A 138475-nucleotide genomic window follows, 5' to 3' on the forward strand; every position below is an offset into this window, starting at 1 on the left:
CCGGGTGGGTGCAGGCAGCTGCAGGATCCCTGTTTCCCTGCCTGGCACTGGAGTGTTCGCGAGGGAAGCAGGATGAGCCCCCTGGCACCCAGAGCTCACCCACGCACACACGGCGCGCAGCAAGGCGGGGGGTGCCAGCCTGAGCCTCCCTCCTGGCACACGGTGGCCGTGATGACCGTGCCACGTGTCCTTGCTGAGTGCGACCAGCCGGGAGCCCTGGCCCCAGCGGCGCCCGCTCCCTCCGGGGGTGCTGGGGTGGGGATGGGGCTGCCTGCAAGGAACCCCCGCCCGTGTGCCTGCAGGCTGGGCAGCAGCAGCAGCGGCTGGTGCCGGTGAAGGCTCCTCCGTGGCTCGCCAGCTCCTGGCAGAGCGCGGGACGCAGCGGAGGATGAGGAGGGGGCCGCTCGCATCCCGATCCATTATTGCGGGCAGCGCCGGCGGGCGCCCGGGGCAGGGGCTGCATTATTGACGAAGGGGAAGGCAGGCCGGGGCGCAGGCAGGGACCCTCCTGCAGGGCTCAGCCCCGGGCAAAGCACTTCGCCTGCGCCGCAGAGCCGCAGAGCTGCCAGGCCTGGCCCGGGGCAGCGGCCGCAGCCGCCGCAGCCACCCACCGCAGCCTGGTCCTGCGGCCGCAGAGCATCCCCCGTGCCCGGGCCGGTTCTGGGCTCAAGGCACCCGTCGGCACCCTGGGGAGGGTGATAGAGGTGGGCAACAACACCCTTGCGATGCTCACGCTGGCACTGGTGCTGCAGCTCTGCCCCCCTCAACCCAGCGCAGTGCTGGTGCTGCTCTTTTTTAAGCTTCACTCTGTCTCCAAGCGGAGATTTGTGGCGTAAAATGCACAATATGTTCTATCTGCCCTGTGGGAGCCATAAAATATTCACCAGCAGCTCCCATTATAGTCAGAGTGAATCACAGAGAGCGCTCGAGCCCTCGCTCCCTGACATGCCCCTTCCCCGAGCAGCCCCGGCGCAGCCGCGGGGTCCCGGCGGTGCCAGGGCCTGAGGAGCGGCCAGAGCCCGGCCGGATCCCACGGCAAGGACCCACATTCCCACCTCTGCCCCCGGGAGATACTTCCCCGGGCTCAGCAGGTCAAGGGGTAGTGACGGTGCTGATGAGACGGCGACTGCCTTAGAGAATCCCAGACTGGTTTGGGATGGAAAGGGCATTAAAGTCCATCCCATTCCACCCCCTGCCGTGGGCAGGGACACTTTCCACTGTCCCAGGCTGCTCCAAGCCCCATCCAACCTGGCCTTGGACAATTCCAGGGATCCAGGGGCAGCCACAGCTTCTCTGGGCATCCTGTGCCAGGGCCCTTCATGTTCACCTTCCCGAGCACCCTTCAGCGTGCCCAGGGAGGAGCAGCACCGGCCCTGCGGGCGGAGGGGACCAGCGGGACGGCAGCAGCAGTGGGGTGGGCTCACATGGCCCTGGCAGCCTGCCCTGCTCACGCTGTCCCACCAGATGAGCTGGGGTGTGGACATCCCTGGGGTGACTTGTGCTGTCATTTTTGCAGCCACAGCCCCTTGGGTGAGGTGTCACAGCCGTGCCAGGGCAGTGGGACAGCCCCTGCCTGCTCCCTGCCCCAGCTGTCACACCTGTGCCTCTGCTCTTCATGCAGCTCGGTACCAGAGCGCTCCTCCTCCATCTCCCCACTGTCCTGCTGTCCATCCTTCCCTTCCATCCGTCCTTCCCTTGACCCGCTGCTCCCTCTGCCCATTCCCATCTCCCCATTTAGACTTCAGGCTTAAGACTGACAGAGCCAAGGGCTGACAAATTTCCTGATGAAGCAACACCCTCCTCCAGAGCTGATGTGTCAAACACAATTCTATCTTTTGCCACACAATTATTTGTAATTATAAAGCAGTTAATGTTGCCTCAGCCCTCGGGAATTGGGCACAATTAGGGCTGGATTTCACCTCCACCCTTTCCACGGCTACACTGCAGCTCTCAGCCCGTTTCGTGATGCTGGGGGTGTTCTGAGGGCTCCCAAAGTGTCCAGACAGGATCATTGTCCTCCACTGCCATCCACGTGCCTGCTCCTGCGAGACGGTGTCCCCTCCACCCACCAGCCCACGCGAGTGTCCCCGGCTGCACCGGGCACTGCCGTGCCAAGCTCCTGGCACGGCAGGATTTGCTCCCAGTGCGTTGGCAGGCACGGGGCTCACCAGGACGTGGCTCCAGAGAGCCGTGGCCGCGGGAGGCGGGACACAATCACCCACTCGGGCTGGTCATCGCGACAAGATCCACCACCAGGTCACTGAGGTGTCCCAGCGTGTCCTTGGCACTGAGCAGCGCAGAACAGGGCGGGGGGGGACCCGTGGTGGCCCCACAACCCACCGGGATCGCCAGGAGGCGGCCGCGAGGGTTAAACCCGGCTGCTCTCCCTGAACAGACTGAGGCAGAGGAAGGAGCGTGGCAGTGCCCTCCCCGCCAAAATTAACTCTCCATCTGTTTCTCCCTGGCTGAGGCTGATGGCTTGTGACAGGGCCTCCTGAATGCAAAGATGTTTCGCCCGGAAAAATCTATTACAAGTTGCTGTAAGAAAGACCGAAATCCTCTCCTTCTGTCTCTCCCTACTGGTCTCAAGGTGCCCACCCCGGGCGAGAGCGGGCTGGCAGCCGGCCGCCTCCGCTCAGCCGGAAAGTTCTCCCCGCGCCAGGCGGCCTCGCCGCCGGACAAACGGCACGGCAGGGAGCAGGGCTGCTGCCCTGGGTGCTGCGGCAACCAGAGCTGCTCCGGCATCCCCAGCCCGGCCACGGTGCCGGGGATGCGGCGGGCAGGGCCGTGGCGCTGCCCGGCATGGAGCGGCTGGGGAAACTGAGGCAGGAGGAGCGGGAGCGCATCCAGGCGGATGGTGGGTGCCCTCTCCCGGCCACGGCACAGCCCTGCTCGGCCCTGCGAGAGAACACCGCGCGTTTTATGGGAATTTCTGGATTTTGCTTTTGTTTGGCTTTATTTCCGCTCCTTTCTGTGCCCCCGTGCCCCGAAGTGCAGCTAAACAACAACTTCGAATTCCCCTTTCTTTTGGTGCTCAGCTCTCTCCCCAGCACACCACCGACTGTCACTGCTCCACGGAAATGCCTTCAAGGCCCATTGCTTTGACCCCCAAACCTGCCCCCTCATCCCTTTTGTCTCTTCCACAGCAAAACCAGGCAGCTTCAGTAAAAAACAAAACTTTATTTGGTCCGTCAGAACCTGAGTTTGAAAACCACCCATGGATAATTCGTATCATACAGGGATTACTGATCTGATTTACAATTGATAAAATATCCTATGATTCTGAAGAGCTGGACAGTATTTACAGGGTTAAAAATATTCACAGCTCAGAAAGACAGAAAGAGAGAGGAGAAGAAAAAAATTGAAGGACAAATCATCCCAAGGAGGAAGGAGCTGGAAAGAGAGAAAACGGAACAACAAACAAAAATACGGACAGAGCTTGGCTCAGCAGCCCCGGCTGGGGGGGCTGGGAGGGTGCCAGGGCAGCCCACCCCCCGCCACCCCTCAATCCCTGGGGGACACAGAGGGACAGGCTGGGCAGAGCCCCCCGCACCTCCTGCCCAGCCCAGCCGCTGGTGCAGGGTTTGGGGTGCAGGATTTAGGGTGCAGGATCCCCCAGCACCCAATATTGCCCATCACCCCCCCCCTCAGCTGAAGGTCCACACAGCTCAGGAAGGAGAGGGCACACAGGGGGACCCCCAAAACACACACACACACACACACACACACAGTCGAGTCAGAGAGCCACGATGCCCTGAAAACGTGGGGTGCAGCTCCCCTCAGGATCAGCCCCCACCTCGGAGCACCCACGGGGCCAGCAGCACCCCGAGGTGCAGCCCTCGCCTTGTGCTCACTGCCTCCCGCAGCACTCGGGCTCTGGAGGAGGGGGCTCTCCCCTTCCCCCCAAAACACGCCCTCCCCAGCATACGGACTCGTGGTAACTCCAGGGAACTGCTCCCCGACCCCAGGTCAGTACCTGCTGCCCCCCCTTCCTCCATGGGGCACGGGGGGGCCCACAGGGCAGTGCCCGGGGGCCTGAGCCCAGCTCGGGCCATGGCTTCTCTGCAGGCACTGCTCCCCCCGGCCGCCTTTGCATAGTGACACTTGTGTGACAGGGTGAGCGGGCCCGGGGCCGCAGCCCCCGCGAGCAGCACCCAGAGGCCTCGCTCCCCACCTGGAGCAGAGGAGGAGGTGCTGAAACCTCTGAGTTTCACCCTAATTACAGCGAAAACCCCTCAGCAGCAGCTTTCTGCAACAACCCTGCGCCCTCTCCGCCCCCCAGCCCTGGCACCTGGGACGGGTGGGGTAGGTGGGGGGTCCCCGGCACGGGTGGCACCACGGCAGCGTGACCCTGGCACCCCCCAGCCTGACCTCAGCGCCACGCTGGTCCTGGCAGCAGACAAAGGGGGCAACAAGACAGTGGGAAGGGCCCGGGGACAGATGGAGGGTCACACAGACGGACAGACATCAGAGGTATATTCTTCTTTTTGCAGCGCCAGCACCCTGGCGCCGCGGGAAGGGGCAGAGTCCTGAGCGTGGTGCCTGGGAAGGGCCTTGACAGCAACCTCCAGCCCCTCCCTCTCCCACAGCCCCCGGGGCGGGCAGAGGGCACCGGGCCCAGCGCAGGTATGGGGCAGGTGGGATCCTGAGATGGCCCCGTGCCCCCCAACCGCTCCTTGTAAAGTGCGTGGGGGCAGCAGTGCCAGGGCGGGGGGCAGCGGGCAGGGCTGGTGCTGGCCCTGAGAACTCGCCCCGGCCCCGTGGTGTGGGGCAAAGTGCTGGGGGTGCCAGTCCGGCTCTGCCCCACGGCTCAGCGCTGGCGGCTCGGGGGGGCACCCCGGGCCAGAGGCTCGGTGACAGGAACGGGCAGCGGGACGGGGAGGGGGAGGCGCTTCGTCATAGGGGCCGGGGACCGTGCAGCCCGGCGACCTCGGGCGTGAGCAGCGGGTTGTGGGTGCCCTTCGTCAGCATCCAGTCATTGAGGAAGGCCTGGGTGGCTTTGCGGTGCGCCAGGCGGTGCGTGATGGAGAAGCCAGCATTACCCTCCAGCTGGGACAGGATCACCAACACCTGCCTGTGGAGGGAGCCACGGGCTCAGGGCAGCAGCCTCCACCCCGGCAATCCCTGACCTCTGCCCTGACAATCCCATCTCTGCCCCAGGAATCCCACCAGTGCCCCGGCAATCCCACCTCTGTCCTGGCAATCCCCCCTCTGTCCTGGCAATCCCACCTCTGTCCTGGCAATCCCCTCTGTCCTGACAATCTCACCTCTGTCCCGACAATCCCACCTCCGCCCTGGCAATCCCACCCTGTCCATGGCTCCCTGCCAGCCCCGGCTCTGCCTCGCTCCCAGCCTCCTGCCAGCCCCGTGGCAGCCCCTGGAACCCACCCCTGCCTACCCCAGACCTGTGCAGGGGTGGGACGCTGTCCTGCGTCTTGAGGCTGCCGCGTGTGGACACCACGTTGAAGCTGTCGGTGCAGTCGCACTGCACGTGCAGGTAGGACTTGGGGTGCCGGTTCTCCACCACCACGATGAGCCCCGCCCAGCCGTGGGTCAGGTAGTAGCAGGTCATCCCCTCACGGCCCTGGGGCAGACAGCAGGGAAAGGGATGAAGCTTCTGGGCACCCCCGTCCCCAAATCAAGAGCCCTGCATTGGCATCTTCCACTCTAGCCAAGGGCTGCCCATCTGCTGGGGTGCCCCACGCTTCCCCAGGGAGCAAAGGGGGTGGGCATCCAGAGGTGGCAGCCAGAGCTGCCCAACCCCTGCCTGACCAAGGACACCACAGGCCCAGGCTCCCTCTGGCAGCATCACCCCCCTCCCCACTGCAGCCCCTGCCCTGTGCCCCCCACCCACCTCGTGGCGCTCGCCCTTGTTCTCGGTCAGCAGGATGATGGCATCTGCCAGTGTTGTGGGCTGTGCCTCCACCTGCTCCACCATCACCAGGCGGGAGCTGTAGATGGCCAGGATGTAGCTGGAATAATCAGTGGCTGGTCGGCTGCTGGTGGGACTGGAAGCTGCAGAGACACCCGGAGGAAGGGGGATCAGGGAGACTGTCACCAAGCCCACAGTGACAGTCCCTGGGAGCACGGTGCTCCTGAGCTGATGCACGTGCAACATGCAACCTCCACCCTCAGGAAGGTCCCCATGATGAGGACCAAGGGCTTTGGCACCTCTCCCTCCCCCAGGGCCCCTCCATCCCCTCACCCTGGGCAGCAGGGCCGGCCAGGGCAGCGCTCCAGTGGTTGAAGGCACAGCACACGACAGCGTATTCGCCCGGCTCCAGCATCACGTCGCAGTTGACGAACTTCTTGACGGCTCGTTTGCTGTGGGCCATCAGCCGGCCCAGGCTCAGCTTGTTCCCACTGGTGAAGGTGGCCCGGAAAACCATGATGCACAGGTCCAGCAAGTGGCTGTCCACTGTGTCTGACCTCCTGGGTCAGGAAGGAAGGGTCACACGTCACCCAGGACAGAGGCAGCAGATCCAGGGAAGAGCTATCCCACTGCCCCAGATATCCAGCCCTGGGAGCAGCCCTGCATTCAGGGGTCAGTTTCCAGCTAAACATGAGCAGTTCCCAAGATTTGGAGAGACGGTGATGGGGGCCCATCTCTGAGCTCTGTGACCCTGGGGGATGCCATGTGGTGAGAGACCAATGTGTTTGGATTTCTTCTTGGCCCACAGAATCACAGAGCTGTGGAATCATTAATGTTGGGAAAGTCCTCTAAGATCATCGAGTCCAACCGTTCTCCCAGCACTGCCAAGTCACCACTAACCCATGTCCCCACATCCATAAAGCTTTCAAATCCTTCCACGGATGGGGGCTCCACCACTGCCCTGGGCAGCTGTGCCAGTGCCTGACCACCCTTCCAGTGAAAAAATTTTCCCAATATCCAACCTAAACCTCCCATGGTGCAACTTGAGGCCATTTCCCCTTGTCCTGCCTGAAAGCAGAGCCCACCCCCGGCTGCCCCCTCCTGTCAGGGAGTTGTGCAGAGCCACAAGGTCCCCCCCTGAGCCTCCTTTTCTCCAGGCTGAGCCCCCCCAGTTTCACTGCCCTGCCCAGCTCACCTGCTGCCCTCCTGGAAGAGGGCAAACTCCAGGGCTGCGCGCTCCAACACCGTCAGCGACGTCACCGTCACCGGCCCGTTGGCCTTGTTGGGGAACATGCCCTGCACACGCACCTCGTGCCAGTCCGAATGGAGCTTGCAGATATCCACAGAGTCAAAATACCTGTGGGGAAGCTGGGCTCAGTCCCGATGGGGCACGCTGGATGCTGCAGGACACCCACATTCCCTAGGGATGACCGGTCCCAGCTCCCCCATTGTGACCCTGTGTCCCGTTTTCTGTCCCTGCCCTGTTCCCCACCCCACAGCTCTGCCTCTGGCAGTGCCATACTTGATGAAGTCGCTGTACTCCATCCAGAAGACGCCCTCACTGCTGCCATGGGGCATCAGGTCGTGGCGCAGGGGGAGCGGCCAGTGCGGCCACTCGTCCGACCAGCTGCCGTTCCAGGAGAAGCGGCCCCAGGGGTTCCGGAGACGCAGTAACCTGGGGGAAAGGGAAAAGTGTCAGAGACCCAGGAGGGAGGGGAGACCCAGCCAGCCCCCCACAAAGGATACCCCATCACTCCTGCCTCCCAAAGCCCTCACAGCATCCCAGAACTAATGTGTGTCCCCAGATTTCCCTGTCCTGCAGCTCTGGACCTGCTGCTGCTCCCTCTGCCCTTCCCTGCCCAAAGGGGCTCAGCTGGGTGCTGTGGGGAGAGGCTCAGCAGGGCAGAGGCTGCTGAGAGTGACATGGCTGAAAATACAGCTTCCTACAGCAGCTCAGCTGTCAGGGTGGCACCCATTTCTATCCCTGCTCCATCCAAAGGTGAGCAGGATGCTCTGAGCACCTCACTGAAGTGAGAGCGCAACTCCATCCTCTGTGTCTTGTAAACCAGGTGAAACATTCTACCCCTGCAGCAGGCAAGGACAGCTTCTATGACAACAGCATTTATGTGACACTCTAGGATGGTGTCATCCTTGCTGGCCATGAGGATGGGACACCAGAGTCCCCAGGGTCCTGTCCACCATGCCCTCAGTTGTCCGTCCCCGGGGTTTCTGCTGGGACTGCTGGCAGGAGCAGCTGCTGTGCCATGGCAGGCTCCAGCCCGAGCTCACCTGAAGCCCTGCACATCCCGCACGTCCAGGATGGAGTAGGCGTGCCGGGGCCGGAGCCCCATGCTCTCGTAGGCCACGTCATCCACCTTCATGTTGCCTCCGCCACAGGACGCGCCCATGAGGAACCTGCACAGGGACAGCAAACCCTCGGGGTCCTGCCGGGCCTGGCATGGGGGGAAGCTCATCCCTGCCACTCAAGGCATGGGACAGCTTCCCCCCAGGAGGCTGCTGGATGCTCCCTCTCTGCAACAACACAGTTGGGATCAACACCACTCCCCAGGCAGTGGCCAGCCCCGCTGGCCAGAGCTCCCTCTCCTTGCCCACATGCACGCCGAGCCCAGGCTCCAAGGAGAGCTGCTCTGCACTGGGGAGCTTTGCCCAAACCTCCCCCAGTTTCTGCCAGGCCCTGGGGTTTTGCCCACTTCTGCTAGCTGGCAGAGAGCCACAGAGAAGGCAGGTGGTCTATCAGCTAGACAAGTTGGCAGGGGTGAGGACACTATTTGGGGCAGCAGGTCTGCACCAGTCAGGGGGACACCATGTGCTGGGAGCTATCCATCCATGTGGCCCCATACCCCAGCCTTCAGCTAACCCAACTGCCCTCCTGGCAGAGCGATGAGCAGGGGGGTCTCTGCTTTGGCTGTGCCCCCTCTAGACTGGCACTAGCAAAGATGTCACATACAGGTGGGGGACATGTGCAGGGTCAAGCATTCACACGACAAAAAAAGCTCAAAGCAAAGCGAGTGGGCTCAGTGCCACTTCCTAACTCCTGCAAGACGTGCAGGGGAAGTTCACCAGGCTCTTAATTTTGTATGAGAATTACTCACAGGAGAAATAATTTCTTAGAGCTTCGAGTGGGAGCTCCATCAAGGCTCCAGATGAGTGGCAAGGGTGGAGGACTCCACCCCAGCTAATGCAGTAACCCCTCTCCTGAGCCTCCAAAGACAAGAATGTTCCCCCTCACCCCCCTCTCCAGTGTCCCTGCTCCTGCCTCGTCTTACCCAGCCTCCTTAGAACTCAGCATTTTGGCCCAGATGAGGTCAGTGTCAATGGGCTCCTCACGAGGGTTAGTGGAGCTGACCTGCAGCATCAGGCTCTCGCAGGGGGCCCCCGTGAGCGTGGCCAGGCCTTCGATGGCACGCCCGGCCTGGAGGGCGAAGTACGAACCGTGCAGCTTGGCCAGCGCCTTCTCGATGAGGGCCACCCACAGCTGCTTCCTCTGGGCCTGCAGAGAGAGGGAGGGATGCGTCACCACCCTGGGCAGCAGGTGGGAGGGAAAGCCCCTCACACCCACCCCTGCCAGCCTTCCTGGGGCTGGAGAGGCAGGAGTAGCAAGGCCATGCCAGGGGTTTGTCACCTTGGCCATGGGTGACCCGTTCGCTCTCTGCTCAGTTTTGTTTGCACAGTTTAATTCCCCTTGGGAAAAAGTCCTGGAATGAAAACCTGGAAGAGGCCTGGATGCTGACAGAGCTGCGCCCAGGGGTGCTCAGCAGTCAGGCTGGCAGGGTGGGCACCCACCCTGAGCCCCTTCCTTCCACTTCAACCTGGACCAAGGCTTCCAGAGCTCCAGGAGAGTTTGGACAATGCTCTCAGGCACAGGGTGGGATTGCTGGGGTGTCCTGTGCAGGGCCAGGAGCTGGACTCATGATCCTTGTGGGTCCCTTCCCAGTGAGGACATTCTAGGATTCTCTGATGTGGAGCACATCTGGAACAGCTGCCTTTAACTCACACACCTCTGCAAACCCAAACCAACACCGCCCTGGCAGAGGAGGTTGCCCAGAGCGCACACAGCCATGGGACTGATTGGATTTCACCCAGGGAACACAGACACTGCTTCAAGGACAAGCTCCAAAAACTTGGACCAGCAAAGTCCTCTCCTCCAGCACAGGGAACAACTACAAGGCCTAATTACAAGATGCAAGTTTTTTCCCAGCAAATGGGGTTTGGTATCCGGTGCTTGGAGAGCAGCAGGGAAAATCACTGGTACATTGTGACTGTTGTGACTCACAGGTGGCAGCCAAGAGCTGGCAGAGGAAAGGAGGGCAGTGAAGATTTCCTTCTGATGGATAAAGAGAGCTTATAAGTGCTTTTTGCTGGTTTTTGGGTCCTTCACTCAACAAAATCCATGTTGTTTATTTCTGCCTGAGCCACAGCCAGGGAGCTCAGATAGGAGCCTGATTTTCTTTTATTTTTAAAACTCTGTTTTTCCTTTTTTATCCCCCACATCCAGCTCCCACAGCTGAACACTCCGCAGAAAAATCTCATCACGATTCAGATGCCCCTGGAAACAGAAGCAAGGCAAGTCCAGCCCATGCGAAAACCTTCAATCTTAAAAAAAACCCAAAAGCAGACTTGAAATTCATGAAAGATGGATGAAAAAGGTAAAAACCAAGACAGGTAAATCTTATGCTGAAATAAAGAAATGCGTCCGTATCCTCTGTCTACTGAGAGGCAGAATGTAGACACAAACTCCTTCTTCTTCCCTTCTCCAAAGCTGGAGTCCTGTCCTGACATGGCTGTGTGTCAAAATGCAGAGGACTGCATTTGCAGAACGAAATCCAAGCCAGCAGTCCCAGTGCCTGTCTCCTCCTGACAGTGGTACTTTGTTTTCTTTGGCAGATTTTGCTGCCTGAGTTTCAATAGAGACGTTCTCAGTCTCCTTCATGGACATGATCCCAGCAAGTGCCCCTGGGCCTGGCAGGCAGGGCAGGGCAGGGCACAGCGACGTCCTGGAGGGGCTGAGGGAGCTCCACTGATCCGAGCAGATGCCACCCCAGTGTGCTCAGAGCAACTGGGCACTGGCTCGGAACAGGCTGCTCCATGTGCCATCCCCTCCCTCTCCACAGTCCCTCCCTGGCAAAGCCAAGCTGCCTGACCTCCCCTCAGAGGAAGGAAACAGCTTTCCCTCAGTCCCTCACAGTGCAAAGCACAGGTTAAAATGTTTTCCTTTTATGTGTAGAGTAAGGGTGGCTTTCCCTGCAAGTGAAGTGGCTGTGGTGCAACTGTAAATGAAACTTCTTCACTGCAGCCTGGAAAATGCCAAAAGGGGCCTAAGTAGATGGGTATTACAGCCTCAAAGAGTTCAGCTGTCTTGAGGACACAGCAAAGAGCAGTGTCCTCAGCTGCAAACAGGGTGCAGCCAGTGCTGGATCTTGCATTTGTGTCGCAGCATCCACCAGCAGCTTCAGGCTTGGGGCAGAGCAGCTGGGAAGCACCTGGTGGGAAGGACCTGGGAGTGCTGCTGGGCAGCAGCCCAACATGAGCCAGATGTGCCCAGGTGGGCAAGAAGGTCAATGGCACCTGGCAGGACAAGAAGGACATTGAGGGGCTGGAGCGTGTCCAGAGAAGGGAACAGAGCTGGGGAAGGGGCTGGAGCACCAGGAGCAGCTGAGGGAGCTGGGAAAGGGGCTCAGCCTGGAGCAAAGGAGGCTCAGGGGGGACCTTGTGGCTCTGCACAACTCCCTGACAGGAGGGGGCAGCCGGGGGGGGTCGGGCTCTGCTCCCAGGGAACAGGGACAGGAGGAGAGGGAACGGCCTCAGGCTGTGCCAGGGGAGGTTTAGAGTGGATATTGAGGAAAATTCCTTCATGGGAAGGGTGGTCAGGCATTGGAATGGGCTGCCCAGGGCAGTGGTGGAGTTACCATCCCTGGAAGTGTTCAAAAAACGAGTCAATGTTTTGTGGCATGGGTTAGTGGGCATGAGGGCATTTGATCAGTGGTTGGACTTGATGATCTTTGGGGCCTTTTCCAGCCTTAATGACTCTATGACTCTAAATGCAGCACAAAGTAGGGGCCTCACATGAACCCCAGCAGTACCTCTTCCCACTGTCTCTCGTGGGAGAGCCTGGGGCGAGCCTCCCTGACCCCTGGAGCACTGCCCACCCTGTTCCCCCTTGGCACTGACCTGGGAGAAGAGCAGGTACCCGCACTCGTCGCAGGGCAGCATGTCATCCACCAGCACCGTGGTCCACGTGCCGTCCTTGCACAGCCGCACCTGGTAGGCACCCTCGGGGCACAGGGTCCTGGTGATCATCACCCTCTCCACCAGCTCTGGCCGCTCGGCCAGCACGGCCAGGGCACTCAGGAACCTGCCGGGCAGGCGGGGCGGCCTCAGCGGGGCACGGGGCACGGGCAGGCAGCGCGAGCTGCCCGGCCACGCAGCGCTGGGAGGGGGTGAGGCAGAGCATGGGCTACAGCCTGGGGGCACAAATGGGTTTGAGTAGGGCTGAGGGGGCCGAGCTGGAGCTGGAGGAAGAAGGGGGGGAAAGAGGGAAGGGGAGGGAAGGTGTCAGCCCGGCTCACTCGCCCTTACCAGCAGTTTCCCAGCAGTCCCTGCAGGATGTCCGAGGGCCGGGGTGTGCGGAACACTGACCACTTCACTGACCGGTCCTTGAAGATGCTGCAGTTGATCTCGTGGGGCCGCAGCCACTGCTTCACCCGCTGCTGCACGCTGTCACCTTCCGGGAACCCCACGGACTTGGGCCCAGGGGGAAAACTGTCGTCTACAAAATTGACTTTGTTCTGTGAGAGCAAAAGGTAAGGAGAGCATCACTTGGAGCTACTTGGGACTGGAGGGCCTGGAGAGCCTTCCAGTGTCTCCCTGAGAAAGAGCAGAGCCCCAGCCCTCCTGCTTGGCCCAGGCAGTCCCTTCCCAGCCCTGCAGGGGGGCAGGACTGGGCTGGTGTCTGCTGGCAGCAGCAGAGATGCTTTCTGTGCTTCGGGTCCAGCATTCAGCCTTGCCTCAGGCTCACCTCTCCAGCCCCAAGCTCCGGGCTGTGACTCCAATCTGCCTTTTCTGTTTCACAGGAGCCTCCCCGGGCAGGGACCGTCTCACACTTTGTGCTGGTGCTAAAAGCTGGGCTGTGGGGGGCCTTGGCTGCTTCCAAAAGCAGCAAAGCCTGCAAACAGCAAGGCTGCGAGGAGCCACCTGGCACACAAACACTCCTCAACCCGAGCCTTGTCCCTGCCCCAGAGGGGACACGCTGGGTTTGGCAGCCCTGTGCCACCCCCCAGGCACATCCATGGGGAATGGGAGGGGCAGCTTTTGCAATTGCATACAGCCACACCACAAGCAGGCAAGCAATTCCAGAGTGAGGGTATCCCACATCCCAGCCCTCCTGCAATAGCTGCTGCGTAATAAATAAATAAATAGGATGGGTGGAAGGGCAGGTAATCCCATAGGCAATAACCACATGGATGGAAGCACAGAACTTCACCAAGTGGAGAAGTGGTGGCTTTTTCAGTCTAACACGGGGTGAAATGAGAACAGGTGTTTCTTTGTTATTGTTAATTAAATGAAATTAAATTCTTTTAGCAAAAGCTGGCTCTGATTTAAATTAGCTTTGTGCACACCGAACTAGTAGTTGACCTCCTCTTTTGTGGCAATCCTATGTGAATGCTTCCTTTGTGGTGCCTCAATTAGCACCTCCAGCTCCTCTTTTGCAGGAGGGTGTTTTGCAGCTAATAGCTGTCCTGCTCTCTCAGGGGAGCGTCTGCCCCGTGCAGCTGAGGAGCAGCCGCCGTTCCAGCAGCTCAGTCGCATCCTGGCTGGGGACTGGGATGTGACCCATCCTGGGCTCTGCAGGAACCTGCTGTGCAGGGCCATGAGGACATGAGGGATGGGATTCTCCCCCTCTGCTCTGCCCTTGTGAAACCCCACTTTTGTCCAGCTCTGGATGACTCAGCACAAGAAAGATGTGGATCTGTTAGAAGATGTCCAGAGGAGGCCATGGAGATCCAGCTCCCACGGCTGGAGCCCCTCTACTCTGGAGCCAGGCTGGGAGAGCTGGGGGTGCTCACCTGGAGACGAGAAGGCTCCAGGGAAAGCTCAGAGCCCCTTCCAGTGCCTAAAGGGGGCTTATAAATAAGAGGCAAAGCAATTTTTCACATGGACAAATAGTGATGGGACAAGGGGAAAGTTTTAAACTAAAAGGGGAGAAATTTGGATTGGATACTGGGGAAAAATTCTTCCCTGTGAGGGTGGGGAGGCCCCGGCACAGGCTGCCCAGGGAAGCTGTGGCTGCCCCATCCGTGGAAGTGTTCCAGGCCAGGCTGGCTGGGGTTTGGAGTAACCTGGTCTGGTGGAAGGTGAGGTGGGTTGGCAGGGTTGGAACGAGATGAGCTTTAAGGTCCCCTCCTACCCAAACCATTCTGATTCCATTATTCCAGTGGAAGAGGTCAGCTCTGCACTGCTCCCAGACAGAAGAGAAAGGGTAAAGCTAAAATAGGGACCACACACTGAGTTGGAAAAGGCATCTCTGGAACAGCAGAGAAAGGAAAACCCACAGCAGGAGTTCGAGCAGAAATGCTGGCAGGGAGCAGCAAGAGGGGCTGCTCCACATGACGTGGGGCAGGGGGACAACAGACGGAGGAGAACTTGGCCAGCCTGACTCCTCCAGGGGAAGGCTGAACAGCCTGGGAAACACTCGGACAGCAGGGAGCTGGGAGGCTGCCTCACACGGCAGCCTGAACAGGAGCACTGGGAGGGACACCGGGAGCAGAGCGAGCACAAGGGCAGGAGCAGCACTGTCCCTGCACTGCTGCCAGGCCTAACCTCACACCTAAACAGTGTCGGAGCACAGCCGAGGTTCGGCTGTAGGGGGATTTTTGGGGAGATGGCCCATGCTGATCTAACAGCCCTTTATGGGTGGGTTAAGGAGCACAACAGGCTCAGCCAAGGCTCTGACCGAGCACTGTGGCACGGGGCAGGGCAGGCTCCCCTTCCTGGCAGTGCCACGCTGCTAATTCAGCCTGGCCATCGTCATGATTCATCCTTCAGGCCTGATTCCTGATGTAACAGATGTTCCCTGCCTACAAAAGAGGCTATTCACTTGCCTAAAAGATGGGGATAAGCAGAATCTGGGTCTCTGCTATAAAGACACCCACGCCTGTTAGGAAGGACACGCAGTAATTTAAAAAAACCACAACCCCAAAACAGGATCATTCTCAGAGCTTCCCCTCCGAGCCAAACATCTCTGCTCCCTGGACTGCACTGGAGGCACAGAAATGGACACGCTCCTCAGACCGGGCAGGAAAAGCCTTGTCTGTACGTCAAAATGGGACTGCAACTCCCTTTCCATCTGGTCCAGAAGAGCTGGAGGCTTCCCCCAGAAGGAGGCCAGAGAAAGCAGCATTCACAGGAGCTTTTAATGCCATACAGGGAATAAAAATGAGGCCATCAGAGTGGTGTTTGAGGCTGAAACCCAACTGACTGAACCAGATACTTCACAGTGGGAAGGTGGGTGCTGGCATGCACTCCTGAGACCTTCAACTAGAGCCAGGCTACAGCTACAGCTCAGCTGGCCTGCCCAGAACAGGGGGGGCCATTTGTGCTGCACCTCTGCATTTCACAACACCCAAACCAAGAACGCCAAGGCCCAGCTCATGGTTCTGAAACACCCGCAGTTGCTGGCAGTGGCAGCAGTTTCTCTGCCTGCACTCTCATCCTGAGCCTCTGCTTGTTGCCTCCACAGACAGCAGTGCCACCAGCAAACCTGGACACACTCCCTGCCTTTCCCACCACTAGACACTGGAGGGAGATGGACCGACCACCTACAGATGTTCCCTTCATCCCAGGTGTTCTCTCTCCTTGATTTAAAACACCACTGGGTTTCAGAGTTAACAGCTTTAGCACTAGGTTTTAGACTTCATCACCCTTGCACCGGCAGTGGGCTGTATGGGCTGTCTTCACCCTGGAGATTATTCTGCACCAAAACACGACATTTCAGTGTTAACAACCAGCATCCAGCTGCTGCAAGGGAAGATCCTTGGAACGCAAGGCATGGGAGGTGCTGCCCCAGAGCTATGGGGGACGCAGAAAGGGAAGCCAGGAACAAGCAAGCACTCACCTCCCGGCAGAAGGTCACGATGTTTTCCCACAGGGCTTTGGCCTCGCCCTCATCCGTTTGCCTCCTCTTCTCCACGTGCATGCTCTCCCTCCTCTTGAGGGGCTTGAGGCCCTTGCGCTGGGCCACGTACTGCTGGGGCGTGTGGCAGGCGCCGCAGTGCTTGGCCTTCACCTCGTTCAGCAGGGTGCAGGCGGGACAGGCCCACTGGCCCGGCCTCTCCTGCCCGCTGGGCAGCGGGGCCGGGAAGAGCCGGGCCACCTTGCGCGCGGACGGGGCCTTGGTGCCGCAGGAGCAGCCGGCCCTGTCGCAGGCGCCGCAGTCGGGGCAGCGCGGGGCCGGCTCGCCCGGCGCCCCGTGCTCCTGGAAGCCGTGCAGCTTGGAGGAGCCGCACACCTTGCACTTCTGGGCCTGCGTGGGGTTCTTGAGGGTGCACTTGGAACAGGACCAGGTGGTGAAGTCAGGGCTGGAGGGGCTGCACGGGGTGAACCGCACTGAGTCCCCCACCAGGTTGATGGTGTCGCTGCCTTTTTGGGTGCTGCAAACCTCACACTTGCCGGCCCCGGCAGAGTTGAGCAGGGAGCAGGAGCTGCACTTCCAGTGGGACGGACTGACCTCCATCTCCTCCTCCAGCACGCTCAGCCGTTTGTTGGACAGCAGGTCGGGGAAGCGCGCGGCAGGGGCGGCCCTGGCCTGGCCCTGGGGAGAGCCCTTCTGCCCCGCAGCGCCCGCAGCCGCAGGCTGGGAGCCTTCGGGGCCCGGCATCTGCAGCTGTGGGGGCACCTCCCGTCGGCTTCGGGGCACAGGGTTGTTCTGGAGCCCTGGGGAGAAGGGGCTGAAGGCTGGTATCTTCTGGGCCTCTTGTTCCATAGCCACCGGGCCCTGGGTGGCCACGGCATCACCATCAGAGATCTCTGCAGAGACTAAAGGCTGAGGGGTGGAGGGGGCCATGTGGAATCCGGCCGGGGTGATGACTTCAGGGACGACCAGCGCCTCTGGTGGGATCTTGGGCAGGGAGAGCTTGCGTGGGCCACCACAGGCGGAGCAGGAGTTGGCCACGGGCGTGTTGTGCAGGGTGCAGCGCTGGCAAGCCCAGCCGCTCTCCAGCTCCGCTTCATCGGGGCTCTTCCCCTCCGAGTCCTCGCTGCTGCTTTCCGCTTTGGCAGCCTCCTCCTTGGATGTGCCCTTGGGCTCCACCAGTACGGCAGGTTTGGGCAAGATGCCATTGATGACGGGCAAAGGGGAGCCACTGGGTCCCGGCTCCGGGGTGAAGCCACACACCTCACAGGTTTCCTTGCCCAGAAAGTTCCTGAAGGTGCAGCGGGCACAGGCCCACTTCTGTTCCTCCACGCTGAGCCGCAGGATGTGGTTGAGGTCGGGCTTCTGGCGGGGGGCCTCGCAGATGGAGCACTGGCGCTGGCCCACGGGGTTCAGGAAGGTGCAGCGGGTGCAGGACCACTCGCGGACGGCAGCCATGGAGCCGGGAGAGTGGGAGTGGCTGCAAGAGAGAAGACACAGCGTGAGGCCAAGGCCACCCGGTACGCAGGGGTACCACGTGTTTCCTGGGCTGGCATGGTCAGGACCTTGCTTCCAGGAAGGGCACAGCCATCGATCCAGTCACTGGTCTCCAGGCACTTGCTCCTCTGGCACTGATAAATTGTCCAAGTGCATGGCAATGCATTGGCTCCCATCTAAAATGCTCCAGGAAGGGCAAAAGAAGCAGCCCCAGCACCCACTGACCCCATTCTCACAGTGGGGTTATGCCCTGGTGAGCAAACACACCACCTCTGTGCCCAACCCTGGCAACTCTGTGTGTCTGCAGCTTATTTGGAGCTCTCTGGGGGAGCTGACACCCTGCTCTGCCTTCTTGCTGTTCCCACATCAGTTCTTTCCTCCTTTACTCCACCCTACCATCTCTGTCTCACTTCCTGTTCCTGTCTCCCTCCTCTCCTTTCAGCTCCACACCACTTATCCACACTGGGATAACTGTGTTATCCCACGCCAGACACCACCAAGCCAAGGGAGGCAGGTTTTGGTGTGCAGAGGTGTTTCTGTCTGGCTGTAGATTTTGGGGCCAGAAGCCTGGCCCAGCCAGCCTGGGAGCAGTAGCTCCGTGGTGCACCAGTGCCAGGACAGCTCACCAGCAGCTTCCCAGCTCAGCAAAGGGGGTACCATGTCCCAGCTCCAGCTGCTTCCCCGATTATCTATGAAGCAGACAGACCATTATGCCCTTCTGGCTGCACCAGCCCTTGGTTTCAACCTCCAATGCTGATTGGGAATGCCTGAAACCCTGATGGGAGAATGGGTCCAACACGCACCAGAATCACCTCGTCCCAGGGCAGGAGGTCACAATTACGTTTTCTAGGCAGGTTCAATTTCCAGAAAGTGCAGCAGCAGCAGCAGCTCCACGGCCCATGGTTGCAGGGAGCAGCCTTCCCCCAGTGTAGTCCTCCTGGTGCTTTCAGGATGCCATGTGTGCACTCACACCAAGAACAAATCCCAGCCCTGCATGGTGCCCTTTGTCCCCTGGTCAGGGTCATTTCCTGCAGCTTGGAACAAAGGTGGGGCTAAAGCAGAGTTTTCTGCTTCCTCCTCCTTCACACAAGGACAAACCAGCTCTCCCTCAGGTAAACACGCACCAGGAGCGTGGAGTCCTCTCTGCACGCACTCCTGCTCCCAGATAAGATGGCCAAGTCAAACCCAATCTTGAACCCAAGCTCCAGGTCAGCTGTGCCTCTCACCAGCAGAGCAGGCCCCTTCCAAGCCCTTCCACCCTGCTCTGCTTGCCTGAGACCACAGACAGGGTTAACTGTGCAGAAGAAGCCTCCAAGTCCATGCCATGCCCTCAGCTCTTCCCAAGAACAGCAAAGTCAGACCTCCAGAGACCACGAGCAGCCTAAGTCATGGGAGCTGCACCTCAGTGGGCTCACCACTGGCTGCCTCTCCAGTGTCCCTTCAACAACCAAGTTCAGCCACCACACCAGCTGGAACAAAGGGAAGGAGGGTGTTTAATCCCATAAAGGGCAGGCACAGACAGCTCCGAGATGCCGGTGCAGCCTGTGGAAGGAACCGGATCCTGGCTGGTCTCCAGAATCCCAAGCAGCAGCACCTGCACACGCAGCTTCCCAAGGCTCTGAGCAGACTGCAATGCAGCAGCGGGGTCTGGAGGGGCAGAGGATGCAGCCAGAACCCCCCTGGGGAGAAGTGACCCTCCCTTTGGCTGGTACATGAGAAACTCTCCTGGGAACACTCCAGTAGCAGCAGCAATCCTACCACATTTCCACAGCATGCTCCACAGCCACTGGAAGAGCAGCTCCACCTTACAGAGATCAGATGTAAACTTCAACTCCCTTTTTAAATCAAACATTTCTCTAAATAAAGCCTGAAATCAAGAAATCCATTTTATTGCAAGAGAGAGCTTGAAAATTCATTCTGGTTCATATACAGTGCCTGCATCGTTTGAACTCTGCAAGGTGTTTATTTACTGGAGTTATTCCCAGCTAAGAGAAATATAAACATTGATTTTTCTGCCTCAAGTCCTACAGCTGGGAGCCACTGTGCATCCCTCTCCCCTGCGGCAGCACCATGTCCACAACATCTGAAAGGGAGATCACTCCTCGAGCAGAGGAGGAGAAGGAGCTGCTGCCCGGCTCTGGCAGCAAATGGGGCCATGAAGGGCACCGCAATCCTGTCACATCCATTTGTCTTACTGGGTGAGGTTCATCAAACCACGGGCATCAGCAAAAGGCAGGGGAAGGCTGTCAGCAGCCTGTGCCATCCACCTCCATCCTCCTGCAGTATTCCATGCTGTTACTCAGTGTACACCGTGCAGAAGAGCACTGGCTCCAAAAAATCCACCCTGAAGCGCGGATGCCGCAGTGGATGGGGACATCCAGCCACCAACCTTCCTGCTGCACATCCCTCACAGCCCCATAGTCCTACCCAGAGGGCAAAGGCTTCTAGCAATGCCACCACAGGACTGTGGAAGGAATCACCCTGTCCCTTCCCATAGAGAAGAGAAATGCAGGATAACCTAACAGACAGAAGTACCACACGAGGCGACATCGGGATGTGCCACATCACCAGACCTGCTCGATGTGGCATCAGCAACAAGCTGCAGGCTCAGGGAAGGCAGCACCATTTCACTTGGCTGGGTGGGAGATCCAGGCTCCAGGCAGCTGGAAGGGAGGTAGAAGCCAGGACACTGCAGTGTGCTGGAACAGCCCTGGGAAGCTGTGACATTCTCTGGTCACATTGGCCCCCTCCTGCTCCATCTTCTCACCCCATGCCACAGGAGTTGGCCCCTAACACTGTCCAAGTGCTGCTAGAATTTCCACCTACTTGACCTTCTCGGGAAAACCAAAAAGCCTTCCAGAAGGGCCATCAGCTCTTCCCTCAAAGGTCCTGCAGTGGCTGGGCCACCAGTGTGACAAGCTTTGGCAGGAGACTTCTCTGCCTACTGTTGCACACCGTTTTCCCTGGAAGGGAGTGGGAGATGCTCAGAAACAGGAGAGGACATGGGACACGAACCTTCAGCTGTGCCCCACAGTGCTGGGTTCCCAGCCACCAATCCCCCAGCCCTGGTGACTGGCAGGACACCAGCCTGCCTTCCCCACACCCCTCCCTAGGACTGATGGACAATTCCAGTCCCTGCCTGGAATGGAATTAAATTTAGATCCAAAGATCCCACAGGGCACCAGGCTGGAACCTGCCTTTACATGGTCTGAGCCACACCAGAACATGGTGGGTTGTGGCAGCACCCTCTGTCCCACAGCAACAACGTCCTCCCAAAACAGAACCAGCTGAAGGAGAAATCCATCCTCAGCCTGTCCAAGCTCCACACTTCTCCTTAAACAGCCTGGCTGGCTCCTTTCCCAGCAGGCAACAAAGCTGCGTGAGGAAATAGGGTTATCTCCAGCACCTATTCACCAGGCCCATCTGCTGTGTGTTAACACAGTCACTCTCCAGCCCCAGCAAACACAACTGAGATAAACATCTCCTGCCACCTTCCCTCGGGAGAGGAGCTCCTCTGAAACCAGGGACCTGGCAGCCACCCACCCACGGAAGGGCTTTCCTGGGGGACACTTCACAGGGAGCACGGTGATGCAGGTGCTCCGCTCCTCAGCCTGGCAGCAGGAAGCTGCTGGAGGCTCTTTTGGGGGTTGCACACAACAAGGGCAGCTCGGGGTGCAAGGAAAGGGTAACAGGGTACAACCCCACACCTCCAGCAGCACGGAATGGGCTGCATCTGCTTCCCACCACAGCAGCTCTCCCCAACCAAGGAGGAGACACCAGCTGGCAGGAGGCACCACCACGCTGGCAGGAGTGCCCCTACCTTGGCAATCGCAGCAGCGTAATTATCATGCTTAAAAAATAATATAGAAGGTACTCAAACAATCAGGCAGCTTTCAGCACATTGATCAGGTCCCAGGGAACCTCACTGCTCCAGGGATTAAGAAGGTTCCAGCTGGTCACCTTCCAAAACCACTTCAGGACAGTGATATCCCCGGGCTCTGCTGAGCGATGAGTTTGCTGAGCCCTGCGTGTCCAGCTGCTGCAGAGCCCTGGCTCCTACACAGCCATCGAACTGGCCAGGGGTGGCCACCACCTTTGGGCACCATCTGGGACTCAACACTTCTCTGAAGCAGGGCAAAACAGGAAGGAACAAGGCAGGGTAGGAAATCGGGAAGTGCCTGTAACCAGCAGTTTGTGTCTTTCCCACTGGCAGGGAGCTGGTGGTGTGCCAGGGCTGTGTGATGTGCAGCTGAGCTCCAGGGCAGGAGATGGCACCCAGCCCTGGGCAGAAGCACCCTGGACTGCCAGAGAATGGCTTGAGGTGACCTGGGCACCCGAGTGAGAGATCCCAGGGCTCTGCTGCAGAGCCCACACTGGCAACAGGATTAGAGGAGCTTGTGTCAATCACACACAGCAACACAATCAGGCTGTTTCTCCAAATAAAACTCCTCCAGAGCAGCTAAAACCTTAAAACTCACGGCTTCGTTTCTCTCCCGCAGTAAATAAACAAATAAATAAAAATCAATTGTTCTAGTCAGCAACACAAACCCCGAGCTCTCTGACACACAATGCATCCCAGCAAAATTCTCACTGACAAATACAAGAAAAAGCACTAGAATTTTGTGGAAGAAAAGAAAAATTACCAAAAAACTCTAAACAAACCCTGCCTCAATGTCTGTGAGCTGTGAATCCCTTCCCCTCAACCCCATGCTTTCTATTTAATATTTCCCATTTAATTTTCTTTCAGTAGCACTGCGGATCCTGACCTAAGAGAGGACTGCTGAGCCTTCTCCTACACAGACCTACCACATCTCCAGAGCCAGCAGGAGCAGAAGGCACCTGTGCCCACCAGGAAGGGCTGCAGGAGGTCAGGAACCACTCGGAATCCCTCTGGCAGTGCACTGTTAGGAGCACACGTGGGTTGGGAGCATGAAGCCCGGGTGAGGAGATGCTGTTGGCTGAGCTGACTCACTCTTGCAGAGCCAGGCAAGGGCTGGGAGGCTGGACCTGGAAGGTTGCAGCAGATATACTGGCAGAGCAACACAGAAACACTGGGAGCTGGGACTTTCCACTTGGTACAAGTTTCTGTAGGAGCATCAGTGGAGACAAACAGTCTCTGATTCACCCTTCTGAACCCCCGAGGCTATGAAATAAAGTGTCACCAGCTCTGTGCTAGCATCATACAAACAGGGCAGGTTGCATAAGTACTCCCAAATCCTGCCTCCAACGTGAAACAAGAAAATAAAACAGGTTTTAATACCAGTGACCTTCACCCCATCCTTCCAGGACCCTTCCAACTCAGGATATTCTGTCCTGGAGAGACACAGACAAAAATAAAGCACCAGAAGGGACCTGTCTCTTTGCCCTTTTCTCCCAGATCTGCTGAGCAAGAGCAGAGACAGCAAAGAGACCCTCCCCTAACTCAGCCACACTCTCCTGGAACACCACATCAAAGTGACCAAGTCAGGCAGTGCCAGGTGGTGCCACTGCAATGGCACCAACATTCCCAAAAACCAGGGGCTGCACCTCTCCACGGGTGTGCAAAAGCAGCACTCCACTTCCACAAGAGCGAGCATGGAGGATCCCAGGATAACTCCAGTCAGAAGAGACCTCACAGGGGGTCTCCCGACCAAACTTCTGCTTCAAGCTGAATCTCTTCAAGAGATTACAGCAGCTTTAGACAGTCTGGTCTTGAAGACCTCCAAGCATGGAGACTCCACAACCTCTCTGGGCAGCGACCTCACCTGACTGACTGTCCTTGGGCTGAAATGCTTCTCCTTATATCCAGTCTTAGTCTCCTGTTTCATCCTGTGTTGTTTCCTGCCCTCCCACCATGTGCTGCTGTGAAGAGCCTGGCTCTGACCTCTGCATGATGTGTCTGTAGGTATTGGTAGAGCTCCTTCAATGCTTTCTCTCCAGCTGGAACTAATCATGGAATAGTTTGAGTTGGAAAGGACCTTAAATCTCATCCAGTTCCACCCCCTGCCATGGGCAGGGACACCTTCCACTAGCCCAGGCTGCTCTAAGCCCTGCCCAGCCTGGCCTTGGACACTGCCAGGGATCCAGGGGCAGCCCCAGCTGCTCTGGGCACCCTGTGCCAGGGCCTGCCCACCCTCCCAGGGAACAATTCCTTCCCAATATCCCATCTATCCCTGCCCTCTGGCAGTGGGAAGCCATTCCCTGTGTCCTGTCCCTCCATCCCTTGTCTCAAGTCCCTTTCCAGCTCTCCTGGAGCCCCTTTAGGCCCTGCAAGGGGCTCTAAGGTGTCCCTGGAGCCTTCTCTTGTCCAGGTGAGCACCCCCAGCTCTCCCAGCCTGGCTCCAGAGCAGAGGGGCTCCAGCCCTAGGTGATCAACTCAGTGGGCTCCTCTGGACTCACCCCAGCAAGGCAACATCTTTCTTGTGTTGAATTCTTGACTGAGCCCAGCTCCCACACCCTCTCCTTGCAGGACTCACACTCCAGCCCCCTGACCATCTCAGAGCCCCAACATCAAAAACAGCTACAAAAAGGTCACCACTTTCTTCATGCAACCTCTGACACCAGGTATCTCCTTCAGCCAGGACCAGAGCTGGGGCCCTGCTCTGAGCTCCCTTTGTTCCTTCAGTTGGTGGAAGGGAACCACAACAACTACAACTACACAAATCCCTCCTTTTGTTGAAGCCCTTGAGGAAATAAAGACTTCTTGATTCTGAAATATTAATTTTTGAGCGCTCTGGAGCTTTATCATGTATTTATATCTGCTCTCACTCTTTAGTGTCAATCCAGGACAATCTGTCAAGGAGTTCCCAGAAACACAGCTTAGGTTGGGGATGGAAAATCGGCCAAGGGACCAGCCTGCTCCCCTTCCATGACAAATTCTCCTGTGGCCAGGACATCCCTTCTTTCTGGAGGTTCCCTCCTCCCAGCCCAGTATCAGCGCTCCTGACCATTCACTGGGGCAGGACAACCACATTTATGCAGAAAATTACCATTTTCTAGAAGTAATAACCTGCAATGAATTGAAACAGGACAACTCTATTTGTCCTGTTTAATAATAAAGCAATGGGGGCAGGTGAAAATCCCTCATCAAAGCAGAAGGGAGGGAAACAAAAAGGTCTAATTTTGCAGCAGGAAACCATGTGAGGTTTCAAGCACTTGAATGGGGCCATTAAAGACCCAGCAACACCACACAACCCTCCCTAGAAGGTGCCAAGAGGCTCAGACAGACACGAGGAGTTTCCCAAGCTGATGACGCACTCCAGTTCCTGGGAATTTCTTGGTCCCATTGCAGCAAACCTCCAGAGGGTTCTTGCATAGTTTCTATTTAGTTTCTTCTTTTCCCACACTGGACACAGCTCCAGCAGCTCAGATGTAGAGAAGAGGCTGGGAGTTTTAATGAGAAGTTCCCAGGGGAAAGCTGAACTCTGCTAATGAGAAGTCTGAGAGAAAAAACAGTGGCCCAGCTGCACAGAGTGCACTCAGCACAGGAGTTTTCTGGCAGCCAGCAAAGCCACAGAACACGCTCTCAAACTGCAGCTGTCCCTGCAATTTACTCTCTTGTCACCTCCCCAAAACCAGGGATTTCCTGTCAGATGTGAAGGGTGAGAGGGGATATCTTGCTGTGGGACAGGCACGAAAAGACTTCATAGAATCACAGAATGTCCTGAGCTGGAAGGGATCCACAAGGATCATCCAGTTCAACTCCTGAGCCTGCACAGGACACTCCAAAACCCCACCCTGTGCATCCCTGAGAGCATTGGGCAATTCCAAGGCAATGCTCTGTAAATACAAGTGCTTGCAAGGGGTGCAAGTGGGACAGAGAACACACTCCTCTATGCTCCCACCAGCCATGAAGAGACACCAAGGAATGTGTTCAGAGTGTGGTGGGAAAGAGGAGGAGGGCAGAAGCTCAGCTGGGACAGGAGCACCCTGAAAGCTCCCGTGACACACACCAAAGTCTGGCTCTGATGGAGAAGGGAAGTTGTGGAGACTGTCATCGCTTGCAGTCCTCTTCCTGGCTGAAATGCCTGGGTTTTGTTCAGGAAAAGGGAGGGAAAGGGCAGAGTCTTTGAGGGGATCTGCCCATCTGAAGTTCCTGGAGTTGCTGCAGGAATGCCAAGTGACACACACACCTGGAAGGAGCGTGCCTCATGCTGGCTGCCCTCTGAGCCTGGGGACACACGGGGAGCCCTACCCTAAACCAATGGAAAGGAGACAAAAGACTTTCATCATTCTTCATCAAAGCAGAATCAGAATCTGGAAGGCTTGTCTTGTGAGAAAAACAGGCTGTGCATGATTAGCCTTTAATACACCTTAATTGCTGCAGTGTTGTAAGAAATGAGCTCTCAGAAGAAAACCAGTTTGGCTGGCAGAGCACAGGCACGCTGGGACAAGACCATTCCCAAAGGCTCCTTGGCTAATGACCAGGTTTCCAATATGTCTGCCAGGGCAACAATAACAATCCCTGGGGATACAAAAGGAGGAGACAGACTGAGTATTTCAAGGAGGTCAGCAAAGTCCAGGTTCTAGCTTTGCTCAGAAGTTTTGCAAGCTCTGGATTCAGGAGCTTTTGATGAGGCCTCTCACCCTAAGGCAGCACCTCCTGCACCTGTCCAAGGTTATCGAGATGCAGGGCCCAGATGAGATAGCCAACAGCAATGTGACTCCTTCAAAACCCAGGATGGAGGCACTCTGTAGCTCAGGATCATCATGGGACAGGCTTTGGAGCAGCAAGGCTGGCAGGACAACAGCCCAGGAAGGTCCCTCTGGAGCCCCAGCCCTGGAGACAGCCACCAGCACAGCCTCAGCTCCTCCCAAGCTGCACTATTTCTCATTAAGATCAATTCCAGCCTGTTGTTATAATTAATAACCTCATCTTGCCTCCCTGCATACAAGTAGGGGAAATTTCTGCAGTTGCAATCACACTTTACTTCAAAGAATCCAATTTAGCACAGCGCTACTGCTGCCATCATTCCTCTTACTCAATGACTTTATTTACCTTTTCTGTACCTAATTTCCCCAGTCCTTTGTGTGCCTGGGGAAAATTAAAAGCAAAAAATACCGAGCTCCATTTGCACCCAAATATTACAGCAGGGGGAGGAAATTTGTGTCCTTGACTCAGGCCAGCACTGTACCATGGCCATTAACACATTGATTTGGCTCGAGCAGGTGATGAACTGAACAGCCTTGCTTTGACTACACAACACTGACTTTGACCAAAATCTACATATATTGGATATTTGAAGCCTCTCAAGAGCAAATACAGAAAGGAGGTACAGCAGTTTTACAGGGGTTTGTCACAGTGGCGTGAAATTGGTGTAACTTGGGTGTAGAAAGCACAAAGGACCTCTGGTTCTGCCAAAACATCAGTGAGTGCTTCAGCGTGCCTGCAGCTCCCAAAAAAAGCTGCTTTTTCAGAGGAAAAAAGCCCACAGTCCTCCAGCAAATGCAACACAAGAATTCAAGAATTTTATGGGTTTTTGTCAATAAAAGGCCTGAATTCTAAAAGACTGATGGCCCCAAGTTCTGTTGGATGCTTGTAGCTTCAGCTTCTTGCACACTTGGGGCAAGAAAACACTTTGAGAAATGTAGTTTTGCACTTTAGAAAGCCTGGTAAAAATTGGATCAGCTACCCTGTATGGTTTTTATAATTACACTCTGTCTGTGGTCTGAGCAGGAAGTTTCCCACTTGTCCAGCAAAATTCATAAGCACCTGAAACAGAGGAAGCACTGAACATGTGAGCAGGTCACATCACACAGGGATGGGAACACAGATCTCCAAGCCTCCCCTGACATCAGGACAGCGTAAGATGTACAGAAATCAGGGAATATCAAGAACAGCAGGGAGAGGATTTATGAGCAATGCACCAGCTCGAGGACTAGCAAGACGCTGGGGAGGAACAGCTGGGAAGATGATGCTCTTTAATACTACTGCTACACTAATTCATTTCAAATCATGGCAGGCTTTAATCTAAAAACCCAACAGAATCTGGAGTAGGAAAAGTGGGAGGGATGGCCAGAAGAGCTCAAAATGGAAGGATTTCAGATGAAAGGTGAGAGGGAATGGAATAGAGGACATCTCTTTGGATGTCTCATGTCTGGAGAGCGAGGCATGGGACAGGTTTGAGGAGCTGTAGGTGATGCTCTGAGAGCAGCTCCACACTCCCACCTCACTCTCACAGCCAGCATCACCAGCTCAGCTCCAAAACACCACCCTGTGCCTTCAGAGAGTAAATTACATCCCTTCTTCCCAGCATGAGAAGGAAATTCAAAGCCACTTGCTGTCTTTGAGGCCTGTGCTGCTGGGGGATGCTACACGAGTGCGGAGGTGGCTGCCTGCCCCTCATGTGGCCCCACAGGGGTTCTGGGGTGCTGGGAGCTATCGTGGCACAGGCCCAGCCACAGGGAAGGAGGTGGGAGGACACTGCCAAGCCCCTCTCTCCTTTTGTCCCGCCAGTTCCCAGCCCTACATCAGGCAGGCTGCTATTTGCTTCAGGAACAACCATCTTTTGCCCTAAATTCTCCCTGATTAAATAAATCAAGGCATAGCTCCAAGGTGCAATTAAGACAAAAACCAACAGTAATAAGAGCTTGGTACCATTTGGGATGGAGGGAGAGAGCAAGACTTGTGTTTCCATGAGGTCTGAGACTAAGGAGAGCGGGTCTGCAGCCTGGCAGGGGGAAGCAGAGCCCTCAACCTCCTCTTCCTCCCCTCCTACGGCTTTAACTTGGCCACTATCCCAGCTCCCAGCAGAGCTGCTGCCAGGAGCTCTTCCTGCAAACGAGGAAAGCTCTCAGGCCAAGCCCTGCAGTGGCACTGTCCCACGCCAGAGCAGGCAGAGCCCTTCCCGTGGCTGCCAGCGACGCTGGGGCACCTCGGGCAGGACCATCCCGGAGCTGGAAGGCAGCAGGGCACTGTGCTCCATGGCCAGCAGCTGTCAGGCTCCTCAGGATGATTAGCAGACCTTAATGAAGAGCTAAGCCAGTCCTGGACCTCAGGAAAGCAGCTCATGCTTAATATCTCAGCCAACAAGCTTTGCACTGATCTGCAGAGAGAAAGAAAGACCACCAGGGGACAGAGAAAGAGAGGAACTCTGGCAGCTCCTGGCATCCCTGGAGTTCAGTGTGTGGTCAGGGCACAGGAATGAAACCACTGCAGCTACACTACAAACATCACCTGGCAGCGAGGCAAAGGCAAGGACAGAGGCTCCCCCCAGAGCCACAGCCACCAACAGCACACCCTGCTGCCTCTCCACATGCCTGGGCATGTCACATCTCCTTTGGTGACAGAAGGTCAGACGGCAGAGGGCAAACCTGAACATCCCCTCTCCTACATCAGGAAGAGAACACCGATCCCAGCAGAGTTTGGTCACAGAGCAGAGTCCCAGCTGAACTGGGTACTGCAGCTTGCACACACACACACACACTCTCCACTGAGTCCTTGGCTCCCCACACAACTTCCCACTCCCTGCTAGGTGCTGCAAAAGGCACACCAAGGCCTGGTGCAGCTGCTGTGCTGGAGCCATGGACCTCCCACTGTGCTGACCTGGGCTGGAGAGGGGCTACCACGGACAGCAGGGGCTCTGGACAGCAGCAAACCCCACCAGCCTCGCAGATGGCTCCCACCTTTCCTGCTCCCGGAGCATCCACACCTTCTCCAGCTCTGTTCCCCTTCCCAGGTCATGTCAGGTCAAGCAGCTGAATGCAAGAGCACACAAAATTTGTTGCTGCATCAGGCAAGCTTTGGGGAGCCTGTTGCCAGCTGCAGCAGGCTCTGCTCCCCTTGCAGGCTTGGGGGGAGGAAGAGCAAGGAGGGGGAGAAGCGGCCTCAGATGCTGTTCGGACTCAGGGCAAAGGAACCAGCATCTCCCCACGCAGCAGGGGGAAGAAGCAATTTATTGTGACAAACGGTGAAAGCCTGCAGCAGGGTTGGCCCTTCCTGTCAAAGCTGGTGAACCACACCAAGAGAGGGGAGGGCCTGGCAGTCAAGTGGGATATGCATCACTCCCGGGGGGGAAACCATCAGCAGCTCAGGAGAACCAGGCTGCAAGAGATCCCTGCCTGCCCACCTGGGATGCTGGTGAGCACCGTGTGAGCCAGCCAGCCACCACTGCTGGTCCCCCACTCCCAGGGCTGCTAACTGCCACCTCTCAGTGTCCCCTGCTCCAGAGGGGTCATGCCTCAGCCCTTCAGCCTCAAAAAGGGGTTAAAGGTTTGGGCAGAAGTGTCTGGGATGGGACACAGGGTTCGGGAGCATCCAGCAATGTAGCGCAAGTGGGATGTTCATATCTGCAGCTTGAGCTCGTAAGTGAAGTTCTTGTTGGCTGTGGAGAGCTCACACTCCCAAACGACAGGAAAATAAAATTTTTAACTTTTAAGGGACCTGAAACAAGGAAAATCTGAGATGCCAGTTGTCTGGATTAGCCAGGTGAGAACAGGTAGAAGCCCCTCCTGAAGCAAAGGAATTCCAGTGTCCATTTGGTCTGTAGCGAATAGAGAGATGGCTGTGTCCTCCTCAGCTTGCAACACCTGCCTGGCTGCCACATTCCCTTTTTCCACAAAGTATCTGGTGGGGCTCCAGACAGAACTGGGACTGATTTTCCCACTGCAACCTAAGAAACACCATCAGCACCCAAAAAGAATACAGCTTCACACAGGCTTCCTGTACACACCTGTGCAGCTCTGTGCCTGCAGCAAATAGTGGTGTTTTGGAGAGCCTTGGATTCTCCTTCCATGGGGACTAGACAGCAGCCAAAGCACTGACAGACCACTAGGTCTAAGACAAATCCAGAAATGAAATGTGAATCTCTCCAGTCCTGGCAATGCACCTTCACCCTCCTCCAAACTCCTCTTACTGCACAGCAGAATCATTTCCAAACCTTTGGGTCAATCCTGAGCTGCTCCTTCCGAGCTGCAACAGCCACATGTGGGAGCACACACTTCCCTGCAGCCCAGAATAGAAAGCAGCTGGAGTTGCATCTGAACACTGCAATGGGAACATGAAAGACTCCCAGACACTCCTCTTTTTCCACTGAGCCCATTATGGGCTCTTCTCCCCGCTCTCACTTCACATACAGCTCCTTCAGCTGCCGATTTTCCACAGGTGCTGAACTTCCAGATGCTCCTGGAGGCTTTTCCATTTTTAAATTTATTCTATTTAAATAACAGGGGCTTATGGTTTATTACAGCTATTAAAGGGTGTGTGCATGGATGAGGGGGGAATCTGATGCTGAGATCCAGAAGGCCCCCAGGACCTCTGAGCACCCAGGCATTGGTGCCTGGTCCCAGAGGAGCAGAGCCAGCTCTGCCTGCAAACACCCGAGGGCTGTGATCGAGTTTCCAGCTCACCTACATCACATCAGGTTCTTCAGTGCTTGTGAGGAGGTTTATACCAGCCCAGGAGAGATTCAGGACAGCTGCCACCCCCTGAACAGGCCAAATCTCCAGGACAAGACCAGTGCCAGGATCCAACCAGGAGCTTATAAGGGCTTCCATCACCCCAGTTCCACTAACAACAGCTCTGTGCATGAGTTGGGTTAGCACAGCTGAAAAAAGATCCCACAACACACCAGCCCAGCTTCTCTTGGGAGAGAAAAGGATCCCAAGGGAAACCTGCTGATGTGTTTCTCACCCCAGCTGCCATGGTACCACAGGAGGAGCTCACAGACCTGGGCATGGAGATCCTTGGAAGAAGTTTTGATCAACTCTCTCCAGGTTCCATTTGAAACAGGCTTGAGAGCAGCACAAGCTGCTCTTTGAAGGAAGCCCAGGGATGTAGGATGCAGGATGTAGAGAGGGAGGCCCTTCAGCTGAGAAAGTGGGAAGGAGGGAAAGTACTGACAGGACTGATATCCACAGTTATGTCTCCCAATACAGCCTACCCTGCTCTCAGCAGGGAGGGGAGGAGGCAAGGAAAGGAGAAAGAAGTTGAACTCATTAAGCTTCTCTCTCATCTCAGGAGCTGGGACAGCTTCAGCAAGGAGGGTGGACTCGTGGGACCAAAGGACACTTGTTTCCATCCATTTAGCTCACCATACCTGAGCTATGTTTGAACAGTCACTTCAAAAGCAACCCCTGAGGAAATCAGGCTGGATGAAGAGGAACCTCTACTTGTTGTTTTCATTTCTCTGTCTTTAAGCCACTTAAGGAATTTCTTTTTAAGTGAGGGTCTGTGGTCTGCCTCAAAGAGCCTGCACTCCCCAGAGCCCAGAGTGGGGTGAGGTGGCCATCTGGAGCCAGCACTGCAGGGACTTGTGGCCTTGTGCTTCTCTACAAAAAAAGAAACCCTGCTCCAAACCGCCAGAATCTCTCTGTTTTCTAACACACTGCTGCAGCAGGTGCCTCTCCCCTTTGTACCTCGGTTTTCTCACCGGTACATCACACAAAAAGCAAGTGGTGTCGACATCAGGCTGAGCTATCCTTGTGCCTTTCAACACTTGCCCAGTGTTTGAAGAATCCAGCATGGAAAATGCCTTTGAAGCTTCACATCCAGCCAAGAAGAGCCCAAGACGAAGGCACGGTCTATACTTTATCCTGGTCACGTAATCATGGAACCACAGAACGCATTGGAAGGGACCTCAAAGTCCATCTCATTCCATGGGACACCTTTCACTATCCCAGGTTGTTCCAAGCCCCATCCAACCTGTTCTGGGACACTTCCAGGGATCCAGGGGCAGCCACAGCTTCTCAGGGCAACCTGGGCCAGGGGCTCACCGCCCTCACAGGGAACAATTCCTTCCCAACATCAGGGTGGTCAAAGCTCAAAAGTGATGGAAGGGGGCTACAAACACACCCAAGGCCACAGAACGGGCAGCTGGAAAACGTTTGCTGGGACAAACAGCTCCTGGTGTGGGACTGTGCAGACAGATCCCCTGCATGGACTTAATGGCAAAAGTTTTGCCTTTCACACACCACTCAGAGCTGTTTTCCATCACTCCTCCTACCACAGCCCACAGAGGATACACACATTCTGCACCAGGTAACAAAAGCACCTGCATGTGCAGGGTAGTTTGGAGGGACAGGTCCATTTGCTCAGATGAAGACCACCTTGTACTGTCTTTAAGAACAGGGAACAACTTTAGGGTCACACACCTCAACAATAGCTTTTGGAACTTGTGCTGGCAGCCCTCCTATTCCATGTTTGAGGCTGTTTCACACCACTTCCCAACACAGCTGGTGTTTGAACTGAAGGCTGGTGTGGGAGAGTTTTCCTGTTTCCCAGGACTAGAGAGATGTGGGACTAAGGCTATGGGCCCATAGCTGGAAAGAGCCAGGAAAACCTGATGGGGCTGTAAACTCAGGACTCACACACATCCCCTTACTCCCACTGCAACTTCCTGCACATGGGGAGGCTGCAAGAGGAGATTTACTGGTGGCTGCCAAGCCAAATTGCTGCTCAGCTGAAGATTTATGCTGCAATTTGTAGTGCTGTTAAAATAGAACTGGAAGAGTGGTGGGGGAAAAGGAAGAGAGAATGAAAGAGAGGGGAGGGGAAATGGATCAGGAGCAACACCACAGCTCCAAAGCTGTCTGCTCCATCTCTCACATCTCCATTGAACCAAACACTCTGCATTTCCAGCTGCTGTGCTCCAGCCTTCAGACCCTGCAATGCCAATGCCTGGGCTCGCTTCGCAGTGGGGCACACGCAGGGTACAGTTAATAGAAATCCGTCCATCTCCACAGCCCCTGAACTGTCAGGCTCAATAAATACAGCTGGCAGAGAATGGCACAAAAGGGACAGGGCATCTGCAGGCTGGTGGCTGCTCACATGACTTCCACACTGCAGCCACCAAGGACGGGAGAAGGGATACCCCCATGCCAAATGTCACCCACTGCCTTCTCATTCTGGCACTGGTTAAACACCATTCCTACCTGCTGAGCTAAATTATGCCCTGCACCTCCAGGAACTTGCCAGCTCTGCACACCAGATCTGGTGGAAAAGGGCTGTCAAGTCATGGATCGATATCCCTGCATGTACACAGAGCCATGGGACTCCCCCACCGAGGCCCCCACTGCCCCCTCCTCTGAGGAGAAGCCAAGGAAAGGTCAGAGTGCCCTGCAGCTCCCAGGGAATCCTGGCTCTGCTCTGCACCACTGGGTGCTGACACACAGTCTCCAAAAAATCAAAAGCAAAACCTCTTTAGTGAACTTCAACAGAACAGCTTTCCTTTGACATCAGGGTAACTCCCCATGCCCTGAGCCAGCCCTCTGTCCTGTAGAGCCAAAGCCATGGAGGAATTTCAGAATGACAGCCAAGGAAACTTTGCCCTTTCAGCCCCTGGGCATCCCTGCAGAAAGAGCCAGGCCAGGCTCATTCCTCATTCCAGAAACCACCCTAGGACTGGGGGTTTCAGTTTACTGAGAGATCAAACTATGGATCCAAACTGACCCCCCAGGCACTGGGGAGCTCTCAAGTCCTGAAGGACCTCCTTGAGGTGCTCCAGCCAGCAATTGAGTGCAGTTCCTTCTTGCAAGGCATGGGAGAGGATGGGATCCTGTGCACAGGCTGAGTCCCACCAGCAGCAATGGATCTGTTTGTGTGTGTGCTCCTGACCTATAAAGGTCACTTCTCTTTGTCATGTGCCTGAACTTTAGAGGGGACAACTAGCCACAGCTCCCTAGAGGCTCAGTGGGATAAAACACACTGACCTTCCTGTGGTTTGGCTGGGAATGCTTCATCATGCACAGCCTACTTGGCATTTTCATTTCCTGGCACTGGTGGCTTCTAGGAGAGTCCTGTGCCAACCTTCAGTGCCAGTGTGCAGGTGAAATAGCTCTGGGTGTGCAGAGTTGATCCTGGCCTGTATCCTCTGGCACAGCATCCTGTGTAGGCAGTGACAGGGGCCCCCTCAGCACACAGTACCCCAGCTTAAAACCCTTCTGTGCACCTCCAGCCCCATCAAGCACCAAGTCAACGGTGCCTCAAGGCCACCCCTGGCAGTTGCCAGTCACAGATCACCCTTCAGGATCCCATCAGCAAATACCAGGCTCCAGGAGGACACAGGAGCACTGCAGCACACTAGAAGCCCACCATGGTCCCAGTGCCCCAGCAAACACAGGTTCAACACACGAATCCACGCTTGGCCTCAGATTCAGTTTGGTGTCACTGTGCCCTTTCAAAACAGGGGCTGTTTGGTTTCTCCAGCCTCTTGGACACAGAGGGGAGGATTTGGTGGGTTCTATGGAAGGGCCAGGAACAGAGCAGAACAGTGCTGTGCTGGGGCAGACTGAGCCACATGACCACCCAGCACCCCAACCTGCTCCTTCTGCTCATGTCCCAAGCTCTAGAGCTATTACCACCTTAACTGAGCCAGCAACACATCTGGCTGACTCCTGGAGCAGGCAGACAGGCTGGAATTAGCAGGGAAACCCCTCCAAGTTATACTGTACCCTGGAGGCCTCCAGGCTGGGTAATTCAGACTGTAGCACTGCTTACTGCCTTGTAAAGATGACACACACTTAAGTGTTTTGACAGCTGGAATCTCGAGGATGCTCCTGGCTGGAGCACGTGCCATTAACCCTTCTGAGTCCATGTGCCAGAGGGAAGCATCCTGCCAGCACAGCAACCCCAGAGAGGCCAGGCTTGGGCTGCTCCAACAGCTCAGTGTCCCTTCCCTGCAGCACAACACTGAGTTTTCTACCATGGAGAGCAGCTCCTGCTGTGGTTTAAAGCTCCTGAACCTCATCAAGTCACACACACGCTCACAGACAGCCCTGGGTAAGCTCAGAACACGTACTCCTCAAGGACACCCTGAAGGGCATCACTGCCAATCTGCATGGGACAGAAGAGGAAGGAACACACGTGCCCTGGAGACTGAAATGCTGCACCAGACACAGGGGCCCTGTCAGCTGCTGTGCCCTCCCCATCATACTGCCACCAAGAGCAGCCCCTGAGCAAGCCAGGGCTGCAGTGCCCACACCAGTGTGCCCAGAAGACATATTTGCTGTAGGAAAACATAACCCAGGGAAAACAGGTCTCTGGGTGAAGCTCTGCTGGAGATTCTCTAGGGCGTGTGTAAAGTGCTCAATGCCAGTCACTGCACATGCCACAGGGGCTGCTGGGCAAGACAGCAGCAATGACACTGGTCAGTCCATTCTGTGCCATGGGCTGCAGCCTGAAGCTCCTGCAAAACCAAAGTCTTTCCACATTTCAGAAGCACCAAGTGTTTCCATGTTTGTCCCTCCCCACAGATGGACACAACAGCTGTGGGTAAGGCAGCAGAAGCCGCCTCAGCTCCCAGGCAGAGAAGGTACAGTTGGTGGCATGGGTCCGATGGAATGTCCCAGTGCTGCATGGGGCACGTGCCAGCCAACACCAGGGCTCTGAACGAAAGGTGCCCTCTCCTTGGTGTACCAAGGAAGCAAGGGAAAAAAATACTGGTATGTATAAACATACACACACACACACACACACACACACGTCTGTCCATCTACCTACCTACAGCTTCACTTTTCCAAGGTAGGGAGATGAAAATCAGGTTTTAAGGAAGACAAAATATCCTGCTTGTGTCTGCCTTGTCCCCACTCCACAACTGGGGAATGTTGCTGAAGGCCAATGAGCATGGACACTGTCCTCTCCCACCAAACGTCAGCAAGAGCCAGCCTCCCAAAATCCCCTTTTGCTGTAACCAACCTGCCACGCTCCGAATGCCAGAGCCCAGCTCTGTGTAACCACAAGCCCCAGTGTGCGATGCACAGGGAGCACTGGGAGCAGCAGGGCTGGAACCTGAGTGTCTGCAGACCCAGCTGAGCTCTGCACTGCTCTGGGCAAGGGCAGGTGAGGCCCCTCCAGCTCCCTGCAAGCTGCTGACTTGGCAGCCTCCAAGCACCTGCAGCCCAAACTCTCCTCACCCCCCACACCGCTCCGGCTCTCCTGCTGCCAGTCCTGCCGCCATCCAGAAGGGCTCCGGGCTGCCTTCACACTCCACTTCCAGCTTCCTTCTGCTTTGGATGTCCTGCTGCAGCCTCAGAAATGCCATCTGTAACGCAGGAGCAGCTTCCTTCTCTTCGGATCAGTTCTCCACACCTCCTCGCGGTGACCTGGAGCACCCGCCCCTCGCAGGGACTCGGTGATGCCCGGGGGTGCTGTGAGCTGCACTGGCTGGCAAGGGGTGCTGGCTGAGATCCTGGTACCTTGCCAGGCAGAGCAGGAATGCTGGCAGGGTGAGAAAGACGGGAAGGTGCCCAAGTCACAGAAAAGCCCAGGGCAGTTTGTTTGAAGAAGAGTGGCTGAAAAGGCACGGCCACCTGGATGGGTTGTGGGTCCCTGGGCAGGAACAGAGAGATGCAGCACAGCTTGGCAAATGCAAACAGCATCCAAGCAGGGCTCCCCTTTCCTCTCTGTGCCCTTCTGTTGGCAGCAGCCCCGTGCTGAGGGTTGTTTCATCCCAGGGAACAAAGGCCTGCAGAGGGTTCATTTAGCACAGCCTCCCCTCCACACACAGCACCAGGCTCCGGCCGCGCTGGGATCAAGGCGGCCTTTCAGGGACAAGGGGCCAGGGATCACGGGGGAAGAGGCTGCAGGGAGGTGGGTGCAGCTCTGAGCATACCCCCCCCCCCTCACTGTTTCTGACTCATGTTAAGTCAGAGATGCCAGCCCAGAGCCACCAGTGTCAAACTGGATTAAGTTACTGGTTGGAGAAATCCAGCACGTGCCTTTCACAGCAACCAGTAGCTGGTAATCTGAGAGGGAAGCAATGGGCTCTGCAGTGATCCCAGGGAACACTGGGTGTAGAGAGGGAAGGGAGCTCCCTGCCCACCCAGAGAGCAGGAGGATATTCCTGCCTTCACCCCTCCTCTCACAAGCCCACAGCCTGAGGTCAGTGCAGGCCCATCTGCCTCCAGGACAGACGCTGCACACTGTTAGGGGGATGTGTTTGTGGCTTCCATCCTGATCCCAAGAGAAGCAATAACCCTCCAAACACACATTTTCCTGCATTTCCTCGATTCTCACAGCAGCTCTGCCAGGTTCCCGAGCTTCCCACTGTTGTCACATCCATCCACCAGCTCCTGCCAGAGGACTGAGACCTTTTCACAAATCCGAGCTACATGTGTGACACCTCTCAGGGGGACAAGCGATTTGCCATGAGGCATGAGACCACGTTCCTCCCTAGGCAGCCAAAGAAAGCCAAAGGAGCAATGCAGAAGGGTTACTCTGAAAAAAAAATATATCCCTGCTCTGGCTCCTCTTACTGTTCCCTGCTCTTAAAACATATAACAAACTCAAAAAATTCACCACCTACCAATTCCTCTCCCTTCCCACCCCCAACACACCTGGAAAAACACCAAGTACCAAAGGGCTCTCCCAGGCCCTCCACCCACACATTCCCACAGCACTGATTACCAGAGACCAGCTTCCTTCACAGCAAAACTGCATCTCCAGGGTCTCTTCCTGAAAGAGATGAAGACTGGATCTATGCACAGCCAAAGCTGGATGCTAAACTCCTTCATGCAATGCAGCATCCAAAGCAAAACTCCCCAACACCTGCACTTGGAGAAGGACCTGAACCCATGTTCCTGGAGCAAAAGCGCTCAGGTCCTGCTGACAGGAGCATCCCCAAACCAGGTAAAGGTGCTGGTTTTTCCTTTCTCCAGGCTGGCACTGTTGAATGGACAGGTCTGCTGTGCTCTCCATGCTGTGGCAGCAACATTGAGGCAAGAGGGTCGGGCATTTCTGCTCAGATTTGGCCAAGCCTGCTGCATAAGACGAGGATGTGTTCCAGCTGCCTCTGCCCTGGATTTGACCTCCTTTGAGGCAGGATGGCTCTTGTGGGACATGGAAATGAGGAAGGTTGGAGGGCACACAGGGAGCAAAGGGAGGTTTTGTTTGGGGATCTGCGGAGAACTCCGGTCTCCGCTGCTCTGCACCACCCTCCAAGTTATCCATGGCTCCAGAGCTATAAATAGCCCCAATTTAAACAACTAATAGGCTTTGTGACCGCTGGAGCAGCCAGCCTGGAGAGCGGATGGGCAGGGCTGGGAGCCTCAGGCAGATGAAACAGCATTCCATGCTGCCAACTCCTTGGCACTGCAACACCTCCTTGAGCAAGACACTGCTCCAGACACCGCGGGCTCTGGTGAGAACTGGTGAGCAAACAGCTCCAAGTTTGATTCCCATCAAACAAGTATGCACAACAACCTGCAGCATCTTTACTCAACCAAATCCCAGCTGAACTCCACAGCAACTTCCAGAGGGAGCACAACCCGCACAGGGATGCATCCACCTCGCTGAATGAAGCACCTGGGGAACACAAGCTCCACTCCTGTGTGATGAGCAGGCATGTCCTGAATGTGAGAGCTGATGGTGCCCTCGTGGTTTGGAAGAGTGGCTCCTTTTTCCCTCCTCATCCCTACTCTGTGGATACACAGTCAGAGCACGTGTTGGTGACCCCCAGCTGTTCCACAGCCACACCACAGCCATGTCTCTGTTCTCTGCATGGAGGCTTAGGAAGGGAGATGGACCAGCTAGATCCCAGAAATCCCTCCCAACCTCAACCAGTCAGTGATTCATAAAAGGTGCAAAATAAACTCTCTGAGCACACCCAAATCCATGCAGGTTGCTGATAAAACCCAGGGATCTGTGCCTGCCCCATCCCAGGTCTGTTGGGGCACCTGTACCTGCTGAGGCTGCCAGACCTCCCGAGGCCAGTGCCCAACCTGAGATCTGATGACAGCAAAGAGAAGCAGGAGATCCCCAGGTGATTCCCTGCAGTCACCTGATGCTTTACCAGGAGCTTTTCTTCCCAGAATCTCATTTCTCTAGGCCCTGGTTTCCCCAACAAGAAACACACAGAACCATTTAGTTGGGAAAAGCCCCCCAAGCAGATTGAGTCCAACTGTTCCCCCAGCACTGCCAAGACCACCAGTGACCCATGTCCCCAAGTGCCACATCCACATGCTTTTTGAATGCTTCCAGTGATGGTGACTCCACCACTGCCCTGGGCAGCCTGTTCCAATGCCTGACCATCTTTTCTGTGAGGAATTTTTTCCCCAATATCCAACCTGAACCTCCCCTGGCACAACTGGAGGCCTTTTCCCCCTGTCCTGTCCCTTGTTCCCTGGGAGCTGACCCTGACCCTCACCCAGCTGCACCATCCTGTCGGGGAGTTGTAGAGAGCAAGCAGGTCCCCCCTGAACCTCCTTTTCTGCAGACTGAACACTGTCCTGGTGTCCTCCAGACACTTCTGCTTGTGCTTCACTCAGAGCTGAAGTGCCACAGCACAGGAGAGTGGGAAGGAGCAGCACAGAGCCACATTCTCGCTCCACACAGCTCCCTGCCATACTTCCATAAGCCAGAGTCCCGTCACTAAAATCTCCACCAGCCTCAAAACAACTCAGAGCCCCCAGAAGAGGCCTCTGTGATGCTGCCCAGCAGTTGTGACTTGCTGCTGTTCATGTATTTAAGCCAAGGGCTCACAAACACCCAGGACACTCAGGCTTGCCTGGAGTTTCTCCTCAGAAGTAAGTGGTGCTTCTGAGGAGCAGGGGGTGACACAGCAAGTGCCCTCCCACCACCTGCCAACAACAAAAGCAGGTCCCCTCACTTCCCTCTAAAAGCAGGGAGATTTACATATTTTTAGCATACCATAATAATAAAATAAAAGAACAATAAAAGAGTGTGTTCATCCCTCCACAGTCATTGAAACCCAGAGGTATTTCATTCTGCAAAGGCTTTTATAGAAAAATACAAAGCCTTTGGGGAATGCTGTGGGAAAGCCCAGAAAATGAATATCCTCTGAAGGAGTTCAGAGAGCTTCAGCCAAAGCCAGCAGTGGGCAGAGACACTTAGATCAGCTGCACAGACCTTGCAACCCTTTCTCCAGAAAGCCCCTCCTAAACAGAGTGAAATCCAGAAGTTCTCAGTACTCAACAGGAGCCTATTCATGAATCCTGGGAGTGAGGAGTAGGTGAACAGGAACATTCCCTTAAATCTCACCAGGAAACAGTTCAGGAAACAGAGCCCCAATTCCCTCCTAACCCCTTACAATGTGGAAGGATACACCCTGGAGAGGTGCCACCACCACTTCCAGCAGCAGCAGGAGAAACCATCACGATCCCACAGCTCCCAAACCATTCCACTGTGGCAGCCACAGCAATGGAGCTGTGTCCTGCTGCCAGCACCAGGCTTGTGGCACTGCCCCTTCCTGCTCCCAGCTCCAGGAAGGGTTTGGCACGTCAGGAAGCTTGGCCATGATGGATCCCCAGGCTCAGCTGAACGCTCCCACCCAACAACAGCCCAGGCCAAGCACATGAGCAAAATGGAGCCCAAGGGGACTTGTAGCTGAGCCAGAATTTGTCTGGCTGCACGCAGGTATCAGGGCTGAATTAAACCCAACATCTTTGCCCTAAGCAGAGGTTTCTGCAGTCAGATCCCTGTAACATGCACCCAACACCTGGTACCTCCCATCTTACAGTAGCTGTGTCCTCCTGGCATGCTGGGAAAGGGCTCCTGGTTAAAGAAGGCTGACACACAGAGACTGTGCAGCCCTGTCCAGAAAAGACCAGGGACTCAAATCTGGTTGTTACAAGTCTGCTGCTTCTACCACTAAGGCCCTTTTCCTACTCCCTCCTGTCTCCCTGTCTTCAGCAGACAGGGAATTCCACACCATCAGCCTCACCCAGGCAACAGGAGACAGTGAAGCTGCCTCCCAGCTTCTAAAATCTTGAAAGCCAAACAGCACTGATTTCTCCCCATATTCCCACCCCCCACCACGAGGGGTGACTCCCCCAACTCCCCCATCAAGTACAGACCAAAGTCACTCGCTAAGTATTTGTGTCCCTGTTTTCCTGCCAAGGAAGGCTTGTGTTCATCCCTGAGACTGGAGCAGCTTGGCTCTGTGCTGCTCCACAGCAGCCAAAGCACTATCAGCTTTGAAGGCAGCTGCAGGCAGGGACAGAAAATCAGCAGGAAAAGCAAAGTCTATCCCAGAACTGCTGCCCGGCCTCAAATTGGCTCCCCAATACTCCACTTCCTCCCTACACTCCACGACTCCGGGGACGAGGACATGCACAGGCAGGATACCTACCCTGACTTGTTCTATTGACTTACTTAATTTTTTAAAAGAATATATTTATCTGTTCCTCTCTGGAAACCAATCATCCGCTGCTCCCTGGCCCTGCTATTCCCTGGGAGCGGCGGCCCTTTGATGCCTGCCAGCCTGGCTGATCTCAGCAGGTCTTTTGAACCCACTTCCATAATCACTGCCTGGAGCGAGTTCTTCCCACGCAACTCGCTGCTCAGTGAATCACGGCCGGTGATTTTCCTGTCTCCAGGAACCACGCAACACTGAGTCGGGATGAGTTCTGCTCTCCCTTTAGCAGGGGAAATAAGGAATTATCACAAAAGCCACTCCTGTCCCCACAGGACACCGGTGTTATCTGCGCCAAGACCAGCAGTTCCTGTTCTTGCCCCGACATCCGCTCCACCACCAAGGCTGGTTTTTCAGGAAATTTATTTCCACATGTCAAGATATCACTTAGTTCCTCAAGCTCCTCCAAGCTACAGACTTGGAGCTGTGAGCAGCCCCAGCTGCCACACACGAGGCTGCAGTGACACCGCCTTTTTTAGTGCCCAGGGCCAGGTGTGCACTGGAAGTTCCTAAATTTCAGTTCTGGCCATACCAGGGAGTTCATCTGTGAGCTGAGACACCTTCCCCAACTCCTCAAGGCAGCAGAAGGAAAACCAGCAGTCCAGAAGGGCTAATCCTGCAGGAAGGACCCAGCTCTGTTTGCAGGATCCATCTAAACTAGAGGGGACAAACCCCACAGCACAGATCACCAGCCAGAGCCGTGCACCAGCCACACAGGTTGGCACACACAGCAACAGAATTTGGGAACTGCACAAAATATCTTTTTTAAAGGTACTCAAGTCTATGCTAGAGAGTAAAGACAACAACAACTTGGTTTCACACTGTTCCCAGCTCAACAAGGAGACCCAAGACAGGGCCAGAAGGGAGCAAAGCCTGACATAGCTGGGAGGCTCTCAGAATCATGCACAGAGCTTGGGAAGCACATCCTGGGCCTCGCAGCAGCAGGAAGGCAGGAAAACGAGGACTGCACCACAGATACTGCACCATCATCACAGCAAACACCTCCAGGGGAAAGCCAGGACAGCTCAGGGACACTCAGAGCAAGCAGCTATTCCTAAATGACCAGCAGTTCCAAACAGACTCAAGCAGGTATGGACACCCATCCAGGCTGGAGTCCACACAAAGCAGGCATTAGGCAACGGCTCAAATGTTATCAGCACAAAACACGGCAGCCTCTGTAGCCAAGCCCCCGGGCAGAGGGGTTTTAGATGCTTTTTGACAAATCTCTCAACCTGTCAGAGGATGAATGCAGGACACCAGCCCTCCAACAACAAGATAAACTCCTCACTGCAAGTGGCTGATGTGGAAGGGGCAGAGGTAACAGCTCAGGGACACATCTGAGGTGCTGATTTCATGGAGGTGGGAAAGGAATTGAGGGCTGGAAACACTAATCTGTTTTTAAGAGTAATTCTGTTTTGGTGTGTTTCATTCTTGTGGATCTGTTATTCAAAAGCATTTCACTGCTTTTGCATGAAAACAGCTTCTCTGGCTCTTCTGAGTCCAGAAACTCCAGCAACTTATTGCCACCCAACCTGGAGACACAATCCTCCACCTGTGACACTACAGTGGGGTTGGGAGGCCAGAAAGAAGAGGAGCCACGAGAACGTGGCAAACAAGGAACTGAGATCCCATTCCCAGGCAGCCACCTTGACAATAGAGGTGAGTGAGGAAGAGCTGGGATGAGTCCTGCAGTCCATTCTGCAGGAAACATCAGCCACCCTGTGTAAAGCCAGCGTTTGGCATCACTCAGATCAGTGGGAATTTGGCTCTGGCTTCCCAAGGAACTGAGCCTCTGAATGAAGGGACCCAACACTCAGTAGGATGCAAAGCAACTCGTGTCCCAAAGGCAGCGCCCGGACTGAAGCTGAGAGGTGAGCAGGCGAGCGGGTGAGCAGGTGAGCAGGCTCCTTCCCCTCCTCCTTACCTTCGCAGCCGGTGCTGTAAGTGCTGGTGCTGCCGCGTTATAAGGGCACTTTCCCACACGGGGCCACCGGGACTGCTCCTATACCAGCCCACGGCCGGGTGCCCCGGGTAGGGCGAGCTACTGAAGCCATGGTCCGACTCCGTCTCTGCGGCCAGCGATGAGGCAGAGCTCCCCATGGTTCCCCCCTACCCAGGCCACGCTGAGATTTAGCCTAGGTTAGGTCCAAGCCAGTGGCATGGGCAGCTCGGGTGGAACAGGCGAGGCGCTGCGGCATGGGCTGCTGCAAAGATCCCAGCACGCTGGAGAAAGGAAGGTCGGTTCTGATCAGAGTTGGGAAAAAAAAACAACAAACAAACACAGAGAAAGGGGAAAAAAAAGGAAAGAAAAAGAGAGAAAGATAAGGTACGATTTCAGCAACAACCCTCCAGTTTTAAAGCCTATCAATGCATGCTCTGATCAGGGTCCCCCATCCCAGAGCTCACTGGGATGGGAAGGGCTGTGTCACTGAATCCAGCTTTTGCTGCTGGAGATGGGGAGTGTGGGGGCTCTAGAAGAAGCTCCTCCCAAGGTGAGCACCAGGAGTTCCCAGGCACAGGGAAGCACTGGCTGGTGGAGGGAAGCACAGCAGAGCCCAGCACAAAGCCCTTCACACACAGGAAAGAAGCAGAAAACGGGACAAGCAGGCCCACCTGGAGCCCAAACCAGCAGCCCTTGGGGACCACACACACCAGCTTAGTCTGGACTCTGACTGGCACACCAGTTTTAGTTACTTCAGCTACAAGGACTGGATGGCTTGTGTGCTTACATGTAAAATAAAATATCCCTCTTTTCCTGTTACCTGCTAACACCCCAGTAAGGCTGGAACTGGACAGACTGGGGATCTGCACAAGTATTTTCTATGACTATTTATTTTCAGCTCAAGCCAAGTTTCAGCTGATCCTGAGCATGCCCGTACCCACAGAAGCAGGTCTGGGGCTTTGCTCCTCCGTTTCTTCCTCTCTCTTTCCTACTTTTTGGAATTTATTCTTCAAGCATCCCCACAATTAAACTCCAGAAACATTTCATGTCCTCTGATATTCAAAGAAGTTTAAACACACACGTCTCTCCTTCAAGTGAAAAGGCAGGACAATCTGGATGCATGTCAGGAGCAATGGATCAAGGTAACATTTAACAGAGCAAAAAAGAAGAAGCAAGGAAGATGGAAAAATTAGCACAGCTGAGCTTATTCAACTACCCACCAGGATTTAAGGAGATGAATGAACCACAGAAAGACCTTTGCGAAGAAACCACTTTTGCCATAAAAAGGCTGAGATGAGGAGTTCTAAAATACAGTTTTTCAATCCCAGGATTGATCTAAGGGATCAAGAAAGGCCTTGATAGATAATAGACTCTCAAAAGCAGCAGCTCAAGGAGCAGGTGCAATTTTGCTACAAGCTCAATACCAGAATGTGCCTGCATTAGGTCATTAACTGGAGAATGTTAACTGCTCTGTCACAGTCTCTGCAGCCTACAAAGCCTGGACTAACCAAATAAATCTGAAAAAAGCCCAAGAACACAGTCTTCCCTACCTCCTCCTTGCTGTAATTGGTCTGCCTCACTGCTGTACATCAGCCCCACACCCCCATCATCCAACAGCAAGGTTTCACTGATTTCCCCAATCCAACCGAAGTGGATCCCTGGTGCTTCCCCTCTCATTTCGTGCTATTCAAGCAGTTAATTTGTAACAAATCTGATTTTCTGGCTAAAGGAAAGCCACGAGATGTGAGGGGAAGAGCACTTCCCAGTATCATCATCTCAGTCTATCTGGAGACATCAGTCATCCCACACCTGTGCAGTCTCTGGCTCTTCTGCCCCATCCCGGGGGCCCTACGTGCTCCAGCAGCAAAGGCACAGGGGATGCAACTCTGACACCTACTAGAAGAACAAACTGTCTCTTACCTCAAAACTCGGGTTCTATCATGATAAAGTAGATAAATAAAGGCAAGATGGGTAGAACAGCCTCTCACTGCAGGCTGAGCCAAACAGAGGAAGGATGCCCAGGCGTCAGCAGCCTTTTTCCCCCTCGAGTTGGCTTAAACTGCCACATAAAGCACTTCCACAGCCTGGTTCAAGACCATTTCCTCAAGCTGGTAAAGCAGAACCCTTTGCTTCCTCTTCCTGCCCATGGGAACGCCAGTTTTAGCTCATCCCAAGAGGAGACAGACATGCCTGCTGCCCGCATCGCTGCCGGCTCCCAACACGGTGCTGCTCTCCTGGCCCGTCTCCTCCGCCAGCTCCACACCAGGGAGCCGAACAGGCAGCTCCACTCCACAGGGAGGGGAAAGGCTGGGAGCCCTGCTTTAAAACCTGCAGTAAAACCCCACGGTGGGTGGAGTTGGGAGAGGAAGGGAGCTATAAATAGGTGGAGGATAACCTAGCTAAGTCGGAGTGATCTCCGAGACTGTCTGGTCTAACTGGGCTGCTTGGCTGTGAGTGCTGCGTGAAATCGGATTTCTCCAGGCAAAGCAGTAAATCCTTCTCCTCAGGGTCACCCTCATGCCAGGTGAGAGCAGCCAATGAATTCTATTGAAGGGGGAGCGTTGACCAAAGGTGGGGAGAGGGAGAACCAGTTTGAGAACAGGAGCGGCGGCAGCCCAATGCAAAGCACGTACGTGCTCACCATGCTGAGCCCCAAAACGCCTTTGGCCAACACTAAGCAAATGAGGAGCCTCCAAGAAGTCAAGGTGAGAATGACAACTGCACCCCAGCAAGGGAAGGGGTCAATTAAAGAAGAAGAAAGCCTCTCTGGAAGCACTCGGCCTTATTGTTGAGGAATTTCTGCCACTGGGCAGGGAGATGCCCCAGGAGATGACCTGCAGGCACCTGGCTGAACAGGGGAGGCTTCAATCACCAAAAGGGAGCAAACTGCCAACAGTTCCTCTGTCTTGGCAGGAGGGAGCAGGATTTTTCCTCTAATTAAAAAAGCACTGCTTCCACCTATCTAATCTGGAGAGGAAGCAACAATGTGAACAGATTGAAGTGTCTTGAGAAGGGTGGATCTCACTCATGGAAATTACCAGTTAAGCACCTTAGCAAGATGCTGAGTTTGGATTTCGGTTTTCTGCCCCTCGCAGCTGCAATAATTACCAGGTTTGAACTGATGCTGTATAACTGCTCCCAAAACATTGCTTCCAAAATAAATCCAGGTTTGATCTCACCACCCCCAAGCCCCTCACAGCCACTTGCCCTGATCTGTGGTACGTGATGCAGACCCTTCCTCAAATTCCCCACCAGACCCCCAGCAGCAGGCACGTACAGCGTGTGCAGGACAGAAAAGCTGTCCCATGGAGCTCCTCCTGCTGCCAGGACAGCAAAGCAGCTGCCTGGATGCTTCCAGATAACCTTATTCCTCCACACCAGCGAGCAGTGGTGACCCTTCAGGCCCCAGCTCTCATGTCACAGCGGAGCAGGCAGGAAGGGTGGGGATCTACCCAACCCCCCTTCCTTCCCTCCAGTTTCAAAGTAGGTTTTGGCTCTGAAGAGAGCAAAAAAAGGTAAAAAAAAAAAAAGGGAACTAGCCCATGTGTTTCAATGCATCTAGGAAGTTGCAGGATCAACTTTTCCTAGCATCAGCCCCAAGCTCTTCCCTTGGCACGCAGCAGGAAGAACAGACAGAGGTCCCTTGAGCTGCTGCAGTCACTGAGGAAACAGTGAGGCAAACTCACCCTAGCTGGTCCCACATGCCCCTCCTTGATGGGATGGGGATGGGATACCCCCACACTCCTTTTCCTAGTAATTTATGGATCCATATGGCATGAGCCAGCTTTGCTCCTGCTTGAATTTTCCAGCCTCTCTTGGTTCTCAGCCTTGCAAACTCAGGGACAAGACTTTGCCACTTCATTAATTCCTCCACTCCCCAACCTATAAATCAAGTCAATTCTGAGCTACTCCCTTGCTCCAGGGAAGATCCAGGAATGAAAATACCATCAGATGTACTGAACTCCAGGCAGCTCTGGTCTGATGTGTGGGCCAGCAGCTGGCCCAGGAGAAGGCACGCCATGTACCTGAGGGAAATACATCCCTCAAAGCTGTGCCCAGAGGAAGCTGCAGGAGACTTTCTTCTAAGACTGAAGCAGAAGTACCAGCCCTTCTCCTCCCTCTGCTGTGGGAGCTCCTCTGCCTGCAGGCTGACTAAGATCCACAGAATGTCCTGACTTGGAAGGGACCCATAAGGATCATGAGTCCAACTCCTGGCCCTGCACAGGACTCCTCAATAATCCCACCCGTGCCTGAGAGCGTTGTCCAAAGGCTCCTGGCTTGAGGCCGTGACCATTCCCCAGGGAGCCAGATGTGCTGGGACCTGGTACCACCCTCACCAGCCAAGGAGGAGCTCTCTGCCTTCAGTCCATGTAACCTGCTGCTGGCAGGGAGAAACCAGGACTCCTGAAGAGCTCTCATCGTCCAGTGCCCACACCCAGCCCTGGAGGAGCAACCTCCTCTCTGGGGACTGCAGGATGTGACTCACACCCTTCAACTCCAAGGAGCTCAGAGGCAGCTGGAGAAGCTGGGGCTGAGTGGGGACATCGAGCTGGAGGCAACCACTTCAGACATCCTGAAGGAATGGCCAACCCTTGGCCCCTCACCAATCCTGCCTCCATGCACAGCAGATCTCCCCTGAAGGAGGCACACGCTCAGGGGGGCCAGGGTAAGCAGGGAATGGTGTGCAGGGCTGGGAAGGTACAGAGCATGAGACATGGCAGCCTAAGAATGTTATAAAGTCACAGAGCAGGTTAGGCATGGCATAGCTAAGGATGCAGAGTGGAGTGTCTGACGGTGTCAGGCCAGCCAAGGAAGGGAAAGGAGCTCAAGCATTTGTGTGATCCAGCCAGCCCCAGCTCCAGGCAGGGCGGCAGGACCTGAGGATGTGCAAAACCAGGCACCAGCACCAAGAAGAGCATGGCTGGAATTCACCAGGCTGAGATGACCCTGGGAAAAGAAGTAACCCCAAGAGAGGAAGGGAAAAATCCTCTCTTTTTCCACAAGGCAGCAGGGGAAGAGCAGACAAGCAACAAGACACCCACATCAGGCAGACACAGCACTGAAATCCAAGCTGCAAACGCCGACACAACGAGAGCTCCACGGCTCAAGAGCAGCAAGAGCAAGCGAGCTGGAACACTCTGTGCTGAGCAGGTGTCGTGCACACAGCTGGGGACAAGACAAAGTTTTGCTGCTCTTTCTCCCTGCCCTCACCTGCCAAGCCAGCCCAAATGCTGCAGTTTTGTCAGCAAGTTCCAATTCCTTGCAAAGCTTCTGGCAGGGAGGGGTGGGAAGGCACTTCCAAGGACAGACTGAGGCAGAGGTATAACAGGAGGGATGGCACAGTGGTTGGCACATTCAGCTGGGATGGAGGAGGCTTTTTCAGCCCTCGTGCTCCACCACAGAGCTCCCCGTGGTTCTGTGACTCAGAAACCTCTGCCTTACCTGCCAGGGCCAAGGAGTCTTCAGGTGTGACAGGCAGTGTGGAAGCACTGCAGATGGGAGGACACACAAAAGGGAGAAGGGTGAAACTCACCCACCCAAATGTTTGTTCTGGGGCAGAGGGCTGAGGGAACAGAGTCAGATATTCTGGCCTTGGAGGAAATTGAGGGGACAGGAAGCTATAAGTGAACTGTTTTCCAGATCCTGGTGAGAAATAAGGCTGATACACCACTTGCAGAGATATCATTAGCTGAAGTGAACTGTCTGGAAGCAGATTTCCAGATGGGCTATTAATGAGGTAACAAGATAATTGAACCTGGAGTCCTAGACCAGCACAGAACAGGACCTCATGCTCCATGCTACAAAGTCCAGAACAGCAGCACATGTCTCTGGCCACAGACACCAACATGCAAAGGCAAGCTTGAGGGTCTTTACCTTCTTTCAGCTGCCTTGAAACTGGTTCTGGCCCAACTTTAGCCCAGAAGAAACTCACACACAGCAGCTGAGTTGGGCTAAGCTGCATTTAATGCCCAGCACTGACTCTTCAGAAGTATGCAGGCAGAGGAAGAGGTGTCCAAAGCCTGAAGTGATAGATTGACAGGAAAAGTAGATGTATTGCAGAGCCAGCTTAGCCACAGAGCAACCACCATCAAAGTCTGAACAAAGTTTCCTCTTCTCCCTTGCACTGGACACTGTAAACCAGTGACAGGTAATCCAGGGAGCTACTGGAAATCTATCCCAGTCACTTTGAGAGAGGGGATTACACAGATCTGAAAGGGCAATCAACATCTTAATCATAAGCTGCAGGGAGAAAAAGAGGAGAAGCAGGAAGGTTTTTTCAAAATAAGGGTTAAGTTCAAACCTCATCTCCATTGACAACTGCAAAGCAGTTTCTGAACAAGCATGAAAATGGCAACCAGGGCACTGCTGCAGAAGGGTCTGAGTGCACACACGTTTAAGAAAACCCACACAACGAAATCCCTCCAACCCCAGTGCTCTATTATGTCAATTAACACTGCTCCAGTGAAGTGCAACGAGCCGCGTGCGTCCCGCAATTCCCAGCCAATTGTGGGTGACTCCGGAGCGTCACCACGGCGTGGGTGGGCTGGCAGGGCCCTCCCAGCACCAGCAGCGAGGAAATGCCACAGAGAGACTCACAGGGGAAGGAACAAAACAACACAAGCCACAGCATCCAATCTCGGGAAGCTTTACCAGCAGATCTCGTTTCCAGATCTTTTCCTCCCCGTGTTCATAATCCTTGCAGCAGAGTTCTGTCATCCTACTCAGCTCACAGGCTGCCCCAGCTACAAAAGATGTCAGGCTGAAAAATCACCTCGACAGACTGCCTGCTGAGACCAGTTGCATTATAAAAACAGGAAGCTCTTGCCTGCCTGCTCCCAATATGGTATGGATTTAATGGGAAGGAGCATACGCAGGCATGCTTTGCAGGAAGAGCACACACATGGGACTCTTGCCAGGAAAAATGCATCTTGAGTAACACATGTGCTCTTAGTTTCCTCTTTTTTCAGAAAGGTTTAACTACACTCTGAGCTACCCAGCAGCAATAAACCACTTTTTTCCCCTCTTTCTCACTTACAGCAGAGTGTTGCTTGGTAAACAGCAGATCTTCCTGTCTGAGGCTGTGCCAGCCTGTGCTGAACAGAACTGTTGTTATTGCACATTCACAGCTAGAGATAAACATGAATAAGAGCCACGAGTAAGAGCCAGGCACTGGTTCTTCAGTACACTGCTTTATCAGGTTCCCCTTGATTCAAACGTTTCTGACATCCCTCCCTCCTGAAGGGGCAAGATGGCACAAGTAGCAAGGACAAACATTAAAAAAGAAGACAGAAATGACAGCAGCACAAAGAGTGCTCTTCTGTACTCGCCAATATTCACAAACTGTGCAGCTCACAGCTCCACCTGCACATGAAACACTCAAAAGCACAACAAGGAAACAAACGGGCCCAGCCAACCCAACCTGCCCAAATGGGAAAACAAAGCAGCCTTCAGCACATTTCTCAGGACAAATCTCCACCCAGGGCCACAACTGCTGCAGGACATAAAGGTTACAGAGAACCAGGGAAGGAAAAAAATGTGCAAGTCATCATCTCATCTGCAAGCTGACACTCTGCAATGACACAGGCACAACAAACCAACCCAGGAAAAGTGAACACTGGAAGTGTGAGGAGGGTTTCTAACCTTTCCAAGAGCAGATCTCTGGACCAGCTGCTCCAGAAGCACTGAGGAAAAAAGCACAGCAAGAGTTCCAACAATTAGTTCCTGGACAAGTTCATGACCTGCAAGAGATGTCTGCCTGTCTTCAGCAGCATGGAACTGGACCTGGTGACCCATGAAGTTCCTTCCCCCCAATCACTCAGCACCCCAAATTCAGAGGCCCAGACATAGCACAAACACAAGGTCATTCCCAAAAGGACAGCAGGGATTGTATCCTCAGATCATGCTAAGCTGACAGATAAGCAGATGAAGAACTGGCCACTGCAGAAGGGAGGGCAAGAGAATTGCAGCAAAAAACAGTCTCACAGCCAGTGAAAACTCAGGGCACAAACTTGGAAAGCAAAGTCTGAGGGGCAGGAGGTGGAGATGTCCCCAGAGCATACTGTCCCCAGACACTCCAGCCACAGCTTTAATGCTAACACAGATTAGACAGACAGTAAATATATAATTTGCCCAAGCCACATCCAGTCACATCCCTTCCTAGAGATAGCTCCAGTCCTCACTGCAGTGCCCTACCCAAGCCACACAAGCAGCAGCACCTGGGTGTCTCCTTCTGCCATTTTAATGCAATTTGGCCTTCCCTGGCTTTCATCAGGCACCACGTCCCAATTTCCAACCAACTGGCCTAGATTTAAGCCAACACATCTCTGGCTGTGCCTCAGGCAAGCACAGAGGTGGGAGAAGCCTGACAGACAACGGTGTCATTTGGCATTTCCATCACAAACAACCAAGGGATAAAAGCACAAGAATTGCTGAGAGCTGCACAAGAGGCTCCTGCCTTCCCCAGGAGCACAGGGAACCAGGGGAGAACAGGGAAGTGGGACAGACTCGGTGGGGAGAGAGAAGTTCCTCTTCTACAATCATAGAATCTCAGTGGTTTGGGTTGGAAGGAACCTTAAAGCCCATCTCCTTCCACCCCCTGCCACCTTCCACTATCCCAGGTTGCTCCAAGTCCCATCCAACCTGGCCTTGAACACTTCTAAGGATGAGGCAGCCACAGCTTCTCAGAGCAACAGGGAAGCACAGTTCAGCACAATCTTTTAATGCAAAAGCACTGCATTATTGCTTACCCCTCTCCACCTCCAGGTGACCCCTGAAAAACACATGAATCCTTCTGCACACTGATGTGGCAGCCATGCCAGTGTTTCTGTTTGGAGGTTATACTGTATTGAAATGATAGGTGTGGAGTAACACCTGGTACAATGAAGTGATACAAACAAAACAGTGCCTGACACCACCACAACCCTCCCCTCTCCTCACCAGAGTGGTTTTACTGGCTCACTGTCTCCATCACAACCGGCTCCTCTACAGCTACACCAGTACAGCTGGAATTGTAGAATGTGTTCAATTACACACACCTTAAGCAATATTTTCTGGGAACAGTCATTTGAACAAACACAATGGTTATATGAGGAAAAGGCTGTACTCTGAGAGGGTTGAAACACAATGCAGATGGTTTGAGTAATGGTAGAGCAAAGGCAGCCAGGCCACCTGTGGTACCTCCAGCACGGGGAGGGAGCTGGGCTTTAACCAAGGGCTGCTGGCTGCATCCTGAACCAAAAGGGCAGATGGAGAGGAGATCATGTTACTGGAGTCACTCCCAAATGCCTTGCAAGACACATCCAGCTGCCTGAGCCTCGTGTGGTGCTGCAGATCCCCAGCCTCCTCTCCAGCAGGATCTGCTCACTAAGACATGGCAAGCTCAGGCAACAGGAACAAGGGCAGTAGCTTTTGAAAGACGTTCCAAGGCTGCATCAAAACAGATCCAAGAGCAGGAATGCCAGCTCATCCCTCTCACCCCTGAGAACAAGCCATGGTGCAGATCTGACCAACACCTGCCTGGTGACAGTCACCACTCAAACTCCACAGTGCTCATGGCCTGGCCTCACTGACCAGAGCTATGACAGGTTCCTGCAGACCTTCTGCTGTGGCTGGACATCAACATCACACAGAGACTCCAGCTAGACCATAAACATCCAGGAAGACCAGATGGGCCAACATACAGCAAGCACTAGTGTCCATCTGATTAATCCAAAGCCCCAACCTGGATGAGGCCACGTCAACCTGGATCTTTTGAATCCAAGGACAACACCATCACACACTGCAAGCGTATCCTGAAGGTCCAAGCTCAGACTGGCTTCCCACCACCTCGTTCTGCCTCCACAGCCCAGCCACATGAGGCACAACACAGTCACCTCTCTGCCCCAGTGGGCTGGGAACTGCCATGGCTCTGTGGTTACTGCAGGCAAAGCTATGCAGAGTTCGTTAATTTATTGCCCTGCCCTTGCACTGCCTCAAACACACCCTGGGACAGTCATGCAGTTTCCACTACTTAAGATTGCAACGTGCTGGAAGACCCCAAAATTTCTCTTCCACTCTCACAGTTTCTTCTTCACCATAAGAAAACCAGAGGACATCAGTATCCCCACGCATTTGAGCACACAGCCTTCACACAGACGGCATGGAAACACTCAAAGAAGGAATTCAAACAAGGAAGAAAGACAAGAACGAGAGGCATGAGAGACACGAAGCGAGGTAACTGTGCTCACAAACCAGAGGAAAGAAGGTCTCCTTCCTTCCAGCCCCTCCCAGCCCAGCCCAGAGCCAGCTGAGTCAGAAAAGCCTCTCACCCAACACAATTCCTGCTTGGCAGGTCCAGTGCCAGTTGGTGTAGAGTCAGCCTGGTGTCCCTGGACCCGAGCGGCCGCTGCTGGCACCCGCTGAGTGGCCTGGCTGGAGGAGCATGCTAGAAGGTCCCTGCACCAAGCACTGGGAGCACACCAAGCCAGGAGGAAGAGGCTGCCATCCCAAGCTGCTGGACAGAGAGTGAAAAAAGGCACATAAGAATAAATGACTGCTGAGACTCCAGGCCCATCAGCATGGCACCAGCAGAGATAACCAACCTCACATTTTTGGTCCCTCAATCAGCATCCCCTTGAACTCCAGTTCGCAGAGGGCTCTGCACTTCCTATGACATCCAGCTGGGGCTTGGTCCCTCCTGGAGACAGCTTTTGGGTCAGCTCAGACTCTTCACTCGTGCTCTCAGAACCTTTGGCCGTGCCTTTATGGTTCCGTGCCCACCACTGGCCTCACTCCCTGCCGGCGGCCGCTGCTCAGCATCCTGGTGCGAGCTGTCATCAGAGCAGGGAACGCCACACCTCGGGAGCACAGCGGGATGGAGCACAGCAGGATTGTGTGGAGAAGGACTCTGGACAGCTCTCAACAATTAGCAACAGGCCAGGATGTCCCGAGGGGCCGGATGGGAACGCAGCGATGTCTGGCGGGGCACGCTGCCTGAATGTTCAAATACAGAAACAGATGTTAATTACTCTGCATAGCCAGGACACCATTAGCAGTTACATCTCCTGGAGATTCTGAAGTACAAATTCCTCTGATTATGCCAAACGTGCCCATCCCACCCCCAGAAGCCATGACGCGTGAGTAGTTGCCTCGGCAAACCTCCCTCCTCCAAGATACTTCCCCTTCCTCCTTCATATTCTCTACTCTCAAAACAACCTGTTCTAATGAAATTCCTGCTTTGGGAAACTGCTGCCTCCTTTGGGATGGGCTTTTAGCAGATGGAGGCAACAAGAACCCTTGTCCATAAGTGTCTGGCTCTCCAGCACATTCTTACTTCCTCTATTTTAGATTGGGGAGGGAGCACAAAAATAAGGATTCAGCTGGCACCATGTGATCATTGAGCCTCTTTAAGAGCATGGCAGAGCAAGAGACCCCATTCTGCCCCCTCACCTTGCTCACCACCCCCACAGCCACACCATCAGATGCAGCATGGTACCCTTGGGGTAGGTGATGGTGAACTCACAAAGAGCTTTTCTCTTCCAGCACTCCCCACCACTGACAATTCCAGGCTGCAGGGAAAAGATGCCCTGTGGTGAACACCTGGACAGGTGCTGCTAATGGAACCAGAGCAGCAAAGGGAGGGTGCACGGAATGGGCAAGGGACACCACTGGGGGACCAGTAATGGGTAGATAAGGGACCGATTCAGGAACCCTTCAGGTTCAAAAGGACGACCCTGATCCTTTTAGCCCAAGGATCTGTGCAACTACACAGGGAATTCCAGGCCCACAGCACCTCCAAGGCACTCACTGAGCTGCTCCCACACTGGAAAGGCGGGAGATTCAGGAGAGCCAATGAGGGAGTGAGACCAACACCAGCAGACAGAGCACCCCCAAGTGCCACATCACATCATTTTCCTTGCAGGAGATGTGTTCACATGCCATGGGATAGGAAGGGAAAGCACTCAGCATCCAGCAGCTCAGCACAAATCTGCTGGGCTGGGCTGGAATTCCAAGGACTTCCCGAGCTCTGCCTGCCGGCCAGAGTCTGCAGGAAGGAGACTGACAAGGGCAAGCTGGAGAGCAAGACCTTGACCACATCAGTGCTGCAGCCTCTGTGGATTGTAGAGCTGCCACAGGAGAGCACAGAGCTCAGCACACACGGACCCTGGTGCTGTGCTTCCACTTCCACGGACCAGCACAAACACAGGGGATCTGCTGCCCAGCAAAGTTGTCCGTGAGTAACTTCCTCTGCAAACCTTTTCATCACAGGAGCAGAAGGACACAAGTTGGGAAGCTGCCTGTGATATCCTCAGTAGACTGAAATCACCTGGGCTGAGACTGGGAACAAGATGCTGAAGGGGAAACGTTGGTGTCACAGGAAGCACCACATTAGAAATGCAGCTGGGCAGCATCACTGGAGGGGACAACAGCTTTTTGTAAGGTCTTGGTCTCTATTTCACCAAATTGAGAATGCATTGATAACCCTGAGGTTTGGCAAGGGCTGGGGCAAGACACCAGCTCAGTACCCTGACACAGTGTCACTGTCACCATCCCTGATGCTGAGCCTGCTCAGGCCCACAGCATTCCCTACAAAAGGGGCTGCACTGCAGGAACAGAAAAGCTATTTCTTTTTTTATGAACACTCATTAGAGTTTACACTGCTGGCAAAGTGTGGAGGCACGCATTTCTGGAGGAACAGAGATATGGTTCCAACACTGGTTTTAATGTGCAAGCCTAAAGACTCGGCTTCAGTTTTTAGAAATCAAACTTGATCATCTCAAGCTGGCAAAAATAGCCCCATGTTCCCTTGAGTTATTTTCTTTTCAAATAGGCAGGGTACAGCACAATAGGAAATATCAGCAGTTATGTATTCAACCTCCAGAAACCCAACGGGCCAATTCCAGCAACCCATGGCAGTTTTCCAATCCTCCCTGATCTATTTGCTGGAGTTAGCCTGAAAAGCAGGCTGCCCCCGAGCCATTCAGCAAACTCCACGTCCCGCTAATTACATCAATATAAATGTATTATCTTGGCTGTCAAACACGGGCTGCCTGAACAGGACAAGGCTCTGCCATGGAAATGCAGGAAAACAATTGCTCTTTCTGCTGGTGACACATTTCTCTGGATCCTATTTCCTTGCCAGGGCTCCCCCTTCTCCCTTCTGCCCGGGCACCAGGGTACCAGCGTTTTTTTTTTTCCAGAGGGAGAGGAAATGGCACACAAAAACCCTCCTCATCTTTTAAGCAACAGAACACCAACGAATTTTTGGGAACACCACTGGCATTTCCTATCAGCCAACCCGAGAGCTGTCAGCACACGGGGAAGGGAGCTGTGAGGGCAAGAGTTAAATGTCTCTTGTGAGCAGGCAGCAGCTCTTCTGCCTCTCTTGGCTTCCTCAGCTGCCATTGCTAAATGCAAGGCAAGTGTCAACACTCCAAACAGCAAATGTGACAGAAATTCGGAGCAGACTGCTCCTCCCTGCCCAGCTCAGTGACTGTGGCCTGGAGAGGAGGGAGTCTCTCAGGAAGGCTCCAACAGCAACCAGCAAGGTTGAGGCAAACACAGGCAGATCCAGAGGCTTCCAGGGAGCAGGGAGGGAGCTCACTTCGCTCCAGAGAGTGGGATTATGACGGAAAATGAGGAGGAAGCCACTGACTCACCTGTCCCACCCGCGTAAGCAGCTTTCCCACCGAAGGCTGCACTGTGACCTTGCTCAAAGCCTCAGGTTCCAGCAAATTGGGAGCTCACAAGGTTCCCCCCAGCTCTGGGCACTGGGAGAGAGCCATGGTGGCAGGACACTGGGCTGACACACACTTTCCAAATCCACCTCCTCTGACCGCAGGCAGCCACAGGCCCTCACTCCAGCTTCCCTTTGCTTCATAAAAACCCTCACTTGGAGAACTGCCACAGGGTCTGGTCCTTCCCAGACCCCTCTGCTCATAGCAAGGGTCAGAACGAAACCAGAAACAACCAAGCCTGGATTCAGATGAAGCAGGAAGATGGGAGGAAAAAAGCATTTCTCCACCTGGGAGCAGATGATGTTCCTGCCAGCAGGGATCAGCACGACCATGGACACACAGCACAGGCTGAGTCTCTCTCTAGATCTCACGTGCCAGCAGTGCAAACTTGGAAAGCTCCCACAAAACCTCTGGGACAGAGGAGAGCAGCATGTTTTCCACGAGTTAAAGCCAACTGCACTCAGCTGGCTGAGGGAAGACCAGGCCCGTGGCCACTTCCCTCTGCAAAGCCAGCGGAATTCCGAGTAAAGATAAAGGGAGCCCAGAGCAAAGATAAGGGGGGAGCAAGCCAGGAGAGTGGGGGGTAATCAGTGCATCTGCCAAGGGCATGCAGGCTCCTCCATGGGGTCACCCAGCCCTTCCGTCACCATGAGACAGCTCCGAGTCTGGGCACGACGCCTGACCTTTTTTACGTGCAACTTTAGCACTTTTGGGTTGTTTTCCAAGATTTATTCCGATTCAGGAGACACCGTGCCTGGCCCACGCCTCCAGTTCCCTTATGCACCAAGTCATCAGGCTGGAGGAGGCTGCTCTCCCTCCTGCCAAAGCAACCGGGCTCAGCAAACCCAGCCAGTCACATCAAACCTTCAAAGGCCTCTCCAGCCATTCAACCCCTCCCGGGGAAGAGAGCAATGTTGGGTCTTGCCTTCTGCCTTCAACTGTTAAAGCCTTGGACACAAACAGAAGCTGATGCAACTTGAAACGAGTTAATATCCCCACATACATAAAATCAGGGTAATTTGAATCATGCCTCGGACATGTTATGCTCAGGCAGAGCTCAGCCCTGCTCTGGTTCACTCAGGGGCACAAGCCAGACTGCTCAGCAGGATCTCAAAAAATGGCCAGACAAAAGCCACCAGCAGAATCTCAGTGTCACAGGCAGCCAGTCTGTCACAGCAGGTCTGCTCCAGTTTAGGGAAGAGCACACAAGTCCCTCCGAGTCCGGGTTGAAAATGCACAAAGCGTGGCAAGATCCCTGCGTTCAGAGCCGCGAAGCGCCACAGTCTGGGATCTGCACCCCTCAACTCCACCTTGGCTCCCTCCAAACACATCTCCTGGTCTCCATCAGCTCCTGACCGACCCACAGCAGTGCAGCACTGTCCTGCACCAGTACCCCAGGCCACGTGCAGTGAGCAATTCCCAGATAACCTTCTGTCCGACCATGAGAACCCACCCAGCCGCATCCCGGGCCTGCAGGCCTATGGAGCGCCAAGCTTCAGTGAGATCCCCAGCTGAAAAAACGCTTGGAGGAAACAGTATGACATTTCAAACACAACGTTCACATTATCCCATCTCCTCTAGCAGGCCCACGGATGATCACCCGAAACAGTCGCTTTCTGTGCCTGGGGGGATGTACCCCAGGAGCAGAGAGAGCTCAGCAAATGGAGAGGCTGGCAAGTACAGAGCTTTTTCCATCCTCTAAGACTCCTGCATCCAGGACCCGGAGGCTGAGATGCTTCAACTGCAGCTGAGCTGACATGCAGCAAAATCCAGGGGTCTTGATGAGACACTGGGACCCCAACAGCCTTAGGATGTTCAAGAGCCAAGGATAAGAGTCAGCCAAGTGATTCTAAAGGGCAAACTCGCAGAGGCTTGAGAAACTCCGCACACAACCCTGCTCAGCCCCACCACGGGTGTCTAAGCTGGAGGTGAGAGTGCAGACCTGAAGGACAGGCAGCCCGGGGTGCTGGGGGCTCTGCCGTGCTCCAGCCCGGAACCGGCACTCGGCGGTGCCAAAAGCGGGGCTCCCCTGCCCGCGGGAGGATTCGGGAGCTGCGATCTGCCCGCACGGGGCGCAGGGCGAAGGCGGCTCAGGCACTGCAGCCTAAGGCGGGCAATCACGAAGCCTCCCCGTCCCCCCCGGCTGCTGCACGACCCTCAAAGCCCATTAAAACCCCTCCGGGCTGTGCGGCCGGGCTGGGGTGCGAGCGGGGCCCCCGCAGCCCCCAGGTCCCCCCGAAGCCCGGGGCAAGGCACCCCGGCCGCCGTACAGCGGGGAGTCGGGACCCCGGCACCGCCCGCCGCCCCCGGGCCGCCCCGGCCTCCAGCCCCCGCTCGGGCCCACCGGCAACAGGTGGTGCGGGGCGGCCCGGGGGCGGCCGGGCCCAACCGGCGCCTCCGGCCGGGAGAGCCCCGAGCGACCCCCGGCGCGGGCGGGAGCCGCGGCCCGCGGGGCTGCGGCGGGAGGCCCCGGGCGGGCGGCCCGTCCCCGCTCCCTCCCCCGCGCCCCCGCCGCCGCTCACCTGGGGGTGGAGGCGCCGCGCTGCCGCTGTCCCCCCGGCCCCGCGCGTTCCCCCGGGCGGAGCAGCTCGCACCCGCCCCGGCCGCCCCGCCGGCCCTTCCTCCCGCCCGCCCGAGCCCCGCGCCCGCCCTACGCCGCCGCCGTGCGCAGCGCCCCGTCCCGGCCGCGGGCGTGCGGCGCGGAGACAGCGCAGGGACCGTCGTGAATAGCGCGGCGGGACTACGAGCCCCGAGGGGCGCCGCGCGCAGGAAGCGGAAGGCGGCGGCCGAGCGGGGCACCGGCAGCGGCGGTTCGGGGCAGACCCGGCGGAGCCCCGGGCAGGGGCGGTGGTTCGGGACCGAGGGGCCGGTGGAGCTCCGAGCGCGCGGAAGGCGGGGGCCGGAGGGGCCGGTGAGGGACGGCGGGCGCTGTGCGGCGGGAGAGGACTACGACTCCCAGCGTGCCTTGCGGCCCGTGGGAGAGCGCCGCCCCTCGGGCGGGGGTCGCAGCGCAGGCGGCGGTGCCCTCGGGGGCGGCGGGACCTCCCCGGGCTGAGGGTCCCGGCGGGGCCTGGGGAGTCCCGCTGTGTTCCAGGGATCCCGCTGTGTTCCAGGGATCTCGTGGCTCCGGTCGTCCGGCGGCGCGGTTTGGGAAAGGCGGGTGTGTGGCCCTGAGCCCTCACACGGAGGCTCCGTGCGCCCCGAGCGTCTCCGCCCGCTCCCCTGGAAGGCGCCGCCGCGAGGGGATGGAGGATCCGGGCGTTCCCTGCGAGGATTGGAGCCCGCGGCTGAGCCAACCTGAACAGAAGCCGCTCGTAATTACAGCTCTTAATGACCTGGCGGCACATGAAGCGAAGGTGGAGCCGGCAGGGACCTGCTCGGCGCTGCGGGCGATGTCCTGGGCCGGCGGGAGCGGGGCCGGGCCGCGGCCCTCGGGCAGCTGCAGGGGGGGCCTGCACCCCCACCCAGCCTCGGAGTCCAGACCCACGTCCCGACCCAGCCCAAGGCAGGACTCGCCACGTTAAGAAGCACCTTCAAGCCCTCCCACCTCACGGAGATGAGAGCTGGGAGCAGTTCGTGCAGGACCTGCCGCACTCACCGGGCTGCTCCCTCCCGGAGCCACGAGTGAAAACGGGGAGGGGGTCCCAGATGTGACCCAGCCCAGCTGGTGCAACACACGCTGATGGGAAATCAGGGGTCGTTGTTCCAGCAAAAGCAGTATCATTTTAAGCCACCAGTCTTGGAAGGGGATTACTGGCTGCTAAGTGAAACATGACAGTTGCTAAACAGGGAAAATGTTCTCTTTAGGCTGTTGGACTCTCCCCAAAGGGCACCTCAGGCTTTCTGTGTGAGCAGTTGAGGGGTGCTGAGATGGCAGATGTTCATAAGGCCTTCTGTAGGACGATGCAGGGACCAAAAGCTGGTGGAGAGCTTGGGCTTCCCTTTGTCTCTCTGGAAGATGACTGCCAGTCATATCAACACATTTATTTGCAGACAGATCTTTTCTAGAGGCTGCAGACACAGTTCTGCCTCTGTTCTGTGGGGTAGGCCGGGGAGAAGCGGCCCCATGCTGCCCTCACTCACAGATGGGATTCCTGGCCTGGGAAAATGGAGGGCTCGGTGCTCCTGCAGTGCCTGAGGAAAGCACAGAGCAGGTATCCCCAAAATCACAGGATCGTGGAATATCCTGAGCTGGAAGGGACCCACCAGAATCATCAAGTCCAACCGCTGGCCCTGCACAGGATATCCCCAGGAATCCCGCCATGGCCAGTGGGGATGCCCTGCCCATTGTAGGGCAAAACCTCTCAGGATCCACTGGTAAAAGGGGGAATTTGGGCTTAAAAGAATCCTCTGGCTCCATCATGATGGGCATTTCCTGTAAGATCTGTCACCAGCTGGGGAATGTTAGCTGGAGTGGGGGTTTGGGCACTCGGGGACATATCTGGACACCATTCAGTGGCTGCACTCTGGTGCACCATGACATAACCTCGGCTGTCCAGGTCCTGGCCCCCCCACAGGTCACATGAGACCTGCTGGATGCCTTCATCCCTGATCTCTTCAGCCTTATGGAATAGCAGTCAGCTCCCCAAAGCACCTGAAACACACCCACGTGTGGGGAGTTGGGTTCAGCTCCTTTTGTTACGCTCAGGATTATTAATGAGTGTGAGTGGTGTGAGAGCACAGCTCTGGTGTGACAGGGAATTCCTGGCTGGACTTATGTCATCAGGCTGGCCCTCATTATTTGGAGAATAAATGTATGAAGCAAACTTTGCCCAGTCAGAAAGTGATTTCAAGCAGTGGATGATTTCAGTGTGTTCAGTTAGGAATTACAATCATGGGATGGTTTGGGTTGGAAGGAACATTAAAGCACTTCTCGTTCCACCCCCTGCCATGGGCAGGGACACCTTCCACTGTCCCAGGCTTCTCCAAGCCCCAAAGTCCAACCTGGCCTTGGACACTGCCAGGGATCCAGGGGCAGCCACAGCTGCTGTGGGCACCCTGTGCCAGGGCCTGCCCACCCTCCCAGGGAACAATTCCTTCCCAGTATCTCATCTAGTCTTTTCCTCTGGCAGTGGGAAGCCATTCCCCCTTGGCCTGTCCCTCCATCCCTTGTCCCCAGTCCCTCTGCAGCTCTCCTGGAGCCCCTTTAGGCCCTGCAAGGGGCTCTGAGCTCTCCCTGGAGCCTTCTCCAGGTGAACACCCCCAGCTCTCCCAGCCTGTCAGAAATTCAGTGAACTGGAATCCACATTCCCTAATTTTAGCTGGATAAACTGAGGCCCTTAACTGGCAGTGGCCATCACATCTATGAGCAGTGGAGAAAGATGGAGGACTCCAGCTATTCCACACAAGTTCCTGTTCCTGTCATTGATGATAAAGTGGATCAGACATTCAGCTGGCACAGCAGAGGCATCAATATTGCAGTGAGTTCCTGGGAACGAGGGAATGCTGTGGCTGAAAGCCTGGCTAAAGGTGAGGGGAATGTCACCTGCTGCTGTGTCCTGAGCAAGCCTCATCACAAAAAACAATTTTCAAGCGCTCTAGCTCCACACTGACTGTTCCCCAGCTTCTCCTCCACTTGCCATGCCTCCTAAAATGACCATTCCATGGTTTTTCCTGGGGCTGCCTGGGCCATCCCGAGCTTTTTTTGACCATACAAACCTTGCTTTCCTCTGGCTGCAAAGATTCTCCCCCACCCACCACCACTTCCCAAATCTGACAGAGAAGAGCATCAGCCAGCTCTCCCCACAGCATGGACTTGCACAGCTGGGATCCAACCAGCCATGGATCAACGTGTGTCAGCCCAGACACGGCTCCGGATCTTTCTGTGAGCTCCCCTGGCACCGATCCCGAGCTGTTGTGCCATGGGATACCCTGGAGGATGGGAGGTGGCCTGGAGCAGACCCAGCTGGCCAAGCACAGGGATACATGCCCAGGGTTGGCAGGGACTGGAGGATGCACAGCGAGACTTCCCGTTGTGTTCTGGCAGTGCTGGAACCAGCAGCTCCTGCCTGAGGCACAGCAGGTGAGAGGGAGGAAAGGTTTGCATGTTCCACATCTCAGGATCTTCCAGTCCTCGTTTCCCAGGACACCAAGCTTGAATGAGCCTTCCCTCTGTCCTCACCTCTGCTGTGACCTCCACTTCGCCCTGGCAAGTGGCTCTTTCCTGGTACTGCACTCAACCCTCCCAACTGCAGCCTGAGGAACGAGGAGGTCCTGATGGCTGTCAGAGGGCAGGACAGAAAGTCATAGGATCCAGCATTGATTTGGGAGATCTTCCTCCTTGAGCTGTTGCAACGGAAGGCTTTTTGCAGCAAGGCAGGTGCAAGGAAATGCAACCCTTGACTAAATATATAATGTATATATATTGTATAGGGGTGGGCAGGCCCTGGCACAGGGTGCCCAGAGAAGCTGTGGCCACCCCTGGATTCCTGGCAGTGTCCAAGGCCAGGCTGGATGGAGCTTGGAGCAGCCTGGGACAGTGGAAGGTGTCCCTGCCCATGGCAGGGGGTGGAACTGGATGAGCTTTAAGGTCCCTTCAACCCAAACCATTCCATGACTCTGTGATTATCTCTGTGTGTATCTGTCACTGATCAGTGACATGTTTTTAGCTGGTAGGGGTCTCAGGGTTATGCAGATGATGTAGTTCTGTGTGTAATATCTGTGTGTGCAACACTGAGGGCATTTGAGGGAACAATATTGTACAAACCCAGAAGAGTTTTGCTTTCATTGTCAAGAGAATGCACCACCCACGTTTTTGGTATGAGGGAAATGGGACTCAATGACTTTGAGAGGCACAGGAATCCCCCAGGGAAGATCCAGACTGTATTTGTGGAGGCACATGGTCAGTGTAGAGTGCAGTTTGACACCAGGCACGTGGCTCCTCCTGCCCACCCCGCGCCACGTGCTGTCACCTGCAGTGGGACAGCCGAGGGGATGATGAATGGTCCTGCTGCAGCTGTGCCAGGATGTGTTCAGTGTGCTCTGTTGTCTTTTGTGGTGTGGTTGTGACGCTCAAACCTCTCCCTGCTTGAGGGAGAGGCATCCATCCCCTCTACTCAGGGAGGATTATCTGTTCCGAAACCCCCAGGTGATGCCAGCGCCCCACACCTGTCCTTGGGACTGAGTCTGTGGCCTAGAATGGCCCCCTGGGCTCCACATCATAAGGACATGGGGGATTGGGGTGTCTCTTGGGGTGCTGGAGCTGTGGGAATGTCCATGGCACTCTGGGGGTACTAGGAATTCCCTGTAGTCCTGGGGGAATTCTCACTAGAGGAGGAGAGTTGTCAGCATTTCCTTAGGGGAATCTGACAGTCCTGGGAATATCAGGGCCTTCTTGGGGGAATCTGGGAGCTTTGGGAATATCAGGCATCTCCCTGGGTGTCTGGTGTCCCCAGGAGATGTCACAGTCCCCAGTTCCTCACAAGCCCTGCACAAGTGCAGGGGGACCTCAGAGATTTGGGGTACCCCAGCTGTCATCAGTGGGGTGGAGGTGTCAGGGACACCAGGGAGGGGCAGCCTCCCCCGGTCACTGGCTGGGGGGGGTGGGCTCACTGTGGCCCTTGGGCACACCTTGGGGCAGGGGTAGTGACAGGGACCCCCAGAGCCTTGGGAAGGACAGGTCTCACCCCCCTGCCGCCCCTCTACCAACCCCACCACCCCTATTGCCCCTGACACCCCTCAACAGCCCCATCAACACCCAGTCTCCCCTTGACTCTCTCCTTTCACAGTGCTTCCCAACAGCCCCTGCTCACTCTCCAGCCCCCCCCCAGTGACCCCCAACCTTCCCCAGTGATGACCCAGAGGATCCCACTGCTCCACCACTTCATTCCCCACTTGCTGTCCCACCCTGAGCCACTGTTTACCCAAGGAAAGAAAGGGATATGGGTTTGGGAAGGGCTTGGGGTCCACGGCTTCCCTGATCTCCTTCGACTGCTGAACAGTTTTCCCCATGTTTGCCGTGGCCCTGACAGTTCAAGTCCCTGCCAGAGCTGTTATGAGGGGTCTGGCTGTCCCCAAACACAGTACAGGGGCTCTGCCCTGTCACCTGCTCCTCATGAACAGGGCTGTGCTGGTCTCTCATGGCTCCCTGAGGGGATTCTGTCCCAGCCCCCCAGGTTACCCTTTGGAGTGGTGGTTTAACCATTCCTATCCCCAAAGTAGCTACTAAAACACTTCAGATCATAGAAGATGTTGAGTTGGAAGGGATCCACAGGGATCACTGCCTCCAGCTCCCTGCTCTTCAAGAGACCAGTCTTCCCAGTACAAAGTGCCCCAGATATGTGGGGGCTGGAAGACTCCTCCTCAGAAAGGGCTGAAGGCAGAGGAAAGAGTGGTAAAAAGGATTTTTGGCAGCAGTGCCTCTTCTGCCACCATCCCTAGGCAGAGGGGTGGGGTGATACAGGTGGAAGCTAAGTTTTAACTGAAGTCTGCCAGAACTGGTTGGTAGAAAGGGTTTGGTAGAGTGGGAGAGGAGAACTGTGTGTGTGTGTGTGAGGAGCTCAGCCTGCCACTGCTCCTTGGAGCAGCCTGCTCCAAAATCCCTGGGATCCAGAGTGTCTCTCTCGTCACCCCAAGGCCCACATTGTCCTGCTGCCAGGTCTCATTAAAAGGTGAGTAAGGGGGTTGGAGATTCCCAGGATGCAGCAATAATGAACTCCCACATGAGGAGCACCTGGAATGACACAGACTAAGGGGACAGTAAATGACAGATGAGCTGAGACAACACAGAATAAACTCTTTTATAGAAGAGACAAGGCAGGTGCAGCTCTCGCTGTGTTCACCCAAGGAGGAAATCGGCTCCTGGCCATCAGTGGTGCCCGTGGGGATCTTCTTTCAGGGGTGGCATGATCTCTCCAGTCTCTAAAATCCTGTCCCCCTGTGGGATGAGAGCATGGTGAGCATTCCCTGTGGCATCCAGCCTCCCCCTGCACATCCCAGTCCTTCAGGGAACCTGCAGCTGTCCTCACTCCCAGGCAAGAATCTCACCACAGCTCACCCAGGACATTCACCCAACATTCCCAGAACGCTGGAATAACATCACAGCAAAATTACCTGAAGTCTGTACTTGCTTTATCCCTTGTTTTCACTACAGAACAGCAGCCACACATTTTGAGCCTGCCTTGTTTTAAAAATTCCTTATAGCACTGCATAGCCCTCTCCAGCAGCAATCAGTGAGTCCAAACCCACAGCCTAGAGCCCATGGAGAGCCCTCAAAAATCAACCTGCTGCCCCAGTGCTGCTTGTTCCAGCTCCAGGCACAGTCTTGGCCTGCTGAGCTGACCTAATTCGACTGAAAAATTAGGCTGAAGACAGAGGCTGAAGGTTGACCTTCAGCATGTTGCTTTTGTGGTTGTTCAGGATGCATTATAATTTTTGTTTTATAATTTTATTTTAGACAGAGCACAATTAGGAAGTGTTATGCCAAAAATGGGCAGCAGTCAGAAAGGGCAGAGCTGATCTTCTGTGGGAATATTTGCCCTCTGACTTGTTGCACCAATCAGTAACAGCTCAGAGCAGCCTGAAAACAGAAAAGACCAAACATTGTGATGCTCTCTGCTTCACGAAACTTGTCCCAAGCTGAGGTGACACAACTCTTCAGGGACACCTGAGTGTGGGGGACCTTCAGGGCCAACTGGGACCAAGCCAGAACCAACATTTCAGTGCTGACAATGAGTAGAAGCAGAGCCCCTCCTGTGTGAGTCCAGGTGTTAATAATCACTGGGGCTTTGAGGGCCCAGGCCCAAAGGGAATGTTTGTATTTTCCACGCAGGATGGGCAGCATCAGCCAGGTTCTGTCAGCCAGGTGCTACAGAGGAGGTAACACTGAAACAGGGACTGAGGACAAGATGAAAGTGCCCAAACCCACTGTCCCTGTGCTGCTCCAGGACCAGGCTGCCCACAGTGATGCCTTTTCCTGGTCTTAAAATCAGGAGTCACACACGGTTAGAAGGGGAAAAGGGATTTTACCTTGGTATTTATTTTAAGGATCCTTAGGTGTACACGTCCAGGTCATATGCATCGAGATGTACCCCACCGAGTCTATCTCTGTCTTCGTCTTCTGTCTCCACACCTCTCTCCCTCTCCCCCCAACATTGGGTATAGCATTATAGGTTTTACTAATTAGCATATCTATCAAAGATTCCCCAATGAGAGGCTCAAGTGAGCCCCCTTCCCCAAGGAACTCTCCCCTGCATGGTTCTATCTTGGTTTACAGAATGTGTTCTGGAGAGGACCTTGGGGTCTGGGGCACACTGATCTCTGGCTACGAAACTTCTAAAATGTTTTGTCTCCTAGCTTAACAAACAAGTCCAAGAATGCAGGCAAAAAGCACTAGGAATACAGAAGTTGCAAAAAGGTACAACAGGGGTATAAAGGAAAGGGCAAAAATCTTCATAGCATCAACAGAACCCAGGAAAGTTGTCACTAGACATTCCTCAGGTGCTGCACAAACCTCCCCAGAAACCCCTTCCCACCTGTGATAAGTGTTACGAAACTTACTGGGAATATCCGTGGATTTGTCGCAACCACACCATGCGGTGTTTTCTGGAAGTGGGGGAGAAGAGAGGGAAAGGGTAAAGAAAACAGTTTTACTTGGAGGAAGCACAAAGCATTTCCAAAATGGGCACCCTGACCCTTCCAGAATACAAACTGTGCTAAGCACAGGGCTTGTTAAACCTTCCACTGCTTAGAGAAATACCTGAGGCTACAGCAGTCACACCTGCCAGGAGGGCAGGGCTGGCCCTTTTCCTTCCCCACACCAGCAGCTGCCCTGGTTATTCCCAGGGCTGTTCCTGCAGGACAGGAACAATTCAGACACAACTTTTCTGCTCACAGCACAGGCAAAGCTGGGCACTGCCATAATCATGGAATGGTTTTGGTTGGAAGGGACCTTAAACCTTCCACCCCCTGCCATGGGCAGGGACCCAATGTCCAACCTGGCCTTGGGCACTGCCAGGGATCCAGGGGCAGCCACAGCTGCTCTGGGCACCCTGTGCCAGGGCCTGCCCACCCTCCCAGGGAACAATTCCTTCCCCATATCCCATCCATCCCTGTTCTCTGGCAGTGGGAAGCCATTCCCTGTGTCCTGTCCCTCCAGCCTTTGTCCCCAGTCCCTCTGCAGCTCTCCTGGAGCCCCTTTAGGCCCTGCAAGGGGCTCTGAGCTCTCCCTGGAGCCTTCTCTTCTCCAGGTGAGCACCCCCAGCTCTCCCAGCCTGGCTCCAGAGCAGAGGGGCTCCAGCCCTCAGAGCACCTCCATGGCCTCCTCTGGACTTGCTCCAATAGATCCACATCGTTCTGCTGTGGGACCCCAGATCTGGAGGCAGCTCTGCAGGTGGGGTCTCACATGGGTGATTCTTTGTGATAAAATATCACAAAAAATTTATACAGAAGTGCTACCCCAGCAAGGAAACACAAGTGGTGAACAGGCCATGGGGAATGACCTTCATCTGCAACGAATGTAAGCAGCACGTTCACACCTCAGGGGTGGGATCACTCCTCGAATCATCCCCCCCACCGGGCCTTGGGCTTTTTCCAGCGTTTGCCCGCCCCTTCCCGGGCATTCCCTTTAAGCCCCGGGGCCCCGCACGCACCTGGAGATGGCACTTCAGGAAGTAGCTGATGGCCCAGGCGGGGAGCAGCACCCGCAGCATGACGAAGCTGCCGGTCTGGTAAGCCTTGTGCACCTGCGGGCACAGCGACAGTCAGGCACGGGCAGCGGCCCAGGAAAGGCCCCACGGTGCCCGCGTCCCGCCGCTCACCTGCTGCCGCCAGAGCCCGCCGGGCTGCAGGAAGCGCTCCCAGAAGGCGGCCACGGTCCCGAGCTGCCGCGGCGGCAGGACGGGCTCCCGCGGGCTCAGCTCCTGGTCCCGCAGCCATCGGCGCCGCAGGGCGCGGAGCTGCTGCACCCGCAGCCTCTCATCCTCCGCGGAGCCGCTCATGGCGCCGCCAGCCCGCTCGGCTCGGCCCGCTCCGGTCCCGTTCGGCCTCGCTCGGCCTCGCTCGCTCCGGTCCGGTCCCGTTCGGCCTCGCTCGCTCCGGTCCGGTCCCGTTCGGCCCCGCTCGGGCGCCGTGTCCTTCGCCGCGGCGCGCGGCAGTGACGTCACATGGCGCGCAGCTGTGACGCGTCCAGGCAAGGCCGCCAAGGTGATGGCGGGGCTGTGGCGGCTCCGCCGTGAGGAGAGCCCGGGGAGCCGGGAGTGTCCGGCCTGGGGAAAAACAGCTCAGGGGCGACTTAACTGTGGCTTCCTCCAGTGTCTGAAGGGAACTGACGGGAAAGATGGGGCAGGTCTATTTGCAACAGCATGGAGGGACAGGACACAGGGAATGGCTTCCCAGTGCCAGAGGGCAGGGCTGGATGGGATATTGGGAAGGAATTGTTCCCTGGCAGGGTGGGCAGGCCCTGGCACAGGGTGCCCAGAGCAGCTGTGGCTGCCCCTGGATCCCTGGCAGTGTCCAAGCCCAGGCTGGACGGGGCTTGGAGCAGCCTGGGACAGTGGAAGGTGTCCCTGCCTTGGCAGGGGGTGGGATGGGATGGTCTGTAATGACCCCTCCCGGACCAACCATTCCACGATCCCAATTATTCCATTTTTCCAATATTCTGTGATTCTGTGTTTCCATGATACCTTCATTTCATATTTCCATGACTCTTACGATCCCAGTGATCCCGTGATGCAACGATTCCATGTTTCCACGATCCCAGTGTTTCCCTGCTCCCAGTGATTCCGTGATCCCCGTCTCCCCCTGATCCCGATGTCCCCACATCAGGCCCAGCCGAGGGGGGCCGTGGCGCCCCCTGCCGGCCAGGGCAGCTCTGGGGGGAGCACCGGGCGCGTCCCCGGGGGTCGCGGGTTCGAGCCCCCGCTCAGACGTGCCCTGGTTCGGGCCCTCGTCGGGCGCTCCCGCTCCGCCTTCTGGGCGGCTCCTCCTCCGGGGACTGCGCCAGGCGAGCCCGAGGACTCGCGGCCTGCCCGGCCGTGCGCTGCGGGGCCATGGCGGAGCCGCGGCCGGGGCTGGCGCTGCGCTTCCAGCGCCCGTTCCTGGCGTCGCGGCCGCTCCGCTCGCTGCCCTGGCCGGTACGGGGGGGGCCGGGCGGGGGGGAAGCGGCACCGCGGCGTTGTTTATTTATTTATCCTGTTTTAGGAACTCGAACAAAGCCTGCGGACTGCGCCGGACTCCGCGCTGCTCGCGGATATTCTGCACAAGGTGAGGGACAGCTCGGAGTCACCCCCGCGCCACCAACGCGCGGTGCCCCCGCGTGTCCCAAAAACCGCCGGGATTGCTCACAAATACAGGGGTCGGTGACCCGGTGTCGCAGTGTTTCCTTGGGCCGATTTCCTTCTCTGCCTGGTATTTGGGTGTTCTTCGATCACAATTGAGACCCGCGTGCTAGAGCACTGAATGGCACGGTCAGCGCAGCCGCCCCTGGATATTCGGGGATACAGGGAATGGTGGTGCCTAAACTTGGCCCTGGGGATGGGAGATCACAGATCAGGCAGCAAAGCAACAAGGAAAGAAGGAAGAGAGGAGCAAAAGAAGAGGGAGAGTAAATTGGATTATTTCCACTCCATTTTCCTCTTTATTCTTTTGAAAAGGGAGATTTTTGTTGCCACAAAAAGTAAGAAATTTGTGGCCCCAGATCTGTAAATTCACAAACCAGTCAGAAATCATCCAATTTCAATTTCTGGCTTAGCATCTCTTGTACAGACTAAATCCTAGTGCGTTTCATGGCACCCAGAGCCAATTAATGGTCGTTCTCTGGCCCTCAGTGCCTTTCCTAAACCTTCCCCTGGGTAATTGGTTTCCACGGCTGTTCTCATTTTAGACAATTCTTCACCCTCTGTGTGTGAAATATCCCCCTTCAGCCAAGTACAGGAGGTGCTTCCTGACTGAGCTCATCAAAAAGGTACCTCTTGCTTTTCAGCTTATTTTTCACTAATTTTTCTCTTTTTTTCCCTTGAAAATACCTCATGTAATAACCAACCACGGCATTCAGTGTAAATGCAATGTATTAAAATGGGGCTTAGAGTGCAATTGTTTTCTGATTCCTGACAATGTGATGCCCAGAGCTGCCCTGTTCTCCCCCCCACAGCACGAATCCACAGCAGCTGAACCCCTGGATGAACTCTACAATGCACTGGCAGATGTTCTAAAAGAAGGAGAATCTACTCACTGTTACAAAAACTACTTACTGGTAAACACGGACACTGCACTGTTCTAAACCACATTTACTCACCCAAACTAAGCAATAATTGGCTTTAAAAACACCCACCCTGAAGCCTGGAGTGCTTCCTGCCTTTTTTCAGGTGCTGCTGTTGATTGTAAACTCTAAACCCATGGTCTGTGCTGATCCACCTTTGCCTTCTCGTGTCCTGCAGCCCACGGGGGACTGTGTGAGCCTCTGTGAGAGCACAGCTCTGATCTCCGGGGGCACCACGGGGCTCGTCACGTGGGAAGCTGCTCTGCACCTGGCCCAGTGGGCACTGGAGAACCCCGGCGTGTTCAGGGACAGGTATGACAGCAGCAGGGCTGGAGTAATGAGGAAAGATGTGTTCATTCATGTAGGATCACTGAATGGTTTGGGTTGGAAGGGACATCATCCCATCCACTGCCATGGGCAGGGACACCTTCCACTAGCCCAGGCTGCTCCAAGCCCCGTCCAACCTGGCCTTGGGCACTGCCAGGGATCCAGGGGCAGCCCCAGCTGCTCTGGGCACCCTGTGCCAGGGCCTGCCCACCTTGCCAGGGAACAATTCCTTCCCAATATCCCATCCAGCCCTGCCTCTGGCAGTGGGAAGCCATTCCCCCTTGTCCTGTCCCTCCAGCCCTTGTCCCCAGTCCCTTTCCAGCTCTCCTGGAGCCCCTTTAGGCCCTGCAAGGGGCTCTGAGGTGTCCCTGGAGCCTTCTCCTCTCCAGGTGAGCACCCCCAGCTCTCCCAGCCTGGCTCCAGAGCAGAGGGGCTCCAGCCCTCTGATACTGTGAGCTACACAACTGTAATTTAATAACAGAAATATTTAATGACAGACTGTACACCCACAATAACTGAAATTACACCCTTTTGCTGCTGAGCAATTGCTGCTCTTGTCTGTTCTGCAGCAGTCAAGCTTTAAGCCAGGAGAGGACCTGTCAAGACATGGTTTAGGATGAAACCTTTGCACTGTGCAGTCTGACCTGCGCTGTGAGGGCACCTGTTCAGTTTTCAGTAATTTAACTAATGACCTTCACTCCACGCTGGGATTCACCAAGGATTATCTACACTAGATGATCAGTGTGCAGCTCTGATCACATCATCTCCACTTTATTTATAACCAGTCAAGAGGAACAAGGACTTTTGAGGAAAGATAATTTAATAACAATTAAGCTTACAGGGGAAGGAACTGTGCTGCTCAGTGTGTTTCTCCCCACTGACTGAAAACTGGAGAGCCAGCTCAGGTGAAACAACTGTGCTGCAGATGGCTAAAGCCAGGGGTAACATCTCTCATCCCTGTGGTGGGAATGCTTTGTGCCTTACAGAAATCAGCATTTCAGCTAATTAATTTTGTGCTGACAATTCCACCCTCAGTTATTCCCAACTCTCCAGTTGCTTGGGACAAAGGTTAGCTTGTGGATGGTTCACTCAAAAATTATTGTAATTATCTGGAACTGATTTTACCTTTAATTATATTTAGAATGTTCTGATTTCCAACTCAATGCAGAGTCCTGATAGTACTTTTTACTCTGTTATCCTTCAGGACAGTCCTGGAATTAGGGAGTGGGATTGGTTTCACTGGAATTGCCATCTGCAAGGCCTGCCAGCCCAGGACATTCATATTTAGTGACTGCCACCCCCGTGTTCTCAGACAGCTGGGAGAAAACATCCGGCTGAACGGCTTCATCCCAGAGCCTGGAGGGACCTGGAGCATCCAAACAGAGTCCCAAGGACAGGAGGCGGAAGGAGAAAACTGCCAAAACCCAAAAGTGATTGTTGCTGAGCTTGACTGGGGCTCAGTGAGAGAAAAACAACTGCTGGGTCTCAGAGCTGATGTTGTCATTGCAGCAGGTACTGCACACACTCAGGGGGAGCAGGGATGGGCAGGGCTCAGCAACCCTGGCAGCCTCTTGAGGAATAACAATAAAAAAACCCCCAACTACCTACAGACCTTTTTTGTGTATAAATTTGGAGGGAGTTTTATAAAAAATCTAATAATGGAAAATGTAGTGAGAGTAGAATGATAGCAGTGGTACCTGGTGAGACCAGAATGTCTCAGCTGTAGGTCTTACACCCTGATTTGGAGCTTTGCAAAGAAAAACCTGAGAATCCAGGTGGAAAAATGACTGTCATGCAAGGTATCACAGGATGCAGTGACTGGGAATTGTATAAAATGGGGTCACTGCAGGGTACCTAATGCCAGTGACGCTGCTCAGAGCCCAGCCCAGCCCCAGCTGGACTCTGAAGGCAAGAACTGAGGGGGACTGACATCTCTCCACTGTTTGCTGTTACTCATTACAGCAGCATGTGCCCTTGTCACAGTGCAGCACGAGTACCTGCAGTGGCACACACACCTGGACACCTCTGTGTAGTAAACAACCCCTCTGAGTGTCAGCATTCCCCCACCTTGGTGCTCCCTCAGACCTCTCACCACCATTTCTGCTCTCCAGGGAATGCCTCCAGATGAGAACTGCTGCAAGTCCTTGGCATCAGCCTCTAAAGCACTCATTGCTAACAAAGCAGGTTTGTTTTGCCAAGGGCAGTGGGAACAGGGAGCACCAACACTCAGTGGTTCTGCTGCCTCCCTTAGGATGGGCTTAAATAAAACATCTGCCAATCCACTTACAAAAAGGAGCTCTGATTTTCAGTGATGAGGGCATAGCACATAAAACATCAATATTCTCCTGCACTGTGAAGGTTGTATTTCTGCTTTGCAGTTTTTATTCTGGTTTTTGCTCAATTCTCAATAAATATTGTATGTTTCTCTTTTGGTTTTTTGTAGATGTGGTGTATGATCCTGAGATAATTTTAGCCCTCATTGGGATGCTACAGAAACTCTCCACCTCCAGAGCAGACACAAAAGCTCCTGAGGTGTTCATTGCCTTCACAATCCGAAATCCAGCCACGTATCAGCTCTTCCAGGCTGAGCTGGGTGGGTGCCTGTTCCATCCAGTGTTCAATAGTTTTGCCTTTTTGCCTCTTTGGCCATTACCTGTTCTGTGGTAGAGAGGAGCAAGAGCATTTGTTGGTGAGGAGCATTGTCCAAGAGCAGGATCTTATCCTAGAGCTGCATTTAAGAGCAGTAGCTTTTCCACGTGGATCTGAGCAGGAGCTTGGAATTCACCTTTAGGTACATCCTGGCTATCACAGCTCACATCTGTGAGGGATGATTTGTAAATCTGGTGCCAATAGGAAAGTAAAAAAAGGTTTAAGCTTAAAGGAGGGAGCCATCTGTGCTGCACTGTCACAGTGATAACACCTGAGATGCAGCCTGAACCCTTTATCTTATCTTACCTGTTCTTTGAGGGTTAAAAGCCCCAACTAGAGATTAAACAAAATAGGGATTTGGGGTTTTTTCTTCATATACACTTCTAAAGCCTCTTTTGCAGTCTCTTTGCTACTCAGCTGGTGTTCAGCAACTGGATCTGATGATCCTTGTGGGTTCCTTCAGCTCAGGGTATTTTGTGAAATTCTGGGTAATTCACAAAGTGACACTGAGTGTTCAGCAGAGGCATTAATGGGATTTTAAAAAAACCACTCATAAGCATTTGCCTGTAGATTACAGCATGCTAAAGATCTCTTCTTACAGAACTGGTCATGCAACTTTTGCTCTTCATTTTATTAAGCATAAATATGATTCCCAGTGTTTCTCTTCACAGATAAAGTTGGGATCAGGTGGCAGATGATTCCAGCCCACAGCAGCTGTAATTTTCTCTATGATGTGCAGCCAGATGTAACTATTCTACAGCTATTTATATAAGCTTGGCAAATAGAACTGGAATTTTGAGACCAACAGGAGCTGTGTCAGCCTTGTAACAAGATTATCCTGAATTCTGGAAACAAGAGATTCTGAGGATACAACTGTACACATGGACACGTGGAGTTCTTCCTTCCTGTAATTCCCAGCGTGGATCCAAGCCTGTTGCTGCCCCTGGGGAGTGAGTGAACCCCAAGCAACAGAAATCAAAAAGCCCCAGTTGGACTCTGTAGAAGACAAGAGAATTCAAGTGGGGTTTTTTTTCCAGCTGTGTTGTGATTTGTAAGTGTTGGGGGCAACCTGCAGGATGAGGATCTCCCACAGACAAGGGAGCAAAACAATGGTTCAGAGTAATCAGTGGGTTTTGATAGTAAAACCAGCTCTGATTGTCTGCTCTGGTCTTTTATACTTGTCTGTACATACTTGCAGTTTGGGTTATCTTAAAAATCCCCAATAAACAGTGACCAATACCTGCAGTTGTGTCCAGCAGAACTCTGCTGTAAATCAGGTGCATCTTTACTCTGCAGTGATGACAAGTCAGAATTGATGTCCCTTTCTCTCCCATAAGGACTGCCACTTCCACAGTGGCTGCTGGGAATGAAAAAGGAATCACACTCCACAGCAGTGCTCCAGGTATCCTGCAAGGAGGAAGGACTGAGCTCAACACCTGCTCTGAAACTTTCCATCATCCATTATCATGCTCCTCTTGGGCAGCATTGGTCCTGAAGCAGAAAAATCAAAGTGCTGCTCATGTTCCTCTTTTGACTTCATTTTCTCTATTAAAAGCTACTTAAAAGGAAATGAAAAAAACCTTCAACTTCCTCCTTCTGTAGCAATGGAGAGAAAACTGATGATACCTAACTTGAAACCTGAAGAATCTTCTTATTCTTCAAGCTAAAGGAGACCACAACTGCTGGGATCAAGCAAGAAGAACCCCAGCCCAGGTTTTGGCTCCCTGTCCCCAAAAAGAATGAACTCAAAGGTGTTATTTCTAGAATAAACACAAACTGAAAGCCCACACAGGAGCTCCTTTATCTCCCCTTACACAAAATTCAAATCAAAGGTTCTGTACAGAGCTCATTTTGGATTTAAAAAGTTCTATTATAGGAAGATGAAACCTCTCTAAAGCTTTTAGCATTACTGTTTAATTAGAGAAGTGCCTGATTTACCTCCCTGAGCACAGGAATGGCCAAACCCCCAGAGAGGATTTTGACTGAAAACAGGAAAAAAACACTCACTAAAAATTTGGCAAATAAATCTTTGTGGATCATTCTTCCATCAATAAGCTGGAGGTTTTGCCAAATTCCTGCAGTAAAGCAACTTGACTCTTTTATTTTCACCCTTTCCCTTTTGACAAAAGCAGATATTCAATGGTTGCTCAGGCAGAGTTTAAAACTGCTGGTGCAGAACCCACTGTCCTCACCTCCCACCCTGAAGCAGGAGCTCTGAGGAGCACTAAACACAGTCCAAACCAAGCATATTTACTCCTTCAGTGACTGACATCTTTTTTATCACCAGAAAGGTGATGAAAAAAATCTTGTAAGCCTTAGGCTTGCATGTGAGTACTGAGCTTAATAAAAAGCTGAAGGTTGCACCTGAGTAAGCACTCACAAAGCTAAGTGCCTTTGGATTAAGTTATACATACTTTACTCATATATTTTGGGTTTATTTTTCCCTTTTCTGTTCATCTGTTCAAAAAGAGATCAATTTAATGTTCTTTCCCAAGGTAAATGGGCACATTCATTTCAGAGTACAAGGAGAACACTCACTGCAAGCTCTGCTTTCCTCTAAGTGCCCAGTAAAGCTGTCACACGCCAGTGCTGTGCTTCCACACTCCTGCATGCACTGTCAGAAGGAAAAACAACTTGGAAACAAAATGGTTCTGTCTCAATAAAACCACACAGGAGGATATTCGGTGCTTGGGCAATTAACTGGTAAATCACAGAATCATTTAGGTTGGAAAAGACCTCCAAGACCATCGAGTTGACCAGCTGAAATGAACCAACTCAAATGAAAAGCATCTGCCATATGCTGAAAAACCCATAACCCAAATCACCTACTACTGTGCTGACTGTACAGGAGGTAAAGCTGGTAAGAGTTTCCATCTGTATTCAAGCATCTTCACCAAAAAGGGACCTTCAAGCAGCACAGGTTCCCACACAACAAACAGCCTCAGCACCTTCAGCACCTCCTACTCACCCAGGAAGCTGAAATTGCAAAGGAAGAGTGTGAGAACCCCATGCCAAGATGAAAGAGTTAGAAACTAAGTGCAGACAATACAAAGTGTTTATTCACTGTCTCCCAAATCTCTGCAGCTGCAGGGATGTATTTGACAGCCTCCTTCCCCCCAGTCATTCCTTGTTCCCCAGCAAGGGAAGGACGATCTGGTCCCAGCTCTCGTCCCAGCGCAGCTGCCGGGACACTCGCAGGTTCTCTCGGAAGCTGTGAAGTTTCCCTTCCACGTTAGGGAATTCCAAGAAAAGCATCTGTAATTTAAAAAGCAAAACCACAGAAAAATAACCATCATGTTCCATGTCAGGCTCATTCCAGCCTCCCCAGTGTTAACCCTCAACTACAGCTGCAGTTCTGGGGTCTGGCCCCACAAAGAGAGACCAAGGACAGTATCTGAAATGCTTTTGCCAGCTTCAGATTCACATTTAAACAGAAGTGAGGCAAACAATGCTCAGCAGGCCAAGCAGTACCTTGTGAGAATGCAAAACATACAGGTGATGCTCAGATCTGAAAAGGCTGCTCACACAGTGGCACCTCTGGGGTTATTTCTGGGGGGAAAGAAATCAGTCAGAGCCCTTTTACCTTCAGTTGTTCTGCGAGTTCCTTCGAGTCCCTGAATATCAGACCATTCTCATTGTGTTTCACCAGCTCATGTAAACTGTGAAAAAAAGTCACAGAAGGAAAACTGAGGCAAAAAGCAGCGAGTTTTATTTAAAATGTTGCACAGTGACACCCAAAGAGACCCAAACCAGGATATCTGTATCATTATGGTTCCAGATGTCACAAGCTCCACACCTGACAGAATGGAATTAAACAGGCAGTTTAAAACAGTTAAAGGCTTCTTCTCCTTTCTATGTCAGATTAAATCTACAACTGTACCAAAGGGCCCTCATTCTGTCTTTGTGCCACTCATCTGGACATCCATTAAAAACCAGGGCAATAATCTACTTTAAAACTAACCCACAAGGAAAATCTGTCCATGAAATCTTCACAGAGAATTTATCTCCTTTTATAAAGCTACTGTTTTCTCAAAGGACCATAAATTCCAAGAATGCCTGTGCATACACTCAGCCTTTCACTGAACAGATGTGTCTATGCAGAAGAAAGCCTTTTAAAAAATTAAATATATGGAAACAGTGGAATACAGAGATTTTTTTAAGGCAAGTGGTCACATTAAATGTTCCCAATTTTGTAGAAACTAGTATTAATTTTTAAACTTAAAACAACCTTGATTTCTATCTTACTGAATTTTAAAAATGGCATAATGCAGGAATCTCAATAAATTCCTGCAGTAGTTGCTGAACTTTGGCTTTGTAAGAATATTGCTCTACGTGATTCCCTTGAGCTGTAACTGAATAAGCTCTTACCATTCAAAATGTATTGCACACACAGGCAAACAGCAGCCAAACATATCCACCACCTTCATGGGCAAATCCAAACCACTGGAGGATTGATGGAGACACACCCCCAGGTCTGCTGAGCCTGAAGAACAAACACAGCAGAGTCTGAGCTCTCTGAAAGCAGCTCCTCTGTCCCCCTGCAAACCTTTATTTCTGTGCTGCTCTGGATGGTGCAAGTGAAACCTTCAGCTACCCAGACTGACACAGTTTCAAGCAATCAGGGGAAAAAATAAAGCACAGGATGTTTTGTGACTCACATGAGTCATGTTTTAGAAAAGTGGTGAGTGCATGTTAAATTAAAGGGATTTCGAAGTTTTATGTATCTTAAAACAGCCTTTCTGCCTCTTAATCTGCTAAAAATGGGTAAGTAAAGGAAAACCCCATCACAATCCCATCAGGACACACTGCATGGGTCACTATTGACCTCTCCCAGTTGAGGTCAGCTCAAAACAGAGGAATTACAGTGTGATTTTACAGACATTATGTTCATTACTTGAAAAGGACCAAATAAACAGTGTTTTACAGCCACATAAATTGTCAGGCTCTAACTCTGCAGAAGGAAGATCACATTGAATATGTATTTTATTACTTTATTACTCCCACTTCATGCTGTTACAATGAAGATGCTGAGGGAGTAACATTCCAATGACACGTTAATTTAGAATTTCAGCTGCTTTTGGTTGCTCAGCCAACAACTTTTTCATTTCATTTACTGGAGTGACCCTGAAAGTAAAGTAGAACATGGACAGGCACCTGTATTTCAGCACAGTTGGAAGAAACAAAGAGTGAAAAGAACAGGCTGAAACAGCAACACAGCTAATTCTTGGGAAAACAGGGAAAAGCTAGCCAGAGGAATTTAGCAACTTTGCTGGAATGAATCAAATCCATGAATATCCTGTCACTAACCAGTAACATTCCTGACTATATTCTCCCAGCTTCTGTGCACAGTCAGCCCCCTGCCACTGTGCCAAGTTGTTTCCCACACATCCTCAAGCCTCTTCCATCACCCACTGTTTACCAAGCAGAAGAGGGTAATCCTCAGCTTCCAGCCATGGTGTACAAATCTGGATATGCTTAAAGTGCAGTTTCTGGATCAGTCCATTGTAGTAATCTTTTAGAGGTCCTTTACCTGTTTAAAACAGAAGAAACTGTTTTATCAAGATGACTGAAAACAGTTGAGGTCTGTGAAATACAAGCTCCTGTTGGATCAGGTGCACAAACAGGATACAACACTTGTGGTATCCATAAAGAGACATGAAAAATCTAAGTTCCCCTGAAAGCAATGTGCACCTGGACTTCTCTTACTCAGTATTTCAATGAGTTTTCCATCAATGTAGAATTGTGGAGTTTTTAAGGTTGGCAAAGTCCTCTCAGATCAAGTCCAGCTGTTCCCCAGCACTGCCAAGGCCACCACTGACCCATGCCCCAAGTGCCACATCCACATGGCTTTAAATTCCCCCAGGGATGGGGATTCCACCACTGCCCTGACCATCCTTTCCATGAAGGAATTCTCCCAATGTCCAATCTAAATCTCCCCTGGCACAGCTTGAGGCTGCTTCCTCTGACATTGCTTTTGCAGCATCATCTCAACATTGACCTTAAATTGTTTTTCATGCAGAGCTGGAGCAGACAGGGAGGCTCTTTAAAGATGTGCCATTAGTAGATGGTGCAATAATTCAGCAATTAATCACTGTTCTTATAACCAGACACAAAGGAGAGAGTCCCTCCTCTCTCCCCACCAGCAACAAAAGAGTCAGCACAGAACAAAAGTGACAATTAAACCACCTGTTAGCACTGAAAGAATTGTAACACAAATATTCTTACCTGTTATCACACACACTAAAGCTGGAAGCTTGGCTCCCTCCTTGATAAACCTCTCATAATCTGGAGAAGATAAAACACTGGTCAGAGCTGACAAACATGAGGGTGCTTGGTTTAAGAGTGCTGACAGTGCTTTAATTATTGATCTTCCCACTACAAGCAATCTCCTTACAAGCATGTATCTGTAACACAGCAGTAAATTCAGCAAGTTAACAGTTACAGACTTCTACAGAAATAAATCAAGTTGTTTATGCACTATGCATAAACTATTTCTGCTCCCCAATCAGTTGCTTCAGTAGATCAATTTAGAATTGCAGCTGCAAAGTCTACAAGATAAGACAAAGTATTCCCTCCCTTCCTATTAGCAGATGCCTGTGGAGAGTAGGTCTAATAGCTCAGAAAATAAAACTGCAGTTTAGGAGCCACTTAGAGATTAAATTCTCCCTGCCAACTCCTCTAATTGAATTCAGATGTTGCACTGCTGTATTTCAATTACTAATCTGAAATTACTGCTAATTAATCAAATACAACTGCATTTTCACCTGAATATAGAAGCATTGCACTTTAGCAAAACCCTTTTTAAGTGTCCAGAAGACCTCTCTGAAAAAGTGAGATCAATTCCTTCATACCAACCTTCTAAAGCTCTCAAAAGGACTGAGAAGTCTTCATCCTCTGAAAGAGAAGGCTTTATTAGTGACATTCATATTTCTATAATATTTAATTTTTGTCTTTAAATAACAATTGAGATTTTCCTCATCTTCACCTACACAATTTCAATACAGACCATGTACTCAAAAGTTAAGTATGTAGTCTGTACTTAAAGATTACTATTTACTACAATGTACTATTTAAAATCCCCTAGTTTATTTTCAGAAATAAAAGTCCATAACCATGCACAGTGTTTATTTATTTCCCTTGCTGGCAACATGACAGACAGACCAGCTACAAAAACTGCACATATTCGAAGCCATCAAGTTGAAATTTTCTAGTTCCTAGGACTGAGAATTAAATATAAAAACTGCCCTGATTATTCAAAGATAAAAACAATCCTGGCCATGGTCACTAGCAGTGGATTTGTTTCCACTCTCTGTTCCCTTCTTCATACAGAGGGAAAAAAAATGCACATAATTATGTAATAAACATTATCAGAAACCATGGAATCACAAATTGGTTTGGGTTTGATGGGACCTTAAAGCTCATTTCATCCCAGCCCCCTCCATGGGCAGAGACACCTTCCACTAGAGCAGGGTGCTCAGTAAGGAGTAAATATTTGAGTTTCTTATCTGTTTTACACCAGCATTCAAGATAGTATGTCTAGAATGAAAGCTAAAAAAAACCAAGTAGGAAACTTCTTTGAATCATTCTTAAAGCTGAGCTCTGTAATTAAAATGTAACTTCTAAAAAATCATTTGTAGCATTACATAAGTTATACAACGTTTAGTTGTATCATACACACCTTGTCTTCAAATCCTTCCAGGAAAACAAAGGACAAACACAACTTCAAGTGTGAGGAAGTACAAACAGCCCTATTTTATATGAAAAATAAAACTGATTCCCAACCTGTCCAGCTGGTGCTGCTGATGAGAAGGGCTGGCCGGCCCCTGGTCTTCACCACATTCCCACTTTTCCCATCCCTCTCGGTGAAGGCCGATCCCTCGGCACTGGGATTGACAGCTCTGTACTATGGAAACACAACTTCCTGAGGATGAGCTACATCCACAGCCAGCAACAGCAGGGAACACTCTGCTTAACTGGCATGAATTTCCAGACACTTGGCTTCAGATTTGCTGCTCAACTTGTCTAGAAACAGTCATTACATTACAGAAATACCAGGACAGGGCAGGCCATTTTTCCCTCTTTCCTGCTGCTACAGGCACAATTCCACTTTCCAACCAAATGTTTTCCTTCACAAGTTGAGCAGAGTCAGCCTCCCTTTCCACAGTCTGTCTCACACTTAGCACAGCATGGAGGCCAACAGCACATTTCTTCAATTAAACTCAGAACCTACACATTCTGAGCTGGGCATTTCCAAAAAACCCCCACCATGCACTACAGATTTCACTTCATTTTCAAGCATTAGTTTGGTGAAGTTAACTCCCTGGTACATCTGCTACAGGTGAGATCCTGCACACAGCCAGAGAGGAGTGTTTAACCCTTGGACCAAGATCCTGAAGGCTCTCCACAGGAATTAAGGAAGGGATGCTATTAAGGAAGCATCCAACCACTGCAGTGTGGGTCAGTGGGATGCAGACAACTGCAGAGCTCCACCCTAGATACTCATCACAGATTGCCTCGCTGCTTATGCCAGCTTCTTTAAAAACAAAACACTTCTTGTGTCACCACAGTTCAATCATTTCACTTTTTCTGGCCTGTCCTAGTGACAATTAAGGCAACTCAAAGCCCCCTGTGCCTGCTGGGGGTCAGAACTTGTGACCCTCTCCCCCACAAGTATTTCTGGTCACTTAAGTGCCACAACTCCATGTCCCTTGGTTTAGGACTGTAAGGGCAGCTGCTCTTGCACATACCGTGGTTTGAAAGGCTCATAGTCCTTGGCAAGTTTCATGAACAAATTGTGTTGGAGGTCCAGTGGTGTTTCCTTAAAATAAGATGCTGGTTTGTCATACAAAGTTACAGCCCTGCAAGGAAATAAATGTGTGGCTTAAATAAGATATAACATGCACAGTACAACATGCACAGTGGCAGGCTGCAGCAGTGTAATCAGAAAGAAATTAAGTAAATCAATACAGCAAAGTAATTAATATTTTGACTCTTACAACTTCCTGTATTCCTGAAGTTTGCTGGAACACAGCAAGGTAGACACAAGTAACAAAGAATCCCTTTCTTGTGTGCATATTCTAGGGGTGAAATGCACCTGTAAAAACTGCAGACATCACTGTCCTGATTTTCAAACTTACTCCATAACTGGCCCTGAGCAACTCTGATCATGAAGCCCTCTGACTGGAAAAGACAAGCTGGCAGCCCAGACTAATTGTTCAAATCCCAGTGATATCTGTCCCATTCTGACTCCACGGGCAGCCTGCAGCAAACTTCCATGGCTCCTGGGTTGGCACCTCAGTCAGTGGGGTGTTAGTTTAGAAGGATAATGAAGATTCCTGAATGCCCACACTCCACTGGCTCATCACAAAACTGAGCTGATGTGTTTCAGTGGTGATGGATGGGCGCAGGAGAGCTGCTTTTGTCATTACTCTGAACCCTGAATCCTCAGGGATCTGTTCTTTCATTTACTTAGCACACACACACTGAATTGTCTGAGGCCCGTGACTTACTTGATCTTGAAATTCACCCAGAGATCTTTTTTCATGGCATCAGTGACACACAGGTTATAGTCAGACAAGCGCCCAAAAAGCTTTTCGTACCTGACAGAAATTAAATGTCAGTCAGAAACTACAGGCAGGCAATTGCAGCAACTGTCCCCAGTGCCTATGCTTGATAAAAGCCAAACAACACCCAAAGAAACCCAACTGCCCCTAGAACTGAAATGTGATTGCCAATTTTTGATGAACTCCTACTCTCCAAAGCCTTTAAAGCCTTTAACTACACATAACCAATTATATTCAGCAAGGAGCTGTTCAAAGAAGAGCTGGAGTGTAAAGCAGCATTAGAGAATAAAAAACCCAGCACATATAAAGAAATTCCAGTAACAAGATCAACATTTGCATATGCACATAAAAGCAACCTGCCTACTTCCTGCAGCCCCCCTCCCACGTGTTCAACAAAGGCAGCTGCAGAAAAGAAACCAGTTTTACACAGCAAAGCCCAGAAATCCCTCCCTGTGCCAATTATATTCTCCCCACTGGTTTCCATTCTGAATTCCACCAAGGCATGTGCTTTAAAAAGAGCAGAAATGACTGTACAAACCATTTTGCAATCAGGACTAGCGGGTGGTTCCTCCCATGACTCAGGCTCATGATGGTGTATCCATAGTTGTGCCAATCAATGATGAGTTTGCTCCCCCAGAACAGTCCTGCCACCCAGGCAACAGCTATACTGGGTAAGCCTGGGGGATTCTGCTCAAAAACCAAAACAAAAATAGCATAAGACTGTAACCGAGTGACAAGCACAAAGCAACTACCAGAAACAAAAAATCAAATTGAAAATGCATCACTTTAAAGGAGCTTCATAAACAGAGACTGTTTGTATTCACCTGTGAACACTGGCAGGTACTTCAAATTTAACTCTGGGATCAAGACCAAAACTCCCCTCCAATAAACACACCAACTTTACTAGTAAGATTTAATCTTTACTACTACCCATGCCAATGAAGTTTGAAAGCACAATTAATGGGAAGAGAAAACGTGACTTGATAATAGACAAAGTTTAGAGCCAAAAAATACCTGGATACAGGTTTACACCACTGATGAGGCCAGTTCAGCTCTGAAATAATTAGAACAATGTCTGAAACAGCTTAAAATGCCCTGTAATGTAGCACTATTTATTTTTATTGAAATTAGTCCCAACACAAAACATACCTGAAGAAGAATATAGGATGGCTGTTCTATCCTCAGCAATGTGTACAGTAACTGCACTGACTGCACAAGAACCTTTAGGACATACTGGAAAAGCTTTGGACCCACTGCAAAGTGACAGAAAAGCAGGTAAGAACATTAGAGCTCTCCCCACAGAAATGTGAGCATCGTAACAGAAGCAGCCAGCTCTGCAGAGACAGGGTCAAAATAACATGAAAATGGAAACCTGTTTAATGACTTTACCCACAACCTGGGTAAGTGACTGAGTGCACCCTCAGCAAGTTTGGAGATGGCACCAAGTTGGGTGAGAGTGACAATCTGCTTGAGGGTAGGAAGGCTCTGCAGAGGGATCTGGACAGGCTGGATCACTCCAAGGCAGACCCTGAGGGGCTGGAACATGTCCAGGGAAGGGAACGAAGCTGGGAAAGGTCTGGAGCACCAGAGCAGCTGAGGGGGCTCAGCCTGGAGCAAAGGAGGCTCAGGGGGCTCTGCACAACTCCCTGACAGGAGTGGGGAGACAGGGTGGGGTCTGGCTCTGCTCCCAGGGAACAGGGACAGGAGGAGAAGAAATGGCCTCAAGTTGTGCCAGGGGAGGCTTAGGTTGGATATTGGGAAAATTTCTTCACGGGAAGGGTGGTCAGGCACTGGCACAGCTGCCCAGGGCAGTGCTGGGGTCACCATCCCTGAAGGGATTTAAAAGTGGATGTGTGGTACTTGGGGATATGGGTCAGTGGTGGCCTTGGCAGTGCTGGGGAATTGGCTGAACTCAAAATTCTTAGAGGTCTTTTCCAACCTTTATGATTCTGTGATTCTACTCTATTATCACTATAAAGCTACATAAACATCTTGTGATCCCTACAAATTCTCATTCTGTATTTTGTACAGAAAGAAATCATAAAATCTCGGAATGGTTTGGGCTGGAAGGGACCTTAAGGCTCATCTCACTTCATCCCCTGCCATGGGCAGGGACACCTTCCACTATCCCAGGCTGCTCCAAGCCCCGCCGAGCCTCGGCCTTGGACACTGCCAGGGATGGGGCGGCCACAGCTGCTCTGGGCAACAGAGGTAAACACAAGGTGAGGGAGAAAGAGGTAGAATGAAAATAATTTCCACATTTCTTTCTGCATGTGAACAGCACCAATGTACCGGCAGCTGTTCAATTCCAGCGACTCCTGTTTTTAACAGGGAAAGGGAGCCAAGAGCGTGGAGCTCTGCGAGCGGCGGGGCTGGGCCCGCACACGCTGCGGGCTGTTCATCGTCCCACGCACCCCTCGCTCCCCCTTCCCTCCGCTCCCCGGCGCGGCCCTCACGCACCTCGCAGCCCGCGCAGCTCCGCCACGGGCACCAGCCGGATGTTCTCGCTGCGCAGCACGTCCCGGTGCGGCCGGTTCTCTACGAGGGGAGAGCCCGGTCAGCGCCGCGGCCGCCCCGCCCGGCCCCGCGGCCCCCCGGCCGCCCCTCACTCACGGAGGTAGCCCAGCAGAGCGACCTCGCGCCCGTGCCGGGCCAGCGCCAACGCGTGGTACTGCATCCGCGGGCTGCGGCCCAGGTCCCCCAGCACGGCCACGCACACCCGGCCCGCGCCGCCCGCCCGCCGCCGCCGCCACAGCAGCAGCACCAGCAGGCCCAGCACCGCGCCCGTCACCGCCGGCCATGGCCACAGCCCCGGCCACGGCCACGGCCCCGCTGCCGCCATCTTTGAGCGCCGGCGAGGCGGGAAAGGCGTGCAGAGCGCGCCCCCTGGCGGCGCGGAGGTGCCGCGCTCTGAGGGGACCCCGGAGAGGCGGCGGGACCGGGGCAATTACAGAGAAAGCGGTTAGTTAATTACAGCACTAGAGATAGGTTAATTAATTACAGCGGTACCGGACACTCGTCCGCAGTGTTTCCTGCTAAATTTTAGAGTATCTCGAAGTCAGGGGTGATTTCAGGGCAGCCCCATTACCATCAATGCATGTGCTTGTCTTTATTTTGAATTCAGCTAAATCCCAACTAGATCTTCTCTGTATCTGAGTTAATACTCTACATATTTCTGTGATATCCCTCAGAAATCTCCTCAGTTTGTTGTCTCAATCCCTGATCCTACCAGGGACTAAATCCCTTCAACATCTGCATCCCACTGGGTTCTCATACATGTACATCATAAAAAATTTCCACCTGTTTTCAGCTTGCTGATCCCTGTTTTCTGGTGGAAATACAGAGCAAACAGAAGCCTCCTGACAGAAAAGTTTGCCACGTTATCTTGGTACCACGGAAGTGACTGAACACCACATCGAAAAAAATCATTAAATTGTACAAAAGTTTAAAACTAAGTCAGTTGTACTGGCCAAGAATCCAATAGGCGGTATCAAACAATGCAGAAAACAAATGGTATTTCTTCACTACAAACAGGGATGAAGACACAAATGAAGGATGTTGGTGACAGGGACAGGACCCAGGGAATGGCTGGAGCTGTGCCACGGAAGGTTTAGGTTGGATATCAGGAAAGGTTCTTCCCCCAGAGGGTGCTGGGCACTGCCCAGGCTCCCCAGGGAATGGGCACGGCCCCGAGGCTGCCAGAGCTCCAGGAGCGTTTGGACAGCGCTGCCAGGGATGCCCAGGGTGGGGTTGTTGGGGTGTCTGGGCAGGGCCAGGAGCTGGACTGGATGATCCCTGTGGGACTCTTCCCACTCAGGACATTTCACAATTCCATGATTCTCTCTGCAGACCCTTGTGGCCACCCATCTGAATGGTATCCTGCTATTCAAGTTATGTTTCTTTGCCCCCTATGACAAAGCCAGATGTCAGATGTTGCATTTCCAGTGTAACTCTCCATACTGCCAAACAGCAAGCATGTGGTAACAATGAAAGCATTGTTTCCTTTCAAAACATGAAACTAATTACAAGTGTGGGCAGACTGGTTCCGCAACAAAATAAAGCCTGGAATGTTTGCTCAAAGATTCTGCTCAGAATGCATCTTTTTCTACTGAGAAAGCATAGAATCATAGGATCTTCTGAGTGGGAAGGGACCCACAGGGATCATCCAGTCCAGCTTCAGGCCCTGCACAGACACCCCAACAACCCCACCCTGGGCATCCCTGGCAGCGCTGTCCAAGCACTCCTGGAGCTCTGGCAGCCTCAGGGCTGGGACCATTCCCTGGGGAGCCAAGGTTTCCTCAAGAAAAGCCCCACTGTCCCACACCCCTGTCCTGCTTTGACACATCCACCCCCACCATGGCAGACACACATCCATTCCAACCTGTAGGAGGTCTGATCTTTTGGGAATCCCTCATTTCAGTCCCTCCTACCTCACCTGACAGCTCCTTGCTGTGTATCATATTAATGCAAAATGCAAATTGCTTCTCTGTTTACTTCCTTGAATAAAGTGCAAATATCCTGGCTGCAGTGGAATGAGGGACTGCTGGATTCTTGCAGGCTATCAGGAGTAACACCCCAACTCTGCACAGCTGTGCTTTCTGGCAGGTTATCAAACTACTTAAAATTACAAGTGTATCAGCTTTATGGGTGCAGTGACTTTTCGTTTATGAAGGTAGAGTTGCAATAAAAGTCCTTTTGACCTATGTAATCTTCAGAGCACTTAGTTGGAGAAGGATAAATAAAGTGCAGTCATCGCTTCTGGCTGAGGCTCTGAAAACAGGGACGCACTTGAGAAAAATACATTTTCAGAGACTACTGATCTCTGCCTGTATAATTTTTCATATTTATTGAATAGCAGTTCTGTTTTACAAAAGGCTTTTCCTGTCTCTTCTTCCTGAGCATTTCAGAAAGTTGGGAAATGCTGTTTGCATTTACCCTAGAAACAGTCTATTTGAGCTCCATCCCCAGTCCTCCTGCCCTCGATGGACTGCTGTGAGTGCAATAAACAGAGACAGAGCAGCCAAAATCCCTCTCACAAATGGAACTTCACTCATCCCAGAAGTCTCCAATTCAAATGTCTCGAGCAAATTTCATGACAACCTGCTGCTACCCTTGTTCCTCTTATTATCACATGATAGAAGTAGTACAAACCTTTTAAAACTTGCATTTGCACTGAAAAAATAACATGGAACATCCCAGTGACAAGTATTTGCACCAATCACACCTGCACTGTGGGGTACAGGCTAACAGCACTCACAAACTCAACATGACCCCAAAGGGCTCAGAGCACTGGTGCTGTGCTACATCATCATGGGATGAACCAGGGCCATTTTTAACAGCAAGGCAACCTGCTTCTTGTGTTTGTTCTCCTGTTTGCTCAGTTTCTAAAGCACTACCCCTGCCACAGCAGAGATGAAAGGAGCTGGCTGCAGAATAACCTCAATTTGGAAACAATTCCAGGTGGTCTGAAAGCCCACTGCAGGTGGCCCAGCACTGAGCCCATGGCCTGGTCTGGTGCTGCTGGGATGCCCCTGGGCTTTGCCCTGAAGATGAAAAGCCTGTGGTGTTTGAAGGTAGGACTGGCCCTAATGTTCCTCTAACAACCCCCATGCTCCAAAATATGAACTTAATGTTTTTTAGTACCTGCAGTGGCATGAACTGTACACCTGCTTTACCTCATCTAATGTCAGCTGTTTCCCATAAACTTTTCACCAAGTCTTCCAACCTTCCTCCCTGAAGGGAAAATGCCACAGGATCACAGAATCAAGGAATAGTTTGGGTTGGAAAGGACCTTAAAGATAATCTCGTTCCAACCCACTGCACAAAAAGACCCTTTTAATGCTCCTTTCTCCTCAACCACTCCAAACTCTGCACCCTTCTTGCAGCTGCTGCCTTTTAACCTCACCAGCTGCTTTTTATCTGCTTTATTCATTTTCTCCCCACCCAAAAAATCCCTAAGGAAGGAGTGAAGGAAAAAAAAGCGACCTAAGAAATTTTTACACAACTTCCCAAAGACAATTTCTCCTGAATGGTTTGCTTAGACAACTTTTCAGGCAGGTACAGGTTTAGGTTACAGAAATACATTTTCCATTTCCTTCCAAGGCATAGAAGAGGAAGAAGGGAGATAATCAGGAAAAGGAAAGCCAGTGTATATGGCTGATAACCACAGGCAAATTCAAATTAGTAATTATTAGACAAGTTTTTTTCACAACAAAAAATTTGTAAATGGCCAGAAAATAATCAAATATTTCCTAATTGTGTTCATGCCCAAATTTTAGAGCTGGACTGAACTTCAGGCTCAAGACAGAAGAATATTTGTCTTATATTCCAATATATAATTGGAATTAGTATTAGATCTAGACATCAACATGCACATTCCTCTCATGATAACAGAAAAAAATACCCACTGGCTGACCTCCACTGAGTGGGAAAAACAGAGATATTCTGACTTAGAGCCTGACTTAGACTAAGACTTAAGTTAGAGTTGGGATTGTGTCTTCATACCAAAGCTCAGCTGCTGAGATTCATTCGGCCCAGTGTGGTCACAAGGTGTTTTCCCAGCCCCTGCACACACCCGTACTTTAGACCCTGCATTTTGGGGACAGGAATGTGTTTGTGACACGCCTGGAATGGAGACTGGTTATCTTTAACAGCAGGTAGTTATCTCCATTAGTGGGGAAATCATCTGTCGCTGCAAAACAAACACTGGAATTCTGGCAATGCCACCCTTTCCTCCTTGAACAGGTCTGGAAAAACAAGTCCCTTGTACTCCATTTATACTCAATATTAGTGAGGTGGAAGGAGCTGCTTTAGAGAGGAAAGCAAACTGTAAAGTAAATGCACTGTATGGAAAGGAGAGACTATTCTGTTTTCAAACACTGCTTTGTTTTTCATTGGAGCTTGGGAGAGATTTCTGTTCCCTGTGGATTTCCAAAGGTGACTTTTGGCCCAGGGATTCTACACTGCACGTTGTGATTCCAGACTCTCTCGTAAGCTTTGGAAAAGACACGGTCAGTTTGGGAACTGGGTGGAATCCTCCCAGTGGAACCCTTGGTACATGATAATCCCTGTGAAAAGGTGACGGTGTTTGAGTGAAAGACCAAGCACAATCCTGAGTGAGCTCCCAGAGCACTCTATTCATGCTTTATGTAGAGCTGAGTTTTGACCATGAAAACCACATTTAGACCACCCTGGAGTTCCACTGGACAGCTTGTTTCCAGCTGGAAACACAAGCAGGACACCTGCAGTTCTCCACGGCTGAATGAAACTGGAGGCATAATAACCCATTAACTAAGATCCTTTAATGCACTGGCTTGTCCTAAGGCAGTTTTCTGGTTAATTTGTGACATAAAACTGCATTTTCCCACCTGCAAGATACCTGATACAGCAGCTGATACCTGATACAGAGAGCTGAGGAAGGACTTTGACAATGTCATAGGACAAAGGGAATGGCTTCCCACTGCCAGAGGGCAGGGATGGATGGGATATTGGGAAGGAATTGTTCCCTAGGAGGGTGGGCAGGCCCTGGCACAGGGTGCCCAGAGAAGCTGCGGCTGCCCCTGGATCCCTGGCAGTGTCCAAGGCCAGGCTTGGAGCAGCCTGGGCTAGTGGAAGGTGTCCCTGCCATGGCAGGGGGTGGAACTGGGTTACTCTTAAGATCCCTTCCAACCTAAACCATTCCATGATTCTATGATTTAGTTCTTTTAATCATGTATTTGACTTAGACATTTCTTGAAAGAGAAAATTCACAGATTTGTAAACTACAGCTCATTTTCATCCTAACTCCATTAGCCATGGCGTACCACAGGATCCAGCAACTGAAGTTAAATTTAGGAAAACCCAGAGTTGCCTGAATGTACCATATTCCCTCAGTGTAGTTATTTTTCCCTTCTGGAAAATGGACACAATCTTAATCCTCCGAAAGGGGATGATGGATCTGCAGTGGCTGTAGGGCCGTATGTACTGTGCTGTCCGGGACACGCGTGAGTGCCACACGTGCTGTGGAGAAACAGCCGGACCCTCGGAGAGTCCCTGCCGGAGCGCTATCCCTCATTCCCGGCCCGCGTCCCTGCCGGAGCGCTATCCCGCACTCCCGGCCCGTGTCCCTGCCGGAGCGCTATCCCTCATTCCCGGCCCGTGTCCCTGCGGGAGCGCTATCCCGGATTCCCGGCCCGTGTCCCTGCCGGAGCGCTATCCCTCATTCCCGGCCCGTGTCCCTGCGGGAGCGCTATCCCGGATTCCCGGCCCGTGTCCCTGCCGGAGCGCTATCCCTCATTCCCGGCCCGTGTCCCTGCGGGAGCGCTATCCCGGATTCCCGGCCCGTGTCCCTGCGGGAGCGCTATCCCGGATTCCCGGCCCGTGTCCCTGCCGGAGCGCTATCCCGGATTCCCGGCCCGTGTCCCTGCGGGAGCGCTATCCCTCATTCCCGGCCCGTGTCCCTGCGGGAGCGCTATCCCGGATTCCTGGCCCGTGTCCCTGCCGGAGCGCTATCCCTCATTCCCGGCCCGTGTCCCTGCGGGAGCGCTATCCCGGATTCCTGGCCCGTGTCCCTGCCGGAGCGCTATCCCTCATTCCCGGCCCGTGTCCCTGCGGGAGCGCTATCCCGGATTCCTGGCCCGTGTCCCTGCGGGAGCGCTATCCCGCACTCCCGGCCCGTGTCCCTGCGGGAGCGCTATCCCTCATTCCCGGCCCGTGTCCCTGCGGGAGCGCTATCCCGGATCCCTGGCCCGTGTCCCTGCGGGAGCGCTATCCCGCACTCCCGGCCCGTGTCCCTGCCGGAGCGCTATCCCTCATTCCCGGCCCGTGTCCCTGCGGGAGCGCTATCCCTCATTCCCGGCCCGTGTCCCTGCCGGAGCTGTCCCGGTCCCCGCTCCGGCCCCCGCCCGGCCCCGCCAACCGCCAGAGGGCGCTGCCTCCGCCCGCGCGCCGAGTGCCCGCCAAGATGGCGGCGTGTGGGGCGGGCGGGGGTCCCGGCCGGGCGGGGGTCGGGGCGGGCCCGGCTCCGGGACGGGGATCGGGGCGAGCGGGGGTCGGGACGGTCGTGGCGGCCGCGCTGGCGGTGCTCGGCTCGCTGCAGGTGGCCCGCGGCGCCGGGTGAGTGTCTGGACACCGCGTGTCCCGGAGCGAGGCTATGCCCGGCTCCCGGGGCTCCCGGTGCCCTGAGGTCGGGCTGGTGCAGCGGGTGCTAAGCGGGACAGCCGCGCTTGAGCCGCGGTGGGTCACACCGGGGACGCGGGAGAAGCGGGCCCGGGGTGTCAGCGAGGCCGTGCCCACCTCGAGCTGCGCCGCTCTCGTCACCCCGCGTTTGCGGCCTTGGGGCAACCGGGTGTTGTCGTTGCAGGAGCCCGCCCAGCGAGCCTCCGCTGCAGCCCTACCCCCCCTGGCAGCACGGCCCTCGGCACAGCCACCGGCACGTCAGGGACTGCCAGCCCCTCAAGTACGGCAACCTCACGCACGAAGCGTGGCCCGGCGACAACAGCACGGCCGGCCCGGTGGCTGTCACCAGAACGTTTGTCTCGTACATCCCCTCGGAGGGCAGCGACCGCAAGGTGATCTATGGCCACTTCACTTTCGTGAGGAACCCCCTGAGGACCTTCTCCGTGCTGGAACCGGGCGGTGCCGGCGGCTGCCTGGCTCAGCGCAGAGCCCCCGTGGAGGAGACTGCAAAGCTCAGGAAGTGTCTGGTGGCCCAGAACGGCGGGTACTTTAACATGGAAACTGGGGAGTGCCTTGGGAATGTTGTGAGTGATGGAAGGCTGGTGAGAGACTCTGAAGGCCTACAAAACGCTCAGTTTGGCATCCGGAAAGATGGCACCATGGTGTTCGGGTAAGAGCTGGGGGCTGTTTGGAGAACGCTCTCTACCCTGAAGACTTTTAGGCAACACTGGGTAGGAAGCTCATCCCAGCACTGCCTCCTTGGCTTCCCCAGTTAGAGTAGAAGCTCACTTCAAATGCTGAAGCTAGGGACGTTCTTGCTGTACCTCGTGCAGCTATCTCTGTAGCCCTTGGCTCATGTCCTAGGATGAAGAGAAGCTGAGTAAGTTACGATCTCTAGCTGCTCAGGTCTCCTCTCCCACCTTGCAGTAGGGACACTCGGCAGGGGTAGAAGTGGGAGAGGGCTCTGTGTTCACTGCAGAGGAGATGCAGAGTGGAGTGCGTGTGCTCTGGCTGCAGTACAGAAAGGCTGGGCTTGGAAGGGACCTCAGGAGGTGCCTTATCCAGCACCCTGCTCAGCACAGGTTGGATGGAGCAGGCTGCTCAGGGCCATGTCTGGTTGAATTTTGAACATCTCCAAGGATGGAGACTCCTTATCCTGTCTGGGCAAACCTGTGACTGAACATATCAACACTTTTTTGGAACACTTTACAGATGGTGACTCCACCACTGCTCTGGGTAGTTCTGCCTGTGCCTGACCACCCTTTCCATGAAGAAATTTTCCCAATGTCCAACGTAAACCTCCCCTGGCACAACTTGAGGCCATTTCTTCTCCTCCTGTCCCTGTTCCCTGGGAGCAGAGCCCAACCCCCCCTGGCTGCTCCCTCCTGTCAGGGAGTTTTGCAGAGCCACAAGGTCCCCCCTGAGCCTCCTTTGCTCCAGGCTGAGCCCCTTTCCCAGCTCCCTCAGCCTCTCCTGGTGCTCCAGCCCCTTTCCCAGCTTCGTTCCCTTCTCTGGACACGCTCCAGCCCCTCAGGGTCTTTCTTGCTATGAGAACCCCAGAAGTGACCCCAGGACTGGAGGTGCCTCAGCAGTGCCCAGCACAGGGGATGGTCACTGCCCTGGGCCTGCCGGCCACACTGTGGCTCATCCAGGCCAGGTGTCACTGGCCTTCTTGCCCACCTGGCCATGTGACACTCCCCATGTGACTTCTGTCTGGAGACAGAAGCTCTGAGCACCTTCTGGCTGAGGGACTGTAGTGCTCCTTGGACTGAAAAGCCTCCAGGAGTTGTCCTTCCCCAGCAGCAGCAGGATCCTAAAGGTCCCAGAAGGGTTCCCAGGATCCTTCTGATGGTCTCAGAAGACGCAGCAGCAGCCTGGAAGCTGCATTCTCCACCCTTATGGTAGCTCACTCCCAGGCCTTAGTGAGCTTTGTGTCCCTGCAAAGCCACAACAGAGTGTGCCAAGCCAGGGCTTTATCCTGCAGCTGTTCTGACAGCCCTGAGTACCATGGCCTTGATTTATGTGAGAGAGGGGCTGGGTAGGTCAGTGACATGTCCCTTCAGTGAGGGGGCTTCTGCAGAGGGGACCAACAGCAATTTCAGGGTCACTGTTGAGCCTTTAACCTCAGCTCTGCCCTGCTGCTCCCCAGCTCTGGCAGGATGTCCCTATCAAATGGAGTTATCATGGTCCTTGGTGGCTTTGTGCCTTCCAAACCATGACCAGAAAAATAGTTTGGGTGCAAATAATTTAGGCTGTCAGGACAATGGGGAAAGTTGTTCACAACTTCACTCTTTCACACTGCACCATGACCAGCAGGACACAGCACAGTTAGCCCCACCCTGCAAAGCTCCTGCCTCTCCCTGGGCTGACAGTGGGTGAATCCAGGCTTTAAAAGCTGTCAGTCCCTGCCCCAAACTGTTGTGTAGTTTGAACTATTTTCAGCCATGTTCATGTTGCCTTTGTGTTCATTTCCCATGGGAAAAGGGAATTTTTCTACAAAACTTTTCTACAAAACACAAAGCTTTGTTTGCCCACAGTCGCAGATACTAAAAAAGTACAAGTTGAGCATCCAGCTCCCACAAGACATCAAAAAAGTCACCTTTAAACCCAAAGCCTCTGTCAGAGCATGGCCCATCCAGCTCCAGCCCCTGCTCCCATCCTCTCCTCCCAGTTGCAAACATCCCCCAGCACCAGGCTCCAATGAGGCAGGTGTTACGCATCACCCTAATTCAGGAGAGAGCAGCATCCCTTGGGAAGCACCCTGGGGTGACACACAGCACTCGAGCATGGAGCTGGCAGCTGAACAGTCCTGCAGGAGCAGAGGAGCCGCCTTCCCAGATGGAAGGAGCAGGTAGCATCCAGTGCAGCTGCAGGCAGGCTGGATGCTATAGCTCCAAATGCTCTCCAAAGCTGTTTGGTGTCACATTTTTGGAGAATAGAAGCTGACAGGCAGCAAGATGTTCCAGCTGCTTCCACAGATCCCTGAGTGTTTGGCAGTGGCTCTGTGCTTGTGTTCTGCCAGATGCTTTCTGCCCTTGTTACCCTGGCTCGGATCCACTGGCCACGTTGCTGGTAGGAGTTGTTTCAGGCACAGTGGCCTGGGACCATCATTAGCTGTGGGTTTGTGCAGAAGAGCAGAGAACGGGCTGCTCTGGCTACTAAAGTGATGTTTCACACTGCTTGACCCCTCATTTTAGATGTAGCTAACCTTCATTCCACCACCTTCTCCCCTTCTCCCTGCTTCAGGAGCCTGCTGGCAGCAGGAGAGGCTTTAACATGACTGTGGGTAACCCTCCTGCCCTCTGTTCCTAGTTACCTGTCTGAGGAAGATGTCCTGGATCAATCCAACCCTTTTGTGCAGCTTGTGAGTGGGGTGGTTTGGCTCCTGAGAAACGGAGAGGTGTACATCAACCAGAGTCGGGCGGCCGAGTGTGGTGACACTCAGACCACAGGTAAAGACTGTGGGGCCTGGCTGCAGGCTGGCCATGATTGTCCTTCCCATGGGGCTCTTGGGAGGAGGGGCACTTAAGAAGTCAGCTTTCATAGAATCCTACAATAGTTTGGAAGGGGAAGGACCTTAAAGACCATCTTATTTCACCCCCTGCCATGGGCAGGGACACCTCCCACTAGACCAGGTTGCTCCAAGCTCCATCCAGCCTGACCTTGGACACTGCCAGGGATCCAGGGGCAGCCACAGCTTCTCTGGGCACCCTGTGCCAGGGCCTCCCCACCCTCACAGGGAGGAATTCCTATCTCATCTAACCTGTCCAGAGAAACTCGAAGCAGGTGCCTCTTACAGGAGTTTAAAGCCAAGGGCTTGTGAATCCCCTGCTTTGTCCCTGTAGGGCTTGGATGAACAAGAGGAGCCTGGGCTGTGTTCTCACTGTGTTTCAGTTCAGATGAGCCCCTTGCTGGGAGCTGTTTTGCAGACCAGATGTGTCTTAACATCCCATTGTGTCCCCCAGCTGAGTGTGAACTGTTCCCTGTCCTGCAGGAACCTTCGACAGGTTCATCAATGTGATCTCAGCCAGGACTGCGGTGGGACACGACAGTCAGGGCCGGCTGGTCTTGGTTCACGTGGATGGACAGACAGAATCCAGAGGGTAAGGGCTTGGATAAGGTCTTAAATTCCTGGGACTGGGGGGGACATTGCAGCTGCCAGGGATATGTTTTAAGGCAGAGACTTGCAGAACTCAGGAGAGCCAGAAAAGGCTTACACAGCCCTCCTCAGGGTGCCTGGGGTGGGAGAGCTTCCCCTTCCACCACAGAGAGCAACACATTCCTGATCTAACAGCTTCACTGAAGGCAAATCAATAAACAACATCTGCTTTGCAGGGTCAACCTGTGGGAAATGGCAGAATTCCTGAAGCAGCAGGGAGTCATCAATGCTATCAACCTGGATGGTGGAGGCTCTGCCACGCTGGTCCTGAACGGGACCCTCGCCAACTACCCCTCTGAGCACTGGTAGGTGCTGCTGGCTCGTGCCCAGGGCTGCTCCTGTCAGGGTGCAGAGCCCAGTCCCACCTGCTGGCCTGGCTGGGAGGGCACAGCAAAGGCAGGTGACAGGATCCACAGGAGAGAGCAGCTCTCGAATTTAAAGCCATTGAGTGACTCCATGTTTTTTCCACTTAGTCATCCAGGATTAAAGCTGAGCTGGTTCCAGACAGGCAGCAAAGCTGTGCCTGTGACTGAGTGGCTGATGTGGGAATTGGATAAGGCAGCAGCTCTTAGTCTGGGAGGTTCAGAGCTGCACATTCATAGGAATTAGCAGAGATCTGTCAGCAGCTTATTATTAATGGAAGAGAAACACTGACTGGGAGACCCTGCCCTGCCTCATTGGAGGGAATCTAAAGAATATTTTACTTCAAATTCAACTTTTTAGTCAGTTCTGACTATAAACATGAAGGGATTTAACATTCAGTTGCCATAACTGCAATGATATAATTTATATCAAAGCAAATAACATTCAAGAAAAGGTGTGTTGGGTGCCAAAATTAGGGAAGCTAGGACTGCTTAAAGGGAGACTGTGTTGCTTCTGTAATTCCATGTTTGAGATGATACCTATCAGATGGGATTGATCACACAGTTAAAACATTGACTGCAATGTAGTTTTATGTTTCTATTTTCCCAGTATTAATGTTCACATGTGCCAGTGTGGATCAGGAGGGAATCTGTGGATTCCATAACTGGTGTTGGGTCGGGCTGGGCAGCACAGTGCTGTCCCAGCTCACGCTGTCCCCTCTGCTCTCCCCAGCTCCTTTGACAGCATGTGGCGGTGTCCCCGGAGCATCTCCACCGTGGTGTGTGTGCACGAGCCGGGCTGTGACCCTCCTGACTGCAGTGGCCACGGGCTCTGCGTGGCCGGGCACTGCCACTGCGACGGCCACTTCTGGGCAGGTCCCGCCTGTGACACCTTGGACTGCGGCCCTGCCAACTGCAGCCTGCACGGCGTCTGCAGCGCCTGTGAGTCCTGCGCTGAGTCACAGGGCAGGGGAGGCAGGACCTGGCCTTGCATCCCTGGGAATGTCCCTGGGGAATCTCTGTGCCTGCCTACCAGCCAGCAGCTGGGTGGGTGGGGCTGCTTCCCCTCTCCTCCAGCATCTGAGGCACAGATGGTCAGAGCAAGTTGCCTTTGGGAGCCAGCAGCAGGGCTGGGCTGGGGCTCGGGGCTCGAAACTTCCAGCTCTGTGCCTCAGTTTCCCTTTCTGCCCCAGGCTTGTGCTCTGGGTGTTTTGTGAGGCTGCTGATGGGCAGGGCTGTGTATTACGCTGTGTGACAGCAGCTGCTTCTGTCCCCTCCCCTTACTGTTCCTTCTTTGCTTGCCTCTCCTACTTCATAATTTTTACAAGTGTGCAGTTGCTACTCTTCCATGAATCTGAACCTAGGGATTGCTGGAATGTCTGACCCCAGCTTCTGCCCCTCTGTGCCCAATCCCGTTACCCTCTTCCTGTCCTCCTGACTCAGCTTTCATTCAAGTGGGCCCCAGTGCAGTGGCTGGGCAGAGCTTGGTGGGTGCAGGTGTTGCCAGTAGCTGACCCAGAGGTGATGCCCGGGAATGCCATCAGCAGGGATTCTGCTCTGCAGCTGGGGAGGGGGTGTGTGTGAACCCACCCTTTGTGTGAGCGCAGGATTCCTCTTCTGGGGGTTCCCTAGCAGGGGTAAGAGGACACCTCAAGAGGCAGAGGCTCCTAATTTCGAGTCCTTGCTGCTTCCAAGTGTTTTTTGTTGTCAGTAATGCCTGTTCTGTGTGTTTGCATAGCTGGATGCCTGTGTGACGCCGGCTGGACTGGCAGCAACTGCACTGAAGGTAAATACTGACTGCTACTCCACTGCCTCTTCACAGCCAGGGAGAGGGGAGTGGGAACCCTTCCCAACAGCTGCCTGCCCGAGAGGGAGCAGGGAAGGGAAAGGCCACCCCGTGGGCTGCTCTGTTTTGGCAGTGAGAGTTCAATTGCAGCTGGAACATCCACAACTGACTTGGTGTGAAATACTCAAGCCCTTTCTCCTTATTCAGGGCACACACTCAGCTTGTTGCTGGGCATCCCTCCACGCCCTGAGCTGTGGCTGTGAGCTGGGATTGCTCACCTCTGCAGCCAGGGCCCTGGTGACATCTCTGCTTGTGCCCCTGGTTCCTACGGGGAGTCCTGCAGCCAGAAATGCCGGTGCCAGCACGGCAGCTCCTGCAACCCCATGCACGGAGCCTGTTCCTGCCCCTCCAGCTGTGAGCACAGTAAGGGCTGCTCTCAGTGACCACCGGGGCTGGGGACAGCGTTTTGTGTCACCTCTGAGCCACCTGTTGTAGGCAAAGCAAGGGGCAGTTCTGCCAGGGGAGCTCAGGCCTGAACATCACCAGGCGGCTCCCAGCTCTTCAGGGCCTGCCTATCCTACCCAAAGGGGTTAGAAAGGAGAGGAAGGAGCAGAGAGGAAAGAGGAGCTTGCTTCATCAGCAGAAAATTGTGGATTCCTGTTTAGTCTCAGCCCCAAAGAACTGCATTCCTTTCCCAGAGCCCCTGAGTGAACACAAAACATCCTCTGCTCCAGGGTGTTGCACCAGGCCCTGCTGTAGCCCAGGCTTCAGGTGATCCAGGTCAGTGCCTGTGGAATGCTCCAGAGGGCTGCTCCACCCTCACAGTCCTTGTGCCAGTGCTAATGGAGCTGGCCCTGTTCTCCATCCTGTAACCACTCCAGGCCCCCCTGTATCTGAGTGAACGAGTTAATTACAGTGGGGTGTGAACTTCCTGGGTGCCTGATTCTGTCAGTGATGCTCTGTTCCAGTCTGGGAACACTCAGCCAATCCCATCCCAGAGATGTTGCCCAGAGCAGCTGTGGCTGCCCCTGGATCCCTGGCAGTGCCCAAGGCCAGGTTGGACATTGGGGCTTGGAGCAGCCTGGGACAGTGGAAGGTGTCCCTGCCCATGGCAGGGGGTTGGAGCAAGATGAGCTTTGAAGTCCCTTCCAACTCAAACCATTGCATGATTCTGTGATCCCAGTTCCTCACAAACTTCCCTCTGAGGCACACCAGAGAGCAGCCCAGAACTCCCAGCATGGTGCTCCCAGGCTGCTGCAGGCTCAGCTGAGCTGGGGGAGCTGCAGCCACAGCCTGGGTGGTCTCAGAGCAGGTGGAGCTTTGGCAATGACCAAATCCCTTTGTGATCCCATCCCCAGAGTGTCCCCTGGGCTGGTTTGGGCCGAGCTGCCAGAGCCGCTGTGCATGTGACCACTCGTGTCCCTGTGACCCCGAGACGGGCAGCTGCAACATCACCCACCACGGGGCACTGCAGGACCACTTACACAGAGGTACCCGACTGCAGGGGGGTGGGGTTTAAAAAAGAGTTGGAAGAGCAGCTTTAGTGCATAATGGTGTTTGCTTAGTCACCAGCTCTGCTTAAGCTTGCTCTTTTTTAGTGGAATTTTACACCCTGCCCCACCTTTCTTCCCTCTTTGTTTTCCAGCTGGGCAGTGTTTGGCTTCCCAGAATAAGGAAAAGAGCAAAGAAAAATTCTCTCTGTCAGAGTAAGTGTGTGGTGCTCACTGTGCATCTCAGAAGCCGTCACAGAGCATGGGGAGTGTTCAGTCTGCAGAAAAGGGGGATCAGGGGGGACCTTGTGGCTCTGCACAAGTCCCTGACAGGAGGGAGCAGCCGGGGGGGTCGGGCTCTGCTCCCAGGGAACAGGGACAGGAGGAGAGGGAACGGCCTCAGGCTGGGCCAGGGGAGGCTCAGGTTGGAAATTTGGGAATTTCCTTCATGGGAAGGGTGGTCAGGCACTGGCACAGCTGCCCAGGGCAGTGCTGGAGTCACCACCCCTGGAGGGATTTAAAAGCCATGTGGGTGTGGCACTTGGGGACACGGGTCAGTGGTGGCCTTGGCAGTGCTGGGGGAAGGGTTGGACTCGATGATCTCAGAGGGCTTTTCCAACCTAAATGATTCCATGATTCTGTCCTGCCTGAGAGCAGGCCCACAAGCTCGGGAACGCAGAGAAGGGAGGACAATCCTCTGCACACTGGGCACAGGTGACACAGGTGAGCTGTTGGTGATGTGATTTGTGTGTCCCACAGAGGCTCGTGGCTCTCCCTGAGCTCTGCCTTGGCCCTGCTGCTTCTGCTGAGTGCCCTCGGGAACGTGGGGCTGGTGCTGCGGGTGCGGGCACAGCGGCAGCACCGGGACTGGGACTATCGCTACCACCCCCTGAGGGACATCAACGGGGACACCCCACACAGACCCCCCTCTGCTGCCTGGGACCGGGAGGATATTCAGGAGCCAGAGGACACTCGGGAACCCGAGGACACTCAGGACCCAGACCAAGAGCTCCTTTAGAGTCGTGGATGGGAAGAGATGAGGTATTTCACTGTGCACCCTGCACAGCCCCTCAGCACCAACTGGGACTAGAGTTCTTCCCCTTGGGAGTCTCAAACTGCTGCTTGAGGAACCTCAGCCCCTGTTTGTGAGGCCATGGTTTTCTTTTCCCTGCTGCCCCAGCACCCAGGACTGCAGCATTAGGGGATGCAGGACATCCCCTGGGTGAGGGAATTCCACAGCTGCAGCAGGAGAGGGCCTGGTTCCTTCCAAAACTTGAGGGAAACAGGTGAAGGATGCAAGCTACAGGTGCCTCAGAAAGGTCACTGCTCACCTGAGCAGTGCTGAGTATTTTTAAGATGCAAGATAAACCACCTCTAGTACAAAGCTGGGCTTAAGGGTGTTACAGTCAATGTCTGCCCTTCCTTGCTAAGCTCAGATTTTAATCAGAAAAGTGATAAAACGTTTGTTCTAAAATGTTGAAGCAAGTGCAGCACCCAGTGCAAGCAGTGCCCTCCTCCCCTGGCCACGGTGGTGGCTCAGGGGTGACACCCAGGGTTGTGACAGCCCCATGCAGGGCTGGAATGTTTTCTGACCAATCTTCAGCCCAGAGCAGCCCCAGAGGGTGATGAGTGCTGTGTTTTGGGGCAGCTCCTGCAGCACAGCACCACAGAAAGCCCTGTCGGGTCACAGGTTCCATTTGTGCAGCGCTCCAGCTCCCCGGAGCTGCTCGGCTCCATCCGGCCCTGACACAGCCCAGAGCTCTCCCCGTGGGGAGGGGCACGGACAGGGAGAGCCTGGCATGGCTGGCATGACACAGACTGGGCTGCCCTGGCCCAGCTGGGCACTCCTCAGAGGGACCAGCAAGGTCCCCAGCCAAGCCAGGATCCTGAACAGCTCGTCTGGAAACGTCTGGAATCCTTGCAGTTACATTAAACAGTGTTTGAGTTTGCTTCCCTGTGAGGGAAACCCAGCCTTGCATGAGCCCCTTGGATGCTGCAGCGGGGTGAGAGCCTGTCTGAGCCCCACACATCTTTATGCACTCCCTTTTTTACCTCTCCAAGTAAAGGATGTGTAATTTCTGTGCCAGTGTTGGCATCCAATCAGCCTGTAACCAGGAGACTCTATTTTTCTATGATTTACAGAAGATTATTTGAAACTTGAATAAAGTCTATTAGTGCTACCTGCCTGAACCTTGAAATTCCTGATGTCCACCTGCAGCAGGAGCTGTGATCCTTTCCCAGTTAACCTCAGCCACCCAGTGGAACCCAGGGGCTCCTTTATTTTTTATAACAGCCATACTGCAGGATGTGCTGTTCCAGCTCACTCTGGGCTAGGAAAGTAAACAAAAAATGCTGATTCTCTAGAAAAAAGCCCAAACAGTTTTGTTAAAAAGCAGGAAAAAGTGAATACAAGCCTTACTTCTGCTTCTGGGGGCAGGGAGCAGCACACAGGCTTGAATTTTCTTTGCCCTGCAGTTTCAACACTTGAATCAAACAATTCCACATGTTCTCAGAGATGTTTTATTTCCAACATACCCAAAAGTACAGCTCTACCAGGACCCACAGACACTGTCACTGGAGGACATTTGTTGTTACAGCGCTCTGTGGTGGGCTCTTACAGGAGGTTTGGGGGTTTTGGCTGAGAAAAATGAGGATTTCAGTGTATAAAATCAAAGCCAGCTGCAAGGGAGAGAATGTAAGTGCTTGCTAAAAAACTTAATTAATGCCCATTTAACTTAAGTGTAACTGAAAGCTTGGAAGTGGGTGTTGGTGTCACTAAAAGCCAGCAAACGTGACTTGACTCCAATTTCACCTTCCAAGAGAGAAATAATCAGATGTAAGGAGCATCACAAAGGTGTTGGAGGAATATTAAAGCTAATTGCATGCAGGAATCTTTGACAGCTGCTGTCAGTTAAGTCTCTACCTTGCATTAATTGCTCACAGTACAAACATTTGGGATATTAAAGCAGTGTGAGCTCGTAAAATGCCTTTTGAGATGAGGGATTCCCTGCATGGAGCAGGGCTGGCCTCAGCCCCAGCAGCTTCCCAGCCCAGTGTGGTGGACAGCTGGGCTCACCAATTCCTCCTGGGAATTGCAAGTGGATTATGGCATTTTCAAAATCTTTAGATAATAAACCAAACTGGAATTAGAAATTGTTACTCGAAGTTCCTGAAAGGGAGCAGCCAGAAGCGAGCTGGCTGAGCAGAGGAACACGGCCGCAGCTCAGTCACTCAGGATTCCCTGGTGCCAGTCGGGAATTCTCTTCCCAACAGCGAGTCCAGGAGCTGAGGAACGGCAGAGCTGCTGCGGTGCCTCGGGAGAGCCCCCGGTGCCGGCTCCCGGCGCGGCCCCGGCCCCGCTGCTGCTGCCGAGCTGCAGGCGGCCCTGCTGCCCCGGGGGCTCAGCCCTTCTCCTTCAGCGGGGAAAAGCCCTTCTCACACCGGACAGGCAGCAAAAAATGGCTCAGGACTGAGCCCTGAACGACGGCTGAGGCCATCCAACATCCATCCTCACGCTCCGTGTTTGCCCTTCCCAGCCCTGGGACGGGCCCCGGGGACCGGGGCAAGGCTGAGAGCTTGCTGAGAATGAAGGTTTCACATCTGCCACATTGAACTGAGCTGTGGCACAGCGCTCCCCTCCCACCCGTGAGGCGTGGCACCGGCTCTGAGGTAGGTGTTGTGTTTGCATACGGAGTATCTGGAACGGGGAGAGCCCCGAGGTCCTGGGAGCCGGTTCTGCGTGAGCAGCTCGTTCCCTGCACACAGCCCGAGCTCCTTGGCCTCGCTGCAGAGCAGCTGCTGGGGAGGGAGCAGGGAGGGCTTTGCTGCATCACTGTCAGCACCCAAAATGAGGCCATTTCTCAAGGCTCTGGCTTAGGAGACTTTGGAGGATCCAGAAGCCCTCCCAGACTCAGCTCACTGTGAAGAAAACTGTGGGTTTATTTTCTAAAGCACACTGATGTCATTTGAGGGGGAAAAAGGTGATGTAGAAGAATTCTGTGTCTCTGGTCTCTGCAGTTCACAAGGTCAGGTTTAAAAAGCACAGCACAGCATCCAGATGTTGCTCCCTTTCTCCTGTTAACATTCAGGAGAAAAAGGGAAAAAAGATTCGATTATTTAAATTGGTTTCAAAGTAAATTGTCAGGTGGAATAACCCAGGCAGCCCTGCCAAGGAGAGGTCACAAGCTGCTTCACAGACCTGTGCCACGATCTCTTATGGGCAGAGGAGTGGTACTGCCAGGGAACAAGAGGAAAAACTGGGATTGGGATATCCCCAGAGCCAGGAACACTCTGTGGAAGCAGCCCTTCACCTCACCCTTCAGAGACCTGCCAGAGGCCAAGTTCCAGGTGCTTCCCTGACAAAAGTTAAACACCCAAAACTTCTGGTGGGCAGAAAAAAGCATGTCCCACATTTCAAAATAAAATTTAAAAAAAAATCCAGGGCAAAGAAAGAGTTTCTTACCCAGAGCAAACCCAGGGAACAGGAATGTTGCCACTGTAGGACGTGAGCAACCGTGAGAGGAAGGAAGGTAAAATCCTGAAACAGCACAGGGGGGACAGGGCTGGGTTTGCTCCTGGGGCTTTGGGAGTCTGAAACTGTTTCTAGAATCAGATTTTATTCTGGGTCAAGGATCTTCCATGAGGGATACACACATGCATGTTTGCTTCCAGAATTCCTGACCTTCCAGAGGAAAGGTGGTATTTGTCCCTCTTTATCAGACTCCAGTTATGCTGAAATGCCAGAGACAGAAGTTTCATTTGTGTGGGAGAAACATTCAAGTCTATGGAAGAACTGAGAACTGGGATTCAGAACTTCCCTGAGCTCTGCATAACCAAGTTACCTGTTCACAGGGAGAGATGCAAGGTGGAGAGTGATTCCCTTGGCTCTAATCCTTAAAAAACCCCACCAAACAACTCAAAACTGTATCAAGTTTTGCCTCCCATTGTCCCAAAAATTTTGGCTCTTTCCTCCTTTGGCAGAGCCTGGTGCTTCAAAACCAGTGATAAAAAAAAAAAACAGGGTGGGAAGGAACAACTTCACAGATTCCTGAATAAAAACCTGGTGAGTATTTGACACCTGTTCTCATTCTGTTGCCACCTGGACAAGAACATGGATAACTTTGCTCCCCAACCTGACTAGAGGAACAATCAGATTAGGGACAAACATGGCATTTTTGGTGTGTAGGAAGACAGTGCATCTTCATGACAACTCCTGAACTCAATCCCTGTTTCTTAATCCTAAAAAACAGTCCAAAAAAAGCATTGGACTGTCACCTTTCCTTGCAAAGAAGGTGACACAGCCCTTACCCCAGTGCAGCCCTTTTGCAGGAACATCCAGCGATCCCAAAGATCGGGACCCAAGCAGAAAGATTGCTTGGGGTTGAAGACAAGCAGTTATTCCTTTCTTAAACAAAATTCATCCCATTAAAAAAAGGTGACTGTATTTAATAAATAGTCATTTCTGACATTATAAATAAGTTAAAAAATAATTTAAAATAAGCTAGTATAGAATAAATAGGCTTCAGTAAGTGCTTACATACATACATGCCTCTCTGAAAGGTTTCAAGTGAGCTCATGTTTAAAAGAAGCAAGTTCTGTAATACTGCTGGAAAATCTTGTGCCTTCAGGAAATCAAATATTGCTTTTCTTAGCCCTTTAGAATTGGATTCAGTTCCCATCCACTCAGGAATGGGACAGACCTACTCATTATTGCTGTAAACCTGAGTAAAAAGAAACAAGAGTTTGGAAGATGCCACTTGCTGCAGGCAGATTCAATGCCTGGAATTTCTAAAAAAAAATTTTGACTTTGTTTCTCAGCAGGGTTAAAAAAATCCAACACATTTCCCAGAGCATCCTGCCAGACCAGAAGAGGTTTTTGGTTTCACCTGGAAGTGATTTCTGAACCGTCCTACCTGTACCCAGGTGCTGGCAGTTCCTTCCCTGCCCCTGGAATGCCCACTTGACTGTCCAGTGTGGAACCAGTACCCCGTGGGCACCCAGGAAATTCCCTTCCTTTTGCTACCCAGGAATTATCTAAAGGTCCAACAGGTAAGGCAACATCAGCCTCCTCTGTGGGAAAAGGACCGACGGGAAGAGCCCTTTGGAGCGGAGTGGAACGGATTCCTGCAAACTCACAGGCACCCAAAATCCACAGGTGGTGAAGGAGACTACTGAGAGGCAGGCAGCTGGCCTAAAGCTCCTAAACCTGCCCTTGGAATTTCAGTTTTTGTGGCTGAAGCAGCTCCCAGAGGCCTCTCTGTGTCCAAATGGCTGCGACTGCCCCACGGCTCAGCCCTGGAGCTCTTTGGTTTGGGGCTGGAGCAGCCCTGGGGGGTCTCCCCCTGCTGCTGTAGCCTTGGCTCTGCTATCTGGAAAGGTGGGAGCTGCTCTGGGACTGGCTGGAAGATGTGGTGACTCCACTCAGCTGGGAAAAGCCGCTGTTGCAAGATTCCAGGCTCGACATGGATCCCCTAGGATGGGACAGAGATGTGCTGTTAGGAAGGCAGCAATTAAGGGATAACTGTTCCTCTCACAGATCAGCTCCCTCTCTCTAGCACTTGCAGTGTAATTTTGGCTCATTTCCCACTTGCTCTCTAAGAATCTCTGTGTCATGATGAAATATTCATCAGTCAGAGACATTTTTTCCCAGTTACAGATATTATTCCTTGTCTCTGACTACTGTTCTGGGGAAGGGGACACAGCTGGAGCCTCTGGGAGCTGTCCCTGAGGAGAAAGGAAAGCTCCACAGCACTCCAAATGCAGCCTTGTGAACCCAAGGACTCCAGGCTGCTGAACACCAGAGTCCCAACTCCAGCAGCTCCAGCTCCTCCTGCCAAAAGCAGGCTGGGCTCAGGAAGAGCCCCAAGGAACACATCTGCATGACTGGAGGGAGGCATTTCTGCTGCTCTGACCCCACAGGACCTGGCCAGGTCACACCTCAAGCTCAGCACCTTCAGGTCGGTTCTGCCCAATGCTTCCTCCAGCTCTAGGGAAAGGCCAAGGACTTGCAGAGAGTTCAGATTAACAGGAGATTGGGAAGTGCTTTCAGCACTGAAGGAGGAGGCCAGGCACACCCTGACTCTTCACCTGTTCAGAAGTGCTCGTCCTTCTCAAGTGCCAAATAAAACTATCTGAGAAATAGCCCAGCTGATATTTAAATTACTCCAAAAGCAGCTTCTCAAAATATTCCCAACTAAGATAAAAACCCTCCTGAGTCAAAAACCTCCTCTTCAGGCAGCTGCAAGCAAGACCCAAAGCACAAAGGCCACTGGTGGATACAGTCAAGGGAACTTTTAAATACCTACAGCACCAGGGGAGATTGGCTGCACAAAATGCCACCAATGCCACCAGTTTTGTGTCCATCCACTTGTCAGTGAAACACACCCCCTGTGGGGTCTCTGATACCCAAATGTTTAACCCACACTCAGTGCAACTCGTCGTAAACCCCTTGTAAATGCCCTACCTGAAGTCCTTGGAGGCCAGCACCTCGTAGTAGTAGATGAGCTTGCACCTGTGGCTGGAGCCCTGCAGGGAGGCCAGGACATCGTCCACGCGGGGGAGGCTGGAGCTGGAGCAGGGCAGGGGCCCGTGCATCCTCCACTGCAGGATGTAAAAGCCAGGCCAGCGTGTGACATGGGACCCCTGCAGAGAGGGAGGGACAGCAGGTGACCACGGGTGTCTTGGGGAAAGGATGGATGGCCCAGCACAGGTGTCATTCACCTGTTCCACCTGCCTGAGAAACAGCCCTGTAGTACCAGTAGGGGGGAAAGAAAAGCTTGTTTAGTTTATTTTCCATTAGATTTTTAGCTTGGAGTCTCTTTCCAATGGCTCCCTCTAAATTAGGATTCCCCACTTTCACTGGGAAACCAGAAAATGATCACAGAATGGTTTGGGTGGGAATGAACCTTAAAGCTCAGCCCATTCCTACCCCCTTCCACTGTCCCAGGCTGCTCCAAGCCCCATCCAACCTGGCCTTGGACACTGCCAGGGATCCAGGGACAGCCCCAGCTGCTTTGGGCACCCTGTGCCAGGGCCTGCCCACCCTCCCAGGGAACAATTCCTTCCCAATATCCCATCCATCCCTGCCCTCTGGCAGTGGAAGCCATTCCCTGTGTCCTGTCCCTCCAGCCCTTGTCCCCATTCCCTCTGCAGCTCTCCTGGAGCCCCTTTAGGCCCTGCAAGGGGCTCTGAGGTGTCCCTGGAGCCTTCTCTTGTCCAGGTGAGCACCCCCAGCTCTCCCAGCCTGGCTGCAGAGCAGAGGGGCTCCAGCCCTTGGAAAACCTCTGTGGCCTCCCCTGGACTCTCTCCAGCAGCTCCTCATCCCTCTGCTGTTGGATCCCAGGGCTGGAGGCAGCTCTGTAGGTGGGGTCTCACCTGAAGGGGCAGAATCCCCCCTCCCCTGCTGCTGGGAACGGCCACAGCCCCCATTTCCAGCAGTACCTCATTTCCCACACCATCAGTTCCCTCCCTACCACCCGATTACTTTGGAGTTTGCAGGACTCTAAACCCATGCCAGGCCCCAAACCCCTCTGACCTGGATGCTCTCTCCTTCCCTGCAGACCAGAGGGGACTCCACCCGGCTGTAATCCACCCCCAGCACCCAGGTCTTGTCGATGAGCTGCACATTGTCCCCTGCAGCAGACGGACTTGGTGACGCAGCTTCTTTGTGACTTGGCTCAGGAGCTCGTTTGGAGTGAAAGAGGCTGAACACCACATCTCCCTTCAGGATGTCAAAGTCCCAGGTGATGACAGATTCCCCTTCCAGGATCTCCACAAGTATCTAAGAAGGGACCAGAACAAGGCCCTTGCAGGGTCAGGTGCTCAGGTGGCAGCAGTGTGTTCCACCCCACTCTGGGGCAAACACACTTGGCCCCTCAATCCTTCAGCTGGCTGATGGTCTTGATTCCTGAGGGGGACACACACCAACTCCCATTCCCCGCCCTACCACACCCATTCAGGTGTTTTCACCTTCTCTCCCCATATCAGAGTTATTTGTAAATGAGTTACTTGTTCTAGGAAAACCTCAGTGGAACTGAGGCACAAAGCAGGACACAGCAAAGAGCTAAATCAGAGTCACTCCCCATCAGAGAGGCCAGAGGGCTGATCTGGCACTTATTTGCTCCTCTTTGGGACATCCTGTTTCCTGGTGACTCCCATCAGGCAGTTCCCAGCAGACACCTTCCTTTATCACCCCCATCACTGTCCCAGCTACGAATGGGAGCTGAACTGTCAGAGGGGAAACTGAGGGGCCTTTATTTCCCCCAGGAGGAGGAGGAAGAGACTGGATCTTACAGAAGAGCAGGCCATAGTAGAGATAAGAGACACTGCTGCTCAAACTGCTGTTCTTAACTCCCACACTTCCAGCTGTCCCTGCCCAGGAACAGCAGCTGCTGCCGAGCCCTCTCCTGCTCCCTCTCTGGGAAGCCCTGGCTGCTCCAGTCAGCCCCAGCAGAGGGGACACGTCACTGTCCCAGCCCAGCAGCTCCTGCAGCCCAGGGAAGCTCTGCTCTGTACCTCGTGGGGGGCTCCTCTGAGCACACTTGCAGAGTGGTAGATGGTTTCTGTCCACAGCCGGATGTGATCCGAGTTCTCCGGCTCGTCCTCGGTTTGATAAAGGGACTTGGGGACGAGTCCCCCTTCTGGGACAGTGCACTGCAATGGTCACACAGACAAACAGGAGGGGTCAGGATGTCCCAGCAGTGAACCAGGAACACTTGCTGGCTGTCAGACACGGGCTGAGCCCTCAGCTGAGCCAGGACTGCACAGTGGCTCTGAGCTCACTGGAACTACCAGGGTTTGTCTGAGCTCCCTGTAGAGAGCTGCCCTCTGCCCCTGCTCCAGGATCCCCAGGGCAGCACCACCACTGCAGGGCAGCCTCCTGTGCCCAAAGGAACTGCCCTGTGCCCAGAGCAGGGGGATCCTGGCCAGCACAGAGGCTCAACACCTCTCAGAAGGCAGTGGAAGGCCAAGGTGGTGAGCAAGAGGGAATCACTTCCAGATTCCACCTGCACAGGAGGAAAGAAAACTCACCATGCAGTCTCCTCCCAGGAAGTCTGGGATCACATCCTTGTCCACATAGTCCACCAGCCCTCCTGAGCCCTGGTAGTTATTGCCACTGTAGATGAGGAACTTCTGCCGTGTGTTCTCATTGATAAAGGGACTGACCTGAAAGACAAAGGGCACAGAAGACACGGCTGTCACTGAGGGCAGCTGGAGACACTGTCTGAGCCATCTCACCACGATGCTTTGGGCTCTAGCCTGGAAGGTCTCAGCAGAGTGCAGAGCTTCACAGCTCTGAGGCACTTCCCAAAGAAGGGATAACAAATGGAAAATGTTCTCTCTCTCTGTATCATCATCTCACAGCACTTTCTGCTTCATGTACAAGAAAGCCTGCAGTCACTGCCTCACCTATAAACCTCACAGGAAATGTAACAAGCACTCTCACATTGCCAGAGCAGCCAGCAGGCACCAGGCAGAAGCAGATTTATTATTTACTACTTACTACCCTTCAGTGCCCTACAGCCTGAGACTAAAAGATACCTGTCCTTTCCCATCTATATGAAAACCCACCAAGTTTGGGTGGAATGGGGTGGGATTCAGGTTTCTCATCCTGTCCTGGTGGATGGCAGTCACTAGAACCCAGTGAGCTACAGGAACCCCATGGCCTGGCTCTGCTCTGGCCTCTTCTGGAGCTCACCACAAGCTGCCTGGAGTTTTTCCCTCCCTGCCTCTGCTGATGTAGCTCTTTGTGAACCTGCACAAGTGGCAGCGATCCTGCAGAGCCCAGGTTTCACCCACCAGGGTCCAGAGCACGGGGAAGACCCGTGGTGCTCTCACGATCAGGAGCCTCCCCAGGGTCTCGGGGTAGTTGTCCTCCACCACCTCAATGATCCTGAGCAGGGCCTTCACCCCAGGCCGCCAGAGGTGCCTCATATTGAGCCCTTCCAAGTCCACCAGGCAAGTCCAGGATCTAAAATAAACAGGCAGGAAAAGAGCTGTCAGAACTTTGGAATGTGGTGGCTGCTCAGTTTAGGATCCACAGTAACCCCACAGCCCGTGGGGGATCCAGGGAAGCCAACAAGGGACACCAGCAGTTCCAATAAAAAGCCCATCTCCACTCAGGCAGCAGACACCTGAATCCAGGTGAGCTCCAGGTAACACAGACACCCAACCCCAAGGGCAAGAACATCTGTCACTCTGGAAGAGGCTGAAGGTATGCAGGCCTATTGCTAAAAATAATGTAAAAATGCATTTTAAATGAAGGTGGAATCTGGCAGACAGGCTCCTGTTTTAAAAAAAAAAATTGAATTTCAAAGATGTGGATTAAAATCACCAAGACAGGAAGATGAAATTAATCTGAGGTGGGATATGAAAATGATGTAAGGAAGGATCAATGCTTGCTTTCCAATGAAACTGCAGGATTTGTCTGCATTTCAGTCTAACAAATAAATGTATATTTGCCTGTGGTCCCCATAGAGCCCGTAACACACACTGCTGTCTGCACTGTAACCCCAAGGACATCACCCCAAACCACAGCAGCATCCTTCACCGTGGCAGGGAAAGTCTGCAAGGATTCAGGAAAACCAATTATACTGACGTGATGGGGCGGCCAAAGATGTTGGTGTTTTCCTCACATCTCTTCTGTCCTTCCTCGTTAATGGACAGAACCTGGAATCAAAGCCAGCACAGACAGGGATTAGCCCGAGCATGGCCAAGGAACCAGGATGGCCTGGAGATCTTATTTAAAAAAAATACAGATAGCAGAGGGCAGGGCTGGATGGGATATTGGGAAGGAATTGTTCCCTGGGAGGGTGGGCAGGCCCTGGCACAGGGTGCCCAGAGCAGCTGTGGCTGCCCCTGGATCCCTGGCAGTGTCCAAGGCCAGGTTGGATGGGGCTTGGAGCAGCCTGGGACAGTGGGAGGTGTCCCTGCCCATGGCAGGGGGTGGGACTCGGTTACTTTTAGGTCCCTTCCAACCCAAACCATTCTGGGATTCCTGATGCCCCATGACAAGACTTCCAAACACCCCGAGGGGAACAGGTGGCACACGAAGGCACAGCTCACGTGTCGCAGCAGGGACTCCTCTCCCAGGGCCTTCACCAAACCCTTGGTGTCCATCTGGCCAAGGCGGAGGATGTAGAGCGGCCGCCCATCTTCAAAACAAAGGGTTTCGAGAGGGGAGCACTTCAGTCCCCCAGGCATCACTCTCATACCATATTCAAAAGCCACATTAAATATTTGAAAGGATAAAAATCACTGCCAAAAGTAACCTTTTCAGAGAAATTGCTTTGCACTGACTGATCTGCTGGATGTGTGCAGAGGAAATACAATTACAGGGAAGCAGAGTGGCTGCTTACAGGCACTGAACTGCTTTGTTAACTTTTCAAACGTCCCATACAGCTCTCTTCAACATCCCAGGTCACTGGGGAGGTGCCAGAACCAGCCTGTGCCAGGGGCAGCTCCTCACCTTTGTCCTGGTAGTGCCACCCCCCGGTGTAGTACTCCTCCAGCAGGGCTGGGGGTCTCCAGGACTGCAGGATGAAATCCACCTGGTACTGCTTGCGCCAGGACAGCGACTGGCACAGCATCTCCCGCGCTTTGTCGATGTTGAAGTCACGGGCGCGCAGGAACCGCAGGATGTGCTCATCCTTGGGGATCTGCAAGGAGAGAAAGTCCCAGCGTCAGGACTGGAATGTTCCATTTGACCTACAGACGAGGTTGCACACTCTACACCATTTTTTAAACTCTTAAAACTAAGACAGCAAACATTAAACTCCCATTCTGCCTCCCTCCCTCGCTAACCCAGCTGGAAGCAGCAGAGGGTGCCAGGAGCACAAAAGAAGTGACCAAGTCACTGCTTGTGGGAAGCCCTTCCCCAGTGCAATTCCCAGGAGCCCCAGCAAACCCCGGGCTGGCTGATGTTTCCCTTGGCTGGTGATCCACAAGGAGCACCAAAATACCGTGTGAAAGTCAGGGAGCTGCAAGTTCACCCGCCCAGGGCAAAGCAGCACGGGATGGCAACAGGTAACAAACAGCCACAGGTAACACGTGAACCACACCAGGCATTGGAGGGGAATCACAGCTCTGCAGCCTGAATGATGCCACCAGGACCAATTCCAGCTCTTGTGCAGGCCCTGCTGCTGCTGTTTGAACAGGACAGCTGCTGAGTGCTTCCAAAGGCTTCCCTGCCCCACCACACCACAGTAACTCTTGATCCAAATCAACCAAAACTACAACACACCCTCTCCCGATCACTCATGCCAGCACTGTCAGTAATTCTAACATCACAGGCACAAAAGCTTTCCAAAGCAAGTCTGCAGAATGGTTTCTTCCAACCTCCTTCCAGATCTGCCCTGTCCTCTTTAGCTGAGGAATCAAAGAAAACTTGCCAGGAATGCCAAGCAGCAGGAATTAACAATGACCCTGGCGGATTCCACAGAAGTGCCAAATCTGCCTAAGAGCCTGTCAGCTGCAAATCCAACTGGATCAAAGCTGCACGTGCTGCTGGATTCCCAGCCCCTCCCTCTAATTTCCCCAAAAGTGCTTGGCCTCATTCTCTACAAGTTTCCATTAAAAATTCCAGCTCTGTGGAGCAGGGATCCTCTCCTCCAGAGCATCCATACTCTGCTAGCACAACCCGAGCACTCCCAGCCCTGCTGGGACACAAACCCCCATGTCCAGGAGTCAAAGCTCCTTTGTTTGTCCAAAGCCATGCTCAGGGAAACAAAAAGCTGGAAAGAAAGCAAGGCTGGCAGCTGTGTCAGGAGGGAGCAATCTCGGATTCACAAGCAAGAGATGGTCAGAACTGACTCACCTAAAGAAGGGGCAGAGTTCAGGCAGCCTAAACCAAGCCTAAAGCACCTGAGGAGCAGGGGGGAGATTGACACTGGTTCTAATGCTGCATCTGTACATCCTGGAAAGAGGATCCCAGGAGTATTTAGAGGAACTCTGTATCACAGCAAGTTTAAAGCCAGCAGAGTTTTCATCAGATAATTCAGGTTTGTGTTCCTGCTGCTCAGAGGCAGCTGCCACTCATCAGACCCAGCCCAGACACCCACAGCAGCCCCAGGATCTCTGCAGGAAAGGGGATGGCTGGTGGAAGGTTTGCTACTTTTCATGTTTCAAACCTCCCCTGTACACAGCTCCGGGCAAGAGGCAAATCCAGCACTTCTGTTTGGACCAAAGGCAGGAAGCTCCAAGGAGACTTATTCCACAGTGGAACTAGTCTTTTATCCTTGTCCAACCAAAGCAGTAACTCCCACGTGCAAGCAAACGAAGGTTTAATTTCAGCCTGCTTTTGTATTCACTGGTGGAAGCGCTGCACTCTCCTGCACGGTGCAAAGCCATGAGCAGAGCTTTGAGCTGCTGCAATTCTAACACCATTTGCAGTTTGTTCCTTTAACTCCTCAGATTTTTTAAGCAGCAATGTATCTGACTGTAAAGGTAATGTCTGCTTTGGAAGGAACAGGGAAGGGATAGTGAAACAGGACAGAAGACAAAAATAAGAAGGGCCATTTTCCAAGAAACAGATCTATTTTTTGATAATTTCTGACAGAGGAATAAGGCCATCCCTGCTCCGAATTAAAAGAACTGATTGCCACAGCAAGGTAAGAGCCTCTCCAGGGAAAACCCCAGCCTTGCAGGATAAGCTCCTGAGTTTGGTCTGCTCTGTCAGGCTATCAGGGAATCAGGAGAAGCAAGCAGCTGAGCAGTCAGGGGGGTCAAGATGAAGTTTCAAATAGCCAGCACCTCCCTTCCTGTGTGCCCAGATCCCCTGGGGACAAGGCCCACAAAGGCCACCCAAAGGCCTGAGGCAGCTGCCAGTGTCCCCAGAGCTCAGGATTGAGCTGCACCTTCCCAAGGCTCCCAGCACAGCACAGGGAACAAGGGCTGCCACTCCCTGCCCAGCTCCAAGCACCCAAGGGGCAGTTGTTCCACATTCTGCTCGCGTGCTCCCACGTTTTCCTTCTCCAGCTTCCATTCCTCAGCCTCTGACATGGAAGGGGGAAAACCAACCCACAGAAGAAAGGTTTAGGTGGTGCCTGTTCCAGCTGAAAGCAGGATCCTTGCAGGTCACACCAGGGATAAAGCCTCCCTGTTTTGCTCCCATCCAGGACCCACTAGGTGAGGTATCTCCTACCCCAACAGAGCCCACAGCATTTCACTGGACAGGTCTCCATGAAAAGCCTCCTGTCCTCTGTCTCAGCACAGCTACACCTGGGGACTGACCCCTGCCTGCCCACCTGTCTGGTGCCTCCTGTCTGACAGGAGGCTGGATCACAGGCAGACACAGATCAAAAGCAGTATTTAGCAGAGCCCCTTCTCTTGGTGAAGCTGTTCCTGTGAGCAGGGAGCTGCTCACACAGCTCACTCACCACCCCCTGGCTGGCTGGGAGCCCAGCCCCAGCTCCTTACTCACAGGCAGAGCATCAGTGACACGAGAGCAGCTGGCAGGGAGGTGTCACAGCCCTGTGCTCCATCAGGTGTGCATACATACACAGTATATACATTATACATCATACAGATATTCCTGTAGTCTCTACCTGCATCCAGCAGCCACCACCCTTCTGGACATGGTCCAAGTTATCCAACCTGCTGTTGATGCCACTGTACACCAGTGGCCTTGGCCAGCTTTGGCAGATATTTGGTGGTGGGAATTTATCAGCTCTTACAATTCAACATTCAGCATTGTTGGTGTCTGGTGCATTATCAGCTGCTGGGAGCCTCTCACACTGCCCCAACACCTCCTGTTCTCCTCAGCCTGAGGTTTTCTGGTAGCTGTTTCTCCATCCACATTCCTGGGTACCAACAAAACCCACCTGCCTGCTCACACACAGGGGAACTTCAGGAGTTCAACAGCAGCAGAACTATAGCACTGAATCTTTGCTACATTTTATTTCTACACGGGTGATTCACATTCACTTTTCCAAGAAAAAACAGCATTCTAAATCATGTTCAGACTCCCTGTACTCAGATGAGACATGCTCAGCTCTGAGACATACAGCACAGCATGCAGAAAGGACTGCCAAAGCCCCTTGTAAGCAGCAGTCTCTTTTGGAAAAGCCAGGTAAAGGAAAAAGAATTAAAATCTTCCCAAACCCAGGAATGCAGAGTACCTCACCTGACCCATCCTGACTGACTGAGCTGTTTCCTTCTAAGCCAGGGAGCTTCTACTGCTGAAACCTCACCCAGCTGTTATCTGCTTCCAAGGGGGATGACTTGCTCCTCTTCCTAAGAGCCCTTTATCTATTCAGCCCACCCAACTTCTCTCTCTGGTGCTATCCTTAGTCCTTCTTTCCTTCCCTCCTAATCCCTCTCCATCAGGAAATCTGGAGTTAAACCCCTCTTGAGGCATTCAAGCTGCTCTAAACCCTTTCTTTTCCCAGCCACATACCAGTTACCCTGTCAGTCTGACAGAGACTTTCCTTTAACCAAAAGGAGTCTGAGAAGCTTCTGGACATTCCAGCAGGCAGAGACACACCTGTCCCCCAGTGCCTGTGCTGCTTTTCAGGGAAAAATCAGAGAACCCCAGAATTTCCTTGAGCAGGAAGGGACCCACAAGGATCATGGATCCAGCTCCTGGCCCTGCACAGACACCCCAACAACCCCACCCTGGGCATCCCTGGCAGCGCTGTCCAAACACTCCTGGAACTCTGGCAGCCTCGGGGCCGTGCCCATTCCCTGGGGAGCCTGGGCAGTGCCCAGCACCCTCTGGGGGAAGAGCCTTTCCCTGATCTCCAGCCTGACCCTCCCCTGGCACAGCTCCAGCTGTTCCCTCAGGTCCTGCCCCTGGTCACAGAGAGCAGAGACCAGAGCTGCCCAGGTGAGCTCTGTGCACCATCTCCTCTTCTCCAGCTGAACAAGCCAAGTGCTCTCAACTGCTCCTCCTATGGCTTCCCCTTGAGACCCTTCCCTATCCTCGTGTCCCTCCTTTGGACACCTTCTGACAGCTTTAGATCCTTCTGATATTGTGGTGTCCAGGACTGAAGGTGAGGCCACTCTGGCACAGAGCAGAGCAGGACAACGCTCCCAGGACACGGTGACCCTTTGGGCTGCCAGGGCTGAGTCACGTTCAGCTCAGCATGGACCACGACCCCCAGGTCCCTTCCTGTGGTGTCACACTCCAGCCTCTCATTCCCCAGTGTATTTGTGCATCCAGGGTGCCCCATCCCAGGTGGGATCCCCCTGGGTGCCCTGGGTGCCCGCCCTACCCACCTTTCCCTTGTGAGTCTCCTGGAGCCACTGGCGCAGGCGGATCAGGCAGCTCTCCTGCATCGGGGTGAGCTGGCCCAGGTAGCGCTCGATGTAATCAGCGTCCAGTTTGTCAGCTGGAGGGAGGAAACAACAATTCAGAGCAGACTGGAACAGCCAGGAGGGAGATGGACAGTTGTTTCTATACATCAGGTTCCTTATAATTTACATGGGAATTGCTCAGAAGCCTCATTCCAGCAGCTGGAAGGAGGGAGGGAGAGATGGGGGGACACTCTCCCGGTGATTGGGGCACGAGGCCACAGGCAGCACGTGCTGTATCACAACTGGATCACTCCACCTGTCTCTGAGAACACCAGTATTCCATTCAGGCCTGAACTGCTCCAGCAGGAGCTTTAAAAGAGCTATCATGAGCTCTGGAACTCAGCTCACCAACTACTCCAAGACCTGGGCACTTCCATCTCCATGTGTCCCCAATTTCACGCACAACTGCAGTGACAAGAGGCTCGCTGGAACACCAAGCCATTATTCTGCCCAGGGACACCAGAGACAAAGGGAGAACAACAGCACATTTCTGACAGCAAGGGAGGCTTTTGGCAAGGGGACAAGTCCTGTGCACACCAGCAGCTCCAGGCCCCTCCAGCTCAGAGACAAAAGGACAAGGGGTTGGTGACTGCCAGCCCTGAGGGACAGAGGGATGTGCCAGCCCTGAGGGACAGAGGGATGTGCCACCCAGGGCTGGCAGCTGCCAGCCAGCAGAACAGGGCAGCTGGGGGAGCAGCCCAGGCAGCAGCTGGGCTGCAAGACACAGGGAACAGGGCTGGGGACACCTCAGAGCTGGCTCTTTGTCAGGCACAAGGTTTTCAGTAGATGCCATCACCTGAGAAAAGAGGCCTGGACACCCACAGGATGAGCAGGAGAATACAGAAACTGCATTTAGAAGTGAGACACTCCATGGAACCCCCAGAGCTAGCAAGGTAGGGAGCACGCCCAGGGAAGGCAATCCCTTCCTGAACAGGAGTATGGGCAGAAAAATAAGGGCTACTCTCCTCTTCTGCTAGATAGGACCCACCACTCTGAGGTTAACTTTAATCTCAAACACTTCTCCTAATCAGCTTCTCTTTGGATTCCCGTTTTCTTCCAGAAAAACTCCCAGAGATCAGGTGAGAGCAGAACTACTGATATTTCCAAATTCCAAGCTTTTCCCCTAGTTACACTCAGCAAAACAAGTGCTGCCTTTCCTTCTCAGGAATGACAACAACTGCTTCTATTACAACAGCTCTGGATTCAAAGGTGCCTGCTATTTCTTTTTGCCAGAGAAGTATTTTATTTAGTCTAGAAGATATCATCAGACCAACACACAGAAAGATGAAGTTTGATTCAGGCATTTTATGGGAAAAAGGCATGAGGAGACATTCCACAAAGCTTGTCTTGGCCTGATACAGGGCCAAAAGCCATCCAAACCTGTCCCCAAGACTATTAATTTTGGAACAGATAAAATATTTAATTCCATACTGAAGACACCTTCTCCAATTTAAAGTATAAAATACCTTAAAGAGCTGATCAAGCCTGATTTTTTTTTTTCTAAGCACCAAAACATACTGTCTGCATGGATTTTTTGTTTTAGGGAAAAAATAGTTCCATTGTTTGTTTTTCTTGAAAAAAGAAAATAGCTTTCCCTCCTCCTCCCCCACACTCCAGATGAAAAACCTGATGCCAAGAGAAATGAAAATAAGCTCCTTGGTCAGTGCTACTGACTGAGAGCTGCTGCCTGGGCAGTGCCTACCGTCAGGGCTGGCAGCCTCTGAGGGAGGGCAGGGGCTCCCAGCCTGCTCCCTGCTGGTGCCAGCAGCCCCAGAATCCAGCAGGATGTCACCAGGGTCCCGTCCCTCAGCCGGGGCTCGCTCATCCTTCGCCGCGGGAGGGCTCCAGCGAGGGATGAACGTGATCCCTTGGGAGATCAGCTCCTTCAGGTAGTGCTCAATCACCTCCTTGCCCTGAAGGGGAGAACTCTCATTAGGAAAAAGCCTCCTCCAGAGCCAGCAAGGTGCAGGAGTTTCATCAGGAGAGATGACTAATGCTGCTAGGGATAAACAGGGGAAAGCTCTCCTTCCATCCCCACGATCCTGTCAAAAAACATCCAGTGTGAAAGGCCCCTGTCAATGAAGAATTACAAGAATGGCCAGGCAAATCCCAGTCTATGGATGCAGCTGCCTTTAGAGCACTTTTACCCCATCCCCCTGCTCCCAAACCCAGTTAGCTGCCCTGCTCCTCTGCAGCCCAGAGGAACGGGCCACTGACCCAAGCCTGAGCTCTGGAGACACAGGGCAGTGATTTTCACCCAGAACTTCCCCTTCCTGCACAAGAACAGTGTCCTCAGTGTCCGAGGAGCCTGGCACCCACAGCATCCACTGCCACCCTCCTCTGGCACAGCCTGCTCCATCCCTGCACAGACACATTCCAGCCAGCAGATCGTTCTTTGCACACCGGCTTTTCCTTCCTTTGCCCAACTGGGGCATTTCAGAGCCATAAGCAAGGGCACAAAACTACACTGGGTCTGTTTACAGAAAGGCAAATAGAGGATTTGGGGTGTTCTGGCAGCCAGGGAAGCCCACCTTACCCGTTTGATGTTGGAAGTGTACTGCTTCATGGCAATCTTTTCCACTGTGCTTTCGAAGCCAAAAAAGGACTTGATGTCGAGAGAGGCCGACTGCTCAAAGCACGTCCACTCCTCGTTCTCAGGGTGAACCTACAGCCAGGGGAACACACAGCTGGGATGGTGCCAGGGGGCTCATGGCCCTGGCACCACACTGGCTTCTTAACCTCCACAGCTACAGAGTGAGGGGGCAGAGGAGGCACTGCCAGACCTGGATTGACCAGCCAGGTTCATTCCCATCGTGAGAATTCATGGAGAACTGGACATCCAGACTTGCTAACCCAACATTCTTCACATGCACAAGGAAATCAAGATTTAAACCCACCTCTGCCCCAGCAGACCTGAACTGTAGTAGCAAAAGCTGCACTAAAATAGCAGTGGAACTGCCCACTTCAAACCGTCATGTCAAGGTCTCTTTATGGAAAGGGATGGCCTTGTGGAACATGCAATTAAAACTCCTACACCTGCAAGGAAGAAAGATGCAAACCAGGGTTCTTTTTAGTTTTGGATGGGAGACTCAGCCACTAACATCAGCCTTCTCCCCAAAACACTGGGGACATGGCAGAGCAGGGAGTTTTCCCACTGTCAGCTCAGCACACACCTTTCCCTTATTTCCCCTCTGTTACTCTATATATGGTAAAATCTTTTCCTCCTTTAAACTTAACCCTTTCCTGAGGAGACTCTGCCTTCTCTCTGTAGGTGCTGCTGTTCACAAACTGACATGAAAGAAAAACAACTCCAGCCCCCACACAAGCATACCATAAAGGACAAATTCCTTGGGGAGATATTAAGTAACTGCAGGAGCAGGATCATATTTCTCCAAGTTGCCTCAGAGAACACTGCAGAAAAGGAAAGATGAGAATAAACCTGCTTCCGGTGCACTCTGGCAGGGAAAAGGGAACTGGTAAAAATAGAGCAGGGAACCATCTTGAGGATGCAGCCAGCAACTCCTACCCTGTTCCCCTCAAAGCCCAGATGCTGACGTTTCCTTCCTAAGAACACAGCCAAAATCAGCAAGTGTAACAAGCTCCTAGTTAACCTGGGAGCATTTCAGACCTGTCAGTGCCTTTGGTGAGGATGGAAGTTTGATTTACTGCAGTTTTTAGGAAGCCTCATGCAGCCACCAAGGGATCTCTGGCTCAGGAACACCGTCACCATCCAAAATGTTCACAGCTTTTCCATTCCTCCTCTTGCCTGAAGCTCCTTACAGCCTGCTTAGTCCTGTCCAGTGGCCAAGAGGGCAGGTAAGTAACAGGATTTGGACATTTGTGTGAGGAACAACAGGCAGGATCTGATTGCTTCCAGAAACAGCTGAGGCTATTTCATGGTGACTGGGCCCTAAGAGCACCATTACAGTGAAATAGCACAGAAACAGCCTCAAATGGAGACAGCCCAGGCCACAGATCAGGCTCAAGTCCTTTCTCCAAATCTTTAGAGCATGAAAATAATGACAAACAAGGTGCTAAAACTTTCACTTATTTGTGGGCAAAATTAATTGCCAGACTTCACTCAGGCCCTTGTAGTAATGAATAGTAAGGGTTTAATTCTAGATACCCAGATTTATATACATGCCCAAGTTCTAGATGTTTTTGTTAGCCTGAATTCCAATCAAAAAGAAACTGAGAGAATACCAGCAGTTCTGGAGCATCAACTCTGTTTTCCACTTTCACTCCAAGCAGAGAATCACAATCAATCTAAAGGAGTTTCTCAAGCCCTATGAAATCACAGAATGGTTTGGAAAGGACCTTAAAGCTCATCCAGTCCCACCCCCTGCCATGGGCAGGGACACCTTCCACTCTCCCAGGCTGCTCCAAGCTTTGTCCAACCTGGCCTTGGACACTGCCAGGGATCCAGGGGCAGCCACAGCTGCTCTGGGCACCCTGTGCCAGGGCCTGCCCACCCTCACAGGGAACAATTCCATCCCAATATCCAGTTTGTCACTGGGAAGCCATTCCTCCTTGTCCTGTCCTTCCAGGCCCTTCCTGTCCCTCTCCAAAGCAACTGAACAAGCCACACCCAGGACCCAAGAGCCTTTCCAGCCCGAGAGTCTCTAACCACAGTCCAGTGTTGCAGAGGTGTTCAAACCCATTCAGGCACCTTCACCCTGTGTGTGAGTGCACAATTCCCACCCCTCCCAGCACAGACAGCCAAAGCAGAGCTCTCACTGAGTAGCTGCAGGTCTCCCTGACCACGACACGGTTGGCAAAGGTCTCGTTGTGGGCTTCGATGCGGAGCGTTCTCTCTCTCCAGTTCACAGTGTTCTTCTGGATGAAGAAGACATACTCTACCCCTGCAATCTGGAGAGGAGCAGGGAAATACAGAGAGAAAAGAGTTGACTTGAGGAGCCTTTATCTATCTGAGCCAGCCAACAAAATCCAGGCCTCTCTGCTCCCAAGGTTCCACCTGCCTTCTTCAGCAGCCGGGGAGCATCCACATTCAGCTTGCAGCTCCGCTCAATGACATGGATGGCTCCGTCCTCACTCCTGGATTCGTGCAGGATTTCACTCCCCAGGAAGACTGGGATCTCTGGGCACGTTGGAAAGCGCTTCTCATAGGCCTAAAAGTGAAAAGAAAGTAAATTTACTTCTGGGTAAATCAATTTTAACTCTTTCTGAATTAATTCATTCCCATACAGTGAAAATCCAACAAAACGGAGGCCCCTGAAGCCCTGAGTTGGCTCCAGTTTTCTCAGAGGTGAAGTTAAAGCAGAGTAGTTACAAGCAGGGACAGCACTGTGTCAGTCACAAGCCAAGCATGTCCTAACATAACATTTCCTTCTCACACGAAGTAGAAACAGAATCCTGTTGTTGAAGAATACTAGGAAGGGAATCATCACTTCAACATCAGGAAGTTCCTAACTAGCAAAAGCAAACACAGCTCTGCTAATTTCTGCTGGCTAAAGACTTGAATTTTATAATCTCTGGGTCAATACTGTCTGTTTGAAGAAGATACTAAAAACTATTTAATATTCCTGAGCCTTAAAACATGATGTGCCAAACAGTTCTGGTTGCCCCAAACTATCAAAGGTAAGACCACCAATTATTAGCTACTCACTTTGCCTCAATTTATCCATTTCTATAACAATTCTGTCCTGGCTCTGAAATCCTCCCTGTTCTAATTAGCACATCCTTCCTTTCTCCAAAGCTTCTTTACCAGTTCTAGCAGAATTCCAGTCTTCCCTGGCACTTGCAGCAAAGTTAACTTGCATCAACAAGTTACTTACAAGTAACTTACAACTTACTGTTGCTGCTCCTTCCCTAACTTCTCCATCTCTTATTATATCCCAAGATGTTTGCAGGACGGAATCTTTTTCCCTGGATTTCTGAAAAACCTCTTGCATGTTGTGTTGCTGTTGTAAATATGTGGTTGCTGCACAAGCTGCCCAGAATTCCACTGCAGCTGTTGCAGGAGGAGAACCTGTGCTCTCCTTCCACTGCAGTCTCAGAGCTCCACATTTTCATCATAAGGTGTTTCTGCCATCATTCCAAGACAATTTCTCTAGGAACTGCTGTCATCTTCCCATCTTCCAGAAGACACCACCATTTTATAAAGCACAGAAGAATAAAAATATTCATGAGTTCTCTGCCCCAAAAGCAAACATTGATGTGCTGATGCTAGAGCCGGGCCAGGCTGCCAGTGCCACGCTCCCCGTTACCACAGCAATGCAAAGCCTGGATGCCCCTGCACAGATTCATGTCCCCTGCTCCCAAAATAGCCCAGGCACTTAAGGACACATTCCATATCTCCTGTTCCTGGACCTCTGGATGGGAAAGAAGTTATTTCAGATTATCGTGTTGCTCCAGTATCAGGAGGGAAGTGCAGGCAGCTGCCAGCTGGAGTCCCAGCCAGAACAAAGCATGCAGGTTTGAAACCCTGTTCTCCCAGTCCCTCAGCAACGTTCTGCTTGCTTTGCCACACTTCCCAGAGAACTCTTCCCATATTCTTCTACCCGTGCTTTTCACTCCTCATCACAGGAATAACAAAACCAGATTAGATGAATCCAAAATTCCCCTGTTAAGTGACTGTTTCCAGCACAGATCCACCTGGCTCCAGCCAAGAGGAGCACACTCACTGCTTTAAGCAGCTTAATTTGTTAGATGGTGGTTCATGGATCTGTGTCAGGCAGTGCCACAGGACACTCCCAGCTATGCTCTCCTGGTACCCTGCCCTTTGCTCCAGGGCCACATGGCAGGAGGGCTGCACCCCTCAGTACCTGCTCTCTTCCCTGCACTTGCCAGCACATTCATCTCCTCAGGCAGAGTTAACACTTCCTATCTGTGCTTCCACCTGTCCTCTCCCAACCCTCCAGACTCCAAACCACCATCCAGGGCTATCCTGAGGCCAAAGCCTTCACCTTGCTGGTCTCTTCTGCTCCAGCCCATACAAAAGGTGTCTCTCCAGGCCACCCACTCTGTTACTGGAGTCCCAGTGGTCAGACACTGCATGCTGAGACCACTGGGATACCAGAATATTTAGCAACTGTTTTTGAGCTGTTTGTCCCATGTCACTCCATACACGTGCCCTTAACACACCTGCAAAAAGTGTCACTGAAAGCCCTTCCCTGAGAGAAGGCTGCCCCAATTAACTGCACAGCAAGGGTGGGCAGTTTCAGAGACAATGGGAGAGTCTTAAACTAAAAGAGGACACATTTAAATCAGATGTTAGGAAGAAATTCCTCCCTGTGAGGGTGGGCAGGCCCTGGCACAGGGTGCCCAGAGAAGCTGTGGCTGCCCCTGGATCCCTGGCAGTGTCCAAGGCCAGGCTGGACATTGGGGCTTGGAGCAGCCTGGGACAGTGGAAGGTGTCCCTGCCCATGGCAGGGGGTTGGAAGGAGATGGGCTTTAAGGTCCCTTCCCACTCAAACCATTCTGGGATTCTGCTCTTTCAGGGGTGCAGCTGTGCCAGGAACATTTAAGGGAGTTTCCAAACAAACAAGAGCTGTTCTAGTGGACCCTCCAAAGGCTTCACTTGAACAGCTTTACCTGTAGGTGCCCCCTCACCACAGAGAGACCACAAGAGCCAGTCTGAAACCACCACTGAATCCAGGTGTCTCTGGCTCCCATCTGAAGATAAACCACCCAATCTCAACTCCCAGCTGTTTCTTTCTCCACTAAGTATGGACCTGATCCAGCTGGAGACAGGCTCCCTAATAAACTGTCATTAGATCCAGCAAAACTAAGACCAGGACAAAGAGTGCAGCCACTATTTCAGTCAGCTAAACAACATCTGGAGTAGGAAGAGAGGCCAGGGCAGAAGCACATGGCAGTGCACAGCCTGGTGATATAACTGTGACACCAGCCCAAACACATCGCCTAAATAGGGGGAACATTGCCATATTTGAGAAAGAATCCATATCCACATCGATATTAAGTCCTTTGCTAATCTTCTTTGCACAACAGCTCTAAAAATACAGCAGGGAAGATGCCTGAGATCACATGAAGGACAGCTGAAGCCCCACGCTGCAGTCACAGCAAAGCTGTTCCCGGAGCACCCAGACTTCCCATCCCTGCAGACTCAGAGCTGAGCAGGAGAGCAGCCCATTTCTGTGCCCAGCATCCTCCTCTCAAAATCACTCTATGCAACAGTCCATTGCTGCTCCAACAGGGAAACTGAGGGAGCTTATAAAGACAGAGGAATACTTAATTTTTTTCAAGCCATCATCAGTTATGTCTCCTCCTCTGGGCTTCTGCAGAGTCCAAGGTGGACAACAGAACACCCCAGAGAAATAAAAGGCACAGAGTATTTTGTATTAATTGTTTTAATGCTTTGGCTGCCTGCACTTGCTCTTTCAGCTCCTCGCTGCAGGAATTCTGCCCTGAGCAGGATACAGCAACGAGGATTTGTCTCTCCCTTCCCAGAAGGAACAACAGCAGTGTTGTGCCACCACTGGGTGTTAAAGCTCTATTGTGGGTCTGCACTTCAGGCAGACACTGTGACAACTGAAGTCTCTGACAGGATCATATATAAAAATATATAAAATATATAAAATATATAAAATATATAAAATATAAAATCAATGGTGCCATGAAGCCACTCCCTCCCTTCCTCTAAACCCCATTGGGATTAACACCTCACACCCAAACCAACCATTTCACAAGAGGTGCTGGCTCAGGCCCACCAGTGTCCTTCCCAAAATCAAGTTGGTTTTCCCCAGATTTCTGACAAAAGAATTGTTGCAAAAATCAGTGCTTTTGTTGTAGTGGACTGTGACCAATAGTTCAAAGTGTCATTTAAATCTCTGCAGTCCTGAAACTGAAATTACACATTAAATTTCACAAGAGTGAAGACAGAGGGATTTGGAATCTGTTTGAACTCATCAAGATATTTTGCTTAGAACTATAACCAATTATTTTTGGGTGCATCTGAATATAAAGAAGAAATAAGCATTTAGATATAGTTCATTGGAATGAAAAAATTCAACAAAGAAGAAATTAAATGAAAAAAAAAATTACAAGTGAAACAATTTCTAGCTGAAAAGTTAAAACATGCAGGAAAGTCAAAGAAGATCTCAAAGATTCAGTAGTGTCAGATTTTCCATTCACACTGAAGGGAGCCCAAACTAGGATAAGGGTATTTCCAACTGGTTACAGTGACCTCTGCATCCCGGCAAAGACCCCTTAGTGTCACTGAAGCTGACAAATGACTAATTACAAGGAGCAATCATTAACAGTGATGTGGCTGACTGTGAAATCAGCAGAGTGCTCTGACCAAGGTTTTGCCCCATGATCTCCTGGGAAACGTGTCCAAGTGGTTTTACCTGATCTGGGAAATATCCATCCCAAATGGATTATGGGACCAACACTGGTAAGTGAAAATCAGCTTGTGAGAAGAGAGTTTGAGAACAGTACAAGAAGCCATGCTTGAAAGTGTTCTAAACTGTTGGCTAAGTACACAATAACCAACACAAACACCACATCTGCGAGAAGAGATTACTCCAAAGGTCAGCCAGATGCCAAACAAGAACAAATTATACAAAACCACAAGTGTTAAACCCCAAAAGTGACATTCTAAAGCCTCACAGCCACAGAGAAAAGAGGAAATTACCCTCCTCTACACTCCCCCTACTCCACCCACTCAGCCCCTTCCCCTGCAGAGCAGGGGCCCTCTGCAAGTCCTGCACATTCCCAGTTCCAGGGTGTCAGAGATCCTGACAGTGCCAGAGTGTTCCTGCCCCTCCACTTGAAGAGCTGTGTCACTGCTGGTTCCTACAGGACCCACAGGACATGGCCAGCAGGCAGGATCTTTGTAACAGCTCCTCCTGTTTCTCCTTGGCAGGGTTTTCTAGGAAGTGACCTTGAAATCAATTACACCACAGAGGCCTCAGGAATGCACAACAACAGGGATGTGTAACCACTGAATTACTGCAGGAAACACAACACCTCAGCAGCCAGACCCCCTGCACACCTCCAGGCAGCTCCCTCCAGCCTGCTGGGTCCTGAGTGGCTTCCATGTGCTTCCAGAGGCAGCTTCTGTTAGATGGGACCTTCAAGAGTGCAAAAGCTGGGGGGGGAACAACATCGTGTAGAGCACAAAGAAACTTAATTGTGATGCACCTGATGTAGACAGAATTTACAGCCAATATTACCTGAATAAGTGACAAGGGTAAGACTTCATCCTTGTGCTAAAACGCTTCAAATTTTCATGATCAGACAATGTTTAAATCTGTATTAATTAATGAGATTCCTCAAGGTCATGTTACAGCCATGTGCAGGTTGCAGGAAAAAGGAACTTCTGTGTTCAGAGGAAAGGAAGTGAGGAGGAGATAAAATACCAGGTTTTGAGCTGAAGATGCCCAGATCATCATCCCTTTGAAAAGAGATGATGAGAAGCAAGATAAAGACACCTCATCACTTTTATGTAAGAAGTGGAAGCATTTGGAGCAGCTTTTGAGCCGTTCTAATGATACATAAATATTCCTCTGCAGATTCAGGCCTTCTAGGAAAAAGTAATTTCATCCTGCAGTCCCTCCCACTGCTTGGTCTCAGTGCTGAAGGGAACCGCAGAGTCTGCACACACCAGACACAATAATCCACGTGCTTTGAACAGATCAGATACCAGCTTCCCACTAACCACAAAGCAAGATAAAATATACAAGGAACAATGTGGGAGGGACCAAATGCATATTTAGGGTACAGAAAGGCACTGATTCAGGGAAAAGGGAACTTCATTTCAAGGAGGTGCAGAGTATGCACAGTAAAAGTCTTTGGGGCCCAAGGGAAAAAAAGAAACACTTGGCAAGAGGAAAAAGATCTGCCAACGAGAAGTGCATGGGACAACAGTACCCCGGCTACAAACATTGACCCAGTGTTATTGCTGCCTGGACTACAGCCAATAATTTGCCTCATTCCTTCAGATTTTGGTGAAAGAAACAATTCAGGGAGCAGCAGCATCTATTGCAATACAGGCACAACTGAGGGCCACAGCAAACCTCCTAAACCCAGGCCCTTGCACTGCAGCTGCACAAAGGCATCCCAGGAAGCCACCAACATGCCTGACCTCCTGTCTGAGAAGGAACAATATCCCATTCAAGCTACCCTGCTGCAGCCTTCTCCTCTGCTGGGAGAAGGAACTCTGTGTGGAGCAGTTGAGGTCACAAACAGCACAAAGCTTTGGCCTTTACCAAAAACTATCGAGGTGACACCTTATCCAGGGACCACTGCGTGCCACAGCCCAGCGTGGAGAGAGAGAAACCAAAATGGGAAGGCAAGGAAGCAAAGATCTCGTGTGACTAACGCTTGAAAGAGCAAAACACAGCAGTCAAATGTCACATCACACATTTACTGCTTGATGATTCACCCCAAAATCAAACAGGCTGGCTCACAAACTAATGGCTACTTGGAAGGACACTCTGTCATTGCCAGAAGTGAGAATTTATACAAATTGGCCATGATTCAGGATCAGACTTGGGCAGGTCACTGTGCTTAGCAGTTAAAACAAGCCCATACTGGTTGAGATGTAAGAATTAATTATGATTCTAAATTTTACCACCTCTTTTAGTCCCTGCTGAAGAGTTTATAATGTGTCTTCTGCACCTACACATTCAGTAGAGAAGGGTCTTTTAGTCACTACTGGAACACGAGATAAAGGTGATACAACAGAGCTGGATGTGTCTCCTTGTGCTGTGCCTCTGAACTGGGGCTGCCTTCAGAGCTCAGCCATCCCTGCACCAGCCAGCACCCACCAGATTTAGCTTGAGACACAACCCATCCTTCAAGGAAATAACCTCCATGCTGCAGCTGGAGAAGGTGATTAAACCTGTAGAGACTCTTGGAATTAGTGTAAATCTTCTCCAGTCCACACATGGTGCCAGCACCGTCCTGCCCAGCAAACGGAGTCTGAGCAGTGGCAAAGCAAAGCCCTCAGAGACCTTTGTCACCCCCACAAAACACACTGAGCATGATGTGCAGATGTTGCCAGCAGTTCTCCAGAACTCCCAATGAATAAGCAGTTCTTCCATCAGCTCCTTCCAGAAAGCAGCTCTTCCATCATCCAGCAGCTGTGACAAACAGCACTCACCTTCTACTTGCTTGAGGGGAAGCATCCCACACCACAACCCCAGGAGAAATGTCAGCTCTTTCCCAGCTATTGCTCACTCTCAACATGCTTAATGCCAAGGGAGGAGGTGGCAGGGCCCAGGGCAGAGCACCCCAGGGCACAGCCAGCCCAGCTGACACACAGAGCATCACTCCCAGGCTCCTGGTGCCAAATGCTGCTCAGCAGGAAGATGAGGGGGTATTTTTAGTGTATCTTGACAGCAGGGTTTCAAGCCTTCAAGTCACACTGAAGCATCATGTCTTGAGTCAACACTAGATTATCTCTTAAGTGCATAAAATGTTAACTCAGTAGCTTCTGGCAGGCACAGCAAACTCACCTTCTAAGCATGGCAAAAAGCAGGGATAAGGGAAGCTGCCTTCTTTAAAATACCTGGCACAGCCCATGGCTGCAGGCAGACCATCCACATCCAAGGAGGACTTGTCAAGAGGCAAGTTCAATATCCCCAACAATCTATATATCAATAACAAATCTATAACAGATATCTAGAATCTGTAACAATCAATAACAGACAAAGAAGATGCTGTTTTGCAGGGATTTCTTAACTATTGCTTAGGTTATTATCAAGGTATTTCATGTCATGTGTGGCATGGACTGATGACCAAAAACCACCTGTTTTGAAGCATTTCCCCCCCTGCACATTGATTCTCTCTCCATCTCCAGGGTCCTGCCACCCAGCAATACCATTTCAGGCAATACCTAAAAGCTGTGCCATTACCTGCATCCCAGCAGCTCCAAAGGAGCTTCCAAGCACTGGACACATTGCAGAGCTCTTCCCTGTGTCACCTGCAGCTACCCAGGGACACAGAGGGCAGCAGGATCCTCTCCCCTGGCACTCCTGCAGCTGCTGCACTGAGAGCTCCATTCCAACCTCTCGGGCTACTTCACTGTGCCTTCGCTTCAGCTTCTGAGGATTCCAGCTGCCAGGAACTGCTCTGCTTCCCTGCACCAAATGCTCTCCTGGCCCCAGAGCTCACACTTGAAAGCAGAGGCTATGAGCCAGCATCAAATATTTTAGTTAAGATTCTACTTTTCTTTATCTAAATCCAGGCTGTGACGATACCAGAATAGTGACAACACCTTGGAGCTCCAGATGGGGCTATTCCAGCCTGTAATTACAACTCAGCATGCAGGAACCCCCCCCCAAGTGTCCTCTGTGGTGCATCAGTGCCATGGCACTACAAGTGACCTGACAAACAACCTGCAGCACTCAGGAAGCAAGACAGCAGCAGCCTTGGAGACCTTGCTGGGCTGTGAACACACATTGAACTGTCACTCTGAACAAACCCACAGAGCTGACGTGATCCTTGCTAGACATCAGCCTGCTCGTGCATGGTACAGCTCTCACACCATTGATCTGTTACAGGCACACCCCAAGCTGTTTGGGTGTTAAGTAGCAAAAGGAGGCTCAGAGGTTCTGTTGCAAGAGCACCACTGCATCAGCCAGTGAAATATCAAACCCTTTAAGACACCACAGCATTAGGGAGGAGAGCACATCCAGCATACCAGGATTTAAGCAGTCTCTTTATACACTCAATCTCCTAAAGGCAACAGGAAGAAGTCATTAAATAAAGCTACTTAAAATCTAAAATCTTGAACACAATGCATGTTGATGCTGGAAAGAAAAGTTAAGTTTGAAAAAGAGTATGAAAAGCAGTTCTGGCTGTCAGGACCTGACCTCCAGCATTCAGTTTCTTCTCCTGCAGCTAAGCCTGACAGCCAAAACAGCAATGAGCTGTTCTCAATTAGCCTGTATCTACAAACCTCCTAACACTGGTGACACAAAAGAATGTTGGGATGGCTGTGAAATGAGTGATGCATTTTGATTTAGGTTGTCCTGGATGGTTGACTCTTGCATGTAACCCTGGGCCAGATCCTCAACTGCTGGAAAGGAGCAAAAGCTTTGCCAGTGTGCAAACAGTGCAGAGAAGGCTGATGACTGAGGGGCAGCAGTGAGGACCACTGCCAAATCCAGTGACAATCATCAGGACTGCTCCTGAGGGTCAGGCACAAGAAAAAGACATCTCACATCGGGACCACAGATGTTTGCTTTTCATGGGTATGACCCTGTGTACAGGATGAGAGAGTAAAGATGATGGAGAAGGAATATTTCTGCTGCTTGCTCCATGAGAAGTAAGTTATGACTTTAAATAAACTTGCAGCATTTGCAGCCAGAATTAAATTTGTCACTCAGCTCATTAGAACCTCTGACACTCAAACTGTACTGAGCCGAAACAGAACCATCCACTGTTAATTTCCTACTTTACATTTAGTGTATCTGCAGTTTTTTATTTCACAGGTAAGATAAAGAACCTTGGAGGCCTACAAGAAATCTGGAGACAGACTTTGGATTTGGGCATGGAGGGATAGGACAAACAGGAATGATTTCACCCTGCCACAGGGCACAGTTAGATGGGATATTGGGGAAAAATTGTTCCCTGGGAGGGTGGGCAGGCCCTGGCACAGGGTGCCCAGAGCAGCTGTGGCTGCCCCTGGATCCCTGGCAGTGTCCAAGGCCAGGCTGGACGGGGCTTGGAGCAGCCTGGGAGAGTGGAAGGTGTCCCTGCCATGGCAGGGGTGGGATGGGATGGGCTGTAAGGTCCCTTCCAACCCAAACCATTCTGTGATTCAACACTGAATTGCCACTAAAACCAGAAGTGAGGGAGCTGCTTGGAAGTGCAGGCCAGGAGCTCAGATGATGCAGCTTTCACTTGCAGACCCAGGCAGGGAACTCAGGAGCTGCCACAGGTCTATCAGAGACTCTGAGTGAAGCTGGAGATGAGAAACACTCCCACACCAAACAGGCACCACCAGAGGAGCCACCCCCACCCAAATTCTCGCTGCAGGAGCAGAATTTCCCTGGCCTGATGAGCAGCACTCGGCCAGCACAGAAACACACACCAAGGCTCTTCATGTGTGTGTGTCCAAGAGCTCGGGCTCCCAGCTGCTTAGATATGTGTCAGCACATGCCGTGGGCAGCACCAAGAAATGAGGTCAAGCAGAAAGCAGCACTGACTCATATCAGGCACATGTGGGGCTCCACGGCAGTTTTGTCTCAAGCACAAAATACAACTGCACAGGCAATGGGAGCTGATGCTTCTGCAAACCTCCCAACACCTGATCTTTGTGCTTTTTTTCCAAAATCACAACTTATTTTTATATAGCAGTGCAGAAAGATCCCTCTCTTGCAGCAGAAACCATAAACCGCTCTTAGCAGGGAGAGCTGAACATGAAGTGCACTGTGGCAAGAGGAGCAAACCATTGACAAGTGTTGTCAGGGATTTCTCATTTGCACCACTAATGCAGCAACTGAAATTACCCATCACATACAGAAGACCCTGTAAGGTCTCTGGGGGGTTATTCCCAACCTGTAGCTTTAGAGACCTAATCCAATAAATCCTCTAAAGTGTGTGAAAATGGCCGGTGTCAACGGTGACCGTGAAGGGCTGAGGCACTACTGAAAATAACAGGGACTCAACTCCCTACCACGTTCAAAGCTGAAACCCTCCAGCTACAGCTATCTCATCTAACCTAATAATTCATTGCAAATAACATTAAACATGCAATCTCTCTCAGCTCTGTTTCCTGCATGTTGGACTCGCTCACCCTAACCAAATTCTCGTACCCCAATACATCAGAGAAGGCTCACAAATATTTACATCATTCATATGTGGCAGAGGTACCTCTCCTTCTGGATTTTTCATTCATTATAACATTTTTTAAAAATCCCTTTTAGCTTTCCAACTCCAACTACAACAGAAAGAAAATGAAAAGCAAGTTTATACTCGGGAATTTTCTTGGCTGTAAGATAAAATTAGAAGACATGCAATGTCAGATCTGCTGATCTAATTGAAGGGAAGACAAGATGAGGCCCAGAGAGGCATGGACAATCCACTGGAGGAACAGCTCCATTTAAAAGAGGACACACACAAAAAAGATAAAACAGAAAGGAAAAACATGACAAGATAAAGCGTTACAGAAGTCAAGGTTCTTTTCAAGTATAAGGGATAAAAGTGTCAGGCACTGAATATGTGTTTGAAATACTTTTGATCCATTAATGTGAATCCAAGTTAGGAACAAAGCAGGTGGAAATGACTACAGTGACCTTGGGCAGGTGTGGAAAAACCACCCTTTCCTTAAATCTTTTTTAGAAGGAAGGACAAGAAAAAAGAAGAAATTCAGAACTCCCAAATGGCAAGAAAAGACTTGTTAAGCTGATTCTTTTTTACTTCCTCAGATGCAGAGGACTGGCGAAGAGAGCAAGGAGGGGAATGTTCTTCCAAGGACTTGGAACACACGTCAAATCTCCTGCCTGCAAATGCTCCAACCCCAGCTGCAGGAGCATTAGCAAACGGCAGAGTGTAAATCCAGAGACAATTACCCTGACACACAGTAACAAAGGTACCACCAGGAAAAGCCCTGGCTCATCCCTGGAGCGCAGTCCCAGGCACACACATGGGCTCTGCACAAGTCCAAGGAGGACAACTCCTGCTCCTGAGGGTGGGAAACACCATGTGTGTGAGACAGGTCAGGAAGCAAGGAATTGCTTGCCAAATTTGGCTGTGACAGCCCTATTTCTCAGACTCTCCTATGTGAGCAAAGCACACCCACTGCTTTCTACAGTAGGGTCCAAACGCTGGAGGTTCTGAGGGAAAAATGCTTTTCCCAACTTACTTCCTGTGCTCTGTTCAGGCTGTGTTGTGAGGGATGACCCTCTCTAATGAGGAATTAAACACAAGTGTATCAAGCTGAAGGGTGCCCAGGGATCTGTAAAACATGGAGGTGTCTTGGGGTCACCCCTGCGACCTCTGCTTTCCTACCATAGCCTGAGACCTCAGCACTCCAAAGGTTCCCACACAGCATTAGAGGGGAAAAGATGAAAGCAGCTGAGTATCAGTGCTGAGGAAGCTGCTGTCAGATTTATGGTGAAGGAGATTAACAGCAATGCCACGTGCTGAGGAGCAAAACAGCTTCACTGCACACCCACTCTTCCCTGCAAAACTTCCAGCAACTGACAGCTGGTACCTGACAGCTCTGTGAGATCCATGAGATCCTCGCTGCCTCCACACAAATGGGAGCCTCCATCTGAACACAGCAACAGTGGTAACCAAGTCTGCATCCAGCTCAACCTGCATGGACCACCACAAGATTGAAATGCTGCTTTGGAATGGCAGATCCTGCTGGGAACACAGGATTTTCACAGGACATCAAGGGGGAGGGTAAGGGGTCTGCATTCAGCTCCCTAATATGCAGCACAGTCTGCTGCGTGACCATGGAAAAGGAACTTGTTCATAAGAAAGAGGACTAACAACTTTGCTAAGATTTGCTGAACAACTAAAAGATGACATTTACAACCCCAGCCCTCAATTCCCAGGGAATTTGAAGTTCTGTTATGCTGAAAAACTGAAAGCAAATAAAACGAAACCACTTCAAAATTAAGCTCACCAGCCCCTGGCCTTTAGGCATGTGCTAACAAGCTTACAAAGGATTTGTCTCAAGGCCACCCTCCTGTATTAGCAGCCAATCGACTGAGGAGCATCTGGTGGCAGCTTTATCCTGCTAATAGAGACAACAGGAATGTGGAGAGGTGTGCATGGAGCAAAGGCTCCCGGGATCTTCATCACAGGTACTGGTGTCTTATTCTCACACAGGATGCACTGAGAGAGCAAAGAGCACAGCCAGGAAAGCTTCACTGCCACAGACATCAGCCCCAGACTGGTCAGGACAATTCCGTGGCACGTTACTGGTTTAGCTGTGAACAAACATGGCAAATCTGGGTAAGACTGGGAGAAAAAGGGGTGGATTTGGGAGGGAGCTCAACTGTCAGCAAAAGCAGTGTTCATCTGGATGATCAGAGAGCAAAGTGAACAGCAACCACTCTAAGCTGCTGCTACCTTTGGGGTTCCTTATTCACAAACTGATTCCTCCAGTTTTAACAGAATAAAAGACTGGAGACTGTTTTGGATAAAACAAATCTTAAGGCATGTATTTCTCAGGAATCTTGAAGAGGCCACATTGTCAAGAGGAAGTCAGTAGAGTTCCTTCCATTCATGGGTCTCATGTCAGCTGCCTGCAACAGCTGCAGCTTTCCATCTTCTCTCCTGGGCTCCCACAAACTAAAGAAACTGGGAACAGGCAACGGAGGAAGCAGCAGGATAAAAGTGGCAAATACCAAGCCTGGGGATCCCTACAGCTGACTGAAATGCCCAGTAGATTACAAAACAAACCTTGCAAGACTTCATAAACAAGCTCCTCTAACAATGCCCAAATGCTCAGGGCTGCCCTTGAAATGCAACAGCAAACCTTTGGGAAGGGTATTGGACTCACACCTAATGGTGACAAAGTGCACAATATCACAAAGAAACTCGGCCTAAAGCAGCTCCCACGGTCAACAGCAGCTTTCTGCATCACCAGTGAATGAAGCTCAATGACAGCCCTCAAGCCCCCTGTGGAGATCACAAGATTCGGAGAGAGATCTCCTGACAGTTCAATCACAGAGTGGACAGGGAAGAACAATACAGGAGATTTTTCTCAAAGATTTCCAGCTTTTAACCAAATCAAAAAGCTCAGTATTATTCAGAATCCAGTTGTAGATATATCCATACTACAGTGCTGATTAGAATGACATCTGGACAGATTTTGAACTGAGTGGCATTTGGTGATGTGGCAAAGAAGGTGTCTGACCCTGCCTAACAATGTCAATTTTTTTTATTCCTTCCTCATCAAAGAATAAATACAGAAAGTTGGATTTTCTTGGTTTTTTTTCCCCTTCTAACAACTAAACTGCCATTCTTAATGCTGGGATACTGATCCTTATTTTTCTTGGAAAATTTAAGGAGGAGAGCTGAGGCTCTGCTCCTGCAGTAGGGCTGTCACAGACATCCAGCCAAACCCCCAGTCCCCCACCTCCCACTGGCCCTCAGCAGCTGGAGCAGGAAAAGTGCTGAGTGTTACTCACTGCCATGACGAGTTCAAAAGGGTATTTGTAGACTCGAACTGGGGACTGGTATTTCTGCACCATTTTTGCCACACACCTGTAATAGAGAGAAATTGGAACATTTTAGATCCCCCATGCCAAGCAGCGCAATTCCAGGCAATTTTTACAGACCTTACTAGAAGCTTTCTTACAAATAGAGAGAAGGAGATTTATTAGGTAGAATATCTTGCCCAGTAAGTGGCAGAGACAGAGGCAAGTCTCTGCAGTCCCAGTCCAGTGCTGTGTCCAGCATCCTGTGCTGCTTCCCAACACTACTGCAGTAAATTCAACCTGCAGCTCCAACAAAACTCATGCTAATTAAAGCACAGTACAGAGATGTAAAGCCAGAATGAAATGTACTCTGGAGAAGGAGCCTGCCTTAGGAGCCTTACAGAGCTCCATGGCAATTCTTCCCCCTATGCCCCTTCCTTACATTATATCTGTAATCATTAGGCAAGATTTTTCTCATTGAAAGCTTCCACAGCTTCCCATATCTCGGTGTTTTAAATGCTTTTGTGCACAAAGTAGGATTCAGTTGTTTTAGCTCACTGAAAGGAAGGAAAAGGAACCAACATGCTGAAAGAACATGCCTGATGCTAAGCTGGCAATCACATCCCACTGCTAGGATGCCCACTGTTCCAGCTGAACTGAGGCAAGAACTACAGGCAACAGGAACAATCCCATCCTCGGCATTTCCCTGCTCCCAGCCACCTCTCACTGTTCTCATCAGGATTCCTCCCTCAGACTCTCCTGCCCGGGTTTTAACCCTCAAACATGCATCAGTAACCAGCATCTCAAGGGAAGTACACAAATCATTTTAAAAAGCGTTATTAGGTTGCTTTCTGCAATTCCTTTAGGAATTCCTTTGTACTGCTCCTACTAATACCATCCATGAACATCAGGAACACAAAAGGCTGGATGGCTGGTTGGAGGCACTGTGCTCATTCCACCCCACTCAAATTCCACTGCTGAGCAGACACAGCCCTCGGCAACATGACGCAGTGTAGCGCTGAACTCAACAGTCAGAGCACTCAGACAACTTATCCCTGACATTTTCAGCCCAAAACCAGAGGTGAAACATGAATAGGCAGTAGATTCTCCCTCAAAAATTGCTGCAAAATGCCATCACATTGTAAAAGCTAAGCAAGGGCGAAGGGAA

The 138475-nt window shown here is 52.6% G+C and overlaps 6 protein-coding genes across 19 annotated transcripts in view; 2 read left to right on the forward strand and 4 right to left on the reverse strand.

Annotated features, from left to right (window-relative positions):
- Positions 1 to 3160: 3160 nt before the first annotated feature.
- On the reverse strand, positions 3161 to 59849 carry CAPN15 (calpain 15). 7 transcript variants are annotated; one of them, XM_069029924.1, is made up of 15 exons: positions 59761 to 59849; positions 54104 to 54494; positions 53831 to 54012; positions 43506 to 43804; positions 16005 to 17499; positions 12470 to 12678; positions 12062 to 12245; positions 9160 to 9383; positions 8162 to 8287; positions 7395 to 7547; positions 7068 to 7229; positions 6206 to 6432; positions 5855 to 6015; positions 5406 to 5584; positions 3161 to 5074 (listed from the first exon to the last, which is right to left on the reverse strand). In XM_069029924.1, the coding sequence occupies exons 4-15, from the start codon at positions 43679 to 43681 to the stop codon at positions 4897 to 4899; spliced, it is 3474 nt and encodes a 1157-aa protein (XP_068886025.1). In that variant the 5' UTR covers positions 43682 to 43804; positions 53831 to 54012; positions 54104 to 54494; positions 59761 to 59849; the 3' UTR covers positions 3161 to 4896. The 7 variants fall into 7 exon arrangements, with proteins under 7 accessions (XP_068886025.1, XP_068886023.1, XP_068886029.1 ...); XM_069029922.1 differs by having other exon boundaries at positions 43506 to 43825; XM_069029928.1 differs by lacking the exon at positions 43506 to 43804 and adding an exon at positions 51165 to 51205.
- Positions 59850 to 65962: 6113 nt separating this feature from the next.
- Positions 65963 to 69343, reverse strand: NDUFB6 (NADH:ubiquinone oxidoreductase subunit B6). 2 transcript variants are annotated; one of them, XM_069029431.1, is made up of 5 exons: positions 69261 to 69343; positions 68995 to 69230; positions 68827 to 68919; positions 67736 to 67780; positions 65963 to 66113 (listed from the first exon to the last, which is right to left on the reverse strand). In XM_069029431.1, the coding sequence occupies exons 2-5, from the start codon at positions 69172 to 69174 to the stop codon at positions 66045 to 66047; spliced, it is 387 nt and encodes a 128-aa protein (XP_068885532.1). In that variant the 5' UTR covers positions 69175 to 69230; positions 69261 to 69343; the 3' UTR covers positions 65963 to 66044. The 2 variants fall into 2 exon arrangements, with proteins under 2 accessions (XP_068885532.1, XP_068885531.1); XM_069029430.1 differs by having other exon boundaries at positions 68995 to 69337.
- Positions 69344 to 70157: 814 nt separating this feature from the next.
- On the forward strand, positions 70158 to 75647 carry EEF2KMT (eukaryotic elongation factor 2 lysine methyltransferase). 2 transcript variants are annotated; one of them, XM_069029429.1, is made up of 8 exons: positions 70158 to 70308; positions 70376 to 70438; positions 71058 to 71138; positions 71325 to 71426; positions 71539 to 71744; positions 72964 to 73271; positions 74203 to 74352; positions 75080 to 75647. In XM_069029429.1, the coding sequence occupies exons 1-8, from the start codon at positions 70225 to 70227 to the stop codon at positions 75178 to 75180; spliced, it is 1095 nt and encodes a 364-aa protein (XP_068885530.1). In that variant the 5' UTR covers positions 70158 to 70224; the 3' UTR covers positions 75181 to 75647. The 2 variants fall into 2 exon arrangements, with proteins under 2 accessions (XP_068885530.1, XP_068885529.1); XM_069029428.1 differs by having other exon boundaries at positions 70164 to 70308; positions 71611 to 71744.
- A 1798-nt stretch (positions 75648 to 77445) lies between these two features.
- Positions 77446 to 86872, reverse strand: ALG1 (ALG1 chitobiosyldiphosphodolichol beta-mannosyltransferase). Its single transcript, XM_069029427.1, has 13 exons — positions 86585 to 86872; positions 86432 to 86509; positions 85121 to 85224; positions 84510 to 84658; positions 83918 to 84007; positions 83156 to 83266; positions 82191 to 82306; positions 81264 to 81302; positions 80634 to 80693; positions 79828 to 79938; positions 78777 to 78891; positions 77992 to 78067; positions 77446 to 77663 (listed from the first exon to the last, which is right to left on the reverse strand). Exons 1-13 carry the CDS (start codon positions 86811 to 86813, stop codon positions 77529 to 77531), a joined length of 1413 nt encoding a protein of 470 aa, XP_068885528.1. The 5' UTR covers positions 86814 to 86872; the 3' UTR covers positions 77446 to 77528.
- Positions 86873 to 92912: 6040 nt separating this feature from the next.
- NAGPA (N-acetylglucosamine-1-phosphodiester alpha-N-acetylglucosaminidase) lies at positions 92913 to 103109 on the forward strand. The gene is made up of 10 exons (XM_069030253.1): positions 92913 to 93064; positions 93312 to 93797; positions 96440 to 96579; positions 97122 to 97230; positions 97463 to 97591; positions 98382 to 98590; positions 99387 to 99434; positions 100793 to 100924; positions 101080 to 101140; positions 101684 to 103109. Exons 1-10 carry the CDS (start codon positions 92913 to 92915, stop codon positions 101940 to 101942), a joined length of 1725 nt encoding a protein of 574 aa, XP_068886354.1. The 3' UTR covers positions 101943 to 103109.
- A 73-nt stretch (positions 103110 to 103182) lies between these two features.
- The window catches only part of SEC14L5 (SEC14 like lipid binding 5), a 39976-nt gene continuing 4683 nt past the window's right edge, over positions 103183 to 138475 (reverse strand). For all 6 annotated transcript variants that reach the window (XM_069029601.1, XM_069029598.1, XM_069029599.1 and 3 more), the window contains 15 exons: positions 137299 to 137374; positions 123196 to 123345; positions 122954 to 123085; positions 120753 to 120881; positions 119919 to 120129; positions 118139 to 118251; positions 113391 to 113580; positions 112988 to 113076; positions 112521 to 112591; positions 111722 to 111893; positions 110954 to 111088; positions 110438 to 110575; positions 109458 to 109703; positions 108387 to 108565; positions 103183 to 107394 (listed from right to left, as the gene is read on the reverse strand). In XM_069029601.1, coding sequence (XP_068885702.1) covers positions 107289 to 107394; positions 108387 to 108565; positions 109458 to 109703; positions 110438 to 110575; positions 110954 to 111088; positions 111722 to 111893; positions 112521 to 112591; positions 112988 to 113076; positions 113391 to 113580; positions 118139 to 118251; positions 119919 to 120129; positions 120753 to 120881; positions 122954 to 123085; positions 123196 to 123345; positions 137299 to 137361 — 2124 coding nt within the window. In that variant the 5' untranslated portion in view covers positions 137362 to 137374 and the 3' untranslated portion in view covers positions 103183 to 107288. The remainder of the gene's footprint in view (positions 107395 to 108386; positions 108566 to 109457; positions 109704 to 110437; positions 110576 to 110953; positions 111089 to 111721; positions 111894 to 112520; positions 112592 to 112987; positions 113077 to 113390; positions 113581 to 118138; positions 118252 to 119918; positions 120130 to 120752; positions 120882 to 122953; positions 123086 to 123195; positions 123346 to 137298; positions 137375 to 138475) is intronic.

Source organism: Aphelocoma coerulescens, chromosome 14 (assembly GCF_041296385.1).
Source record: "Aphelocoma coerulescens isolate FSJ_1873_10779 chromosome 14, UR_Acoe_1.0, whole genome shotgun sequence".
Lineage (NCBI taxonomy): Eukaryota > Metazoa > Chordata > Aves > Passeriformes > Corvidae > Aphelocoma > Aphelocoma coerulescens.

What these genes read in the sequence shown, in the direction of transcription:
- CAPN15 (XM_069029924.1), bottom strand. Translation starts at nt 43,681, where the DNA reads ATGGGGAGCTCTGCCTCATCGCTGGCCGCAGAGACGGAGTCGGACCAT. An exon ending in CTGAGTTCTAAGGAGGCTGG is followed by an intron (nt 8,288 to 9,159) that starts GTAAGACGAGGC and finishes GTCCCTGTGCAG; the next exon opens with GTTCCTCATGGGCGCGTCCT. An exon ending in CGGGATGTGCAGGGCTTCAG is followed by an intron (nt 7,548 to 8,161) that starts GTGAGCTCGGGC and finishes CCTTTCCCCCAG; the next exon opens with GTTACTGCGTCTCCGGAACC.
- NDUFB6 (XM_069029431.1), bottom strand. Translation starts at nt 69,174, where the DNA reads ATGAGCGGCTCCGCGGAGGATGAGAGGCTGCGGGTGCAGCAGCTCCGC. An exon ending in GCGGGCTCTGGCGGCAGCAG is followed by an intron (nt 68,920 to 68,994) that starts GTGAGCGGCGGG and finishes CTGTGCCCGCAG; the next exon opens with GTGCACAAGGCTTACCAGAC. An exon ending in CAAATCCACGGATATTCCCA is followed by an intron (nt 66,114 to 67,735) that starts GTAAGTTTCGTA and finishes CTCATCCCACAG; the next exon opens with GGGGACAGGATTTTAGAGAC.
- EEF2KMT (XM_069029429.1), top strand. Translation starts at nt 70,225, where the DNA reads ATGGCGGAGCCGCGGCCGGGGCTGGCGCTGCGCTTCCAGCGCCCGTTC. An exon ending in TGACTGAGCTCATCAAAAAG is followed by an intron (nt 71,139 to 71,324) that starts GTACCTCTTGCT and finishes TCCCCCCCACAG; the next exon opens with CACGAATCCACAGCAGCTGA. An exon ending in GCTCTTCCAGGCTGAGCTGG is followed by an intron (nt 74,353 to 75,079) that starts GTGGGTGCCTGT and finishes TTCTCTTCACAG; the next exon opens with ATAAAGTTGGGATCAGGTGG.
- ALG1 (XM_069029427.1), bottom strand. Translation starts at nt 86,813, where the DNA reads ATGGCGGCAGCGGGGCCGTGGCCGTGGCCGGGGCTGTGGCCATGGCCG. An exon ending in TTTAGTGTGTGTGATAACAG is followed by an intron (nt 79,939 to 80,633) that starts GTAAGAATATTT and finishes TGTTTTAAACAG; the next exon opens with GTAAAGGACCTCTAAAAGAT. An exon ending in TGTGCAATACATTTTGAATG is followed by an intron (nt 78,068 to 78,776) that starts GTAAGAGCTTAT and finishes TTTTTTTCACAG; the next exon opens with TTTACATGAGCTGGTGAAAC.
- NAGPA (XM_069030253.1), top strand. Translation starts at nt 92,913, where the DNA reads ATGGCGGCGTGTGGGGCGGGCGGGGGTCCCGGCCGGGCGGGGGTCGGG. An exon ending in TGGTGACACTCAGACCACAG is followed by an intron (nt 96,580 to 97,121) that starts GTAAAGACTGTG and finishes CCTGTCCTGCAG; the next exon opens with GAACCTTCGACAGGTTCATC. An exon ending in AACTACCCCTCTGAGCACTG is followed by an intron (nt 97,592 to 98,381) that starts GTAGGTGCTGCT and finishes TGCTCTCCCCAG; the next exon opens with CTCCTTTGACAGCATGTGGC.